This window comes from Furipterus horrens, unplaced genomic scaffold (assembly GCF_987537825.1).
Source record: "Furipterus horrens unplaced genomic scaffold, mFurHor1.1.pri manual_scaffold_4, whole genome shotgun sequence".
NCBI lineage: Eukaryota > Metazoa > Chordata > Mammalia > Chiroptera > Furipteridae > Furipterus > Furipterus horrens.
In genome coordinates this window covers 114,691,073-114,835,251 of record NW_028327174.1, presented here as the reverse complement: position 1 = coordinate 114,835,251, position 144,179 = coordinate 114,691,073, and positions in this window count along the sequence as shown.

The window sequence follows — 144,179 nt, the reverse complement described above, 5'->3', positions numbered from 1 at the left end:
GCAACTGTGACCACCGCTCTGTGACTGCCACTGACCTTGCCCTCTGAGACCTGCTTCAGTGGACCCGCCCCGTTTCACTTCCCCTCAGGTAACCTGGCCTCGGACTTGTCCTCTGGGACCTACCTCCAGTCCTGCCCTCTGTGACTTGTCCCCCTGTGTCTTCCCTAGGTGACCTGGCTTCAGTGACCTACCTTCTCTGACCTGCTGTCTGAGACCAGCCCTCATTTCTGCCCTCTGCCACGTGCCCTCTGTGACCAGCGGACGCTAAGCTGCCCCATGACCCCTGCACTCAGTGACATACCCATGTGACCTGCCCTCGGAGACCTTCTTTCTGCAAGCTTTCCTCAGGGACTACCCACGGTGAGCCACCCTGTGTGATCTGCCTCAGTGACATGCCCTCTGATAACTTCCCTCTGTGACTATCCTTAGGAACATGCTGTCTGAGTCCTCCCTCAGAGACTTGCCCCTGTGACTTGCCCTCGGTGACGTCACTCAGTGACTGGCCCTAGTGACCTTCCCTCAGTCCTGCCCACTGTTATAGGTCCTTTGTGACCTGCTCTGTGTGACCTAAGTGCCTGGCCCTCTGTGACTTCACTACTGTGTCCTGTCTCAGTGAGCTGCATTAGTGACCTTCCCTCAGTCCTGCCATCGGTGAGCAGCTCTGTGTGACCTGCCTCAGTCCCCTGCGTTCCGTGTCCTGCCGTCTCTTACCTGCCCCCTGGGACATGCCCAGTGAGACGTGCCCTCCGTGACCTGGCTCCAGTGACCTTCCCTAGTGACCTGCTGTCTGTGACCTGCCCTCTGAAAGCTTCATTCTGTGACTAGCCTCCCGTGACCTGCCCTCCTTGACCTGCATTTTATGACCTCCCTCAGTAAAAGGCTACGACCGCTGTCTGTGACCTGCTCTCTGTGAACTGCCCTCTGGGACCGTCCGTCTGTGCCCTGTACTCAGTGACTGTCCACTGTGACCAGGCATCTGTGACCTGCTCTAAGTTCTGGCTTCCTTCATGTGGTATTTGTGATCTGCTCCCCATTACCTCCCTCAGTGACATGACTTGTGTGACTGGCCCTGGTGACCTACCCTCCGTGACTTGGCCCTATGTCCTCACTCACTGCCCTGCCCTCTTTGTCCTCCCCCATCACCTCCCTCAGTGACCTACCCTAGTGACCTTCCCTCAGTCCCGCCATCAGTGACCAGCCCTCTGCGAACAGCCATCAGTAACCAGCCCTCAATCATCACCTGCCTTCAGTGACCTGCCCTGTGATGCCAGCCCTCTGTGATTGCCTCAGTCACATGCTCTCGTTGACCTCCCTCAGTGTCTTGCCCTGTATGCTCCCCCTCACATCTGTGACCTCCTTCACGACCAGCCCTCTGTCCTCTGTCTTTTGTGACCTGCCGTCTGTGACTTGCCCTCTGTGACCTCGCTCAGTGACTTGCTCTAGTGACCTTCACTCAGTACTTCCACCAGGACCAGCCCTCTGTGACCTACCCTCAGTGATGTGATCTGTGTGTCCTGTCCTCAGTTCTGCCATCTGTGACCCGACCTCTGTGATCTGCCCTAAGGCCTTGCTTCCTTCGCCTGGGATTTGTGATCTGCCCCATATTACCTCCTTCGGTGACATGCCTTGTATGACCTGCCTGTGTGGCCGGCCTTCAGTGACCTGCCTTCTGTGATCCACCCTATGGGACCTCACTTAGTGCCTGACCCTCTGTGACTTCTGGAACCTCCTTCAGAGACCGGCGCTAGTGAACTTCCCTCATCCTGCCATCAGTGCCGGCCCTCTGGGACCGGGCCTTGGCGACATGTGCCCTGCGACCACCCCTCAGGGACTTGTACTCTGCGACTGCCCTCTGTGAGCTGCTTCTGTGACGTAGCAACTGTGACCACCGCTCTGTGACTGCCACTGACCTTGCCCTCTGAGACCTGCTTCAGTGGACCCGCCCCGTTTCACTTCCCCTCAGGTAACCTGGCCTCGGACTTGTCCTCTGGGACCTACCTCCAGTCCTGCCCTCTGTGACTTGTCCCCCTGTGTCTTCCCTAGGTGACCTGGCTTCAGTGACCTACCTTCTCTGACCTGCTGTCTGAGACCAGCCCTCATTTCTGCCCTCTGCCACGTGCCCTCTGTGACCAGCGGACGCTAAGCTGCCCCATGACCCCTGCTCTCAGTGACATACCCATGTGACCTGCCCTCGGAGACCTTCTTTCTGCAAGCTTTCCTCAGGGACTACCCACGGTGAGCCACCCTGTGTGATCTGCCTCAGTGACATGCCCTCTGATAACTTCCCTCTGTGACTATCCTTAGGAACATGCTGTCTGAGTCCTCCCTCAGAGACTTGCCCCTGTGACTTGCCCTCAGTGACGTCACTCAGTGACTGGCCCTAGTGACCTTCCCTCAGTCCTGCCCACTGTTATAGGTCCTTTGTGACTTGCGCTGTGTGACCTAAGTGCCTGGCCCTCTGTGACTTCACTACTGTGTCCTGTCTCAGTGAGCTGCATTAGTGACCTTCCCTCAGTCCTGCCATCGGTGAGCAGCTCTGTGTGACCTGCCTCAGTCCCCTGCGTTCCGTGTCCTGCCGTCTCTTACCTGCCCCCTGGGACATGCCCAGTGAGACGTGCCCTCCGTGACCTGGCTCCAGTGACCTTCCCTAGTGACCTGCTGTCTGTGACCTGCCCTCTGAAAGCTTCATTCTGTGACTAGCCTCCCGTGACCTGCCCTCCTTGACCTGCATTCTATGACCTCCCTCAGTAACAGGCTACGACCGCTGTCTGTGACCTGCTCTCTGTGAACTGCCCTCTGGGACCATCCGTCTGTGCCCTGTACTCAGTGACTGTCCACTGTGACCAGGCATCTGTGACCTGCTCTAAGTTCTGGCTTCCTTCATGTGGTATTTGTGATCTGCTCCCCATTACCTCCCTCAGTGACATGACTTGTGTGACTGGCCCTGGTGACCTACCCTCCGTGACTTGGCCCTATGTCCTCACTCACTGCCCTGCCCTCTTTGTCCTCCCCCATCACCTCCCTCAGTGACCTACCCTAGTGACCTTCCCTCAGTCCCGCCATCACTGACCAGCCCTCTGTGACCAGCCATCAGTAACCAGCCCTCAATCATCACCTGCCTTCAGTGACCTGCCCTGTGATGCCGGCCCTCTGTGACTGCCTCAGTCACATGCTCTCGTTGACCTCCTTCAGTGTCTTGCCCTGTATGCTCCCCCTCACATCTGTGACCTCCTTCACGACCTGCCCTCTGTCCTCTGTCTTTTGTGACCTGCCGTCTGTGACTTGCCCTCTGTGACCTCGCTCAGTGACTTGCTCTAGTGACCTTCACTCAGTACTTCCACCAGGACCAGCCCTCTGTGACCTACCCTCAGTGATGTGATCTGTGTGTCCTGTCCTCAGTTCTGCCATCTGTGACCCGACCTCTGTGATCTGCCCTAAGGCCTTGCTTCCTTCGCCTGGGATTTGTGATCTGCCCCATATTACCTCCTTCGGTGACATGCCTTGTATGACCTGCCTGTGTGGCCGGCCTTCAGTGACCTGCCTTCTGTGATCCACCCTATGGGACCTCACTTAGTGCCTGACCCTCTGTGACTTCTGGAACCTCCTTCAGAGACCGGCGCTAGTGAACTTCCCTCATCCTGCCATCAGTGCCGGCCCATGGGACCGGGCCTTGGCGACATGTGCCCTGCGACCACCCCTCAGGGACTTGTACTCTGCGACTGCCCTCTGTGAGCTGCTTCTGTGACGTAGCAACTGTGACCACCGCTCTGTGACTGCCACTGACCTTGCCCTCTGAGACCTGCTTCAGTGGACCCGCCCCGTTTCACTTCCCCTCAGGTAACCTGGCCTCGGACTTGTCCTCTGGGACCTACCTCCAGTCCTGCCCTCTGTGACTTGTCCCCCTGTGTCTTCCCTAGGTGACCTGGCTTCAGTGACCTACCTTCTCTGACCTGCTGTCTGAGACCAGCCCTCATTTCTGCCCTCTGCCACGTGCCCTCTGTGACCAGCGGACGCTAAGCTGCCCCATGACCCCTGCACTCAGTGACATACCCATGTGACCTGCCCTCGGAGACCTTCTTTCTGCAAGCTTTCCTCAGGGACTACCCACGGTGAGCCACCCTGTGTGATCTGCCTCAGTGACATGCCCTCTGATAACTTCCCTCTGTGACTATCCTTAGGAACATGCTGTCTGAGTCCTCCCTCAGAGACTTGCCCCTGTGACTTGCCCTCGGTGACGTCACTCAGTGACTGGCCCTAGTGACCTTCCCTCAGTCCTGCCCACTGTTATAGGTCCTTTGTGACCTGCTCTGTGTGACCTAAGTGCCTGGCCCTCTGTGACTTCACTACTGTGTCCTGTCTCAGTGAGCTGCATTAGTGACCTTCCCTCAGTCCTGCCATCGGTGAGCAGCTCTGTGTGACCTGCCTCAGTCCCCTGCGTTCCGTGTCCTGCCGTCTCTTACCTGCCCCCTGGGACATGCCCAGTGAGACGTGCCCTCCGTGACCTGGCTCCAGTGACCTTCCCTAGTGACCTGCTGTCTGTGACCTGCCCTCTGAAAGCTTCATTCTGTGACTAGCCTCCCGTGACCTGCCCTCCTTGACCTGCATTTTATGACCTCCCTCAGTAAAAGGCTACGACCGCTGTCTGTGACCTGCTCTCTGTGAACTGCCCTCTGGGACCGTCCGTCTGTGCCCTGTACTCAGTGACTGTCCACTGTGACCAGGCATCTGTGACCTGCTCTAAGTTCTGGCTTCCTTCATGTGGTATTTGTGATCTGCTCCCCATTACCTCCCTCAGTGACATGACTTGTGTGACTGGCCCTGGTGACCTACCCTCCGTGACTTGGCCCTATGTCCTCACTCACTGCCCTGCCCTCTTTGTCCTCCCCCATCACCTCCCTCAGTGACCTACCCTAGTGACCTTCCCTCAGTCCCGCCATCAGTGACCAGCCCTCTGCGAACAGCCATCAGTAACCAGCCCTCAATCATCACCTGCCTTCAGTGACCTGCCCTGTGATGCCAGCCCTCTGTGATTGCCTCAGTCACATGCTCTCGTTGACCTCCCTCAGTGTCTTGCCCTGTATGCTCCCCCTCACATCTGTGACCTCCTTCACGACCTGCCCTCTGTCCTCTGTCTTTTGTGACCTGCCGTCTGTGACTTGCCCTCTGTGACCTCGCTCAGTGACTTGCTCTAGTGACCTTCACTCAGTACTTCCACCAGGACCAGCCCTCTGTGACCTACCCTCAGTGATGTGATCTGTGTGTCCTGTCCTCAGTTCTGCCATCTGTGACCCGACCTCTGTGATCTGCCCTAAGGCCTTGCTTCCTTCGCCTGGGATTTGTGATCTGCCCCATATTACCTCCTTCGGTGACATGCCTTGTATGACCTGCCTGTGTGGCCGGCCTTCAGTGACCTGCCTTCTGTGATCCACCCTATGGGACCTCACTTAGTGCCTGACCCTCTGTGACTTCTGGAACCTCCTTCAGAGACCGGCGCTAGTGAACTTCCCTCATCCTGCCATCAGTGCCGGCCCTCTGGGACCGGGCCTTGGCGACATGTGCCCTGCGACCACCCCTCAGGGACTTGTACTCTGCGACTGCCCTCTGTGAGCTGCTTCTGTGACGTAGCAACTGTGACCACCGCTCTGTGACTGCCACTGACCTTGCCCTCTGAGACCTGCTTCAGTGGACCCGCCCCGTTTCACTTCCCCTCAGGTAACCTGGCCTCGGACTTGTCCTCTGGGACCTACCTCCAGTCCTGCCCTCTGTGACTTGTCCCCCTGTGTCTTCCCTAGGTGACCTGGCTTCAGTGACCTACCTTCTCTGACCTGCTGTCTGAGACCAGCCCTCATTTCTGCCCTCTGCCACGTGCCCTCTGTGACCAGCGGACGCTAAGCTGCCCCATGACCCCTGCTCTCAGTGACATACCCATGTGACCTGCCCTCGGAGACCTTCTTTCTGCAAGCTTTCCTCAGGGACTACCCACGGTGAGCCACCCTGTGTGATCTGCCTCAGTGACATGCCCTCTGATAACTTCCCTCTGTGACTATCCTTAGGAACATGCTGTCTGAGTCCTCCCTCAGAGACTTGCCCCTGTGACTTGCCCTCGGTGACGTCACTCAGTGACTGGCCCTAGTGACCTTCCCTCAGTCCTGCCCACTGTTATAGGTCCTTTGTGACTTGCGCTGTGTGACCTAAGTGCCTGGCCCTCTGTGACTTCACTACTGTGTCCTGTCTCAGTGAGCTGCATTAGTGACCTTCCCTCAGTCCTGCCATCGGTGAGCAGCTCTGTGTGACCTGCCTCAGTCCCCTGCGTTCCGTGTCCTGCCGTCTCTTACCTGCCCCCTGGGACATGCCCAGTGAGACGTGCCCTCCGTGACCTGGCTCCAGTGACCTTCCCTAGTGACCTGCTGTCTGTGACCTGCCCTCTGAAAGCTTCATTCTGTGACTAGCCTCCCGTGACCTGCCCTCCTTGACCTGCATTCTATGACCTCCCTCAGTAACAGGCTACGACCGCTGTCTGTGACCTGCTCTCTGTGAACTGCCCTCTGGGACCATCCGTCTGTGCCCTGTACTCAGTGACTGTCCACTGTGACCAGGCATCTGTGACCTGCTCTAAGTTCTGGCTTCCTTCATGTGGTATTTGTGATCTGCTCCCCATTACCTCGCTCAGTGACATGACTTGTGTGACTGGCCCTGGTGACCTACCCTCCGTGACTTGGCCCTATGTCCTCACTCACTGCCCTGCCCTCTTTGTCCTCCCCCATCACCTCCCTCAGTGACCTACCCTAGTGACCTTCCCTCAGTCCCGCCATCACTGACCAGCCCTCTGCGACCAGCCATCAGTAACCAGCCCTCAATCATCACCTGCCTTCAGTGACCTGCCCTGTGATGCCGGCCCTCTGTGACTGCCTCAGTCACATGCTCTCGTTGACCTCCCTCAGTGTCTTGCCCTGTATGCTCCCCCTCACATCTGTGACCTCCTTCACGACCTGCCCTCTGTCCTCTGTCTTTTGTGACCTGCCGTCTGTGACTTGCCCTCTGTGACCTCGCTCAGTGACTTGCTCTAGTGACCTTCACTCAGTACTTCCACCAGGACCAGCCCTCTGTGACCTACCCTCAGTGATGTGATCTGTGTGTCCTGTCCTCAGTTCTGCCATCTGTGACCCGACCTCTGTGATCTGCCCTAAGGCCTTGCTTCCTTCGCCTGGGATTTGTGATCTGCCCCATATTACCTCCTTCGGTGACATGCCTTGTATGACCTGCCTGTGTGGCCGGCCTTCAGTGACCTGCCTTCTGTGATCCACCCTATGGGACCTCACTTAGTGCCTGACCCTCTGTGACTTCTGGAACCTCCTTCAGAGACCGGCGCTAGTGAACTTCCCTCATCCTGCCATCAGTGCCGGCCCTCTGGGACCGGGCCTTGGCGACATGTGCCCTGCGACCACCCCTCAGGGACTTGTACTCTGCGACTGCCCTCTGTGAGCTGCTTCTGTGACGTAGCAACTGTGACCACCGCTCTGTGACTGCCACTGACCTTGCCCTCTGAGACCTGCTTCAGTGGACCCGCCCCGTTTCACTTCCCCTCAGGTAACCTGGCCTCGGACTTGTCCTCTGGGACCTACCTCCAGTCCTGCCCTCTGTGACTTGTCCCCCTGTGTCTTCCCTAGGTGACCTGGCTTCAGTGACCTACCTTCTCTGACCTGCTGTCTGAGACCAGCCCTCATTTCTGCCCTCTGCCACGTGCCCTCTGTGACCAGCGGACGCTAAGCTGCCCCATGACCCCTGCTCTCAGTGACATACCCATGTGACCTGCCCTCGGAGACCTTCTTTCTGCAAGCTTTCCTCAGGGACTACCCACGGTGAGCCACCCTGTGTGATCTGCCTCAGTGACATGCCCTCTGATAACTTCCCTCTGTGACTATCCTTAGGAACATGCTGTTTGAGTCCTCCCTCAGAGACTTGCCCCTGTGACTTGCCCTCGGTGACGTCACTCAGTGACTGGCCCTAGTGACCTTCCCTCAGTCCTGCCCACTGTTATAGGTCCTTTGTGACTTGCGCTGTGTGACCTAAGTGCCTGGCCCTCTGTGACTTCACTACTGTGTCCTGTCTCAGTGAGCTGCATTAGTGACCTTCCCTCAGTCCTGCCATCGGTGAGCAGCTCTGTGTGACCTGCCTCAGTCCGCTGCGTTCCGTGTCCTGCCGTCTCTTACCTGCCCCCTGGGACATGCCCAGTGAGACGTGCCCTCCGTGACCTGGCTCCAGTGACCTTCCCTAGTGACCTGCTGTCTGTGACCTGCCCTCTGAAAGCTTCATTCTGTGACTAGCCTCCCGTGACCTGCCCTCCTTGACCTTCATTTTATGACCTCCCTCTGTAAAAGGCTACGACCGCTGTCTGTGACCTGCTCTCTGTGAACTGCCCTCTGGGACCGTCCGTCTGTGCCCTGTACTCAGTGACTGTCCACTGTGACCAGGCATCTGTGACCTGCTCTAAGTTCTGGCTTCCTTCATGTGGTATTTGTGATCTGCTCCCCATTACCTCCCTCAGTGACATGACTTGTGTGACTGGCCCTGGTGACCTACCCTCCGTGACTTGGCCCTATGTCCTCACTCACTGCCCTGCCCTCTTTGTCCTCCCCCATCACCTCCCTCAGTGACCTACCCTAGTGACCTTCCCTCAGTCCCGCCATCAGTGACCAGCCCTCTGCGAACAGCCATCAGTAACCAGCCCTCAATCATCACCTGCCTTCAGTGACCTGCCCTGTGATGCCAGCCCTCTGTGATTGCCTCAGTCACATGCTCTCGTTGACCTCCCTCAGTGTCTTGCCCTGTATGCTCCCCCTCACATCTGTGACCTCCTTCAGGACCTGCCCTCTGTCCTCTGTCTTTTGTGACCTGCCGTCTGTGACTTGCCCTCTGTGACCTCGCTCAGTGACTTGCTCTAGTGACCTTCACTCAGTACTTCCACCAGGACCAGCCCTCTGTGACCTACCCTCAGTGATGTGATCTGTGTGTCCTGTCCTCAGTTCTGCCATCTGTGACCCGACCTCTGTGATCTGCGCTAAGGCCTTGCTTTCTTCGCCTGGGATTTGTGATCTGCCCCATATTACCTCCTTCGGTGACATGCCTTGTATGACCTGCCTGTGTGGCCGGCCTTCAGTGACCTGCCTTCTGTGATCCACCCTATGGGACCTCACTTAGTGCCTGACCCTCTGTGACTTCTGGAACCTCCTTCAGAGACCGGCGCTAGTGAACTTCCCTCATCCTGCCATCAGTGCCGGCCCTCTGGGACCGGGCCTTGGCGACATGTGCCCTGCGACCACCCCTCAGGGACTTGTACTCTGCGACTGCCCTCTGTGAGCTGCTTCTGTGACGTAGCAACTGTGACCACCGCTCTGTGACTGCCACTGACCTTGCCCTCCGAGACCTGCTTCAGTGGACCCGCCCCGTGTCACTTCCCCTCAGGTAACCTGGCCTCGGACTTGTCCTCTGGGACCTACCTCCAGTCCTGCCCTCTGTGACTTGTCCCCCTGTGTCTTCCCTAGGTGACCTGGCTTCAGTGACCTACCTTCTCTGACCTGCTGTCTGAGACCAGCCCTCATTTCTGCCCTCTGCCACGTGCCCTCTGTGACCAGCGGACGCTAAGCTGCCCCATGACCCCTGCTCTCAGTGACATACCCATGTGACCTGCCCTCGGAGACCTTCTTTCTGCAAGCTGTCCTCAGGGACTACCCACGGTGAGCCACCCTGTGTGATCTGCCTCAGTGACTTGCCCTCTGATAACTTCCCTCTGTGACTATCCTTAGGAACATGCTGTCTGAGTCCTCCCTCAGAGACTTGCCCCTGTGACTTGCCCTCTGTGACGTCACTCAGTGACTGGCCCTAGTGACCTTCCCTCAGTCCTGCCCACTGTTATAGGTCCTTTGTGACCTGCGCTGTGTGACCTAAGTGCCTGGCCCTCTGTGACTTCACTACTGTGTCCTGTCTCAGTGAGCTGCATTAGTGACCTTCCCTCAGTCCTGCCATCGGTGAGCAGCTCTGTGTGACCTGCCTCAGTCCCCTGCGTTCCGTGTCCTGCCGTCTCTTACCTGCCCCCTGGGACATGCCCAGTGAGACGTGCCCTCCGTGACCTGGCTCCAGTGACCTTCCCTAGTGACCTGCTGTCTGTGACCTGCCCTCTGAAAGCTTCATTCTTTGACTTGCCTCCTGTGACCTGCCCTCCTTGACCTTCATTCTATGACCTCCCTCAGTAACAGGCTACGACCGCTGTCTGTGACCTGCTCTCTGTGAACTGCCCTCTGGGACCATCCGTCTGTGCCATGTACTCAGTGACTGTCCACTGTGACCAGGCATCTGTGACCTGCTCTAAGTTCTGGCTTCCTTCATGTGGTATTTGTGATCTGCTCCCCATTACCTCCCTCAGTGACATGACTTGTGTGACTGGCCCTGGTGACCTACCCTCCGTGACTTGGCCCTATGTCCTCACTCACTGCCCTGCCCTCTTTGTCCTCCCCCATCACCTCCCTCAGTGACCTACCCTAGTGACCTTCCCTCAGTCCCGCCATCAGTGACCAGCCCTCTGTGACCAGCCATCAGTAACCAGCCCTCAGTCATCACCTGCCTTCAGTGACCTGCCCTGTGATGCCGGCCCTCTGTGACTGCCTCAGTCACATGCTCTCGTTGACCTCCCTCAGTGTCTTGCCCTGTATGCTCCCCCTCACATCTGTGACCTCCTTCACGACCTGCCCTCTGTCCTCTGTCTTTTGTGACCTGCCGTCTCTGACTTGCCCTCTGTGACCTCGCTCAGTGACTTGCTCTAGTGACCTTCACTCAGTACTTCCACCAGGACCAGCCCTCTGTGACCTACCCTCAGTGATGTGATCTGTGTGTCCTGTCCTCAGTTCTGCCATCTGTGACCCGACCTCTGTGATCTGCCCTAAGGCCTTGCTTCCTTCGCCTGGGATTTGTGATCTGCCCCATATTACCTCCTTCGGTGACATGCCTTGTATGACCTGCCTGTGTGGCCGGCCTTCAGTGACCTGCCTTCTGTGATCCACCCTATGGGACCTCACTTAGTGCCTGACCCTCTGTGACTTCTGGAACCTCCTTCAGAGACCGGCGCTAGTGAACTTCCCTCATCCTGCCATCAGTGCCGGCCCTCTGGGACCGGGCCTTGGCGACATGTGCCCAGCGACCACCCCTCAGGGACTTGTACTCTGCGACTGCCCTCTGTGAGCTGCTTCTGTGACGTAGCAACTGTGACCACCGCTCTGTGACTGCCACTGACCTTGCCCTCTGAGACCTGCTTCAGTGGACCCGCCCCGTGTCACTTCCCCTCAGGTAACCTGGCTTCGGACTTGTCCTCTGGGACCTACCTCCAGTCCTGCCCTCTGTGACTTGTCCCCCTGTGTCTTCCCTAGGTGACCTGGCTTCAGTGACCTACCTTCTCTGACCTGCTGTCTGAGACCAGCCCTCATTTCTGCCCTCTGCCACGTGCCCTCTGTGACCAGCGGACGCTAAGCTGCCCCATGACCCCTGCACTCAGTGACATACCCATGTGACCTGCCCTCGGAGACCTTCTTTCTGCAAGCTTTCCTCAGGGACTACCCACGGTGAGCCACCCTGTGTGATCTGCCTCAGTGACATGCCCTCTGATAACTTCCCTCTGTGACTATCCTTAGGAACATGCTGTCTGAGTCCTCCCTCAGAGACTTGCCCCTGTGACTTGCCCTCGGTGACGTCACTCAGTGACTGGCCCTAGTGACCTTCCCTCAGTCCTGCCCACTGTTATAGGTCCTTTGTGACCTGCGCTGTGTGACCTAAGTGCCTGGCCCTCTGTGACTTCACTACTGTGTCCTGTCTCAGTGAGCTGCATTAGTGACCTTCCCTCAGTCCTGCCATCGGTGAGCAGCTCTGTGTGACCTGCCTCAGTCCCCTGCGTTCCGTGTCCTGCCGTCGCTAACCTGCCCACTGGGACATGCCCAGTGAGACGTGCCCTCCGTGACCTGGCTCCAGTGACCTTCCCTAGTGACCTGCTGTCTGTGACCTGCCCTATGAAAGCTTCATTCTGTGACTAGCCTCCCGTGACCTGCCCTCCTTGACCTGCATTCTATTACCTCCCTCAGTAACAGGCTACGACCGGGTCTGTGACCTGCTCTCTGTGAACTGCCCTCTGGGACCGTCCATCTGTGCCCTGTACTCAGTGACTGTCCACTGTGACCAGGCATCTGTGACCTGCTCTAAGTTCTGGCTTCCTTCATGTGGTATTTGTGATCTGCTCCCCATTACCTCCCTCAGTGACATGACTTGTGTGACTGGCCCTGGTGACCTACCCTCCGTGACTTGGCCCTATGTCCTCACTCACTGCCCTGCCCTCTTTGTCCTCCCCCATCACCTCCCTCAGTGACCTACCCTAGTGACCTTCCCTCAGTCCCGCCATCAGTGACCAGCCCTCTGCGACCAGCCATCAGTAACCAGCCCTCAATCCTCACCTGCCTTCAGTGACCTGCCCTGTGATGCCGGCCCTCTGTGACTGCCTCAGTCACATGCTCTCGTTGACCTCCCTCAGTGTCTTGCCCTGTATGCTCCCCCTCACATCTGTGACCTCCTTCACGACCTGCCCTCTGTCCTCTGTCTTTTGTGACCTGCCGTCTGTGACTTGCCCTCTGTGACCTCGCTCAGTGACTTGCTCTAGTGACCTTCACTCAGTACTTCCACCAGGACCAGCCCTCTGTGACCTACCCTCAGTGATGTGATCTGTGTGTCCTGTCCTCAGTTCTGCCATCTGTGACCCGACCTCTGTGATCTGCGCTAAGGCCTTGCTTTCTTCGCCTGGGATTTGTGATCTGCCCCATATTACCTCCTTCGGTGACATGCCTTGTATGACCTGCCTGTGTGGCCGGCCTTCAGTGACCTGCCTTCTGTGATCCACCCTATGGGACCTCACTTAGTGCCTGACCCTCTGTGACTTCTGGAACCTCCTTCAGAGACCGGCGCTAGTGAACTTCCCTCATCCTGCCATCAGTGCCGGCCCTCTGGGACCGGGCCTTGGCGACATGTGCCCTGCGACCACCCCTCAGGGACTTGTACTCTGCGACTGCCCTCTGTGAGCTGCTTCTGTGACGTAGCAACTGTGACCACCGCTCTGTGACTGCCACTGACCTTGCCCTCCGAGACCTGCTTCAGTGGACCCGCCCCGTGTCACTTCCCCTCAGGTAACCTGGCCTCGGACTTGTCCTCTGGGACCTACCTCCAGTCCTGCCCTCTGTGACTTGTCCCCCTGTGTCTTCCCTAGGTGACCTGGCTTCAGTGACCTACCTTCTCTGACCTGCTGTCTGAGACCAGCCCTCATTTCTGCCCTCTGCCACGTGCCCTCTGTGACCAGCGGACGCTAAGCTGCCCCATGACCCCTGCTCTCAGTGACATACCCATGTGACCTGCCCTCGGAGACCTTCTTTCTGCAAGCTGTCCTCAGGGACTACCCACGGTGAGCCACCCTGTGTGATCTGCCTCAGTGACTTGCCCTCTGATAACTTCCCTCTGTGACTATCCTTAGGAACATGCTGTCTGAGTCCTCCCTCAGAGACTTGCCCCTGTGACTTGCCCTCTGTGACGTCACTCAGTGACTGGCCCTAGTGACCTTCCCTCAGTCCTGCCCACTGTTATAGGTCCTTTGTGACCTGCGCTGTGTGACCTAAGTGCCTGGCCCTCTGTGACTTCACTACTGTGTCCTGTCTCAGTGAGCTGCATTAGTGACCTTCCCTCAGTCCTGCCATCGGTGAGCAGCTCTGTGTGACCTGCCTCAGTCCCCTGCGTTCCGTGTCCTGCCGTCTCTTACCTGCCCCCTGGGACATGCCCAGTGAGACGTGCCCTCCGTGACCTGGCTCCAGTGACCTTCCCTAGTGACCTGCTGTCTGTGACCTGCCCTCTGAAAGCTTCATTCTTTGACTTGCCTCCTGTGACCTGCCCTCCTTGACCTTCATTCTATGACCTCCCTCAGTAACAGGCTACGACCGCTGTCTGTGACCTGCTCTCTGTGAACTGCCCTCTGGGACCATCCGTCTGTGCCATGTACTCAGTGACTGTCCACTGTGACCAGGCATCTGTGACCTGCTCTAAGTTCTGGCTTCCTTCATGTGGTATTTGTGATCTGCTCCCCATTACCTCCCTCAGTGACATGACTTGTGTGACTGGCCCTGGTGACCTACCCTCCGTGACTTGGCCCTATGTCCTCACTCACTGCCCTGCCCTCTTTGTCCTCCCCCATCACCTCCCTCAGTGACCTACCCTAGTGACCTTCCCTCAGTCCCGCCATCAGTGACCAGCCCTCTGTGACCAGCCATCAGTAACCAGCCCTCAGTCATCACCTGCCTTCAGTGACCTGCCCTGTGATGCCGGCCCTCTGTGACTGCCTCAGTCACATGCTCTCGTTGACCTCCCTCAGTGTCTTGCCCTGTATGCTCCCCCTCACATCTGTGACCTCCTTCACGACCTGCCCTCTGTCCTCTGTCTTTTGTGACCTGCCGTCTATGACTTGCCCTCTGTGACCTCGCTCAGTGACTTGCTCTAGTGACCTTCACTCAGTACTTCCACCAGGACCAGCCCTCTGTGACCTACCCTCAGTGATGTGATCTGTGTGTCCTGTCCTCAGTTCTGCCATCTGTGACCCGACCTCTGTGATCTGCCCTAAGGCCTTGCTTCCTTCGCCTGGGATTTGTGATCTGCCCCATATTACCTCCTTCGGTGACATGCCTTGTATGACCTGCCTGTGTGGCCGGCCTTCAGTGACCTGCCTTCTGTGATCCACCCTATGGGACCTCACTTAGTGCCTGACCCTCTGTGACTTCTGGAACCTCCTTCAGAGACCGGCGCTAGTGAACTTCCCTCATCCTGCCATCAGTGCCGGCCCTCTGGGACCGGGCCTTGGCGACATGTGCCCAGCGACCACCCCTCAGGGACTTGTACTCTGCGACTGCCCTCTGTGAGCTGCTTCTGTGACGTAGCAACTGTGACCACCGCTCTGTGACTGCCACTGACCTTGCCCTCTGAGACCTGCTTCAGTGGACCCGCCCCGTGTCACTTCCCCTCAGGTAACCTGGCTTCGGACTTGTCCTCTGGGACCTACCTCCAGTCCTGCCCTCTGTGACTTGTCCCCCTGTGTCTTCCCTAGGTGACCTGGCTTCAGTGACCTACCTTCTCTGACCTGCTGTCTGAGACCAGCCCTCATTTCTGCCCTCTGCCACGTGCCCTCTGTGACCAGCGGACGCTAAGCTGCCCCATGACCCCTGCACTCAGTGACATACCCATGTGACCTGCCCTCGGAGACCTTCTTTCTGCAAGCTTTCCTCAGGGACTACCCACGGTGAGCCACCCTGTGTGATCTGCCTCAGTGACATGCCCTCTGATAACTTCCCTCTGTGACTATCCTTAGGAACATGCTGTCTGAGTCCTCCCTCAGAGACTTGCCCCTGTGACTTGCCCTCGGTGACGTCACTCAGTGACTGGCCCTAGTGACCTTCCCTCAGTCCTGCCCACTGTTATAGGTCCTTTGTGACCTGCGCTGTGTGACCTAAGTGCCTGGCCCTCTGTGACTTCACTACTGTGTCCTGTCTCAGTGAGCTGCATTAGTGACCTTCCCTCAGTCCTGCCATCGGTGAGCAGCTCTGTGTGACCTGCCTCAGTCCCCTGCGTTCCGTGTCCTGCCGTCGCTAACCTGCCCACTGGGACATGCCCAGTGAGACGTGCCCTCCGTGACCTGGCTCCAGTGACCTTCCCTAGTGACCTGCTGTCTGTGACCTGCCCTATGAAAGCTTCATTCTGTGACTAGCCTCCCGTGACCTGCCCTCCTTGACCTGCATTCTATTACCTCCCTCAGTAACAGGCTACGACCGGGTCTGTGACCTGCTCTCTGTGAACTGCCCTCTGGGACCGTCCATCTGTGCCCTGTACTCAGTGACTGTCCACTGTGACCAGGCATCTGTGACCTGCTCTAAGTTCTGGCTTCCTTCATGTGGTATTTGTGATCTGCTCCCCATTACCTCCCTCAGTGACATGACTTGTGTGACTGGCCCTGGTGACCTACCCTCCGTGACTTGGCCCTATGTCCTCACTCACTGCCCTGCCCTCTTTGTCCTCCCCCATCACCTCCCTCAGTGACCTACCCTAGTGACCTTCCCTCAGTCCCGCCATCAGTGACCAGCCCTCTGCGACCAGCCATCAGTAACCAGCCCTCAATCCTCACCTGCCTTCAGTGACCTGCCCTGTGATGCCGGCCCTCTGTGACTGCCTCAGTCACATGCTCTCGTTGACCTCCCTCAGTGTCTTGCCCTGTATGCTCCCCCTCACATCTGTGACCTCCTTCACGACCTGCCCTCTGTCCTCTGTCTTTTGTGACCTGCCGTCTGTGACTTGCCCTCTGTGACCTCGCTCAGTGACTTGCTCTAGTGACCTTCACTCAGTACTTCCACCAGGACCAGCCCTCTGTGACCTACCCTCAGTGATGTGATCTGTGTGTCCTGTCCTCAGTTCTGCCATCTGTGACCCGACCTCTGTGATCTGCCCTAAGGCCTTGCTTCCTTCGCCTGGGATTTGTGATCTGCCCCATATTACCTCCTTCGGTGACATGCCTTGTATGACCTGCCTGTGTGGCCGGCCTTCAGTGACCTGCCTTCTGTGATCCACCCTATGGGACCTCACTTAGTGCCTGACCCTCTGTGACTTCTGGAACCTCCTTCAGAGACCGGCGCTAGTGAACTTCCCTCATCCTGCCATCAGTGCCGGCCCTCTGGGACCGGGCCTTGGCGACATGTGCCCTGCGACCACCCCTCAGGGACTTGTACTCTGCGACTGCCCTCTGTGAGCTGCTTCTGTGACGTAGCAACTGTGACCACCGCTCTGTGACTGCCACTGACCTTGCCCTCTGAGACCTGCTTCAGTGGACCCGCCCCGTGTCACTTCCCCTCATGTAACCTGGCCTCGGACTTGTCCTCTGGGACCTACCTCCAGTCCTGCCCTCTGTGACTTGTCCCCCTGTGTCTTCCCTAGCTGACCTGGCTTCAGTGACCTACCTTCTCTGACCTGCTGTCTGAGACCAGCCCTCATTTCTGCCCTCTGCCACGTGCCCTCTGTGACCAGCGGACGCTAAGCTGCCCCATGACCCCTGCTCTCAGTGACATACCCATGTGACCTGCCCTCGGAGACCTTCTTTCTGCAAGCTGTCCTCAGGGACTACCCACGGTGAGCCACCCTGCGTGATCTGCCTCAGTGACTTGCCCTCTGATAACGTCCCTCTGTGACTATCCTTAGGAACATGCTGTCTGAGTCCTCCCTCAGAGACTTGCCCCTGTGACTTGCCCTCTGTGATGTCACTCAGTGACTGGCCCTAGTGACCTCCCCTCAGTCCTGCCCACTGTTATAGGTCCTTTGTGACCTGCGCTGTGTGATCTAAGTGCCTGGCCCTCTGTGACTTCACTACTGTGTCCTGGCTCAGTGAGCTGCATTAGTGACCTTCCCTCAGTCCTGCCATCGGTGAGCAGCTCTGTGTAACCTGCCTCAGTCCCCTGCGTTCCGTGTCCTGCCGTCTCTTACCTGCCCCCTGGGACATGCCCAGTGAGACGTGCCCTCCGTGACCTGGCTCCAGTGACCTTCCCTAGTGACCTGCTGTCTGTGACCTGCCCTCTGAAATCTTCATTCTTTGACTAGCCTCCCGTGACCGGCCCTCCTTGACCTTCATTCTATGTCCTCCCTCAGTAACGGGCTACGACCGCTGTCTGTGACCTGCTCTCTGTGAACTGCCCTCTGGGACCATCCGTCTGTGCCATGTACTCAGTGACTGTCCACTGTGACCAGGCATCTGTGACCTGCTCTAAGTTCTGGCTTCCTTCATGTGGTATTTGTGATCTGCTCCCCATTACCTCCCTCAGTGACATGACTTGTGTGACTGGCCCTGGTGACCTACCCTCCGTGACTTGGCCCTATGTCCTCACTCACTGCCCTGCCCTCTTTGTCCTCCCCCATCACCTCCCTCAGTGACCTACCCTAGTGACCTTCCCTCAGTCCCGCCATCACTGACCAGCCCTCTGTGACCAGCCATCAGTAACCAGCCCTCAATCATCACCTGACTTCAGTGACCTGCCCTGTGATGCCGGCCCTCTGTGACTGCCTCAGTCACATGCTCTCGTTGACCTCCCTCAGTGTCTTGCCCTGTATGCTCCCCCTCACATCTGTGACCTCCTTCACGACCTGCCCTCTGTCCTCTGTCTTTTGTGACCTGCCGTCTATGACTTGCCCTCTGTGACCTCGCTCAGTGACTTGCTCTAGTGACCTTCACTCAGTACTTCCACCAGGACCAGCCCTCTGTGACCTACCCTCAGTGATGTGATCTGTGTGTCCTGTCCTCAGTTCTGCCATCTGTGACCCGACCTCTGTGATCTGCCCTAAGGCCTTGCTTCCTTCGCCTGGGATTTGTGATCTGCCCCATATTATCTCCTTCGGTGACATGCCTTGTATGACCTGCCTGTGTGGCCGGCCTTCAGTGACCTGCCTTCTGTGATCCACCCTATGGGACCTCACTTAGTGCCTGACCCTCTGTGACTTCTGGAACCTCCTTCAGAGACCGGCGCTAGTGAACTTCCCTCATCCTGCCATCAGTGCCGGCCCTCTGGGACCGGGCTTTGGCGACATGTGCCCTGCGACCACCCCTCAGGGACTTGTACTCTGCGACTGCCCTCTGTGAGCTGCTTCTGTGACGTAGCAACTGTGACCACCGCTCTGTGACTGCCACTGACCTTGCCCTCTGAGACCTGCTTCAGTGGACCCGCCCCGTTTCACTTCCCCTCAAGTAACCTGGCCTCGGACTTGTCCTCTGGGACCTACCTCCAATTCTGCCCTCTGTGACTTGTCCCCCTGTGTCTTCCCTAGGTGACCTGGCTTCAGTGACCTACCTTCTCTGACCTGCTGTCTGAGACCAGCCCTCATTTCTGCCCTCTGCCACGTGCCCTCTGTGACCAGCGGACGCTAAGCTGCCCCATGACCCCTGCTCTCAGTGACATACCCATGTGACCTGCCCTCGGAGACCTTCTTTCTGCAAGCTTTCCTCAGGGACTACCCACGGTGAGCCACCCTGTGTGATCTGCCTCAGTGACATGCCCTCTGATAACTTCCCTCTGTGACTATCCTTAGGAACATGCTGTCTGAGTCCTCCCTCAGAGACTTGCCCCTGTGACTTGCCCTCGGTGACGTCACTCAGTGACTGGCCCTAGTGACCTTCCCTCAGTCCTGCCCACTGTTATAGGTCCTTTGTGACCTGCGCTGTGTGACCTAAGTGCCTGGCCCTCTGTGACTTCACTACTGTGTCCTGTCTCAGTGAGCTGCATTAGTGACCTTCCCTCAGTCCTGCCATCGGTGAGCAGCTCTGTGTGACCTGCCTCAGTCCCCTGCGTTCCGTGTCCTGCCGTCTCTTACCTGCCCCCTGGGACATGCCCAGTGAGACGTGCCCTCCGTGACCTGGCTCCAGTGACCTTCCCTAGTGACCTGCTGTCTGTGACCTGCCCTCTGAAAGCTTCATTCTGTGACTAGCCTCCCGTGACCTGCCCTCCTTGACCTGCATTTTATGACCTCCCTCAGTAACAGGCTACGACCGCTGTCTGTGACCTGCTCTCTGTGAACTGCCCTCTGGGACCGTCCGTCTGTGCCCTGTACTCAGTGACTGTCCACTGTGACCAGGCATCTGTGACCTGCTCTAAGTTCTGGCTTCCTTCATGTGGTATTTGTGATCTGCTCCCCATTACCTCCCTCAGTGACATGACTTGTGTGACTGGCCCTGTTGACCTACCCTCCGTGACTTGGCCCTATGTCCTCACTCACTGCCCTGCCCTCTTTGTCCTCCCCCATCACCTCCCTCAGTGACCTACCCTAGTGACCTTCCCTCAGCCCCGCCATCAGTGACCAGCCCTCTGTGACCAGCCATCAGTAACCAGCCCTCAGTCATCACCTGCCTTCAGTGACCTGCCCTGTGATGCCGGCCCTCTGTGACTGCCTCAGTCACATGCTCTCGTTGACCTCCCTCAGTGTCTTGCCCTGTATGCTCCCCCTCACATCTGTGACCTCCTTCACGACCTGCCCTCTGTCCTCTGTCTTTTGTGACCTGCCGTCTGTGACTTGCCCTCTGTGACCTCGCTCAGTGACTTGCTCTAGTGACCTTCACTCAGTACTTCCACCAGGACCAGCCCTCTGTGACCTACCCTCAGTGATGTGATCTGTGTGTCCTGTCCTCAGTTCTGCCATCTGTGACCCGACCTCTGTGATCTGCCCTAAGGCCTTGCTTCCTTCGCCTGGGATTTGTGATCTGCCCCATATTACCTCCTTCGGTGACATGCCTTGTATGACCTGCCTGTGTGGCCGGCCTTCAGTGACCTGCCTTCTGTGATCCACCCTATGGGACCTCACTTAGTGCCTGACCCTCTGTGACTTCTGGAACCTCCTTCAGAGACCGGCGCTAGTGAACTTCCCTCATCCTTCCATCAGTGCCGGCCCTCTGGGACCGGGCCTTGGCGACATGTGCCCTGCGACCACCCCTCAGGGACTTGTACTCTGCGACTGCCCTCTGTGAGCTGCTTCTGTGACGTAGCAACTGTGACCACCGCTCTGTGACTGCCACTGACCTTGCCCTCTGAGACCTGCTTCAGTGGACCCGCCCCGTTTCACTTCCCCTCAGGTAACCTGGCCTCGGACTTGTCCTCTGGGACCTACCTCCAGTCCTGCCCTCTGTGACTTGTCCCCCTGTGTCTTCCCTAGGTGACCTGACTTCAGTGACCTACCTTCTCTGACCTGCTGTCTGAGACCAGCCCTCATTTCTGCCCTCTGCCACGTGCCCTCTGTGACCAGCGGACGCTAAGCTGCCCCATGACCCCTGCTCTCAGTGACATACCCATGTGACCTGCCCTCGGAGACCTTCTTTCTGCAAGCTGTCCTCAGGGACTACCCACGGTGAGCCACCCTGCGTGATCTGCCTCAGTGACTTGCCCTCTGATAACGTCCCTCTGTGACTATCCTTAGGAACATGCTGTCTGAGTCCTCCCTCAGAGACTTGCCCCTGTGACTTGCCCTCTGTGATGTCACTCAGTGACTGGCCCTAGTGACCTCCCCTCAGTCCTGCCCACTGTTATAGGTCCTTTGTGACCTGCGCTGTGTGATCTAAGTGCCTGGCCCTCTGTGACTTCACTACTGTGTCCTGGCTCAGTGAGCTGCATTAGTGACCTTCCCTCAGTCCTGCCATCGGTGAGCAGCTCTGTGTAACCTGCCTCAGTCCCCTGCGTTCCGTGTCCTGCCGTCTCTTACCTGCCCCCTGGGACATGCCCAGTGAGACGTGCCCTCCGTGACCTGGCTCCAGTGACCTTCCCTAGTGACCTGCTGTCTGTGACCTGCCCTCTGAAATCTTCATTCTTTGACTAGCCTCCCGTGACCGGCCCTCCTTGACCTTCATTCTATGTCCTCCCTCAGTAACGGGCTACGACCGCTGTCTGTGACCTGCTCTCTGTGAACTGCCCTCTGGGACCATCCGTCTGTGCCATGTACTCAGTGACTGTCCACTGTGACCAGGCATCTGTGACCTGCTCTAAGTTCTGGCTTCCTTCATGTGGTATTTGTGATCTGCTCCCCATTACCTCCCTCAGTGACATGACTTGTGTGACTGGCCCTGGTGACCTACCCTCCGTGACTTGGCCCTATGTCCTCACTCACTGCCCTGCCCTCTTTGTCCTCCCCCATCACCTCCCTCAGTGACCTACCCTAGTGACCTTCCCTCAGTCCCGCCATCACTGACCAGCCCTCTGTGACCAGCCATCAGTAACCAGCCCTCAATCATCACCTGACTTCAGTGACCTGCCCTGTGATGCCGGCCCTCTGTGACTGCCTCAGTCACATGCTCTCGTTGACCTCCCTCAGTGTCTTGCCCTGTATGCTCCCCCTCACATCTGTGACCTCCTTCACGACCTGCCCTCTGTCCTCTGTCTTTTGTGACCTGCCGTCTATGACTTGCCCTCTGTGACCTCGCTCAGTGACTTGCTCTAGTGACCTTCACTCAGTACTTCCACCAGGACCAGCCCTCTGTGACCTACCCTCAGTGATGTGATCTGTGTGTCCTGTCCTCAGTTCTGCCATCTGTGACCCGACCTCTGTGATCTGCCCTAAGGCCTTGCTTCCTTCGCCTGGGATTTGTGATCTGCCCCATATTATCTCCTTCGGTGACATGCCTTGTATGACCTGCCTGTGTGGCCGGCCTTCAGTGACCTGCCTTCTGTGATCCACCCTATGGGACCTCACTTAGTGCCTGACCCTCTGTGACTTCTGGAACCTCCTTCAGAGACCGGCGCTAGTGAACTTCCCTCATCCTGCCATCAGTGCCGGCCCTCTGGGACCGGGCTTTGGCGACATGTGCCCTGCGACCACCCCTCAGGGACTTGTACTCTGCGACTGCCCTCTGTGAGCTGCTTCTGTGACGTAGCAACTGTGACCACCGCTCTGTGACTGCCACTGACCTTGCCCTCTGAGACCTGCTTCAGTGGACCCGCCCCGTTTCACTTCCCCTCAAGTAACCTGGCCTCGGACTTGTCCTCTGGGACCTACCTCCAATTCTGCCCTCTGTGACTTGTCCCCCTGTGTCTTCCCTAGGTGACCTGGCTTCAGTGACCTACCTTCTCTGACCTGCTGTCTGAGACCAGCCCTCATTTCTGCCCTCTGCCACGTGCCCTCTGTGACCAGCGGACGCTAAGCTGCCCCATGACCCCTGCTCTCAGTGACATACCCATGTGACCTGCCCTCGGAGACCTTCTTTCTGCAAGCTTTCCTCAGGGACTACCCACGGTGAGCCACCCTGTGTGATCTGCCTCAGTGACATGCCCTCTGATAACTTCCCTCTGTGACTATCCTTAGGAACATGCTGTCTGAGTCCTCCCTCAGAGACTTGCCCCTGTGACTTGCCCTCGGTGACGTCACTCAGTGACTGGCCCTAGTGACCTTCCCTCAGTCCTGCCCACTGTTATAGGTCCTTTGTGACCTGCGCTGTGTGACCTAAGTGCCTGGCCCTCTGTGACTTCACTACTGTGTCCTGTCTCAGTGAGCTGCATTAGTGACCTTCCCTCAGTCCTGCCATCGGTGAGCAGCTCTGTGTGACCTGCCTCAGTCCCCTGCGTTCCGTGTCCTGCCGTCTCTTACCTGCCCCCTGGGACATGCCCAGTGAGACGTGCCCTCCGTGACCTGGCTCCAGTGACCTTCCCTAGTGACCTGCTGTCTGTGACCTGCCCTCTGAAAGCTTCATTCTGTGACTAGCCTCCCGTGACCTGCCCTCCTTGACCTGCATTTTATGACCTCCCTCAGTAACAGGCTACGACCGCTGTCTGTGACCTGCTCTCTGTGAACTGCCCTCTGGGACCGTCCGTCTGTGCCCTGTACTCAGTGACTGTCCACTGTGACCAGGCATCTGTGACCTGCTCTAAGTTCTGGCTTCCTTCATGTGGTATTTGTGATCTGCTCCCCATTACCTCCCTCAGTGACATGACTTGTGTGACTGGCCCTGTTGACCTACCCTCCGTGACTTGGCCCTATGTCCTCACTCACTGCCCTGCCCTCTTTGTCCTCCCCCATCACCTCCCTCAGTGACCTACCCTAGTGACCTTCCCTCAGCCCCGCCATCAGTGACCAGCCCTCTGTGACCAGCCATCAGTAACCAGCCCTCAGTCATCACCTGCCTTCAGTGACCTGCCCTGTGATGCCGGCCCTCTGTGACTGCCTCAGTCACATGCTCTCGTTGACCTCCCTCAGTGTCTTGCCCTGTATGCTCCCCCTCACATCTGTGACCTCCTTCACGACCTGCCCTCTGTCCTCTGTCTTTTGTGACCTGCCGTCTGTGACTTGCCCTCTGTGACCTCGCTCAGTGACTTGCTCTAGTGACCTTCACTCAGTACTTCCACCAGGACCAGCCCTCTGTGACCTACCCTCAGTGATGTGATCTGTGTGTCCTGTCCTCAGTTCTGCCATCTGTGACCCGACCTCTGTGATCTGCCCTAAGGCCTTGCTTCCTTCGCCTGGGATTTGTGATCTGCCCCATATTACCTCCTTCGGTGACATGCCTTGTATGACCTGCCTGTGTGGCCGGCCTTCAGTGACCTGCCTTCTGTGATCCACCCTATGGGACCTCACTTAGTGCCTGACCCTCTGTGACTTCTGGAACCTCCTTCAGAGACCGGCGCTAGTGAACTTCCCTCATCCTTCCATCAGTGCCGGCCCTCTGGGACCGGGCCTTGGCGACATGTGCCCTGCGACCACCCCTCAGGGACTTGTACTCTGCGACTGCCCTCTGTGAGCTGCTTCTGTGACGTAGCAACTGTGACCACCGCTCTGTGACTGCCACTGACCTTGCCCTCTGAGACCTGCTTCAGTGGACCCGCCCCGTTTCACTTCCCCTCAGGTAACCTGGCCTCGGACTTGTCCTCTGGGACCTACCTCCAGTCCTGCCCTCTGTGACTTGTCCCCCTGTGTCTTCCCTAGGTGACCTGACTTCAGTGACCTACCTTCTCTGACCTGCTGTCTGAGACCAGCCCTCATTTCTGCCCTCTGCCACGTGCCCTCTGTGACCAGCGGACGCTAAGCTGCCCCATGACCCCTGCACTCAGTGACATACCCATGTGACCTGCCCTCGGAGACCTTCTTTCTGCAAGCTTTCCTCAGGGACTACCCACGGTGAGCCACCCTGTGTGATCTGCCTCAGTGTCATGCCCTCTGATAACTTCCCTCTGTGACTATCCTTAGGAACATGCTGTCTGAGTCCTCCCTCAGAGACTTGCCCCTGTGACTTGCCCTCGGTGACGTCACTCAGTGACTGGCCCTAGTGACCTTCCCTCAGTCCTGCCCACTGTTATAGGTCCTTTGTGACCTGCGCTGTGTGACCTAAGTGCCTGGCCCTCTGTGACTTCACTACTGTGTCCTGTCTAAGTGAGCTGCATTAGTGACCTTCCCTCAGTCCTGCCATCGGTGAGCAGCTCTGTGTGACCTGCCTCAGTCCGCTGCGTTCCGTGTCCTGCCGTCTCTAACCTGCCCCCTGGGACATGCCCAGTGAGACGTGCCCTCCGTGACCTGGCTCCAGTGACCTTCCCTAGTGACCTGCTGTCTGTGACCTGCCCTATGAAAGCTTCATTCTGTGACTAGCCTCCCGTGACCTGCCCTCCTTGACCTGCATTCTATGACGTCCCTCAGTAACAGGCTACGACCGCTGTCTGTGACCTGCTCTCTGTGAACTGCTCTCTGGGACCGTCCATCTGTGCCCTGTACTCAGTGACTGTCCACTGTGACCAGGCATCTGTGACCTGCTCTAAGTTCTGGCTTCCTTCATGTGGTATTTGTGATCTGCTCCCCATTACCTCCCTCAGTGACATGACTTGTGTGACTGGCCCTGGTGACCTACCCTCCGTGACTTGGCCCTATGTCCTCACTCACTGCCCTGCCCTCTTTGTCCTCCCCCATCACCTCCCTCAGTGACCTACCCTAGTGACCTTCCCTCAGTCCCGCCATCAGTGACCAGCCCTCTGCGACCAGCCATCAGTAACCAGCCCTCAATCATCACCTGCCTTCAGTGACCTGCCCTGTGATGCCGGCCCTCTGTGACTGCCTCAGTCACATGCTCTCGTTGACCTCCCTCAGTGTCTTGCCCTGTATGCTCCCCCTCACATCTGTGACCTCCTTCACGACCTGCCCTCTGTCCTCTGTCTTTTGTGACCTGCCGTCTATGACTTGCCCTCTGTGACCTCGCTCAGTGACTTGCTCTAGTGACCTTCACTCAGTACTTCCACCAGGACCAGCCCTCTGTGACCTACCCTCAGTGATGTGATCTGTGTGTCCTGTCCTCAGTTCTGCCATCTGTGACCCGACCTCTGTGATCTGCCCTAAGGCCTTGCTTCCTTCGCCTGGGATTTGTGATCTGCCCCATATTATCTCCTTCGGTGACATGCCTTGTATGACCTGCCTGTGTGGCCGGCCTTCAGTGACCTGCCTTCTGTGATCCACCCTATGGGACCTCACTTAGTGCCTGACCCTCTGTGACTTCTGGAACCTCCTTCAGAGACCGGCGCTAGTGAACTTCCCTCATCCTGCCATCAGTGCCGGCCCTCTGGGACCGGGCTTTGGCGACATGTGCCCTGCGACCACCCCTCAGGGACTTGTACTCTGCGACTGCCCTCTGTGAGCTGCTTCTGTGACGTAGCAACTGTGACCACCGCTCTGTGACTGCCACTGACCTTGCCCTCTGAGACCTGCTTCAGTGGACCCGCCCCGTTTCACTTCCCCTCAAGTAACCTGGCCTCGGACTTGTCCTCTGGGACCTACCTCCAATTCTGCCCTCTGTGACTTGTCCCCCTGTGTCTTCCCTAGGTGACCTGGCTTCAGTGACCTACCTTCTCTGACCTGCTGTCTGAGACCAGCCCTCATTTCTGCCCTCTGCCACGTGCCCTCTGTGACCAGCGGACGCTAAGCTGCCCCATGACCCCTGCTCTCAGTGACATACCCATGTGACCTGCCCTCGGAGACCTTCTTTCTGCAAGCTTTCCTCAGGGACTACCCACGGTGAGCCACCCTGTGTGATCTGCCTCAGTGACATGCCCTCTGATAACTTCCCTCTGTGACTATCCTTAGGAACATGCTGTCTGAGTCCTCCCTCAGAGACTTGCCCCTGTGACTTGCCCTCGGTGACGTCACTCAGTGACTGGCCCTAGTGACCTTCCCTCAGTCCTGCCCACTGTTATAGGTCCTTTGTGACCTGCGCTGTGTGACCTAAGTGCCTGGCCCTCTGTGACTTCACTACTGTGTCCTGTCTAAGTGAGCTGCATTAGTGACCTTCCCTCAGTCCTGCCATCGGTGAGCAGCTCTGTGTGACCTGCCTCAGTCCGCTGCGTTCCGTGTCCTGCCGTCTCTAACCTGCCCCCTGGGACATGCCCAGTGAGACGTGCCCTCCGTGACCTGGCTCCAGTGACCTTCCCTAGTGACCTGCTGTCTGTGACCTGCCCTATGAAAGCTTCATTCTGTGACTAGCCTCCCGTGACCTGCCCTCCTTGACCTGCATTCTATGACGTCCCTCAGTAACAGGCTACGACCGCTGTCTGTGACCTGCTCTCTGTGAACTGCTCTCTGGGACCGTCCATCTGTGCCCTGTACTCAGTGACTGTCCACTGTGACCAGGCATCTGTGACCTGCTCTAAGTTCTGGCTTCCTTCATGTGGTATTTGTGATCTGCTCCCCATTACCTCCCTCAGTGACATGACTTGTGTGACTGGCCCTGGTGACCTACCCTCCGTGACTTGGCCCTATGTCCTCACTCACTGCCCTGCCCTCTTTGTCCTCCCCCATCACCTCCCTCAGTGACCTACCCTAGTGACCTTCCCTCAGTCCCGCCATCAGTGACCAGCCCTCTGCGACCAGCCATCAGTAACCAGCCCTCAATCATCACCTGCCTTCAGTGACCTGCCCTGTGATGCCGGCCCTCTGTGACTGCCTCAGTCACATGCTCTCGTTGACCTCCCTCAGTGTCTTGCCCTGTATGCTCCCCCTCACATCTGTGACCTCCTTCACGACCTGCCCTCTGTCCTCTGTCTTTTGTGACCTGCCGTCTATGACTTGCCCTCTGTGACCTCGCTCAGTGACTTGCTCTAGTGACCTTCACTCAGTACTTCCACCAGGACCAGCCCTCTGTGACCTACCCTCAGTGATGTGATCTGTGTGTCCTGTCCTCAGTTCTGCCATCTGTGACCCGACCTCTGTGATCTGCCCTAAGGCCTTGCTTCCTTCGCCTGGGATTTGTGATCTGCCCCATATTATCTCCTTCGGTGACATGCCTTGTATGACCTGCCTGTGTGGCCGGCCTTCAGTGACCTGCCTTCTGTGATCCACCCTATGGGACCTCACTTAGTGCCTGACCCTCTGTGACTTCTGGAACCTCCTTCAGAGACCGGCGCTAGTGAACTTCCCTCATCCTGCCATCAGTGCCGGCCCTCTGGGACCGGGCTTTGGCGACATGTGCCCTGCGACCACCCCTCAGGGACTTGTACTCTGCGACTGCCCTCTGTGAGCTGCTTCTGTGACGTAGCAACTGTGACCACCGCTCTGTGACTGCCACTGACCTTGCCCTCTGAGACCTGCTTCAGTGGACCCGCCCCGTTTCACTTCCCCTCAAGTAACCTGGCCTCGGACTTGTCCTCTGGGACCTACCTCCAATTCTGCCCTCTGTGACTTGTCCCCCTGTGTCTTCCCTAGGTGACCTGGCTTCAGTGACCTACCTTCTCTGACCTGCTGTCTGAGACCAGCCCTCATTTCTGCCCTCTGCCACGTGCCCTCTGTGACCAGCGGACGCTAAGCTGCCCCATGACCCCTGCTCTCAGTGACATACCCATGTGACCTGCCCTCGGAGACCTTCTTTCTGCAAGCTTTCCTCAGGGACTACCCACGGTGAGCCACCCTGTGTGATCTGCCTCAGTGACATGCCCTCTGATAACTTCCCTCTGTGACTATCCTTAGGAACATGCTGTCTGAGTCCTCCCTCAGAGACTTGCCCCTGTGACTTGCCCTCGGTGACGTCACTCAGTGACTGGCCCTAGTGACCTTCCCTCAGTCCTGCCCACTGTTATAGGTCCTTTGTGACCTGCGCTGTGTGACCTAAGTGCCTGGCCCTCTGTGACTTCACTACTGTGTCCTGTCTCAGTGAGCTGCATTAGTGACCTTCCCTCAGTCCTGCCATCGGTGAGCAGCTCTGTGTGACCTGCCTCAGTCCCCTGCGTTCCGTGTCCTGCCGTCTCTTACCTGCCCCCTGGGACATGCCCAGTGAGACGTGCCCTCCGTGACCTGGCTCCAGTGACCTTCCCTAGTGACCTGCTGTCTGTGACCTGCCCTCTGAAAGCTTCATTCTGTGACTAGCCTCCCGTGACCTGCCCTCCTTGACCTGCATTTTATGACCTCCCTCAGTAACAGGCTACGACCGCTGTCTGTGACCTGCTCTCTGTGAACTGCCCTCTGGGACCGTCCGTCTGTGCCCTGTACTCAGTGACTGTCCACTGTGACCAGGCATCTGTGACCTGCTCTAAGTTCTGGCTTCCTTCATGTGGTATTTGTGATCTGCTCCCCATTACCTCCCTCAGTGACATGACTTGTGTGACTGGCCCTGTTGACCTACCCTCCGTGACTTGGCCCTATGTCCTCACTCACTGCCCTGCCCTCTTTGTCCTCCCCCATCACCTCCCTCAGTGACCTACCCTAGTGACCTTCCCTCAGCCCCGCCATCAGTGACCAGCCCTCTGTGACCAGCCATCAGTAACCAGCCCTCAGTCATCACCTGCCTTCAGTGACCTGCCCTGTGATGCCGGCCCTCTGTGACTGCCTCAGTCACATGCTCTCGTTGACCTCCCTCAGTGTCTTGCCCTGTATGCTCCCCCTCACATCTGTGACCTCCTTCACGACCTGCCCTCTGTCCTCTGTCTTTTGTGACCTGCCGTCTGTGACTTGCCCTCTGTGACCTCGCTCAGTGACTTGCTCTAGTGACCTTCACTCAGTACTTCCACCAGGACCAGCCCTCTGTGACCTACCCTCAGTGATGTGATCTGTGTGTCCTGTCCTCAGTTCTGCCATCTGTGACCCGACCTCTGTGATCTGCCCTAAGGCCTTGCTTCCTTCGCCTGGGATTTGTGATCTGCCCCATATTACCTCCTTCGGTGACATGCCTTGTATGACCTGCCTGTGTGGCCGGCCTTCAGTGACCTGCCTTCTGTGATCCACCCTATGGGACCTCACTTAGTGCCTGACCCTCTGTGACTTCTGGAACCTCCTTCAGAGACCGGCGCTAGTGAACTTCCCTCATCCTTCCATCAGTGCCGGCCCTCTGGGACCGGGCCTTGGCGACATGTGCCCTGCGACCACCCCTCAGGGACTTGTACTCTGCGACTGCCCTCTGTGAGCTGCTTCTGTGACGTAGCAACTGTGACCACCGCTCTGTGACTGCCACTGACCTTGCCCTCTGAGACCTGCTTCAGTGGACCCGCCCCGTTTCACTTCCCCTCAAGTAACCTGGCCTCGGACTTGTCCTCTGGGACCTACCTCCAGTCCTGCCCTCTGTGACTTGTCCCCCTGTGTCTTCCCTAGGTGACCTGGCTTCAGTGACCTACCTTCTCTGACCTGCTGTCTGAGACCAGCCCTCATTTCTGCCCTCTGCCACGTGCCCTCTATGACCAGCGGACGCTAAGCTGCCCCATGACCCCTGCTCTCAGTGACATACCCATGTGACTGCCCTCGGAGACCTTCTTACTGCAAGCTTTCCTCAGGGACTACCCACGGTGAGCCACCCTGTGTGATCTACCTCAGTGTCATGCCCTCTGATAACTTCCCTCTGTGACTATCCTTAGGAACATGCTGTCTGAGTCCTCCCTCAGAGACTTGCCCCTGTGACATGCCCTCGGTGACGTCACTCAGTGACTGGCCCTAGTGACCTTCCCTCAGTCCTGCCCACTGTTATAGGTCCTTTGTGACCTGCGCTGTGTGACCTAAGTGCCTGGCCCTCTGTGACTTCACTACTGTGTCCTGTCTCAGTGAGCTGCATTAGTGACCTTCCCTCAGTCCTGCCATCGGTGAGCAGCTCTGTGTGACCTGCCTCAGTCCCCTGCGTTCCGTGTCCTGCCGTCTCTTACCTGCCCCCTGGGACATGCCCAGTGAGACGTGCCCTCCGTGACCTTGCTCCAGTGACCTTCCCTAGTGACCTACTGTCTGTGACGTGCCCTCTGAAACCTTCATTCTTTGACTAGCCTCTTCTGACCTGCCCTTTTTGACCTGCATTCTATGACCTCACTCAGTAACATGCTACGACCGCTGTCTGTGACCTGCTCTCTGTGAACTGCCCTCTGGGATCATCCGTCTGTTACCTGTACTCCGTGACAGTCCACTGTGACCAGGAAGAAAAGAGAGACCCAATAAAGTTAGACCGAAAACAGACCACACCAAGACACATCATAATTAAAATGTCAAAGGTGGAAGATAAAGAGAAAATCTTAAAGGCAACGATAGAAAATAACAGAGTTACCTACAAAGGAGTTCCCATAAAACTATTGTGGGCAAACACTCCTCATGGTTTCAGGAATTGTAGACCCGGCCCCAGCATGACGAGTCGCCAGCATCCTGGCCGCTCTTGTCTCTATGTCTCAACATAAGGCCGCACGCGGAATGTCACTGTCAACCACTCAGAGGGTGGCCATGGGAATTAGATCAAACAGTGCTCATCATGCTCATTATGCTTTAGAACTTGCTCTGCTTTTCTTATCAGCAATGCGGTGTAAGCTATCTTTAGCAGGGAGTCTATGGGACCCTGCAACTGGTCCAAACGTTTTATAGACCTTGACTCTGATCGGTAAGAGCGATTCCTGAATTAGTGTATGTTATCTGTTACTGTCAAACAACTGAATACAATAGACAATTTATGAATTTTAGCCTTGCATCTCTCGTATGTATCCTCCTCAAGAAAGGACATGAGCGATGAAGGTTTGGCTGCTGGTCTCCGCTAGAGAGGCAGTCACCTTCCTTAGCCCAGATATAATAAAGTGTCCTGGGTAAGTTTGTTCTGCTGTGGCCACGAGGCCTCTACTGGACAGAGCGACTTCCAACTGAGCTTCGAGGTGTGTGTGTGTGTGTGTGTGTGTGTGTGTGGCACCACCGCCATAACCTGCCAACACCAACCAAGGCTCAACTACAAGAGGAAGGTGTACTCAGCCCACACCGCTGGCACACTTCAAGTACCCAGCTTGGGTGATAGGGGAGGCTGTGGAATTGGACCCTATAGAACACGTACTACAGTAGGCCATGCTACCAAGACACGGAGTCAAGGCAGTTCTAGCTAGTACACAGAAACAAACACAGGGAGGCTGCTAAGTTGAAGAGGCAAAGAAATATGGCCCACATGAAAGAACAGAACAAAACCCAGATAAAGAAATATATGAAATGTAGATAGCCAACCCATCAGATGAAGAGTTCAAAACACTGGTAATCAGAATGCTCAAAGAAATTATTGAGTAAAACCACAAAATAAATAAAAAAAGTGAAGGTTATACAAAGTGAAATGAAGAAAAATATACAAGGAACCAACGGAGATAGGAAGAAGCCAGGATTCAATTCAGCAATGTGGAAAAAAAAAAGAAAGAAACATGTGCCTAAAACAGAAAGGAGAAACAAGAATCGAACATCTAGGACAACTTTAAACATACCAACATCTGAATCCTAGCGGTGCCAGAAGAAGAGAAAGAGCAAGAGACTGAAAACGTATTTGAAAAAATGAAAACTAACTTCCCAAATTTGGTCCAGGAAATAGACGTACAAGTCCAGGAAGCTAAGAGAGTCCCAAACTAGCTAGACCGAAAGAAGACCACACCAAGACACATCATAATTAAAATGCCAAAGGTGGAAGATAAGAGAGAATCTTAAAGGCAACGATACAAAATAACAGAGTTACCTACAAAGGAGTTCCCATAAAACTATTGTGGGCAAACACTCCTCATGGTTTCAGGAATTGTAGACCCGGCCCCAGCATGACGAGCCGCCAGCATCCTGGCCGCTCTTGTCTCTATGTCTCAACATAAGGCCGCACGCGGAATGTCACTGTCAACCACTCAGAGGGTGGCCATGGGAATTAGATCAAAGAGCGCTCCTCATGCTCATTATGCTTTAGAACTTGCTCTGCTTTTCTTATCAGCAATGCGGTGTAAGCTATCTTTAGCAGGGAGTCTATGGGACCCTGCAACTGGTCCAAACGTTTTATAGACCTTGACTCTGATCGGTAAGAGTGATTCCTGAATTAGTGTATATTATCTGTTACTGTCAAACAACTGAATACAATAGACAATTTATGAATTTTAGCCTTGCATCTCTCGTATGTATCCTCCTCAAGAAAAGACATGAGGGATGAAGGTTTGGCTGCTGGTCTCCGCTAGAGAGGCAGTCACCTTCCTTCCCCCAGATATAATAAAGTGTCCTGGGTAAGTTTGTTCTGCTGTGGCCACGATGCCTCTACTGAACAGAGTGACTTCCAACTGAGCCTCGGGGGGGGGGGGTGTGTGTGTGTGGCACCACCGCCATAACCTGCCAACACCAACCAAGGCTCAACTACAAGAGGAAGGTGTACTCAGCCCACAGCGCTGGCACACCTCAAGTACCCAGCTAGGGTGATAGGGGAGGCTGTGGGATGGGACCCTATAGGACACGTACTACAGTAGGCCATGCTACCAAGACACGGAGTCAAGGCAGTTCTACCTAGTACACAGAAACAAACACAGGGAGGCTGCTAAGTTGAAGAGGCAAAGAAATATGGCCCACATGAAAGAACAGAACAAAACCCAGATAAAGAAATATATGAAATGTAGATAGCCAACCCATCAGATGCAGAGTTCAAAACACTGGTAATCAGAATGCTCAAAGAAATTATTGAGTAAAACCACAAAAGAAAAAAAAAAAGTGAAGGTTATACAAAGTGAAATGAAGAAAAATATACAAGGAACCAACGGAGATAGGAAGAAGCCAGGATTCAATTCAGCAATGTGGAACAAAAGAAAGAAAGAAACATGTGCCCAAAACAGAAAGGAGAAACAAGAATCGAACATCTAGGACAACTTTAAACATACCAACATCTGAATCCTAGCGGTGCCAGAAGGAGAAGAGAAAGAGCAAGAGACTGAAAACGTATTTGAAAAAATGAAAACTAACTTCCCAAATTTGGTCCAGGAAATAGATGTTCAAGTCCAGGAAGCAAAGAGAGTCCCAAACAAGCTAGACCCAAAGAAGACCACACCAAGACACATCATAATTAAAATGCCAAAGGTGGAAGATAAAGAGAGAATCTTAAAGGCAACGATAGAAAATAACAGAGTTACCTACAAAGGAGTTCCCATAAAACTATTGTGGGCAAACACTCCTCATGGTTTCAGGAATTGTAGACCCGGCCCCAGCATGACGAGCCGCCAGCATCCTGGCCGCTCTTGTCTCTATGTCTCAACATAAGGCTGCACGCGGAATGTCACTGTCAACCACTCAGAGGGTGGCCATGGGAATTAGATCAAAAAGCGCTCATCATGCTCATTATGCTTTAGAACTTGCTCTGCTTTTCTTATCAGCAATGCGGTGTAAGCCGTCTTTAGCAGGGTGTCTGTGGGACCCTGCAACTGGTCCAAACGTTTTATAGACCTTGACTCTGATCGGTAAGAGCGATTCCTGAATTAGTGTATGTTATGTGTTACTGTCAAAAAACTGAATACAATAGACAATTTATGAATTTTAGCCTTGCATCTCTCGTATGTATCCTCCTCAAGAAAAGACATGAGGGATGAAGGTTTGGCTGCTGGTCTCCGCTAGAGAGGCAGTCACCTTCCTTCCCCCAGATATAATAAAGTGTCCTGGGTAAGTTTGTTCTGCTGTGGCCACGAGGCCTCTACTGGACAGAGCGACTTCCAACTGAGCCTCGGGCGGTGGGGGGTGTGTGTGTGTGTGTGGCACCACCGCCATAACCTGCCAACACCAACCAAGGCTCAACTACAAGAGGAAGGTGTACTCAGCCCACACCGCTGGCACACCTCAAGTACCCAGCTTGGGTGATAGGGGAGGCTGTGGGATGGGACCCTATAGGACACGTACTACAGTAGGCCATGCTACCAAGACACGGAGTCAAGGCAGTTCTACCTAGTACACAGAAACAAACACAGGGAGGCTGCTAAGTTGAAGAGGCAAAGAAATATGGCCCACATGAAAGAACAGAACAAAACCCAGATAAAGAAATATATGGAATGTAGATAGCCAACCCATCAGATGCAGAGTTCAAAACACTGGTAATCAGAATGCTCAAAGAAATTATTGAGTAAAACCACAAAATGAATAAAAAAAAGTTAAGGATATACAAAGTGAAATGAAGAAAAATATACAAGGTACCAACAGAGATAGGAAGAAGCCAGGATTCAGTTCAGCAATGTGGAACAAAAGAAAGAAAGAAACATGTGCCCAAAACAAAAAGGAGAACCAAAAATCGAACATCTAGGACAACTTTAAACATACCAACATCTGAATCCTAGCGGGGCCAGAAGGAGAAGAGAAAGAGCAAGAGACTGAAAACGTATTTGAAAAAATGAAAACTAACTTCCCAAATTTGGTCCAGGAAATAGATGTACAAGTCCAGGAAGCAAAGAGAGTCCCAAACAAGCTAGACCCAAAGAAGACCACACCAAGACACATCATAATTAAAATGCCAAAGGTGGAAGATAAAGAGAGAATCTTAAAGGCAACGATAGAAAATAACAGAGTTACCTACAAAGGAGTTCCCATAAAACTATTGTGGGCAAACACTCCTCATGGTTTCAGGAATTGTAGACCCGGCCCCAGCATGACGAGCCGCCAGCATCCTGGCCGCTCTTGTCTCTATGTCTCAACATAAGGCCGCACGCGGAATGTCACTGTCAACCACTCAGAGGGTGGCCATGGGAATTAGATCAAAGAGCGCTCATCATGCTCATTATGCTTTAGAACTTGCTCTGCTTTTCTTATCAGCAATGCGGTGTAAGCTGTCTTTGGCAGGGAGTCTATGGGACCCTGCAACTGGTCCAAACGTTTTATAGACCTTGACTCTGATCGGTAAGAGCGATTCCTGAATTAGTGTATGTTATCTGTTACTGTCAAACAACTGAATACAATAGACAATTTATGAATTTTAGCCTTGCATCTCTCGTATGTATCCTCCTCAAGAAAAGACATGAGGGATGAAGGTTTGGCTGCTGGTCTCCGCTAGAGAGGCAGTCACCTTCCTTCCCCCAGATATAATAAAGTGTCCTGGGTAAGTTTGTTCTGCTGTGGCCACGAGGCCTCTACTGGACAGAGCGACTTCCAACTGAGCTTCGAGGTGTGTGTGTGTGTGTGTGTGTGTGTGTGTGTGGCACCACCGCCATAACCTGCCAACACCAACCAAGGCTCAACTACAAGAGGAAGGTGTACTCAGCCCACACCGCTGGCACACCTCAAGTACCCAGCTTGGGTGATAGGGGAGGCTGTGGGATGGGACCCTATAGGACACGTACTACAGTAGGCCATGGTACCAAGACACGGAGTCAAGGCAGTTCTACCTAGTACACAGAAACAAACACAGGGAGGCTGCTAAGTTGAAGAGGCAAAGAAATATGGCCCACATGAAAGAACAGAACAAAACCCAGATAAAGAAATATATGAAATGTAGATAGCCAACCCATCAGATGCAGAGTTCAAAACACTGGTAATCAGAATGCTCAAAGAAATTATTGAGTAAAACCACAAAATAAATAAAAAAAAAGTGAAGGTTATACAAAGTGAAATGAAGAAAAATATACAAGGAACCAACGGAGATAGGAAGAAGCCAGGATTCAATTCAGCAATGTGGAACAAAAGAAAGAAAGAAACATGTGCCCTAAACAGAAAGGAGAAACGAGAATCGAACATCTAGGACAACTTTGAACATACCAACATCTGAATCCTAGCGGTGCCAGAAGGAGAAGAGAAAGAGCAAGAGACCGAAAACGTATTTGAAAAAATGAAAACTAACTTCCTAAATTTGGTCCAGGAAATAGACGTACAAGTCCAGGAAGCAAAGAGAGTCCCAAACAAGCTAGACCCAAAGAAGACCACACCAAGACACATCATAATTAAAATGCCAAAGGTGGAAGATAAAGAGAGAATCTTAAAGGCAACGATAGAAAATAACAGAGTTACCTACAAAGGAGTTCCCATAAAACTATTGTGGGCAAACACTCCTCATGGTTTCAGGAATTTAGACTCGGCCCCAGCATGACGAGCCGCCAGCATCCTGGCCACTCTTGTCTCTATGTCTCAACATAAGGCTGCACGCGGAATGTCACTGTCAACCACTCAGAGGGTGGCCATGGGAATTAGATCAAAAAGCGCTCATCATGCTCATTATGCTTTAAAACTTGCTCTGCTTTTCTTATCAGCAATGCGGTGTAAGCCGTCTTTAGCAGGGTGTCTGTGGGACCCTGCAACTGGTCCAAACGTTTTATAGACCTTGACTCTGATCGGTAAGAGCGATTCCTGAATTAGTGTATGTTATGTGTTACTGTCAAAAAACTGAATACAATAGACAATTTATGAATTTTAGCCTTGCATCTCTCGTATGTATCCTCCTCAAGAAAAGACATGAGGGATGAAGGTTTGGCTGCTGGTCTCCGCTAGAGAGGCAGTCACCTTCCTTCCCCCAGATATAATAAAGTGTCCTGGGTAAGTTTGTTCTGCTGTGGCCACGAGGCCTCTACTGGACAGAGCGACTTCCAACTGAGCCTCGGGCGGGGGGGGGGTGTGTGTGTGTGTGTGGCACCACCGCCATAACCTGCCAACACCAACCAAGGCTCAACTACAAGAGGAAGGTGTACTCAGCCCACACCGCTGGCACACCTCAAGTACCCATCTTGGGTGATAGGGGAGGCTGTGGAATGGGACCCTATAGGACACGTACTACAGTAGGCCATGCTACCAAGACACGGAGTCAAGGCAGTTCTACCTAGTACACAGAAACAAACACAGGGAGGCTGCTAAGTTGAAGAGGCAAAGAAATATGGCCCACATGAAAGAACAGAACAAAACCCAGATAAAGAAATATATGGAATGTAGATAGCCAACCCATCAGATGCAGAGTTCAAAACACTGGTAATCAGAATGCTCAAAGAAATTATTGAGTAAAACCACAAAAGAAAAAAAAAAAAGTGAAGGTTATACAAAGTGAAATGAAGAAAAATATACAAGGAACCAACGGAGATAGGAAGAAGCCAGGATTCAATTCAGCAATGTGGAACAAAAGAAAGAAAGAAACATGTGCCCAAAACAGAAAGGAGAAACAAGAATCGAACATCTAGGACAACTTTAAACATACCAACATCTGAATCCTAGCGGTGCCAGAAGGAGAAGAGAAAGAGCAAGAGACCGAAAACGTATTTGAAAAAATGAAAACTAACTTCCTAAATTTGGTCCAGGAAATAGACGTACAAGTCCAGGAAGCAAAGAGAGTCCCAAACAAGCTAGACCCAAAGAAGACCACACCAAGACACATCATAATTAAAATGCCAAAGGTGGAAGATAAAGAGAGAATCTTAAAGGCAACGATAGAAAATAACAGAGTTACCTACAAAGGAGTTCCCATAAAACTATTGTGGGCAAACACTCCTCATGGTTTCAGGAATTTAGACTCGGCCCCAGCATGACGAGCCGCCAGCATCCTGGCCGCTCTTGTCTCTATGTCTCAACATAAGGCTGCACGCGGAATGTCACTGTCAACCACTCAGAGGGTGGCCATGGGAATTAGATCAAAAAGCGCTCATCATGCTCATTATGCTTTAAAACTTGCTCTGCTTTTCTTATCAGCAATGCGGTGTAAGCCGTCTTTAGCAGGGTGTCTGTGGGACCCTGCAACTGGTCCAAACGTTTTATAGACCTTGACTCTGATCGGTAAGAGCGATTCCTGAATTAGTGTATGTTATGTGTTACTGTCAAAAAACTGAATACAATAGACAATTTATGAATTTTAGCCTTGCATCTCTCGTATGTATCCTCCTCAAGAAAAGACATGAGGGATGAAGGTTTGGCTGCTGGTCTCCGCTAGAGAGGCAGTCACCTTCCTTCCCCCAGATATAATAAAGTGTCCTGGGTAAGTTTGTTCTGCTGTGGCCACGAGGCCTCTACTGGACAGAGCGACTTCCAACTGAGCCTCGGGCGGGGGGGTGTGTGTGTGTGTGTGTGGCACCACCGCCATAACCTGCCAACACCAACCAAGGCTCAACTACAAGAGGAAGGTGTACTCAGCCCACAGCGCTGGCACACCTCAAGTACCCAGCTTGGGTGATAGGGGAGGCTGTGGAATGGGACCCTATAGGACACGTACTACAGTAGGCCATGGTACCAAGACACGGAGTCAAGGCAGTTCTACCTAGTACACAGAAACAAACACAGGGAGGCTGCTAAGTTGAAGAGGCAAAGAAATATGGCCCACATGAAAGAACAGAACAAAACCCAGATAAAGAAATATATGAAATGTAGATAGCCAACCCATCAGATGCAGAGTTCAAAACACTGGTAATCAGAATGCTCAAAGAAATTATTGAGTAAAACCACAAAATAAATAAAAAAAAAGTGAAGGTTATACAAAGTGAAATGAAGAAAAATATACAAGGAACCAACGGAGATAGGAAGAAGCCAGGATTCAATTCAGCAATGTGGAACAAAAGAAAGAAAGAAACATGTGCCCAAAACAGAAAGGAGAAACGAGAATCGAACATCTAGGACAACTTTAAACATACCAACATCTGAATCCTAGCGGTGCCAGAAGGAGAAGAGAAAGAGCAAGAGACCGAAAACGTATTTGAAAAAATGAAAACTAACTTCCCAAATTTGATCCAGGAAATAGACGTACAAGTCCAGGAAGCAAAGAGAGTCCCAAACAAGCTAGACCCAAAGAAGACCACACCAAGACACATCATAATTAAAATGCCAAAGGTGGAAGATAAAGAGAGAATCTTAAAGGCAACGATAGAAAATAACAGAGTTACCTACAAAGGAGTTCCCATAAAACTATTGTGGGCAACCACTCCTCATGGTTTCAGGAATTGTAGACCCGGCCCCAGCATGACGAGCCGCCAGCATCCTGGCCGCTCTTGTCTCTATGTCTCAACATAAGGCCGCACGCGGAATGTCTCTGTCAACCACTCAGAGGGTGGCCATGGGAATTAGATCAAAGAGCGCTCCTCATGCTCATTATGCTTTAGAACTTGCTCTGCTTTTCTTATCAGCAATGCGGTGTAAGCCGTCTTTAGCAGGGAGTCTATGGGACCCTGCAACTGGTCCAAAAGTTTTATAGACCTTGACTCTGATCGGTAAGAGCGATTCCTGAATTAGTGTATGTTATCTGTTACTGTCAAACAACTGAATACAATAGACAATTTATGAATTTTAGCCTTGCATCTCTCGTATGTATCCTCCTCAAGAAAAGACATGAGGGATGAAGGTTTGGCTGCTGGTCTCCGCTAGAGAGGCAGTCACCTTCCTTCCCCCAGATATAATAAAGTGTCCTGGGTAAGTTTGTTCTGCTGTGGCCACGAGGCCTCTACTGGACAGAGCGACTTCCAACTGAGCTTCGAGGTGTGTGTGTGTGTGTGTGTGTGTGTGTGTGTGGCACCACCGCCATAACCTGCCAACACCAACCAAGGCTCAACTACAAGAGGAAGGTGTACTCAGCCCACAGCGCTGGCACACCTCAAGTACCCAGCTTGGGTGATAGGGGAGGCTGTGGAATGGGACCCTATAGGACACGTACTACAGTAGGCCATGCTACCAAGACACGGAGTCAAGGCAGTTCTACCTAGTACACAGAAACAAACACAGGGAGGCTGCTAAGTTGAAGAGGCAAAGAAATATGGCCCACATGAAAGAACAGAACAAAACCCAGATAAAGAAATATATGGAATGTAGATAGCCAACCCATCAGATGCAGAGTTCAAAACACTGGTAATCAGAATGCTCAAAGAAATTATTGAGTAAAACCACAAAAGAAAAAAAAAAAGTGAAGGTTATACAAAGTGAAATGAAGAAAAATATACAAGGAACCAACGGAGATAGGAAGAAGCCAGGATTCAATTCAGCAATGTGGAACAAAAGAAAGAAAGAAACATGTGCCCAAAACAGAAAGGAGAAACAAGAATCGAACATCTAGGACAACTTTAAACATACCAACATCTGAATCCTAGCGGTGCCAGAAGGAGAAGAGAAAGAGCAAGAGACCGAAAACGTATTTGAAAAAATGAAAACTAACTTCCTAAATTTGGTCCAGGAAATAGACGTACAAGTCCAGGAAGCAAAGAGAGTCCCAAACAAGCTAGACCCAAAGAAGACCACACCAAGACACATCATAATTAAAATGCCAAAGGTGGAAGATAAAGAGAGAATCTTAAAGGCAACGATAGAAAATAACAGAGTTACCTACAAAGGAGTTCCCATAAAACTATTGTGGGCAAACACTCCTCATGGTTTCAGGAATTTAGACTCGGCCCCATCATGACGAGCCGCCAGCATCCTGGCCGCTCTTGTCTCTATGTCTCAACATAAGGCTGCACGCGGAATGTCACTGTCAACCACTCAGAGGGTGGCCATGGGAATTAGATCAAAAAGCGCTCATCATGCTCATTATGCTTTAAAACTTGCTCTGCTTTTCTTATCAGCAATGCGGTGTAAGCCGTCTTTAGCAGGGTGTCTGTGGGACCCTGCAACTGGTCCAAACGTTTTATAGACCTTGACTCTGATCGGTAAGAGCGATTCCTGAATTAGTGTATGTTATGTGTTACTGTCAAAAAACTGAATACAATAGACAATTTATGAATTTTAGCCTTGCATCTCTCGTATGTATCCTCCTCAAGAAAAGAAATGAGGGATGAAGGTTTGGCTGCTGGTCTCCGCTAGAGAGGCAGTCACCTTCCTTCCCCCAGATATAATAAAGTGTCCTGGGTAAGTTTGTTCTGCTGTGGCCACGAGGCCTCTACTGGACAGAGCGACTTCCAACTGAGCCTCGGGCGGGGGGGGGTGTGTGTGTTTGTGTGGCACCACCGCCATAACCTGCCAACACCAACCAAGGCTCAACTACAAGGGGAAGGTGTACTCAGCCCACAGCGCTGGCACACCTCAAGTACCCAGCTTGGGTGATAGGGGAGTCTGTGGGATGGGACCCTGTAGGACACGTACTACAGTAGGCCATGCTACCAAGAAACGGAGTCAAGGCAGTTCTACCTAGGACACAGAAACAAACACTGGGAGGCTGCTAAGTTGAAGAGGCAAAGAAATATGGCCCACATGAAAGAACAGAACAAAACCCAGATAAAGAAATATATGAAATGTAGATAGCCAACCCATCAGATGCAGAGTTCAAAACACTGGTAATCAGAATGCTCAAAGAAATTATTGAGTAAAACCACAAAATAAATAAAAAAAAAGTGAAGGTTATACAATGTGAAATGAAGAAAAATATACAAGGAACCAACGGAGATAGGAAGAAGCCAGGATTCAATTCAGCAATGTGGAACAAAAGAAAGAAAGAAACATGTGCCCAAAACAGAAAGGAGAAACGAGAATCGAACATCTAGGACAACTTTAAACATACCAACATCTGAATCCTAGCGGTGCCAGAAGGAGAAGAGAAAGAGCAAGAGACCGAAAACGTATTTGAAAAAATGAAAACTAACTTCCCAAATTTGGTCCAGGAAATAGACGTACAAGTCCAGGAAGCAAAGAGAGTCCCAAACAAGCTAGACCCAAAGAAGACCACACCAAGACACATCATAATTAAAATGCCAAAGGTGGAAGATAAAGAGAGAATCTTAAAGGCAACGATAGAAAATAACAGAGTTACCTACAAAGGAGTTCCCATAAAACTATTGTGGGCAAACACTCCTCATGGTTTCAGGAATTGTAGACCCGGCCCCAGCATGACGAGCCGCCAGCATCCTGGCCGCTCTTGTCTCTATGTCTCAACATAAGGCCGCACGCGGAATGTCTCTCTCAACCACTCAGAGGGTGGCCATGGGAATTAGATCAAAGAACGCTCCTCATGCTCATTATGCTTTAGAACTTGCTCTGCTTTTCTTATCAGCAATGCGGTGTAAGCCGTCTTTAGCAGGGAGTCTATGGGACCCTGCAACTGGTCCAAACGTTTTATAGACCTTGACTCTGATCGGTAAGAGCGATTCCTGAATTAGTGTATGTTATCTGTTACTGTCAAACAACTGAATACAATAGACAATTTATGAATTTTAGCCTTGCATCTCTCGTATGTATCCTCCTCAAGAAAAGACATGAGGGATGAAGGTTTGGCTGCTGGTCTCCGCTAGAGAGGCAGTCACCTTCCTTCCCCCAGATATAATAAAGTGTCCTGGGTAAGTTTGTTCTGCTGTGGCCACGAGGCCTCTACTGGACAGAGCGACTTCCAACTGAGCTTCGAGGTGTGTGTGTGTGTGTGTGTGTGTGTGTGTGTGGCACCACCGCCATAACCTGCCAACACCAACCAAGGCTCAACTACAAGAGGAAGGTGTACTCAGCCCACAGCGCTGGCACACCTCAAGTACCCAGCTTGGGTGATAGGGGAGGCTGTGGAATGGGACCCTATAGGACACGTACTACAGTAGGCCATGCTACCAAGACACGGAGTCAAGGCAGTTCTACCTAGTACACAGAAACAAACACAGGGAGGCTGCTAAGTTGAAGAGGCAAAGAAATATGGCCCACATGAAAGAACAGAACAAAACCCAGATAAAGAAATATATGGAATGTAGATAGCCAACCCATCAGATGCAGAGTTCAAAACACTGGTAATCAGAATGCTCAAAGAAATTATTGAGTAAAACCACAAAAGAAAAAAAAAAGTGAAGGTTATACAAAGTGAAATGAAGAAAAATATACAAGGAACCAACGGAGATAGGAAGAAGCCAGGATTCAATTCAGCAATGTGGAACAAAAGAAAGAAAGAAACATGTGCCCAAAACAGAAAGGAGAAACAAGAATCGAACATCTAGGACAACTTTAAACATACCAACATCTGAATCCTAGCGGTGCCAGAAGGAGAAGAGAAAGAGCAAGAGACCGAAAACGTATTTGAAAAAATGAAAACTAACTTCCTAAATTTGGTCCAGGAAATAGACGTACAAGTCCAGGAAGCAAAGAGAGTCCCAAACAAGCTAGACCCAAAGAAGACCACACCAAGACACATCATAATTAAAATGCCAAAGGTGGAAGATAAAGAGAGAATCTTAAAGGCAACGATAGAAAATAACAGAGTTACCTACAAAGGAGTTCCCATAAAACTATTGTGGGCAAACACTCCTCATGGTTTCAGGAATTTAGACTCGGCCCCATCATGACGAGCCGCCAGCATCCTGGCCGCTCTTGTCTCTATGTCTCAACATAAGGCTGCACGCGGAATGTCACTGTCAACCACTCAGAGGGTGGCCATGGGAATTAGATCAAAAAGCGCTCATCATGCTCATTATGCTTTAAAACTTGCTCTGCTTTTCTTATCAGCAATGCGGTGTAAGCCGTCTTTAGCAGGGTGTCTGTGGGACCCTGCAACTGGTCCAAACGTTTTATAGACCTTGACTCTGATCGGTAAGAGCGATTCCTGAATTAGTGTATGTTATGTGTTACTGTCAAAAAACTGAATACAATAGACAATTTATGAATTTTAGCCTTGCATCTCTCGTATGTATCCTCCTCAAGAAAAGAAATGAGGGATGAAGGTTTGGCTGCTGGTCTCCGCTAGAGAGGCAGTCACCTTCCTTCCCCCAGATATAATAAAGTGTCCTGGGTAAGTTTGTTCTGCTGTGGCCACGAGGCCTCTACTGGACAGAGCGACTTCCAACTGAGCCTCGGGCGGGGGGGGGTGTGTGTGTTTGTGTGGCACCACCGCCATAACCTGCCAACACCAACCAAGGCTCAACTACAAGGGGAAGGTGTACTCAGCCCACAGCGCTGGCACACCTCAAGTACCCAGCTTGGGTGATAGGGGAGTCTGTGGGATGGGACCCTGTAGGACACGTACTACAGTAGGCCATGCTACCAAGAAACGGAGTCAAGGCAGTTCTACCTAGGACACAGAAACAAACACTGGGAGGCTGCTAAGTTGAAGAGGCAAAGAAATATGGCCCACATGAAAGAACAGAACAAAACCCAGATAAAGAAATATATGAAATGTAGATAGCCAACCCATCAGATGCAGAGTTCAAAACACTGGTAATCAGAATGCTCAAAGAAATTATTGAGTAAAACCACAAAATAAATAAAAAAAAAGTGAAGGTTATACAATGTGAAATGAAGAAAAATATACAAGGAACCAACGGAGATAGGAAGAAGCCAGGATTCAATTCAGCAATGTGGAACAAAAGAAAGAAAGAAACATGTGCCCAAAACAGAAAGGAGAAACGAGAATCGAACATCTAGGACAACTTTAAACATACCAACATCTGAATCCTAGCGGTGCCAGAAGGAGAAGAGAAAGAGCAAGAGACCGAAAACGTATTTGAAAAAATGAAAACTAACTTCCCAAATTTGGTCCAGGAAATAGACGTACAAGTCCAGGAAGCAAAGAGAGTCCCAAACAAGCTAGACCCAAAGAAGACCACACCAAGACACATCATAATTAAAATGCCAAAGGTGGAAGATAAAGAGAGAATCTTAAAGGCAACGATAGAAAATAACAGAGTTACCTACAAAGGAGTTCCCATAAAACTATTGTGGGCAAACACTCCTCATGGTTTCAGGAATTGTAGACCCGGCCCCAGCATGACGAGCCGCCAGCATCCTGGCCGCTCTTGTCTCTATGTCTCAACATAAGGCCGCACGCGGAATGTCTCTCTCAACCACTCAGAGGGTGGCCATGGGAATTAGATCAAAGAGCGCTCCTCATGCTCATTATGCTTTAGAACTTGCTCTGCTTTTCTTATCAGCAATGCGGTGTAAGCCGTCTTTAGCAGGGAGTCTATGGGACCCTGCAACTGGTCCAAACGTTTTATAGACCTTGACTCTGATCGGTAAGAGCGATTCCTGAATTAGTGTATGTTATCTGTTACTGTCAAACAACTGAATACAATAGACAATTTATGAATTTTAGCCTTGCATCTCTCGTATGTATCCTCCTCAAGAAAAGACATGAGGGATGAAGGTTTGGCTGCTGGTCTCCGCTAGAGAGGCAGTCACCTTCCTTCCCCCAGATATAATAAAGTGTCCTGGGTAAGTTTGTTCTGCTGTGGCCACGAGGCCTCTACTGGACAGAGCGACTTCCAACTGAGCCTCGGGCGGGGGGGGTGTGAGTGTGTGGCACCACCGCCATAACCTGCCAACACCAACCAAGGCTCAACTACAAGAGGAAGGTGTACTCAGCCCACAGCGCTGGCACACCTCAAGTACCCATCTTGGGTGATAGGGGAGGCTGTGGAATGGGACCCTATAGGACACGTACTACAGTAGGCCATGCTACCAAGACACGGAGTCAAGGCAGTTCTACCTAGTACACAGAAACAAACACAGGGAGGCTGCTAAGTTGAAGAGGCAAAGAAATATGGCCCACATGAAAGAACAGAACAAAACCCAGATAAAGAAATATATGGAATGTAGATAGCCAACCCATCAGATGCAGAGTTCAAAACACTGGTAATCAGAATGCTCAAAGAAATTATTGAGTAAAACCACAAAAGAAAAAAAAAAAAGTGAAGGTTATACAAAGTGAAATGAAGAAAAATATACAAGGAACCAACGGAGATAGGAAGAAGCCAGGATTCAATTCAGCAATGTGGAACAAAAGAAAGAAAGAAACATGTGCCCAAAACAGAAAGGAGAAACAAGAATCGAACATCTAGGACAACTTTAAACATACCAACATCTGAATCCTAGCGGTGCCAGAAGGAGAAGAGAAAGAGCAAGAGACCGAAAACGTATTTGAAAAAATGAAAACTAACTTCCTAAATTTGGTCCAGGAAATAGACGTACAAGTCCAGGAAGCAAAGAGAGTCCCAAACAAGCTAGACCCAAAGAAGACCACACCAAGACACATCATAATTAAAATGCCAAAGGTGGAAGATAAAGAGAGAATCTTAAAGGCAACGATAGAAAATAACAGAGTTACCTACAAAGGAGTTCCCATAAAACTATTGTGGGCAAACACTCCTCATGGTTTCAGGAATTTAGACTCGGCCCCATCATGACGAGCCGCCAGCATCCTGGCCGCTCTTGTCTCTATGTCTCAACATAAGGCTGCACGCGGAATGTCACTGTCAACCACTCAGAGGGTGGCCATGGGAATTAGATCAAAAAGCGCTCATCATGCTCATTATGCTTTAAAACTTGCTCTGCTTTTCTTATCAGCAATGCGGTGTAAGCCGTCTTTAGCAGGGTGTCTGTGGGACCCTGCAACTGGTCCAAACGTTTTATAGACCTTGACTCTGATCGGTAAGAGCGATTCCTGAATTAGTGTATGTTATCTGTTACTGTCAAAAAACTGAATACAATAGACAATTTATGAATTTTAGCCTTGCATCTCTCGTATGTATCCTCCTCAAGAAAAGACATGAGGGATGAAGGTTTGGCTGCTGGTCTCCGCTAGAGAGGCAGTCACCTTCCTTCCCCCAGATATAATAAAGTGTCCTGGGTAAGTTTGTTCTGCTGTGGCCACGAGGCCTCTACTGGACAGAGCGACTTCCAACTGAGCCTCGGGCGGGGGGTGTGTGTGTGTGTGTGTGTGGCACCACCGCCATAACCTGCCAACACCAACCAAGGCTCAACTACAAGAGGAAGGTGTACTCAGCCCACAGCGCTGGCACACCTCAAGTACCCAGCTTGGGTGATAGGGGAGTCTGTGGGATGGGACCCTGTAGGACACGTACTACAGTAGGCCATGCTACCAAGAAACGGAGTCAAGGCAGTTCTACCTAGGACACAGAAACAAACACTGGGAGGCTGCTAAGTTGAAGAGGCAAAGAAATATGGCCCACATGAAAGAACAGAACAAAACCCAGATAAAGAAATATATGAAATGTAGATAGCCAACCCATCAGATGCAGAGTTCAAAACACTGGTAATCAGAATGCTCAAAGAAATTATTGAGTAAAACCACAAAATAAATAAAAAAAAAGTGAAGGTTATACAATGTGAAATGAAGAAAAATATACAAGGAACCAACGGAGATAGGAAGAAGCCAGGATTCAATTCAGCAATGTGGAACAAAAGAAAGAAAGAAACATGTGCCCAAAACAGAAAGGAGAAACGAGAATCGAACATCTAGGACAACTTTAAACATACCAACACCTGAATCCTAGCGGTGCCAGAAGGAGAAGAGAAAGAGCAAGAGACCGAAAACGTATTTGAAAAAATGAAAACTAACTTCCCAAATTTGGTCCAGGAAATAGACGTACAAGTCCAGGAAGCAAAGAGAGTCCCAAACAAGCTAGACCCAAAGAAGACCACACCAAGACACATCATAATTAAAATGCCAAAGGTGGAAGATAAAGAGAGAATCTTAAAGGCAACGATAGAAAATAACAGAGTTACCTACAAAGGAGTTCCCATAAAACTATTGTGGGCAAACACTCCTCATGGTTTCAGGAATTGTAGACCCGGCCCCAGCATGACGAGCCGCCAGCATCCTGGCCGCTCTTGTCTCTATGTCTCAACATAAGGCCGCACGCGGAATGTCTCTCTCAACCACTCAGAGGGTGGCCATGGGAATTAGATCAAAGAGCGCTCCTCATGCTCATTATGCTTTAGAACTTGCTCTGCTTTTCTTATCAGCAATGCGGTGTAAGCCGTCTTTAGCAGGGAGTCTATGGGACCCTGCAACTGGTCCAAACGTTTTATAGACCTTGACTCTGATCGGTAAGAGCGATTCCTGAATTAGTGTATGTTATCTGTTACTGTCAAACAACTGAATACAATAGACAATTTATGAATTTTAGCCTTGCATCTCTCGTATGTATCCTCCTCAAGAAAAGACATGAGGGATGAAGGTTTGGCTGCTGGTCTCCGCTAGAGAGGCAGTCACCTTCCTTCCCCCAGATATAATAAAGTGTCCTGGGTAAGTTTGTTCTGCTGTGGCCACGAGGCCTCTACTGGACAGAGCGACTTCCAACTGAGCCTCGGGCGGGGGGGGTGTGAGTGTGTGGCACCACCGCCATAACCTGCCAACACCAACCAAGGCTCAACTACAAGAGGAAGGTGTACTCAGCCCACAGCGCTGGCACACCTCAAGTACCCATCTTGGGTGATAGGGGAGGCTGTGGAATGGGACCCTATAGGACACGTACTACAGTAGGCCATGCTACCAAGACACGGAGTCAAGGCAGTTCTACCTAGTACACAGAAACAAACACAGGGAGGCTGCTAAGTTGAAGAGGCAAAGAAATATGGCCCACATGAAAGAACAGAACAAAACCCAGATAAAGAAATATATGGAATGTAGATAGCCAACCCATCAGATGCAGAGTTCAAAACACTGGTAATCAGAATGCTCAAAGAAATTATTGAGTAAAACCACAAAAGAAAAAAAAAAAAGTGAAGGTTATACAAAGTGAAATGAAGAAAAATATACAAGGAACCAACGGAGATAGGAAGAAGCCAGGATTCAATTCAGCAATGTGGAACAAAAGAAAGAAAGAAACATGTGCCCAAAACAGAAAGGAGAAACAAGAATCGAACATCTAGGACAACTTTAAACATACCAACATCTGAATCCTAGCGGTGCCAGAAGGAGAAGAGAAAGAGCAAGAGACCGAAAACGTATTTGAAAAAATGAAAACTAACTTCCTAAATTTGGTCCAGGAAATAGACGTACAAGTCCAGGAAGCAAAGAGAGTCCCAAACAAGCTAGACCCAAAGAAGACCACACCAAGACACATCATAATTAAAATGCCAAAGGTGGAAGATAAAGAGAGAATCTTAAAGGCAACGATAGAAAATAACAGAGTTACCTACAAAGGAGTTCCCATAAAACTATTGTGGGCAAACACTCCTCATGGTTTCAGGAATTTAGACTCGGCCCCATCATGACGAGCCGCCAGCATCCTGGCCGCTCTTGTCTCTATGTCTCAACATAAGGCTGCACGCGGAATGTCACTGTCAACCACTCAGAGGGTGGCCATGGGAATTAGATCAAAAAGCGCTCATCATGCTCATTATGCTTTAAAACTTGCTCTGCTTTTCTTATCAGCAATGCGGTGTAAGCCGTCTTTAGCAGGGTGTCTGTGGGACCCTGCAACTGGTCCAAACGTTTTATAGACCTTGACTCTGATCGGTAAGAGCGATTCCTGAATTAGTGTATGTTATGTGTTACTGTCAAACAACTGAATACAATAGACAATTTATGAATTTTAGCCTTGCATCTCTCGTATGTATCCTCCTCAAGAAAAGACATGAGGGATGAAGGTTTGGCTGCTGGTCTCCGCTAGAGAGGCAGTCACCTTCCTTCCCCCAGATATAATAAAGTGTCCTGGGTAAGTTTGTTCTGCTGTGGCCACGAGGCCTCTACTGGACAGAGCGACTTCCAACTGAGCCTCGGGCGGGGGGGGGGTGTGTGTGTGTGTGTGGCACCACCGCCATAACCTGCCAACACCAACCAAGGCTCAACTACAAGAGGAAGGTGTACTCAGCCCACAGCGCTGGCACACCTCAAGTACCCAGCTTGGGTGATAGGGGAGTCTGTGGGATGGGACCCTGTAGGACACGTACTACAGTAGGCCATGCTACCAAGAAACGGAGTCAAGGCTGTTCTACCTAGGACACAGAAACAAACACTGGGAGGCTGCTAAGTTGAAGAGGCAAAGAAATATGGCCCACATGAAAGAACAGAACAAAACCCAGATAAAGAAATATATGAAATGTAGATAGCCAACCCATCAGATGCAGAGTTCAAAACACTGGTAATCAGAATGCTCAAAGAAATTATTGAGTAAAACCACAAAATAAATAAAAAAAAAGTGAAGGTTATACAATGTGAAATGAAGAAAAATATACAAGGAACCAACGGAGATAGGAAGAAGCCAGGATTCAATTCAGCAATGTGGAACAAAAGAAAGAAAGAAACATGTGCCCAAAACAGAAAGGAGAAACGAGAATCGAACATCTAGTACAATTTTAAACATACCAACATCTGAATCCTAGCGGTGCCAGAAGGAGAAGAGAAAGAGCAAGAGACCGAAAACGTATTTGAAAAAATGAAAACTAACTTCCCAAATTTGGTCCAGGAAATAGACGTACAAGTCCAGGAAGCAAAGAGAGTCCCGAACAAGCTAGACCCAAAGAAGACCACACCAAGACACATCATAATTAAAATGCCAAAGGTGGAAGATAAAGAGAGAATCTTAAAGGCAACGATAGAAAATAACAGAGTTACCTACAAAGGAGTTCCCATAAAACTATTGTGGGCAAACACTCCTCATGGTTTCAGGAATTGTAGACCCGGCCCCAGCATGACGAGCCGCCAGCATCCTGGCCGCTCTTGTCTCTATGTCTCAACATAAGGCCGCACGCGGAATGTCTCTGTCAACCACTCAGAGGGTGGCCATGGGAATTAGATCAAAGAGCGCTCCTCATGCTCATTATGCTTTAGAACTTGCTCTGCTTTTCTTATCAGCAATGCGGTGTAAGCCGTCTTTAGCAGGGAGTCTATGGGACCCTGCAACTGGTCCAAACGTTTTATAGACCTTGACTCTGATCGGTAAGAGCGATTCCTGAATTAGTGTATGTTATCTGTTACTGTCAAACAACTGAATACAATAGACAATTTATGAATTTTAGCCTTGCATCTCTCGTATGTATCCTCCTCAAGAAAAGACATGAGGGATGAAGGTTTGGCTGCTGGTCTCCGCTAGAGAGGCAGTCACCTTCCTTCCCCCAGATATAATAAAGTGTCCTGGGTAAGTTTGTTCTGCTGTGGCCACGAGGCCTCTACTGGACAGAGCGACTTCCAACTGAGCCTCGGGCGGGGGCGGTGTGTGTGTGTGTGTGGCACCACCGCCATAACCTGCCAACACCAACCAAGGCTCAACTACAAGAGGAAGGTGTACTCAGCCCACACCGCTGGCACACCTCAAGTACCCAGCTTGGGTGATAGGGGAGGCTGTGGGATGGGACCCTATAGGACACGTACTACAGTAGGCCATGCTACCAAGATACGGAGTCAAGGCAGTTCTACCTAGTACACAGAAACAAACACAGGGAGGCTGCTAAGTTGAAGAGGCAAAGAAATATGGCCCACATGAAAGAACAGAACAAAACCCAGATAAAGAAATATATGAAATGTAGATAGCCAACCCATCAGATGCAGAGTTCAAAACACTGGTAATCAGAATGCTCAAAGAAATTATTGAGTAAAACCACAAAATGAATAAAAAAAAGTGAAGGATATACAAAGTGAAATGAAGAAAAATATACAAGGAACCAACGGAGATAGGAAGAAGCCAGGATTCAATTCATCAATGTGGAACAAAAGAAAGAAAGAAACATGTGCCCAAAACAGAAAGGAGAACCAAGAATCGAACATCTTTGACAACTTTAAACATACCAACATCTGAATCCTAGCGGTGCCAGAAGGAGAAGAGAAAGAGCAAGAGACTGAAAACGTATTTGAAAAAATGAAAACTAACTTCCTAAATTTGGTCCAGGAAATAGATGTTCAAGTCCAGGAAGCAAAGAGAGTCCCAAACAAGCTAGACCCAAAGAAGACCACACCAAGACACATCATAATTAAAATGCCAAAGGTGGAAGATAAAGAGAGAATCTTAAAGGCAACGATAGAAAATAACAGAGTTACCTACAAAGGAGTTCCCATAAAACTATTGTGGGCAAACACTCCTCATGGTTTCAGGAATTGTAGACCCGGCCCCAGCATGACGAGCCGCCAGCATCCTGGCCGCTCTTGTCTCTATGTCTCAACATAAGGCCGCACGCGGAATGTCTCTGTCAACCACTCAGAGGGTGGCCATGGGAATTAGATCAAAGAGCGCTCCTCATGCTCATTATGCTTTAGAACTTGCTCTGCTTTTCTTATCAGCAATGCGGTGTAAGCCGTCTTTAGCAGGGAGTCTATGGGACCCTGCAACTGGTCCAAACGTTTTATAGACCTTGACTCTGATCGGTAAGAGCGATTCCTGAATTAGTGTATGTTATCTGTTACTGTCAAACAACTGAATACAATAGACAATTTATGAATTTTAGCCTTGCATCTCTCGTATGTATCCTCCTCAAGAAAAGACATGAGGGATGAAGGTTTGGCTGCTGGTCTCCGCTAGAGAGGCAGTCACCTTCCTTCCCCCAGATATAATAAAGTGTCCTGGGTAAGTTTGTTCTGCTGTGGCCACGAGGCCTCTACTGGACAGAGCGACTTCCAACTGAGCCTCGGGCGGGGGCGGTGTGTGTGTGTGTGTGGCACCACCGCCATAACCTGCCAACACCAACCAAGGCTCAACTACAAGAGGAAGGTGTACTCAGCCCACACCGCTGGCACACCTCAAGTACCCAGCTTGGGTGATAGGGGAGGCTGTGGGATGGGACCCTATAGGACACGTACTACAGTAGGCCATGCTACCAAGATACGGAGTCAAGGCAGTTCTACCTAGTACACAGAAACAAACACAGGGAGGCTGCTAAGTTGAAGAGGCAAAGAAATATGGCCCACATGAAAGAACAGAACAAAACCCAGATAAAGAAATATATGAAATGTAGATAGCCAACCCATCAGATGCAGAGTTCAAAACACTGGTAATCAGAATGCTCAAAGAAATTATTGAGTAAAACCACAAAATGAATAAAAAAAAGTGAAGGATATACAAAGTGAAATGAAGAAAAATATACAAGGAACCAACGGAGATAGGAAGAAGCCAGGATTCAATTCATCAATGTGGAACAAAAGAAAGAAAGAAACATGTGCCCAAAACAGAAAGGAGAACCAAGAATCGAACATCTTTGACAACTTTAAACATACCAACATCTGAATCCTAGCGGTGCCAGAAGGAGAAGAGAAAGAGCAAGAGACTGAAAACGTATTTGAAAAAATGAAAACTAACTTCCTAAATTTGGTCCAGGAAATAGATGTTCAAGTCCAGGAAGCAAAGAGAGTCCCAAACAAGCTAGACCCAAAGAAGACCACACCAAGACACATCATAATTAAAATGCCAAAGGTGGAAGATAAAGAGAGAATCTTAAAGGCAACGATAGAAAATAACAGAGTTACCTACAAAGGAGTTCCCATAAAACTATTGTGGGCAAACACTCCTCATGGTTTCAGGAATTGTAGACCCGGCCCCAGCATGACGAGCCGCCAGCATCCTGGCCGCTCTTGTCTCTATGTCTCAACATAAGGCCGCACGCGGAATGTCTCTGTCAACCACTCAGAGGGTGGCCATGGGAATTAGATCAAAGAGCGCTCCTCATGCTCATTATGCTTTAGAACTTGCTCTGCTTTTCTTATCAGCAATGCGGTGTAAGCCGTCTTTAGCAGGGAGTCTATGGGACCCTGCAACTGGTCCAAACGTTTTATAGACCTTGACACTGATCGGTAAGAGCGATTCCTGAATTAGTGTATGTTATCTGTTACTGTCAAACAACTGAATACAACAGACAATTTATGAATTTTAGCCTTGCATCTCTCGTATGTATCCTCCTCAAGAAAAGACATGAGGGATGAAGGTTTGGCTGCTGGTCTCCGCTAGAGAGGCAGTCACCTTCCTTCCCCCAGATATAATAAAGTGTCCTGGGTAAGTTTGTTCTGCTGTGGCCACGAGGCCTCTACTGGACAGAGCGACTTCCAACTGAGCCTCGGGCGGGGGTGTGTGTGTGTGTGTGTGTGGCACCACCGCCATAACCTGCCAACACCAACCAAGGCTCAACTACAAGAGGAAGGTGTACTCAGCCCACACCGCTGGCACACCTCAAGTACCCAGCTTGGGTGATAGGGGAGGCTGTGGGATGGGACCCTATAGGACACGTACTACAGTAGGCCATGCTACCAAGATACGGAGTCAAGGCAGTTCTACCTAGTACACAGAAACAAACACAGGGAGGCTGCTAAGTTGAAGAGGCAAAGAAATATGGCCCACATGAAAGAACAGAACAAAACCCAGATAAAGAAATATATGAAATGTAGATAGCCAACCCATCAGATGCAGAGTTCAAAACACTGGTAATCAGAATGTTCAAAGAAATTATTGAGTAAAACCAAAAAATGAATAAAAAAAAGTGAAGGATATACAAAGTGAAATGAAGAAAAATATACAAGGAACCAACGGAGATAGGAAGAAGCCAGGATTCAATTCATCAATGTGGAACAAAAGAAAGAAAGAAACATGTGCCCAAAACAGAAAGGAGAACCAAGAATCGAACATCTTTGACAACTTTAAACATACCAACATCTGAATCCTAGCGGTGCCAGAAGGAGAAGAGAAAGAGCAAGAGACTGAAAACGTATTTGAAAAAATGAAAACTAACTTCCTAAATTTGGTCCAGGAAATAGATGTTCAAGTCCAGGAAGCAAAGAGAGTCCCAAACAAGCTAGACCCAAAGAAGACCACACCAAGACACATCATAATTAAAATGCCAAAGGTGGAAGATAAAGAGAGAATCTTAAAGGCAACGATAGAAAATAACAGAGTTACCTACAAAGGAGTTCCCATAAAACTATTGTGGGCAAACACTCCTCATGGTTTCAGGAATTGTAGACCCGGCCCCAGCATGACGAGCCGCCAGCATCCTGGCCGCTCTTGTCTCTATGTCTCAACATAAGGCCGCACGCGGAATGTCTCTGTCAACCACTCAGAGGGTGGCCATGGGAATTAGATCAAAGAGCGCTCCTCATGCTCATTATGCTTTAGAACTTGCTCTGCTTTTCTTATCAGCAATGCGGTGTAAGCCGTCTTTAGCAGGGAGTCTATGGGACCCTGCAACTGGTCCAAACGTTTTATAGACCTTGACTCTGATCGGTAAGAGCGATTCCTGAATTAGTGTATGTTATCTGTTACTGTCAAACAACTGAATACAATAGACAATTTATGAATTTTAGCCTTGCATCTCTCGTATGTATCCTCCTCAAGAAAAGACATGAGGGATGAAGGTTTGGCTGCTGGTCTCCGCTAGAGAGGCAGTCACCTTCCTTCCCCCAGATATAATAAAGTGTCCTGGGTAAGTTTGTTCTGCTGTGGCCACGAGGCCTCTACTGGACAGAGCGACTTCCAACTGAGCCTCGGGCGGGGGTGTGTGTGTGTGTGTGTGTGGCACCACCGCCATAACCTGCCAACACCAACCAAGGCTCAACTACAAGAGGAAGGTGTACTCAGCCCACACCGCTGGCACACCTCAAGTACCCAGCTTGGGTGATAGGGGAGGCTGTGGAATGGGACCCTATAGGACACGTACTACAGTAGGCCATGCTACCAAGATACGGAGTCAAGGCAGTTCTACCTAGTACACAGAAACAAACACAGGGAGGCTGCTAAGTTGAAGAGGCAAAGAAATATGGCCCACATGAAAGAACAGAACAAAACCCAGATAAAGAAATATATGAAATGTAGATAGCCAACCCATCAGATGCAGAGTTCAAAACACTGGTAATCAGAATGCTCAAAGAAATTATTGAGTAAAACCACAAAATGAATAAAAAAAAGTGAAGGATATACAAAGTGAAATGAAGAAAAATATACAAGGAACCAACGGAGATAGGAAGAAGCCAGGATTCAATTCATCAATGTGGAACAAAAGAAAGAAAGAAACATGTGCCCAAAACAGAAAGGAGAACCGAGAATCGAACATCTTTGACAACTTTAAACATACCAACATCTGAATCCTAGCGGTGCCAGAAGGAGAAGAGAAAGAGCAAGAGACTGAAAACGTATTTGAAAAAATGAAAACTAACTTCCTAAATTTGGTCCATGAAATAGATGTTCAAGTCCAGGAAGCAAAGAGAGTCCCAAACAAGCTAGACCCAAAGAAGACCACACCAAGACACATCATAATTAAAATGCCAAAGGTGGAAGATAAAGAGAGAATCTTAAAGGCAACGATAGAAAATAACAGAGTTACCTACAAAGGAGTTCCCATAAAACTATTGTGGGCAAACACTCCTCATGGTTTCAGGAATTGTAGACCCGGCCCCAGCATGACGAGCCGCCAGCATCCTGGCCGCTCTTGTCTCTATGTCTCAACATAAGGCCGCACGCGGAATGTCTCTGTCAACCACTCAGAGGGTGGCCATGGGAATTAGATCAAAGAGCGCTCCTCATGCTCATTATGCTTTAGAACTTGCTCTGCTTTTCTTATCAGCAATGCGGTGTAAGCCGTCTTTAGCAGGGAGTCTATGGGACCCTGCAACTGGTCCAAACGTTTTATAGACCTTGACTCTGATCGGTAAGAGCGATTCCTGAATTAGTGTATGTTATCTGTTACTGTCAAACAACTGAATACAATAGACAATTTATGAATTTTAGCCTTGCATCTCTCGTATGTATCCTCCTCAAGAAAAGACATGAGGGATGAAGGTTTGGCTGCTGGTCTCCGCTAGAGAGGCAGTCACCTTCCTTCCCCCAGATATAATAAAGTGTCCTGGGTAAGTTTGTTCTGCTGTGGCCACGAGGCCTCTACTGGACAGAGCGACTTCCAACTGAGCCTCGGGCGGGGGTGTGTGTGTGTGTGTGTGTGGCACCACCGCCATAACCTGCCAACACCAACCAAGGCTCAACTACAAGAGGAAGGTGTACTCAGCCCACACCGCTGGCACACCTCAAGTACCCAGCTTGGGTGATAGGGGAGGCTGTGGGATGGGACCCTATAGGACACGTACTACAGTAGGCCATGCTACCAAGATACGGAGTCAAGGCAGTTCTACCTAGTACACAGAAACAAACACAGGGAGGCTGCTAAGTTGAAGAGGCAAAGAAATATGGCCCACATGAAAGAACAGAACAAAACCCAGATAAAGAAATATATGAAATGTAGATAGCCAACCCATCAGATGCAGAGTTCAAAACACTGGTAATCAGAATGCTCAAAGAAATTATTGAGTAAAACCACAAAATGAATAAAAAAAAGTGAAGGATATACAAAGTGAAATGAAGAAAAATATACAAGGAACCAACGGAGATAGGAAGAAGCCAGGATTCAATTCATCAATGTGGAACAAAAGAAAGAAAGAAACATGTGCCCAAAACAGAAAGGAGAACCAAGAATCGAACATCTTTGACAACTTTAAACATACCAACATCTGAATCCTAGCGGTGCCAGAAGGAGAAGAGAAAGAGCAAGAGACTGAAAACGTATTTGAAAAAATGAAAACTAACTTCCTAAATTTGGTCCAGGAAATAGATGTTCAAGTCCAGGAAGCAAAGAGAGTCCCAAACAAGCTAGACCCAAAGAAGACCACACCAAGACACATCATAATTAAAATGCCAAAGGTGGAAGATAAAGAGAGAATCTTAAAGGCAACGATAGAAAATAACAGAGTTACCTACAAAGGAGTTCCCATAAAACTATTGTGGGCAAACACTCCTCATGGTTTCAGGAATTGTAGACCCGGCCCCAGCATGACGAGCCGCCAGCATCCTGGCCGCTCTTGTCTCTATGTCTCAACATAAGGCCGCACGCGGAATGTCTCTGTCAACCACTCAGAGGGTGGCCATGGGAATTAGATCAAAGAGCGCTCCTCATGCTCATTATGCTTTAGAACTTGCTCTGCTTTTCTTATCAGCAATGCGGTGTAAGCCGTCTTTAGCAGGGTGTCTGTGGGACCCTGCAACTGGTCCAAACGTTTTATAGACCTTGACTCTGATCGGTAAGAGCGATTCCTGAATTAGTGTATGTTATGTGTTACTGTCAAAAAACTGAATACAATAGACAATTTATGAATTTTAGCCTTGCATCTCTCGTATGTATCCTCCTCAAGAAAAGACATGAGGGATGAAGGTTTGGCTGCTGGTCTCCGCTAGAGAGGCAGTCACCTTCCTTCCCCCAGATATAATAAAGTGTCCTGGGTAAGTTTGTTCTGCTGTGGCCACGAGGCCTCTACTGGACAGAGCGACTTCCAACTGAGCCTCGGGCGGGGGGGGGGTGTGTGTGTGTGTGTGGCACCACCGCCATAACCTGCCAACACCAACCAAGGCTCAACTACAAGAGGAAGGTGTACTCAGCCCACAGCGCTGGCACACCTCAAGTACCCAGCTTGGGTGATAGGGGAGTCCGTGGGATGGGACCCTGTAGGACACGTACTACAGTAGGCCATGCTACCAAGAAACGGAGTCAAGGCAGTTCTACCTAGGACACAGAAACAAACACTGGGAGGCTGCTAAGTTGAAGAGGCAAAGAAATATGGCCCACATGAAAGAACAGAACAAAACCCAGATAAAGAAATATATGAAATGTAGATAGCCAACCCATCAGATGCAGAGTTCAAAACACTGGTAATCAGAATGCTCAAAGAAATTATTGAGTAAAACCACAAAATAAATAAAAAAAAAGTGAAGGTTATACAATGTGAAATGAAGAAAAATATACAAGGAACCAACGGAGATAGGAAGAAGCCAGGATTCAATTCAGCAATGTGGAACAAAAGAAAGAAAGAAACATGTGCACAAAACAGAAAGGAGAAACGAGAATCGAACATCTAGGACAATTTAAAACATACCAACATCTGAATCCTAGCGGTGCCAGAAGGAGAAGAGAAAGAGCAAGAGACCGAAAACGTATTTGAAAAAATGAAAACTAACTTCCCAAATTTGGTCCAGGAAATAGACGTACAAGTCCAGGAAGCAAAGAGAGTCCCAAACAAGCTAGACCCAAAGAAGACCACACCAAGACACATCATAATTAAAATGCCAAAGGTGGAAGATAAAGAGAGAATCTTAAAGGCAACGATAGAAAATAACAGAGTTACCTACAAAGGAGTTCCCATAAAACTATTGTGGGCAAACACTCCTCATGGTTTCAGGAATTGTAGACCCGGCCCCAGCATGACGAGCCGCCAGCATCCTGGCCGCTCTTGTCTCTATGTCTCAACATAAGGCCGCACGCGGAATGTCTCTGTCAACCACTCAGAGGGTGGCCATGGGAATTAGATCAAAGAGCGCTCCTCATGCTCATTATGCTTTAGAACTTGCTCTGCTTTTCTTATCAGCAATGCGGTGTAAGCCGTCTTTAGCAGGGAGTCTATGGGACCCTGCAACTGGTCCAAACGTTTTATAGACCTTGACTCTGATCGGTAAGAGAGATTCCTGAATTAGTGTATGTTATCTGTTACTGTCAAACAACTGAATACAATAGACAATTTATGAATTTTAGCCTTGCATCTCTCGTATGTATCCTCCTCAAGAAAAGACATGAGGGATGAAGGTTTGGCTGCTGGTCTCCGCTAGAGAGGCAGTCACCTTCCTTCCCCCAGATATAATAAAGTGTCCTGGGTAAGTTTGTTCTGCTGTGGCCACGAGGCCTCTACTGGACAGAGCGACTTCCAACTGAGCCTCGGGCGGGGGTGTGTGTGTGTGTGTGTGTGGCACCACCGCCATAACCTGCCAACACCAACCAAGGCTCAACTACAAGAGGAAGGTGTACTCAGCCCACAGCGCTGGCACACCTCAAGTACCCAGCTTGGGTGATAGGGGAGGCTGTGGGATGGGACCCTATAGGACACGTACTACAGTAGGCCATGCTACCAAGATACGGAGTCAAGGCAGTTCTACCTAGTACACAGAAACAAACACAGGGAGGCTGCTAAGTTGAAGAGGCAAAGAAATATGGCCCACATGAAAGAACAGAACAAAACCCAGATAAAGAAATATATGAAATGTAGATAGCCAACCCATCAGATGCAGAGTTCAAAACACTGGTAATCAGAATGCTCAAAGAAATTATTGAGTAAAACCACAAAATGAATAAAAAAAAGTGAAGGATATACAAAGTGAAATGAAGAAAAATATACAAGGAACCAACGGAGATAGGAAGAAGCCAGGATTCAATTCATCAATGTGGAACAAAAGAAAGAAAGAAACATGTGCCCAAAACAGAAAGGAGAACCAAGAATCGAACATCTTTGACAACTTTAAACATACCAACATCTGAATCCTAGCGGTGCCAGAAGGAGAAGAGAAAGAGCAAGAGACTGAAAACGTATTTGAAAAAATGAAAACTAACTTCCTAAATTTGGTCCAGGAAATAGATGTTCAAGTCCAGGAAGCAAAGAGAGTCCCAAACAAGCTAGACCCAAAGAAGACCACACCAAGACACATCATAATTAAAATGCCAAAGGTGGAAGATAAAGAGAGAATCTTAAAGGCAACGATAGAAAATAACAGAGTTACCTACAAAGGAGTTCCCATAAAACTATTGTGGGCAAACACTCCTCATGGTTTCAGGAATTGTAGACCCGGCCCCAGCATGACGAGCCGCCAGCATCCTGGCCGCTCTTGTCTCTATGTCTCAACATAAGGCCGCACGCGGAATGTCTCTGTCAACCACTCAGAGGGTGGCCATGGGAATTAGATCAAAGAGCGCTCCTCATGCTCATTATGCTTTAGAACTTGCTCTGCTTTTCTTATCAGCAATGCGGTGTAAGCCGTCTTTAGCAGGGTGTCTGTGGGACCCTGCAACTGGTCCAAACGTTTTATAGACCTTGACTCTGATCGGTAAGAGCGATTCCTGAATTAGTGTATGTTATGTGTTACTGTCAAAAAACTGAATACAATAGACAATTTATGAATTTTAGCCTTGCATCTCTCGTATGTATCCTCCTCAAGAAAAGACATGAGGGATGAAGGTTTGGCTGCTGGTCTCCGCTAGAGAGGCAGTCACCTTCCTTCCCCCAGATATAATAAAGTGTCCTGGGTAAGTTTGTTCTGCTGTGGCCACGAGGCCTCTACTGGACAGAGCGACTTCCAACTGAGCCTCGGGCGGGGGGGGGGTGTGTGTGTGTGTGTGGCACCACCGCCATAACCTGCCAACACCAACCAAGGCTCAACTACAAGAGGAAGGTGTACTCAGCCCACAGCGCTGGCACACCTCAAGTACCCAGCTTGGGTGATAGGGGAGTCCGTGGGATGGGACCCTGTAGGACACGTACTACAGTAGGCCATGCTACCAAGAAACGGAGTCAAGGCAGTTCTACCTAGGACACAGAAACAAACACTGGGAGGCTGCTAAGTTGAAGAGGCAAAGAAATATGGCCCACATGAAAGAACAGAACAAAACCCAGATAAAGAAATATATGAAATGTAGATAGCCAACCCATCAGATGCAGAGTTCAAAACACTGGTAATCAGAATGCTCAAAGAAATTATTGAGTAAAACCACAAAATAAATAAAAAAAAAGTGAAGGTTATACAATGTGAAATGAAGAAAAATATACAAGGAACCAACGGAGATAGGAAGAAGCCAGGATTCAATTCAGCAATGTGGAACAAAAGAAAGAAAGAAACATGTGCACAAAACAGAAAGGAGAAACGAGAATCGAACATCTAGGACAATTTAAAACATACCAACATCTGAATCCTAGCGATGCCAGAAGGAGAAGAGAAAGAGCAAGAGACCGAAAACGTATTTGAAAAAATGAAAACTAACTTCCCAAATTTGGTCCAGGAAATAGACGTACAAGTCCAGGAAGCAAAGAGAGTCCCAAACAAGCTAGACCCAAAGAAGACCACACCAAGACACATCATAATTAAAATGCCAAAGGTGGAAGATAAAGAGAGAATCTTAAAGGCAACGATAGAAAATAACAGAGTTACCTACAAAGGAGTTCCCATAAAACTATTGTGGGCAAACACTCCTCATGGTTTCAGGAATTGTAGACCCGGCCCCAGCATGACGAGCCGCCAGCATCCTGGCCGCTCTTGTCTCTATGTCTCAACATAAGGCCGCACGCGGAATGTCTCTGTCAACCACTCAGAGGGTGGCCATGGGAATTAGATCAAAGAGCGCTCCTCATGCTCATTATGCTTTAGAACTTGCTCTGCTTTTCTTATCAGCAATGCGGTGTAAGCCGTCTTTAGCAGGGAGTCTATGGGACCCTGCAACTGGTCCAAACGTTTTATAGACCTTGACTCTGATCGGTAAGAGCGATTCCTGAATTAGTGTATGTTATCTGTTACTGTCAAACAACTGAATACAATAGACAATTTATGAATTTTAGCCTTGCATCTCTCGTATGTATCCTCCTCAAGAAAAGACATGAGGGATGAAGGTTTGGCTGCTGGTCTCCGCTAGAGAGGCAGTCACCTTCCTTCCCCCAGATATAATAAAGTGTCCTGGGTAAGTTTGTTCTGCTGTGGCCACGAGGCCTCTACTGGACAGAGCGACTTCCAACTGAGCCTCGGGCGGGGGTGTGTGTGTGTGTGTGTGTGGCACCACCGCCATAACCTGCCAACACCAACCAAGGCTCAACTACAAGAGGAAGGTGTACTCAGCCCACACCGCTGGCACACCTCAAGTACCCAGCTTGGGTGATAGGGGAGGCTGTGGGATGGGACCCTATAGGACACGTACTACAGTAGGCCATGCTACCAAGATACGGAGTCAAGGCAGTTCTACCTAGTACACAGAAACAAACACAGGGAGGCTGCTAAGTTGAAGAGGCAAAGAAATATGGCCCACATGAAAGAACAGAACAAAACCCAGATAAAGAAATATATGAAATGTAGATAGCCAACCCATCAGATGCAGAGTTCAAAACACTGGTAATCAGAATGCTCAAAGAAATTATTGAGTAAAACCACAAAATGAATAAAAAAAAGTGAAGGATATACAAAGTGAAATGAAGAAAAATATACAAGGAACCAACGGAGATAGGAAGAAGCCAGGATTCAATTCATCAATGTGGAACAAAAGAAAGAAAGAAACATGTGCCCAAAACAGAAAGGAGAACCGAGAATCGAACATCTTTGACAACTTTAAACATACCAACATCTGAATCCTAGCGGTGCCAGAAGGAGAAGAGAAAGAGCAAGAGACTGAAAACGTATTTGAAAAAATGAAAACTAACTTCCTAAATTTGGTCCATGAAATAGATGTTCAAGTCCAGGAAGCAAAGAGAGTCCCAAACAAGCTAGACCCAAAGAAGACCACACCAAGACACATCATAATTAAAATGCCAAAGGTGGAAGATAAAGAGAGAATCTTAAAGGCAACGATAGAAAATAACAGAGTTACCTACAAAGGAGTTCCCATAAAACTATTGTGGGCAAACACTCCTCATGGTTTCAGGAATTGTAGACCCGGCCCCAGCATGACGAGCCGCCAGCATCCTGGCCGCTCTTGTCTCTATGTCTCAACATAAGGCCGCACGCGGAATGTCTCTGTCAACCACTCAGAGGGTGGCCATGGGAATTAGATCAAAGAGCGCTCCTCATGCTCATTATGCTTTAGAACTTGCTCTGCTTTTCTTATCAGCAATGCGGTGTAAGCCGTCTTTAGCAGGGAGTCTATGGGACCCTGCAACTGGTCCAAACGTTTTATAGACCTTGACTCTGATCGGTAAGAGCGATTCCTGAATTAGTGTATGTTATCTGTTACTGTCAAACAACTGAATACAATAGACAATTTATGAATTTTAGCCTTGCATCTCTCGTATGTATCCTCCTCAAGAAAAGACATGAGGGATGAAGGTTTGGCTGCTGGTCTCCGCTAGAGAGGCAGTCACCTTCCTTCCCCCAGATATAATAAAGTGTCCTGGGTAAGTTTGTTCTGCTGTGGCCACGAGGCCTCTACTGGACAGAGCGACTTCCAACTGAGCCTCGGGCGGGGGTGTGTGTGTGTGTGTGTGTGGCACCACCGCCATAACCTGCCAACACCAACCAAGGCTCAACTACAAGAGGAAGGTGTACTCAGCCCACACCGCTGGCACACCTCAAGTACCCAGCTTGGGTGATAGGGGAGGCTGTGGGATGGGACCCTATAGGACACGTACTACAGTAGGCCATGCTACCAAGATACGGAGTCAAGGCAGTTCTACCTAGTACACAGAAACAAACACAGGGAGGCTGCTAAGTTGAAGAGGCAAAGAAATATGGCCCACATGAAAGAACAGAACAAAACCCAGATAAAGAAATATATGAAATGTAGATAGCCAACCCATCAGATGCAGAGTTCAAAACACTGGTAATCAGAATGCTCAAAGAAATTATTGAGTAAAACCACAAAATGAATAAAAAAAAGTGAAGGATATACAAAGTGAAATGAAGAAAAATATACAAGGAACCAACGGAGATAGGAAGAAGCCAGGATTCAATTCATCAATGTGGAACAAAAGAAAGAAAGAAACATGTGCCCAAAACAGAAAGGAGAACCAAGAATCGAACATCTTTGACAACTTTAAACATACCAACATCTGAATCCTAGCGGTGCCAGAAGGAGAAGAGAAAGAGCAAGAGACTGAAAACGTATTTGAAAAAATGAAAACTAACTTCCTAAATTTGGTCCAGGAAATAGATGTTCAAGTCCAGGAAGCAAAGAGAGTCCCAAACAAGCTAGACCCAAAGAAGACCACACCAAGACACATCATAATTAAAATGCCAAAGGTGGAAGATAAAGAGAGAATCTTAAAGGCAACGATAGAAAATAACAGAGTTACCTACAAAGGAGTTCCCATAAAACTATTGTGGGCAAACACTCCTCATGGTTTCAGGAATTGTAGACCCGGCCCCAGCATGACGAGCCGCCAGCATCCTGGCCGCTCTTGTCTCTATGTCTCAACATAAGGCCGCACGCGGAATGTCTCTGTCAACCACTCAGAGGGTGGCCATGGGAATTAGATCAAAGAGCGCTCCTCATGCTCATTATGCTTTAGAACTTGCTCTGCTTTTCTTATCAGCAATGCGGTGTAAGCCGTCTTTAGCAGGGTGTCTGTGGGACCCTGCAACTGGTCCAAACGTTTTATAGACCTTGACTCTGATCGGTAAGAGCGATTCCTGAATTAGTGTATGTTATGTGTTACTGTCAAAAAACTGAATACAATAGACAATTTATGAATTTTAGCCTTGCATCTCTCGTATGTATCCTCCTCAAGAAAAGACATGAGGGATGAAGGTTTGGCTGCTGGTCTCCGCTAGAGAGGCAGTCACCTTCCTTCCCCCAGATATAATAAAGTGTCCTGGGTAAGTTTGTTCTGCTGTGGCCACGAGGCCTCTACTGGACAGAGCGACTTCCAACTGAGCCTCGGGCGGGGGGGGGGTGTGTGTGTGTGTGTGGCACCACCGCCATAACCTGCCAACACCAACCAAGGCTCAACTACAAGAGGAAGGTGTACTCAGCCCACAGCGCTGGCACACCTCAAGTACCCAGCTTGGGTGATAGGGGAGTCCGTGGGATGGGACCCTGTAGGACACGTACTACAGTAGGCCATGCTACCAAGAAACGGAGTCAAGGCAGTTCTACCTAGGACACAGAAACAAACACTGGGAGGCTGCTAAGTTGAAGAGGCAAAGAAATATGGCCCACATGAAAGAACAGAACAAAACCCAGATAAAGAAATATATGAAATGTAGATAGCCAACCCATCAGATGCAGAGTTCAAAACACTGGTAATCAGAATGCTCAAAGAAATTATTGAGTAAAACCACAAAATAAATAAAAAAAAAGTGAAGGTTATACAATGTGAAATGAAGAAAAATATACAAGGAACCAACGGAGATAGGAAGAAGCCAGGATTCAATTCAGCAATGTGGAACAAAAGAAAGAAAGAAACATGTGCACAAAACAGAAAGGAGAAACGAGAATCGAACATCTAGGACAATTTAAAACATACCAACATCTGAATCCTAGCGGTGCCAGAAGGAGAAGAGAAAGAGCAAGAGACCGAAAACGTATTTGAAAAAATGAAAACTAACTTCCCAAATTTGGTCCAGGAAATAGACGTACAAGTCCAGGAAGCAAAGAGAGTCCCAAACAAGCTAGACCCAAAGAAGACCACACCAAGACACATCATAATTAAAATGCCAAAGGTGGAAGATAAAGAGAGAATCTTAAAGGCAACGATAGAAAATAACAGAGTTACCTACAAAGGAGTTCCCATAAAACTATTGTGGGCAAACACTCCTCATGGTTTCAGGAATTGTAGACCCGGCCCCAGCATGACGAGCCGCCAGCATCCTGGCCGCTCTTGTCTCTATGTCTCAACATAAGGCCGCACGCGGAATGTCTCTGTCAACCACTCAGAGGGTGGCCATGGGAATTAGATCAAAGAGCGCTCCTCATGCTCATTATGCTTTAGAACTTGCTCTGCTTTTCTTATCAGCAATGCGGTGTAAGCCGTCTTTAGCAGGGAGTCTATGGGACCCTGCAACTGGTCCAAACGTTTTATAGACCTTGACTCTGATCGGTAAGAGAGATTCCTGAATTAGTGTATGTTATCTGTTACTGTCAAACAACTGAATACAATAGACAATTTATGAATTTTAGCCTTGCATCTCTCGTATGTATCCTCCTCAAGAAAAGACATGAGGGATGAAGGTTTGGCTGCTGGTCTCCGCTAGAGAGGCAGTCACCTTCCTTCCCCCAGATATAATAAAGTGTCCTGGGTAAGTTTGTTCTGCTGTGGCCACGAGGCCTCTACTGGACAGAGCGACTTCCAACTGAGCCTCGGGCGGGGGTGTGTGTGTGTGTGTGTGTGGCACCACCGCCATAACCTGCCAACACCAACCAAGGCTCAACTACAAGAGGAAGGTGTACTCAGCCCACAGCGCTGGCACACCTCAAGTACCCAGCTTGGGTGATAGGGGAGGCTGTGGGATGGGACCCTATAGGACACGTACTACAGTAGGCCATGCTACCAAGATACGGAGTCAAGGCAGTTCTACCTAGTACACAGAAACAAACACAGGGAGGCTGCTAAGTTGAAGAGGCAAAGAAATATGGCCCACATGAAAGAACAGAACAAAACCCAGATAAAGAAATATATGAAATGTAGATAGCCAACCCATCAGATGCAGAGTTCAAAACACTGGTAATCAGAATGCTCAAAGAAATTATTGAGTAAAACCACAAAATGAATAAAAAAAAGTGAAGGATATACAAAGTGAAATGAAGAAAAATATACAAGGAACCAACGGAGATAGGAAGAAGCCAGGATTCAATTCATCAATGTGGAACAAAAGAAAGAAAGAAACATGTGCCCAAAACAGAAAGGAGAACCAAGAATCGAACATCTTTGACAACTTTAAACATACCAACATCTGAATCCTAGCGGTGCCAGAAGGAGAAGAGAAAGAGCAAGAGACTGAAAACGTATTTGAAAAAATGAAAACTAACTTCCTAAATTTGGTCCAGGAAATAGATGTTCAAGTCCAGGAAGCAAAGAGAGTCCCAAACAAGCTAGACCCAAAGAAGACCACACCAAGACACATCATAATTAAAATGCCAAAGGTGGAAGATAAAGAGAGAATCTTAAAGGCAACGATAGAAAATAACAGAGTTACCTACAAAGGAGTTCCCATAAAACTATTGTGGGCAAACACTCCTCATGGTTTCAGGAATTGTAGACCCGGCCCCAGCATGACGAGCCGCCAGCATCCTGGCCGCTCTTGTCTCTATGTCTCAACATAAGGCCGCACGCGGAATGTCTCTGTCAACCACTCAGAGGGTGGCCATGGGAATTAGATCAAAGAGCGCTCCTCATGCTCATTATGCTTTAGAACTTGCTCTGCTTTTCTTATCAGCAATGCGGTGTAAGCCGTCTTTAGCAGGGTGTCTGTGGGACCCTGCAACTGGTCCAAACGTTTTATAGACCTTGACTCTGATCGGTAAGAGCGATTCCTGAATTAGTGTATGTTATGTGTTACTGTCAAAAAACTGAATACAATAGACAATTTATGAATTTTAGCCTTGCATCTCTCGTATGTATCCTCCTCAAGAAAAGACATGAGGGATGAAGGTTTGGCTGCTGGTCTCCGCTAGAGAGGCAGTCACCTTCCTTCCCCCAGATATAATAAAGTGTCCTGGGTAAGTTTGTTCTGCTGTGGCCACGAGGCCTCTACTGGACAGAGCGACTTCCAACTGAGCCTCGGGCGGGGGGGGGGGTGTGTGTGTGTGTGTGGCACCACCGCCATAACCTGCCAACACCAACCAAGGCTCAACTACAAGAGGAAGGTGTACTCAGCCCACAGCGCTGGCACACCTCAAGTACCCAGCTTGGGTGATAGGGGAGTCCGTGGGATGGGACCCTGTAGGACACGTACTACAGTAGGCCATGCTACCAAGAAACGGAGTCAAGGCAGTTCTACCTAGGACACAGAAACAAACACTGGGAGGCTGCTAAGTTGAAGAGGCAAAGAAATATGGCCCACATGAAAGAACAGAACAAAACCCAGATAAAGAAATATATGAAATGTAGATAGCCAACCCATCAGATGCAGAGTTCAAAACACTGGTAATCAGAATGCTCAAAGAAATTATTGAGTAAAACCACAAAATAAATAAAAAAAAAGTGAAGGTTATACAATGTGAAATGAAGAAAAATATACAAGGAACCAACGGAGATAGGAAGAAGCCAGGATTCAATTCAGCAATGTGGAACAAAAGAAAGAAAGAAACATGTGCACAAAACAGAAAGGAGAAACGAGAATCGAACATCTAGGACAATTTAAAACATACCAACATCTGAATCCTAGCGATGCCAGAAGGAGAAGAGAAAGAGCAAGAGACCGAAAACGTATTTGAAAAAATGAAAACTAACTTCCCAAATTTGGTCCAGGAAATAGACGTACAAGTCCAGGAAGCAAAGAGAGTCCCAAACAAGCTAGACCCAAAGAAGACCACACCAAGACACATCATAATTAAAATGCCAAAGGTGGAAGATAAAGAGAGAATCTTAAAGGCAACGATAGAAAATAACAGAGTTACCTACAAAGGAGTTCCCATAAAACTATTGTGGGCAAACACTCCTCATGGTTTCAGGAATTGTAGACCCGGCCCCAGCATGACGAGCCGCCAGCATCCTGGCCGCTCTTGTCTCTATGTCTCAACATAAGGCCGCACGCGGAATGTCTCTGTCAACCACTCAGAGGGTGGCCATGGGAATTAGATCAAAGAGCGCTCCTCATGCTCATTATGCTTTAGAACTTGCTCTGCTTTTCTTATCAGCAATGCGGTGTAAGCCGTCTTTAGCAGGGAGTCTATGGGACCCTGCAACTGGTCCAAACGTTTTATAGACCTTGACTCTGATCGGTAAGAGCGATTCCTGAATTAGTGTATGTTATCTGTTACTGTCAAACAACTGAATACAATAGACAATTTATGAATTTTAGCCTTGCATCTCTCGTATGTATCCTCCTCAAGAAAAGACATGAGGGATGAAGGTTTGGCTGCTGGTCTCCGCTAGAGAGGCAGTCACCTTCCTTCCCCCAGATATAATAAAGTGTCCTGGGTAAGTTTGTTCTGCTGTGGCCACGAGGCCTCTACTGGACAGAGCGACTTCCAACTGAGCCTCGGGCGGGGGTGTGTGTGTGTGTGTGTGTGGCACCACCGCCATAACCTGCCAACACCAACCAAGGCTCAACTACAAGAGGAAGGTGTACTCAGCCCACAGCGCTGGCACACCTCAAGTACCCAGCTTGGGTGATAGGGGAGGCTGTGGGATGGGACCCTATAGGACACGTACTACAGTAGGCCATGCTACCAAGATACGGAGTCAAGGCAGTTCTACCTAGTACACAGAAACAAACACAGGGAGGCTGCTAAGTTGAAGAGGCAAAGAAATATGGCCCACATGAAAGAACAGAACAAAACCCAGATAAAGAAATATATGAAATGTAGATAGCCAACCCATCAGATGCAGAGTTCAAAACACTGGTAATCAGAATGCTCAAAGAAATTATTGAGTAAAACCACAAAATGAATAAAAAAAAGTGAAGGATATACAAAGTGAAATGAAGAAAAATATACAAGGAACCAACGGAGATAGGAAGAAGCCAGGATTCAATTCATCAATGTGGAACAAAAGAAAGAAAGAAACATGTGCCCAAAACAGAAAGGAGAACCAAGAATCGAACATCTTTGACAACTTTAAACATACCAACATCTGAATCCTAGCGGTGCCAGAAGGAGAAGAGAAAGAGCAAGAGACTGAAAACGTATTTGAAAAAATGAAAACTAACTTCCTAAATTTGGTCCAGGAAATAGATGTTCAAGTCCAGGAAGCAAAGAGAGTCCCAAACAAGCTAGACCCAAAGAAGACCACACCAAGACACATCATAATTAAAATGCCAAAGGTGGAAGATAAAGAGAGAATCTTAAAGGCAACGATAGAAAATAACAGAGTTACCTACAAAGGAGTTCCCATAAAACTATTGTGGGCAAACACTCCTCATGGTTTCAGGAATTGTAGACCCGGCCCCAGCATGACGAGCCGCCAGCATCCTGGCCGCTCTTGTCTCTATGTCTCAACATAAGGCCGCACGCGGAATGTCTCTGTCAACCACTCAGAGGGTGGCCATGGGAATTAGATCAAAGAGCGCTCCTCATGCTCATTATGCTTTAGAACTTGCTCTGCTTTTCTTATCAGCAATGCGGTGTAAGCCGTCTTTAGCAGGGTGTCTGTGGGACCCTGCAACTGGTCCAAACGTTTTATAGACCTTGACTCTGATCGGTAAGAGCGATTCCTGAATTAGTGTATGTTATGTGTTACTGTCAAAAAACTGAATACAATAGACAATTTATGAATTTTAGCCTTGCATCTCTCGTATGTATCCTCCTCAAGAAAAGACATGAGGGATGAAGGTTTGGCTGCTGGTCTCCGCTAGAGAGGCAGTCACCTTCCTTCCCCCAGATATAATAAAGTGTCCTGGGTAAGTTTGTTCTGCTGTGGCCACGAGGCCTCTACTGGACAGAGCGACTTCCAACTGAGCCTCGGGCGGGGGGGGGGTGTGTGTGTGTGTGTGGCACCACCGCCATAACCTGCCAACACCAACCAAGGCTCAACTACAAGAGGAAGGTGTACTCAGCCCACAGCGCTGGCACACCTCAAGTACCCAGCTTGGGTGATAGGGGAGTCCGTGGGATGGGACCCTGTAGGACACGTACTACAGTAGGCCATGCTACCAAGAAACGGAGTCAAGGCAGTTCTACCTAGGACACAGAAACAAACACTGGGAGGCTGCTAAGTTGAAGAGGCAAAGAAATATGGCCCACATGAAAGAACAGAACAAAACCCAGATAAAGAAATATATGAAATGTAGATAGCCAACCCATCAGATGCAGAGTTCAAAACACTGGTAATCAGAATGCTCAAAGAAATTATTGAGTAAAACCACAAAATAAATAAAAAAAAAGTGAAGGTTATACAATGTGAAATGAAGAAAAATATACAAGGAACCAACGGAGATAGGAAGAAGCCAGGATTCAATTCAGCAATGTGGAACAAAAGAAAGAAAGAAACATGTGCACAAAACAGAAAGGAGAAACGAGAATCGAACATCTAGGACAATTTAAAACATACCAACATCTGAATCCTAGCGGTGCCAGAAGGAGAAGAGAAAGAGCAAGAGACCGAAAACGTATTTGAAAAAATGAAAACTAACTTCCCAAATTTGGTCCAGGAAATAGACGTACAAGTCCAGGAAGCAAAGAGAGTCCCAAACAAGCTAGACCCAAAGAAGACCACACCAAGACACATCATAATTAAAATGCCAAAGGTGGAAGATAAAGAGAGAATCTTAAAGGCAACGATAGAAAATAACAGAGTTACCTACAAAGGAGTTCCCATAAAACTATTGTGGGCAAACACTCCTCATGGTTTCAGGAATTGTAGACCCGGCCCCAGCATGACGAGCCGCCAGCATCCTGGCCGCTCTTGTCTCTATGTCTCAACATAAGGCCGCACGCGGAATGTCTCTGTCAACCACTCAGAGGGTGGCCATGGGAATTAGATCAAAGAGCGCTCCTCATGCTCATTATGCTTTAGAACTTGCTCTGCTTTTCTTATCAGCAATGCGGTGTAAGCCGTCTTTAGCAGGGAGTCTATGGGACCCTGCAACTGGTCCAAACGTTTTATAGACCTTGACTCTGATCGGTAAGAGCGATTCCTGAATTAGTGTATGTTATCTGTTACTGTCAAACAACTGAATACAATAGACAATTTATGAATTTTAGCCTTGCATCTCTCGTATGTATCCTCCTCAAGAAAAGACATGAGGGATGAAGGTTTGGCTGCTGGTCTCCGCTAGAGAGGCAGTCACCTTCCTTCCCCCAGATATAATAAAGTGTCCTGGGTAAGTTTGTTCTGCTGTGGCCACGAGGCCTCTACTGGACAGAGCGACTTCCAACTGAGCCTCGGGCGGGGGTGTGTGTGTGTGTGTGTGTGGCACCACCGCCATAACCTGCCAACACCAACCAAGGCTCAACTACAAGAGGAAGGTGTACTCAGCCCACAGCGCTGGCACACCTCAAGTACCCAGCTTGGGTGATAGGGGAGGCTGTGGGATGGGACCCTATAGGACACGTACTACAGTAGGCCATGCTACCAAGATACGGAGTCAAGGCAGTTCTACCTAGTACACAGAAACAAACACAGGGAGGCTGCTAAGTTGAAGAGGCAAAGAAATATGGCCCACATGAAAGAACAGAACAAAACCCAGATAAAGAAATATATGAAATGTAGATAGCCAACCCATCAGATGCAGAGTTCAAAACACTGGTAATCAGAATGCTCAAAGAAATTATTGAGTAAAACCACAAAATGAATAAAAAAAAGTGAAGGATATACAAAGTGAAATGAAGAAAAATATACAAGGAACCAACGGAGATAGGAAGAAGCCAGGATTCAATTCATCAATGTGGAACAAAAGAAAGAAAGAAACATGTGCCCAAAACAGAAAGGAGAACCAAGAATCGAACATCTTTGACAACTTTAAACATACCAACATCTGAATCCTAGCGGTGCCAGAAGGAGAAGAGAAAGAGCAAGAGACTGAAAACGTATTTGAAAAAATGAAAACTAACTTCCTAAATTTGGTCCAGGAAATAGATGTTCAAGTCCAGGAAGCAAAGAGAGTCCCAAACAAGCTAGACCCAAAGAAGACCACACCAAGACACATCATAATTAAAATGCCAAAGGTGGAAGATAAAGAGAGAATCTTAAAGGCAACGATAGAAAATAACAGAGTTACCTACAAAGGAGTTCCCATAAAACTATTGTGGGCAAACACTCCTCATGGTTTCAGGAATTGTAGACCCGGCCCCAGCATGACGAGCCGCCAGCATCCTGGCCGCTCTTGTCTCTATGTCTCAACATAAGGCCGCACGCGGAATGTCTCTGTCAACCACTCAGAGGGTGGCCATGGGAATTAGATCAAAGAGCGCTCCTCATGCTCATTATGCTTTAGAACTTGCTCTGCTTTTCTTATCAGCAATGCGGTGTAAGCCGTCTTTAGCAGGGTGTCTGTGGGACCCTGCAACTGGTCCAAACGTTTTATAGACCTTGACTCTGATCGGTAAGAGCGATTCCTGAATTAGTGTATGTTATGTGTTACTGTCAAAAAACTGAATACAATAGACAATTTATGAATTTTAGCCTTGCATCTCTCGTATGTATCCTCCTCAAGAAAAGACATGAGGGATGAAGGTTTGGCTGCTGGTCTCCGCTAGAGAGGCAGTCACCTTCCTTCCCCCAGATATAATAAAGTGTCCTGGGTAAGTTTGTTCTGCTGTGGCCACGAGGCCTCTACTGGACAGAGCGACTTCCAACTGAGCCTCGGGCGGGGGGGGGGTGTGTGTGTGTGTGTGGCACCACCGCCATAACCTGCCAACACCAACCAAGGCTCAACTACAAGAGGAAGGTGTACTCAGCCCACAGCGCTGGCACACCTCAAGTACCCAGCTTGGGTGATAGGGGAGTCCGTGGGATGGGACCCTGTAGGACACGTACTACAGTAGGCCATGCTACCAAGAAACGGAGTCAAGGCAGTTCTACCTAGGACACAGAAACAAACACTGGGAGGCTGCTAAGTTGAAGAGGCAAAGAAATATGGCCCACATGAAAGAACAGAACAAAACCCAGATAAAGAAATATATGAAATGTAGATAGCCAACCCATCAGATGCAGAGTTCAAAACACTGATAATCAGAATGCTCAAAGAAATTATTGAGTAAAACCACAAAATAAATAAAAAAAAAGTGAAGGTTATACAATGTGAAATGAAGAAAAATATACAAGGAACCAACGGAGATAGGAAGAAGCCAGGATTCAATTCAGCAATGTGGAACAAAAGAAAGAAAGAAACATGTGCACAAAACAGAAAGGAGAAACGAGAATCGAACATCTAGGACAATTTAAAACATACCAACATCTGAATCCTAGCGGTGCCAGAAGGAGAAGAGAAAGAGCAAGAGACCGAAAACGTATTTGAAAAAATGAAAACTAACTTCCCAAATTTGGTCCAGGAAATAGACGTACAAGTCCAGGAAGCAAAGAGAGTCCCAAACAAGCTAGACCCAAAGAAGACCACACCAAGACACATCATAATTAAAATGCCAAAGGTGGAAGATAAAGAGAGAATCTTAAAGGCAACGATAGAAAATAACAGAGTTACCTACAAAGGAGTTCCCATAAAACTATTGTGGGCAAACACTCCTCATGGTTTCAGGAATTGTAGACCCGGCCCCAGCATGACGAGCCGCCAGCATCCTGGCCGCTCTTGTCTCTATGTCTCAACATAAGGCCGCACGCGGAATGTCTCTGTCAACCACTCAGAGGGTGGCCATGGGAATTAGATCAAAGAGCGCTCCTCATGCTCATTATGCTTTAGAACTTGCTCTGCTTTTCTTATCAGCAATGCGGTGTAAGCCGTCTTTAGCAGGGAGTCTATGGGACCCTGCAACTGGTCCAAACGTTTTATAGACCTTGACTCTGATCGGTAAGAGCGATTCCTGAATTAGTGTATGTTATCTGTTACTGTCAAACAACTGAATACAATAGACAATTTATGAATTTTAGCCTTGCATCTCTCGTATGTATCCTCCTCAAGAAAAGACATGAGGGATGAAGGTTTGGCTGCTGGTCTCCGCTAGAGAGGCAGTCACCTTCCTTCCCCCAGATATAATAAAGTGTCCTGGGTAAGTTTGTTCTGCTGTGGCCACGAGGCCTCTACTGGACAGAGCGACTTCCAACTGAGCCTCGGGCGGGGGTGTGTGTGTGTGTGTGTGTGGCACCACCGCCATAACCTGCCAACACCAACCAAGGCTCAACTACAAGAGGAAGGTGTACTCAGCCCACACCGCTGGCACACCTCAAGTACCCAGCTTGGGTGATAGGGGAGGCTGTGGGATGGGACCCTATAGGACACGTACTACAGTAGGCCATGCTACCAAGATACGGAGTCAAGGCAGTTCTACCTAGTACACAGAAACAAACACAGGGAGGCTGCTAAGTTGAAGAGGCAAAGAAATATGGCCCACATGAAAGAACAGAACAAAACCCAGATAAAGAAATATATGAAATGTAGATAGCCAACCCATCAGATGCAGAGTTCAAAACACTGGTAATCAGAATGCTCAAAGAAATTATTGAGTAAAACCACAAAATGAATAAAAAAAAGTGAAGGATATACAAAGTGAAATGAAGAAAAATATACAAGGAACCAACGGAGATAGGAAGAAGCCAGGATTCAATTCATCAATGTGGAACAAAAGAAAGAAAGAAACATGTGCCCAAAACAGAAAGGAGAACCAAGAATCGAACATCTTTGACAACTTTAAACATACCAACATCTGAATCCTAGCGGTGCCAGAAGGAGAAGAGAAAGAGCAAGAGACTGAAAACGTATTTGAAAAAATGAAAACTAACTTCCTAAATTTGGTCCAGGAAATAGATGTTCAAGTCCAGGAAGCAAAGAGAGTCCCAAACAAGCTAGACCCAAAGAAGACCACACCAAGACACATCATAATTAAAATGCCAAAGGTGGAAGATAAAGAGAGAATCTTAAAGGCAACGATAGAAAATAACAGAGTTACCTACAAAGGAGTTCCCATAAAACTATTGTGGGCAAACACTCCTCATGGTTTCAGGAATTGTAGACCCGGCCCCAGCATGACGAGCCGCCAGCATCCTGGCCGCTCTTGTCTCTATGTCTCAACATAAGGCCGCACGCGGAATGTCTCTGTCAACCACTCAGAGGGTGGCCATGGGAATTAGATCAAAGAGCGCTCCTCATGCTCATTATGCTTTAGAACTTGCTCTGCTTTTCTTATCAGCAATGCGGTGTAAGCCGTCTTTAGCAGGGTGTCTGTGGGACCCTGCAACTGGTCCAAACGTTTTATAGACCTTGACTCTGATCGGTAAGAGCGATTCCTGAATTAGTGTATGTTATGTGTTACTGTCAAAAAACTGAATACAATAGACAATTTATGAATTTTAGCCTTGCATCTCTCGTATGTATCCTCCTCAAGAAAAGACATGAGGGATGAAGGTTTGGCTGCTGGTCTCCGCTAGAGAGGCAGTCACCTTCCTTCCCCCAGATATAATAAAGTGTCCTGGGTAAGTTTGTTCTGCTGTGGCCACGAGGCCTCTACTGGACAGAGCGACTTCCAACTGAGCCTCGGGCGGGGGGGGGGTGTGTGTGTGTGTGTGGCACCACCGCCATAACCTGCCAACACCAACCAAGGCTCAACTACAAGAGGAAGGTGTACTCAGCCCACAGCGCTGGCACACCTCAAGTACCCAGCTTGGGTGATAGGGGAGTCCGTGGGATGGGACCCTGTAGGACACGTACTACAGTAGGCCATGCTACCAAGAAACGGAGTCAAGGCAGTTCTACCTAGGACACAGAAACAAACACTGGGAGGCTGCTAAGTTGAAGAGGCAAAGAAATATGGCCCACATGAAAGAACAGAACAAAACCCAGATAAAGAAATATATGAAATGTAGATAGCCAACCCATCAGATGCAGAGTTCAAAACACTGATAATCAGAATGCTCAAAGAAATTATTGAGTAAAACCACAAAATAAATAAAAAAAAAGTGAAGGTTATACAATGTGAAATGAAGAAAAATATACAAGGAACCAACGGAGATAGGAAGAAGCCAGGATTCAATTCAGCAATGTGGAACAAAAGAAAGAAAGAAACATGTGCACAAAACAGAAAGGAGAAACGAGAATCGAACATCTAGGACAATTTAAAACATACCAACATCTGAATCCTAGCGGTGCCAGAAGGAGAAGAGAAAGAGCAAGAGACCGAAAACGTATTTGAAAAAATGAAAACTAACTTCCCAAATTTGGTCCAGGAAATAGACGTACAAGTCCAGGAAGCAAAGAGAGTCCCAAACAAGCTAGACCCAAAGAAGACCACACCAAGACACATCATAATTAAAATGCCAAAGGTGGAAGATAAAGAGAGAATCTTAAAGGCAACGATAGAAAATAACAGAGTTACCTACAAAGGAGTTCCCATAAAACTATTGTGGGCAAACACTCCTCATGGTTTCAGGAATTGTAGACCCGGCCCCAGCATGACGAGCCGCCAGCATCCTGGCCGCTCTTGTCTCTATGTCTCAACATAAGGCCGCACGCGGAATGTCTCTGTCAACCACTCAGAGGGTGGCCATGGGAATTAGATCAAAGAGCGCTCCTCATGCTCATTATGCTTTAGAACTTGCTCTGCTTTTCTTATCAGCAATGCGGTGTAAGCCGTCTTTAGCAGGGAGTCTATGGGACCCTGCAACTGGTCCAAACGTTTTATAGACCTTGACTCTGATCGGTAAGAGCGATTCCTGAATTAGTGTATGTTATCTGTTACTGTCAAACAACTGAATACAATAGACAATTTATGAATTTTAGCCTTGCATCTCTCGTATGTATCCTCCTCAAGAAAAGACATGAGGGATGAAGGTTTGGCTGCTGGTCTCCGCTAGAGAGGCAGTCACCTTCCTTCCCCCAGATATAATAAAGTGTCCTGGGTAAGTTTGTTCTGCTGTGGCCACGAGGCCTCTACTGGACAGAGCGACTTCCAACTGAGCCTCGGGCGGGGGTGTGTGTGTGTGTGTGTGTGGCACCACCGCCATAACCTGCCAACACCAACCAAGGCTCAACTACAAGAGGAAGGTGTACTCAGCCCACAGCGCTGGCACACCTCAAGTACCCAGCTTGGGTGATAGGGGAGGCTGTGGGATGGGACCCTATAGGACACGTACTACAGTAGGCCATGCTACCAAGATACGGAGTCAAGGCAGTTCTACCTAGTACACAGAAACAAACACAGGGAGGCTGCTAAGTTGAAGAGGCAAAGAAATATGGCCCACATGAAAGAACAGAACAAAACCCAGATAAAGAAATATATGAAATGTAGATAGCCAACCCATCAGATGCAGAGTTCAAAACACTGGTAATCAGAATGCTCAAAGAAATTATTGAGTAAAACCACAAAATGAATAAAAAAAAGTGAAGGATATACAAAGTGAAATGAAGAAAAATATACAAGGAACCAACGGAGATAGGAAGAAGCCAGGATTCAATTCATCAATGTGGAACAAAAGAAAGAAAGAAACATGTGCCCAAAACAGAAAGGAGAACCAAGAATCGAACATCTTTGACAACTTTAAACATACCAACATCTGAATCCTAGCGGTGCCAGAAGGAGAAGAGAAAGAGCAAGAGACTGAAAACGTATTTGAAAAAATGAAAACTAACTTCCTAAATTTGGTCCAGGAAATAGATGTTCAAGTCCAGGAAGCAAAGAGAGTCCCAAACAAGCTAGACCCAAAGAAGACCACACCAAGACACATCATAATTAAAATGCCAAAGGTGGAAGATAAAGAGAGAATCTTAAAGGCAACGATAGAAAATAACAGAGTTACCTACAAAGGAGTTCCCATAAAACTATTGTGGGCAAACACTCCTCATGGTTTCAGGAATTGTAGACCCGGCCCCAGCATGACGAGCCGCCAGCATCCTGGCCGCTCTTGTCTCTATGTCTCAACATAAGGCCGCACGCGGAATGTCTCTGTCAACCACTCAGAGGGTGGCCATGGGAATTAGATCAAAGAGCGCTCCTCATGCTCATTATGCTTTAGAACTTGCTCTGCTTTTCTTATCAGCAATGCGGTGTAAGCCGTCTTTAGCAGGGAGTCTATGGGACCCTGCAACTGGTCCAAACGTTTTATAGACCTTGACTCTGATCGGTAAGAGCGATTCCTGAATTAGTGTATGTTATCTGTTACTGTCAAACAACTGAATACAATAGACAATTTATGAATTTTAGCCTTGCATCTCTCGTATGTATCCTCCTCAAGAAAAGACATGAGGGATGAAGGTTTGGCTGCTGGTCTCCGCTAGAGAGGCAGTCACCTTCCTTCCCCCAGATATAATAAAGTGTCCTGGGTAAGTTTGTTCTGCTGTGGCCACGAGGCCTCTACTGGACAGAGCGACTTCCAACTGAGCCTCGGGCGGGGGTGTGTGTGTGTGTGTGTGTGGCACCACCGCCATAACCTGCCAACACCAACCAAGGCTCAACTACAAGAGGAAGGTGTACTCAGCCCACACCGCTGGCACACCTCAAGTACCCAGCTTGGGTGATAGGGGAGGCTGTGGGATGGGACCCTATAGGACACGTACTACAGTAGGCCATGCTACCAAGATACGGAGTCAAGGCAGTTCTACCTAGTACACAGAAACAAACACAGGGAGGCTGCTAAGTTGAAGAGGCAAAGAAATATGGCCCACATGAAAGAACAGAACAAAACCCAGATAAAGAAATATATGAAATGTAGATAGCCAACCCATCAGATGCAGAGTTCAAAACACTGGTAATCAGAATGCTCAAAGAAATTATTGAGTAAAACCACAAAATGAATAAAAAAAAGTGAAGGATATACAAAGTGAAATGAAGAAAAATATACAAGGAACCAACGGAGATAGGAAGAAGCCAGGATTCAATTCATCAATGTGGAACAAAAGAAAGAAAGAAACATGTGCCCAAAACAGAAAGGAGAACCAAGAATCGAACATCTTTGACAACTTTAAACATACCAACATCTGAATCCTAGCGGTGCCAGAAGGAGAAGAGAAAGAGCAAGAGACTGAAAACGTATTTGAAAAAATGAAAACTAACTTCCTAAATTTGGTCCAGGAAATAGATGTTCAAGTCCAGGAAGCAAAGAGAGTCCCAAACAAGCTAGACCCAAAGAAGACCACACCAAGACACATCATAATTAAAATGCCAAAGGTGGAAGATAAAGAGAGAATCTTAAAGGCAACGATAGAAAATAACAGAGTTACCTACAAAGGAGTTCCCATAAAACTATTGTGGGCAAACACTCCTCATGGTTTCAGGAATTGTAGACCCGGCCCCAGCATGACGAGCCGCCAGCATCCTGGCCGCTCTTGTCTCTATGTCTCAACATAAGGCCGCACGCGGAATGTCTCTGTCAACCACTCAGAGGGTGGCCATGGGAATTAGATCAAAGAGCGCTCCTCATGCTCATTATGCTTTAGAACTTGCTCTGCTTTTCTTATCAGCAATGCGGTGTAAGCCGTCTTTAGCAGGGAGTCTATGGGACCCTGCAACTGGTCCAAACGTTTTATAGACCTTGACTCTGATCGGTAAGAGCGATTCCTGAATTAGTGTATGTTATCTGTTACTGTCAAACAACTGAATACAATAGACAATTTATGAATTTTAGCCTTGCATCTCTCGTATGTATCCTCCTCAAGAAAAGACATGAGGGATGAAGGTTTGGCTGCTGGTCTCCGCTAGAGAGGCAGTCACCTTCCTTCCCCCAGATATAATAAAGTGTCCTGGGTAAGTTTGTTCTGCTGTGGCCACGAGGCCTCTACTGGACAGAGCGACTTCCAACTGAGCCTCGGGCGGGGGTGTGTGTGTGTGTGTGTGTGGCACCACCGCCATAACCTGCCAACACCAACCAAGGCTCAACTACAAGAGGAAGGTGTACTCAGCCCACACCGCTGGCACACCTCAAGTACCCATCTTGGGTGATAGGGGAGGCTGTGGGATGGGACCCTATAGGACACGTACTACAGTAGGCCATGCTACCAAGATACGGAGTCAAGGCAGTTCTACCTAGTACACAGAAACAAACACAGGGAGGCTGCTAAGTTGAAGAGGCAAAGAAATATGGCCCACATGAAAGAACAGAACAAAACCCAGATAAAGAAATATATGAAATGTAGATAGCCAACCCATCAGATGCAGAGTTCAAAACACTGGTAATCAGAATGCTCAAAGAAATTATTGAGTAAAACCACAAAATGAATAAAAAAAAGTGAAGGATATACAAAGTGAAATGAAGAAAAATATACAAGGAACCAACGGAGATAGGAAGAAGCCAGGATTCAATTCATCAATGTGGAACAAAAGAAAGAAAGAAACATGTGCCCAAAACAGAAAGGAGAACCAAGAATCGAACATCTTTGACAACTTTAAACATACCAACATCTGAATCCTAGCGGTGCCAGAAGGAGAAGAGAAAGAGCAAGAGACTGAAAACGTATTTGAAAAAATGAAAACTAACTTCCTAAATTTGGTCCAGGAAATAGATGTTCAAGTCCAGGAAGCAAAGAGAGTCCCAAACAAGCTAGACCCAAAGAAGACCACACCAAGACACATCATAATTAAAATGCCAAAGGTGGAAGATAAAGAGAGAATCTTAAAGGCAACGATAGAAAATAACAGAGTTACCTACAAAGGAGTTCCCATAAAACTATTGTGGGCAAACACTCCTCATGGTTTCAGGAATTGTAGACCCGGCCCCAGCATGACGAGCCGCCAGCATCCTGGCCGCTCTTGTCTCTATGTCTCAACATAAGGCCGCACGCGGAATGTCTCTCTCAACCACTCAGAGGGTGGCCATGGGAATTAGATCAAAGAGCGCTCCTCATGCTCATTATGCTTTAGAACTTGCTCTGCTTTTCTTATCAGCAATGCGGTGTAAGCCGTCTTTAGCAGGGAGTCTATGGGACCCTGCAACTGGTCCAAACGTTTTATAGACCTTGACTCTGATCGGTAAGAGCGATTCCTGAATTAGTGTATGTTATCTGTTACTGTCAAACAACTGAATACAATAGACAATTTATGAATTTTAGCCTTGCATCTCTCGTATGTATCCTCCTCAAGAAAAGACATGAGGGATGAAGGTTTGGCTGCTGGTCTCCGCTAGAGAGGCAGTCACCTTCCTTCCCCCAGATATAATAAAGTGTCCTGGGTAAGTTTGTTCTGCTGTGGCCACGAGGCCTCTACTGGACAGAGCGAGTTCCAACTGAGCCTCGGGCGGGGGTGTGTGTGTGTGTGTGTGTGGCACCACCGCCATAACCTGCCAACACCAACCAAGGCTCAACTACAAGAGGAAGGTGTACTCAGCCCACAGCGCTGGCACACCTCAAGTACCCATCTTGGGTGATAGGGGAGTCTGTGGGATGGGACCCTGTAGGACACGTACTACAGTAGGCCATGCTACCAAGAAACGGAGTCAAGGCAGTTCTACCTAGGACACAGAAACAAACACTGGGAGGCTGCTAAGTTGAAGAGGCAAAGAAATATGGCCCACATGAAAGAACAGAACAAAACCCAGATAAAGAAATATATGAAATGTAGATAGCCAACCCATCAGATGCAGAGTTCAAAACACTGGTAATCAGAATGCTCAAAGAAATTATTGAGTAAAACCACAAAATAAATAAAAAAAAAGTGAAGGTTATACAATGTGAAATGAAGAAAAATATACAAGGAACCAACGGAGATAGGAAGAAGCCAGGATTCAATTCAGCAATGTGGAACAAAAGAAAGAAAGAAACATGTGCCCAAAACAGAAAGGAGAACCAAGAATCGAACATCTTTGACAACTTTAAACATACCAACATCTGAATCCTAGCGGTGCCAGAAGGAGAAGAGAAAGAGCAAGAGACTGAAAACGTATTTGAAAAAATGAAAACTAACTTCCTAAATTTGGTCCAGGAAATAGATGTTCAAGTCCAGGAAGCAAAGAGAGTCCCAAACAAGCTAGACCCAAAGAAGACCACACCAAGACACATCATAATTAAAATGCCAAAGGTGGAAGATAAAGAGAGAATCTTAAAGGCAACGATAGAAAATAACAGAGTTACCTACAAAGGAGTTCCCATAAAACTATTGTGGGCAAACACTCCTCATGGTTTCAGGAATTGTAGACCCGGCCCCAGCATGACGAGCCGCCAGCATCCTGGCCGCTCTTGTCTCTATGTCTCAACATAAGGCCGCACGCGGAATGTCTCTGTCAACCACTCAGAGGGTGGCCATGGGAATTAGATCAAAGAGCGCTCCTCATGCTCATTATGCTTTAGAACTTGCTCTGCTTTTCTTATCAGCAATGCGGTGTAAGCCGTCTTTAGCAGGGAGTCTATGGGACCCTGCAACTGGTCCAAACGTTTTATAGACCTTGACTCTGATCGGTAAGAGCGATTCCTGAATTAGTGTATGTTATGTGTTACTGTCAAACAACTGAATACAATAGACAATTTATGAATTTTAGCCTTGCATCTCTCGTATGTATCCTCCTCAAGAAAAGACATGAGGGATGAAGGTTTGGCTGCTGGTCTCCGCTAGAGAGGCAGTCACCTTCCTTCCCCCAGATATAATAAAGTGTCCTGGGTAAGTTTGTTCTGCTGTGGCCACGAGGCCTCTACTGGACAGAGCGACTTCCAACTGAGCCTCGGGCGGGGGTGTGTGTGTGTGTGTGTGTGGCACCACCGCCATAACCTGCCAACACCAACCAAGGCTCAACTACAAGAGGAAGGTGTACTCAGCCCACACCGCTGGCACACCTCAAGTACCCAGCTTGGGTGATAGGGGAGGCTGTGGGATGGGACCCTATAGGACACGTACTACAGTAGGCCATGCTACCAAGATACGGAGTCAAGGCAGTTCTACCTAGTACACAGAAACAAACACAGGGAGGCTGCTAAGTTGAAGAGGCAAAGAAATATGGCCCACATGAAAGAACAGAACAAAACCCAGATAAAGAAATATATGAAATGTAGATAGCCAACCCATCAGATGCAGAGTTCAAAACACTGGTAATCAGAATGCTCAAAGAAATTATTGAGTAAAACCACAAAATGAATAAAAAAAAGTGAAGGATATACAAAGTGAAATGAAGAAAAATATACAAGGAACCAACGGAGATAGGAAGAAGCCAGGATTCAATTCATCAATGTGGAACAAAAGAAAGAAAGAAACATGTGCCCAAAACAGAAAGGAGAACCAAGAATCGAACATCTTTGACAACTTTAAACATACCAACATCTGAATCCTAGCGGTGCCAGAAGGAGAAGAGAAAGAGCAAGAGACTGAAAACGTATTTGAAAAAATGAAAACTAACTTCCTAAATTTGGTCCAGGAAATAGATGTTCAAGTCCAGGAAGCAAAGAGAGTCCCAAACAAGCTAGACCCAAAGAAGACCACACCAAGACACATCATAATTAAAATGCCAAAGGTGGAAGATAAAGAGAGAATCTTAAAGGCAACGATAGAAAATAACAGAGTTACCTACAAAGGAGTTCCCATAAAACTATTGTGGGCAAACACTCCTCATGGTTTCAGGAATTGTAGACTCGGCCCCAGCATGACGAGCCGCCAGCATCCTGGCCGCTCTTGTCTCTATGTCTCAACATAAGGCTGCACGCGGAATGTCACTGTCAATCACTCAGAGGGTGGCCATGGGAATTAGATCAAAAAGCGCTCATCATGCTCATTATGCTTTAGAACTTGCTCTGCTTTTCTTATCAGCAATGCGGTGTAAGCCGTCTTTAGCAGGGTGTCTGTGGGACCCTGCAACTGGTCCAAACGTTTTATAGACCTTGACTCTGATCGGTAAGAGCGATTCCTGAATTAGTGTATGTTATGTGTTACTGTCAAAAAACTGAATACAATAGACAATTTATGAATTTTAGCCTTGCATCTCTCGTATGTATCCTCCTCAAGAAAAGACATGAGGGATGAAGGTTTGGCTGCTGGTCTCCGCTAGAGAGGCAGTCACCTTCCTTCCCCCAGATATAATAAAGTGTCCTGGGTAAGTTTGTTCTGCTGTGGCCACGAGGCCTCTACTGGACAGAGCGACTTCCAACTGAGCCTCGGGCGGGGGGGGGGGGTGTGTGTGTGTGTGGCACCACCGCCATAACCTGCCAACACCAACCAAGGCTCAACTACAAGAGGAAGGTGTACTCAGCCCACAGCGCTGGCACACCTCAAGTACCCAGCTTGGGTGATAGGGGAGTCTGTGGGATGGGACCCTGTAGGACACGTACTACAGTAGGCCATGCTACCAAGAAACGGAGTCAAGGCAGTTCTACCTAGGACACAGAAACAAACACTGGGAGGCTGCTAAGTTGAAGAGGCAAAGAAATATGGCCCACATGAAAGAACAGAACAAAACCCAGATAAAGAAATATATGAAATGTAGATAGCCAACCCATCAGATGCAGAGTTCAAAACACTGGTAATCAGAATGCTCAAAGAAATTATTGAGTAAAACCACAAAATAAATTAAAAAAAAGTGAAGGTTATACAAAGTGAAATGAAGAAAAATATACAAGGAACCAACGGAGATAGGAAGAAGCCAGGATTCAATTCAGCAATGTGGAACAAAAGAAAGAAAGAAACATGTGCCCAAAACAGAAAGGAGAAACGAGAATCGAACATCTAGGACAACTTTAAACATACCAACATCTGAATCCTAGCGGTGCCAGAAGGAGAAGAGAAAGAGCAAGAGACCGAAAACGTATTTGAAAAAATGAAAACTAACTTACCAAATTTGATCCAGGAAATAGACGTACAAGTCCAGGAAGCAAAGAGAGTCCCAAACAAGCTAGACCCAAAGAAGACCACACCAAGACACATCATAATTAAAATGCCAAAGGTGGAAGATAAAGAGAGAATCTTAAAGGCAACGATAGAAAATAACAGAGTTACCTACAAAGGAGTTCCCATAAAACTATTGTGGGCAAACACTCCTCATGGTTTCAGGAATTGTAGACCCGGCCCCAGCATGACGAGCCGCCAGCATCCTGGCCGCTCTTGTCTCTATGTCTCAACATAAGGCCGCACGCGGAATGTCTCTGTCAACCACTCAGAGGGTGGCCATGGGAATTAGATCAAAGAGCGCTCCTCATGCTCATTATGCTTTAGAACTTGCTCTGCTTTTCTTATCAGCAATGCGGTGTAAGCCGTCTTTAGCAGGGAGTCTATGGGACCCTGCATCTGGTCCAAACGTTTTATAGACCTTGACTCTGATCGGTAAGAGCGATTCCTGAATTAGTGTATGTTATCTGTTACTGTCAAACAACTGAATACAATAGACAATTTATGAATTTTAGCCTTGCATCTCTCGTATGTATCCTCCTCAAGAAAAGACATGAGGGATGAAGGTTTGGCTGCTGGTCTCCGCTAGAGAGGCAGTCACCTTCCTTCCCCCAGATATAATAAAGTGTCCTGGGTAAGTTTGTTCTGCTGTGGCCACGAGGCCTCTACTGGACAGAGCGACTTCCAACTGAGCCTCGGGCGGTGGGGGGTGTGTGTGTGTGTGTGGCACCACCGCCATAACCTGCCAACACCAACCAAGGCTCAACTACAAGAGGAAGGTGTACTCAGCCCACACCGCTGGCACACCTCAAGTACCCAGCTTGGGTGATAGGGGAGGCTGTGGGATGGGACCCTATAGGACACGTACTACAGTAGGCCATGCTACCAAGACACGGAGTCAAGGCAGTTCTACCTAGTACACAGAAACAAACACAGGGAGGCTGCTAAGTTGAAGAGGCAAAGAAATATGGCCCACATGAAAGAACAGAACAAAACCCAGATAAAGAAATATATGGAATGTAGATAGCCAACCCATCAGATGCAGAGTTCAAAACACTGGTAATCAGAATGCTCAAAGAAATTATTGAGTAAAACCCCAAAATGAATAAAAAAAAGTGAAGGATATACAAAGTGAAATGAAGAAAAATATACAAGGTACCAACAGAGATAGGAAGAAGCCAGGATTCAATTCAGCAATGTGGAACAAAAGAAAGAAAGAAACATGTGCCCAAAACAGAAAGGAGAACCAAGAATCGAACATCTAGGACAACTTTAAACATACCAACATCTGAATCCTAGCGGGGCCAGAAGGAGAAGAGAAAGAGCAAGAGACTGAAAACGTATTTGAAAAAATGAAAACTAACTTCCCAAATTTGGTCCAGGAAATAGATGTACAAGTCCAGGAAGCAAAGAGAGTCCCAAACAAGCTAGACCCAAAGAAGACCACACCAAGACACATCATAATTAAAATGCCAAAGGTGGAAGATAAAGAGAGAATCTTAAAGGCAACGATAGAAAATAACAGAGTTACCTACAAAGGAGTTCCCATAAAACTATTGTGGGCAAACACTCCTCATGGTTTCAGGAATTTAGACTCGGCCCCATCATGACGAACCGCCAGCATCCTGGCCGCTCTTGTCTCTATGTCTCAACATAAGGCTGCACGCGGAATGTCACTGTCAACCACTCAGAGGGTGGCCATGGGAATTAGATCAAAAAGCGCTCATCATGCTCATTATGCTTTAAAACTTGCTCTGCTTTTCTTATCAGCAATGCGGTGTAAGCCGTCTTTAGCAGGGTGTCTGTGGGACCCTGCAACTGGTCCAAACGTTTTATAGACCTTGACTCTGATCGGTAAGAGCGATTCCTGAATTAGTGTATGTTATGTGTTACTGTCAAAAAACTGAATACAATAGACAATTTATGAATTTTAGCCTTGCATCTCTCGTATGTATCCTCCTCAAGAAAAGACATGAGGGATGAAGGTTTGGCTGCTGGTCTCCGCTAGAGAGGCAGTCACCTTCCTTCCCCCAGATATAATAAAGTGTCCTGGGTAAGTTTGTTCTGCTGTGGCCACGAGGCCTCTACTGGACAGAGCGACTTCCAACTGAGCCTCGGGCGGGGGGGGGGTGTGTGTGTGTGTGTGTGGCACCACCGCCATAACCTGCCAACACCAACCAAGGCTCAACTACAAGAGGAAGGTGTACTCAGCCCACAGCGCTGGCACACCTCAAGTACCCAGCTTGGGTGATAGGGGAGTCTGTGGGATGGGACCCTGTAGGACACGTACTACAGTAGGCCATGCTACCAAGAAACGGAGTCAAGGCAGTTCTACCTAGGACACAGAAACAAACACTGGGAGGCTGCTAAGTTGAAGAGGCAAAGAAATATGGCCCACATGAAAGAACAGAACAAAACCCAGATAAAGAAATATATGAAATGTAGATAGCCAACCCATCAGATGCAGAGTTCAAAACACTGGTAATCAGAATGCTCAAAGAAATTATTGAGTAAAACCACAAAATAAATAAAAAAAAAGTGAAGGTTATACAATGTGAAATGAAGAAAAATATACAAGGAACCAACGGAGATAGGAAGAAGCCAGGATTCAATTCAGCAATGTGGAACAAAAGAAAGAAAGAAACATGTGCCCAAAACAGAAAGGAGAAACGAGAATCGAACATCTAGGACAACTTTAAACATACCAACATCTGAATCCTAGCGGTGCCAGAAGGAGAAGAGAAAGAGCAAGAGACCGAAAACGTATTTGAAAAAATGAAAACTAACTTCCCAAATTTGGTCCAGGAAATAGACGTACAAGTCCAGGAAGCAAAGAGAGTCCCAAACAAGCTAGACCCAAAGAAGACCACACCAAGACACATCATAATTAAAATGCCAAAGGTGGAAGATAAAGAGAGAATCTTAAAGGCAACGATAGAAAATAACAGAGTTACCTACAAAGGAGTTCCCATAAAACTATTGTGGGCAAACACTCCTCATGGTTTCAGGAATTGTAGACCCGGCCCCAGCATGACGAGCCGCCAGCATCCTGGCCGCTCTTGTCTCTATGTCTCAACATAAGGCCGCACGCGGAATGTCTCTGTCAACCACTCAGAGGGTGGCCATGGGAATTAGATCAAAGAGCGCTCCTCATGCTCATTATGCTTTAGAACTTGCTCTGCTTTTCTTATCAGCAATGCGGTGTAAGCCGTCTTTAGCAGGGAGTCTATGGGACCCTGCAACTGGTCCAAACGTTTTATAGACCTTGACTCTGATCGGTAAGAGCGATTCCTGAATTAGTGTATGTTATCTGTTACTGTCAAACAACTGAATACAATAGACAATTTATGAATTTTAGCCTTGCATCTCTCGTATGTATCCTCCTCAAGAAAAGACATGAGGGATGAAGGTTTGGCTGCTGGTCTCCGCTAGAGAGGCAGTCACCTTCCTTCCCCCAGATATAATAAAGTGTCCTGGGTAAGTTTGTTCTGCTGTGGCCACGAGGCCTCTACTGGACAGAGCGACTTCCAACTGAGCCTCGGGCGGGGGGGGTGTGAGTGTGTGGCACCACCGCCATAACCTGCCAACACCAACCAAGGCTCAACTACAAGAGGAAGGTGTACTCAGCCCACAGCGCTGGCACACCTCAAGTACCCATCTTGGGTGATAGGGGAGGCTGTGGAATGGGACCCTATAGGACACGTACTACAGTAGGCCATGCTACCAAGACACGGAGTCAAGGCAGTTCTACCTAGTACACAGAAACAAACACAGGGAGGCTGCTAAGTTGAAGAGGCAAAGAAATATGGCCCACATGAAAGAACAGAACAAAACCCAGATAAAGAAATATATGGAATGTAGATAGCCAACCCATCAGATGCAGAGTTCAAAACACTGGTAATCAGAATGCTCAAAGAAATTATTGAGTAAAACCACAAAAGAAAAAAAAAAAGTGAAGGTTATACAATGTGAAATGAAGAAAAATATACAAGGAACCAACGGAGATAGGAAGAAGCCAGGATTCAATTCAGCAATGTGGAACAAAGGAAAGAAAGAAACATGTGCCCAAAACAGAAAGGAGAAACAAGAATCGAACATCTAGGACAACTTTAAACATACCAACATCTGAATCCTAGCGGTGCCAGAAGGAGAAGAGAAAGAGCAAGAGACCGAAAACGTATTTGAAAAAATGAAAACTAACTTCCTAAATTTGGTCCAGGAAATAGACGTACAAGTCCAGGAAGCAAAGAGAGTCCCAAACAAGCTAGACCCAAAGAAGACCACACCAAGACACATCATAATTAAAATGCCAAAGGTGGAAGATAAAGAGAGAATCTTAAAGGCAACGATAGAAAATAACAGAGTTACCTACAAAGGAGTTCCCATAAAACTATTGTGGGCAAACACTCCTCATGGTTTCAGGAATTTAGACTCGGCCCCAGCATGACGAGCCGCCAGCATCCTGGCCGCTCTTGTCTCTATGTCTCAACATAAGGCTGCACGCGGAATGTCACTGTCAACCACTCAGAGGGTGGCCATGGGAATTAGATCAAAAAGCGCTCATCATGCTCATTATGCTTTAAAACTTGCTCTGCTTTTCTTATCAGCAATGCGGTGTAAGCCGTCTTTAGCAGGGTGTCTGTGGGACCCTGCAACTGGTCCAAACGTTTTATAGACCTTGACTCTGATCGGTAAGAGCGATTCCTGAATTAGTGTATGTTATGTGTTACTGTCAAAAAACTGAATACAATAGACAATTTATGAATTTTAGCCTTGCATCTCTCGTATGTATCCTCCTCAAGAAAAGACATGAGGGATGAAGGTTTGGCTGCTGGTCTCCGCTAGAGAGGCAGTCACCTTCCTTCCCCCAGATATAATAAAGTGTCCTGGGTAAGTTTGTTCTGCTGTGGCCACGAGGCCTCTACTGGACAGAGCGACTTCCAACTGAGCCTCGGGCGGGGGGGGTGTGTGTGTGTGTGTGTGGCACCACCGCCATAACCTGCCAACACCAACCAAGGCTCAACTACAAGAGGAAGGTGTACTCAGCCCACAGCGCTGGCACACCTCAAGTACCCAGCTTGGGTGATAGGGGAGTCTGTGGGATGGGACCCTGTAGGACACGTACTACAGTAGGCCATGCTACCAAGAAACGGAGTCAAGGCAGTTCTACCTAGGACACAGAAACAAACACTGGGAGGCTGCTAAGTTGAAGAGGCAAAGAAATATGGCCCACATGAAAGAACAGAACAAAACCCAGATAAAGAAATATATGAAATGTAGATAGCCAACCCATCAGATGCAGAGTTCAAAACACTGGTAATCAGAATGCTCAAAGAAATTATTGAGTAAAACCACAAAATAAATAAAAAAAAAGTGAAGGTTATACAATGTGAAATGAAGAAAAATATACAAGGAACCAACGGAGATAGGAAGAAGCCAGGATTCAATTCAGCAATGTGGAACAAAAGAAAGAAAGAAACATGTGCCCAAAACAGAAAGGAGAAACGAGAATCGAACATCTAGGACAACTTTAAACATACCAACATCTGAATCCTAGCGGTGCCAGAAGGAGAAGAGAAAGAGCAAGAGACCGAAAACGTATTTGAAAAAATGAAAACTAACTTCCCAAATTTGGTCCAGGAAATAGACGTACAAGTCCAGGAAGCAAAGAGAGTCCCAAACAAGCTAGACCCAAAGAAGACCACACCAAGACACATCATAATTAAAATGCCAAAGGTGGAAGATAAAGAGAGAATCTTAAAGGCAACGATAGAAAATAACAGAGTTACCTACAAAGGAGTTCCCATAAAACTATTGTGGGCAAACACTCCTCATGGTTTCAGGAATTGTAGACCCGGCCCCAGCATGACGAGCCGCCAGCATCCTGGCCGCTCTTGTCTCTATGTCTCAACATAAGGCCGCACGCGGAATGTCTCTGTCAACCACTCAGAGGGTGGCCATGGGAATTAGATCAAAGAGCGCTCCTCATGCTCATTATGCTTTAGAACTTGCTCTGCTTTTCTTATCAGCAATGCGGTGTAAGCCGTCTTTAGCAGGGAGTCTATGGGACCCTGCAACTGGTCCAAACGTTTTATAGACCTTGACTCTGATCGGTAAGAGCGATTCCTGAATTAGTGTATGTTATCTGTTACTGTCAAACAACTGAATACAATAGACAATTTATGAATTTTAGCCTTGCATCTCTCGTATGTATCCTCCTCAAGAAAAGACATGAGGGATGAAGGTTTGGCTGCTGGTCTCCGCTAGAGAGGCAGTCACCTTCCTTCCCCCAGATATAATAAAGTGTCCTGGGTAAGTTTGTTCTGCTGTGGCCACGAGGCCTCTACTGGACAGAGCGACTTCCAACTGAGCCTCGGGCGGGGGGGGGGTGTGTGTGTGTGTGTGGCACCACCGCCATAACCTGCCAACACCAACCAAGGCTCAACTACAAGAGGAAGGTGTACTCAGCCCACAGCGCTGGCACACCTCAAGTACCCAGCTTGGGTGATAGGGGAGTCTGTGGGATGGGACCCTGTAGGACACGTACTACAGTAGGCCATGCTACCAAGAAACGGAGTCAAGGCAGTTCTACCTAGGACACAGAAACAAACACTGGGAGGCTGCTAAGTTGAAGAGGCAAAGAAATATGGCCCACATGAAAGAACAGAACAAAACCCAGATAAAGAAATATATGAAATGTAGATAGCCAACCCATCAGATGCAGAGTTCAAAACACTGGTAATCAGAATGCTCAAAGAAATTATTGAGTAAAACCACAAAATAAATTAAAAAAAAGTGAAGGTTATACAAAGTGAAATGAAGAAAAATATACAAGGAACCAACGGAGATAGGAAGAAGCCAGGATTCAATTCAGCAATGTGGAACAAAAGAAAGAAAGAAACATGTGCCCAAAACAGAAAGGAGAAACGAGAATCGAACATCTAGGACAACTTTAAACATACCAACATCTGAATCCTAGCGGTGCCAGAAGGAGAAGAGAAAGAGCAAGAGACCGAAAACGTATTTGAAAAAATGAAAACTAACTTACCAAATTTGATCCAGGAAATAGACGTACAAGTCCAGGAAGCAAAGAGAGTCCCAAACAAGCTAGACCCAAAGAAGACCACACCAAGACACATCATAATTAAAATGCCAAAGGTGGAAGATAAAGAGAGAATCTTAAAGGCAACGATAGAAAATAACAGAGTTACCTACAAAGGAGTTCCCATAAAACTATTGTGGGCAAACACTCCTCATGGTTTCAGGAATTGTAGACCCGGCCCCAGCATGACGAGCCGCCAGCATCCTGGCCGCTCTTGTCTCTATGTCTCAACATAAGGCCGCACGCGGAATGTCTCTGTCAACCACTCAGAGGGTGGCCATGGGAATTAGATCAAAGAGCGCTCCTCATGCTCATTATGCTTTAGAACTTGCTCTGCTTTTCTTATCAGCAATGCGGTGTAAGCCGTCTTTAGCAGGGAGTCTATGGGACCCTGCAACTGGTCCAAACGTTTTATAGACCTTGACTCTGATCGGTAAGAGCGATTCCTGAATTAGTGTATGTTATCTGTTACTGTCAAACAACTGAATACAATAGACAATTTATGAATTTTAGCCTTGCATCTCTCGTATGTATCCTCCTCAAGAAAAGACATGAGGGATGAAGGTTTGGCTGCTGGTCTCCGCTAGAGAGGCAGTCACCTTCCTTCCCCCAGATATAATAAAGTGTCCTGGGTAAGTTTGTTCTGCTGTGGCCACGAGGCCTCTACTGGACAGAGCGACTTCCAACTGAGCCTCGGGCGGTGGGGGGTGTGTGTGTGTGTGTGGCACCACCGCCATAACCTGCCAACACCAACCAAGGCTCAACTACAAGAGGAAGGTGTACTCAGCCCACACCGCTGGCACACCTCAAGTACCCAGCTTGGGTGATAGGGGAGGCTGTGGGATGGGACCCTATAGGACACGTACTACAGTAGGCCATGCTACCAAGACACGGAGTCAAGGCAGTTCTACCTAGTACACAGAAACAAACACAGGGAGGCTGCTAAGTTGAAGAGGCAAAGAAATATGGCCCACATGAAAGAACAGAACAAAACCCAGATAAAGAAATATATGGAATGTAGATAGCCAACCCATCAGATGCAGAGTTCAAAACACTGGTAATCAGAATGCTCAAAGAAATTATTGAGTAAAACCCCAAAATGAATAAAAAAAAGTGAAGGATATACAAAGTGAAATGAAGAAAAATATACAAGGTACCAACAGAGATAGGAAGAAGCCAGGATTCAATTCAGCAATGTGGAACAAAAGAAAGAAAGAAACATGTGCCCAAAACAGAAAGGAGAACCAAGAATCGAACATCTAGGACAACTTTAAACATACCAACATCTGAATCCTAGCGGTGCCAGAAGGAGAAGAGAAAGAGCAAGAGACTGAAAACGTATTTGAAAAAATGAAAACTAACTTCCCAAATTTGGTCCAGGAAATAGATGTACAAGTCCAGGAAGCAAAGAGAGTCCCAAACAAGCTAGACCCAAAGAAGACCACACCAAGACACATCATAATTAAAATGCCAAAGGTGGAAGATAAAGAGAGAATCTTAAAGGCAACGATAGAAAATAACAGAGTTACCTACAAAGGAGTTCCCATAAAACTATTGTGGGCAAACACTCCTCATGGTTTCAGGAATTTAGACTCGGCCCCATCATGACGAACCGCCAGCATCCTGGCCGCTCTTGTCTCTATGTCTCAACATAAGGCTGCACGCGGAATGTCACTGTCAACCACTCAGAGGGTGGCCATGGGAATTAGATCAAAAAGCGCTCATCATGCTCATTATGCTTTAAAACTTGCTCTGCTTTTCTTATCAGCAATGCGGTGTAAGCCGTCTTTAGCAGGGTGTCTGTGGGACCCTGCAACTGGTCCAAACGTTTTATAGACCTTGACTCTGATCGGTAAGAGCGATTCCTGAATTAGTGTATGTTATGTGTTACTGTCAAAAAACTGAATACAATAGACAATTTATGAATTTTAGCCTTGCATCTCTCGTATGTATCCTCCTCAAGAAAAGACATGAGGGATGAAGGTTTGGCTGCTGGTCTCCGCTAGAGAGGCAGTCACCTTCCTTCCCCCAGATATAATAAAGTGTCCTGGGTAAGTTTGTTCTGCTGTGGCCACGAGGCCTCTACTGGACAGAGCGACTTCCAACTGAGCCTCGGGCGGGGGGGGGGGGTGTGTGTGTGTGTGTGGCACCACCGCCATAACCTGCCAACACCAACCAAGGCTCAACTACAAGAGGAAGGTGTACTCAGCCCACAGCGCTGGCACACCTCAAGTACCCAGCTTGGGTGATAGGGGAGTCTGTGGGATGGGACCCTGTAGGACACGTACTACAGTAGGCCATGCTACCAAGAAACGGAGTCAAGGCAGTTCTACCTAGGACACAGAAACAAACACTGGGAGGCTGCTAAGTTGAAGAGGCAAAGAAATATGGCCCACATGAAAGAACAGAACAAAACCCAGATAAAGAAATATATGAAATGTAGATAGCCAACCCATCAGATGCAGAGTTCAAAACACTGGTAATCAGAATGCTCAAAGAAATTATTGAGTAAAACCACAAAATAAATAAAAAAAAAGTGAAGGTTATACAATGTGAAATGAAGAAAAATATACAAGGAACCAACGGAGATAGGAAGAAGCCAGGATTCAATTCAGCAATGTGGAACAAAAGAAAGAAAGAAACATGTGCCCAAAACAGAAAGGAGAAACGAGAATCGAACATCTAGGACAACTTTAAACATACCAACATCTGAATCCTAGCGGTGCCAGAAGGAGAAGAGAAAGAGCAAGAGACCGAAAACGTATTTGAAAAAATGAAAACTAACTTCCCAAATTTGGTCCAGGAAATAGACGTACAAGTCCAGGAAGCAAAGAGAGTCCCAAACAAGCTAGACCCAAAGAAGACCACACCAAGACACATCATAATTAAAATGCCAAAGGTGGAAGATAAAGAGAGAATCTTAAAGGCAACGATAGAAAATAACAGAGTTACCTACAAAGGAGTTCCCATAAAACTATTGTGGGCAAACACTCCTCATGGTTTCAGGAATTGTAGACCCGGCCCCAGCATGACGAGCCGCCAGCATCCTGGCCGCTCTTGTCTCTATGTCTCAACATAAGGCCGCACGCGGAATGTCTCTGTCAACCACTCAGAGGGTGGCCATGGGAATTAGATCAAAGAGCGCTCCTCATGCTCATTATGCTTTAGAACTTGCTCTGCTTTTCTTATCAGCAATGCGGTGTAAGCCGTCTTTAGCAGGGAGTCTATGGGACCCTGCAACTGGTCCAAACGTTTTATAGACCTTGACTCTGATCGGTAAGAGCGATTCCTGAATTAGTGTATGTTATCTGTTACTGTCAAACAACTGAATACAATAGACAATTTATGAATTTTAGCCTTGCATCTCTCGTATGTATCCTCCTCAAGAAAAGACATGAGGGATGAAGGTTTGGCTGCTGGTCTCCGCTAGAGAGGCAGTCACCTTCCTTCCCCCAGATATAATAAAGTGTCCTGGGTAAGTTTGTTCTGCTGTGGCCACGAGGCCTCTACTGGACAGAGCGACTTCCAACTGAGCCTCGGGCGGGGGGGGTGTGAGTGTGTGGCACCACCGCCATAACCTGCCAACACCAACCAAGGCTCAACTACAAGAGGAAGGTGTACTCAGCCCACAGCGCTGGCACACCTCAAGTACCCATCTTGGGTGATAGGGGAGGCTGTGGAATGGGACCCTATAGGACACGTACTACAGTAGGCCATGCTACCAAGACACGGAGTCAAGGCAGTTCTACCTAGTACACAGAAACAAACACTGGGAGGCTGCTAAGTTGAAGAGGCAAAGAAATATGGCCCACATGAAAGAACAGAACAAAACCCAGATAAAGAAATATATGGAATGTAGATAGCCAACCCATCAGATGCAGAGTTCAAAACACTGGTAATCAGAATGCTCAAAGAAATTATTGAGTAAAACCACAAAATAAATAAAAAAAGTGAAGGTTATACAAAGTGAAATGAAGAAAAATATACAAGGAACCAACGGAGATAGGAAGAAGCCAGGATTCAATTCAGCAATGTGGAACAAAAGAAAGAAAGAAACATGTGCCCAAAACAGAAAGGAGAAACAAGAATCGAACATCTAGGACAACTTTAAACATACCAACATCTGAATCCTAGCGGTGCCAGAAGGAGAAGAGAAAGAGCAAGAGACCGAAAACGTATTTGAAAAAATGAAAACTAACTTCCTAAATTTGGTCCAGGAAATAGACGTACAAGTCCAGGAAGCAAAGAGAGTCCCAAACAAGCTAGACCCAAAGAAGACCACACCAAGACACATCATAATTAAAATGCCAAAGGTGGAAGATAAAGAGAGAATCTTAAAGGCAACGATAGAAAATAACAGAGTTACCTACAAAGGAGTTCCCATAAAACTATTGTGGGCAAACACTCCTCATGGTTTCAGGAATTTAGACTCGGCCCCATCATGACGAGCCGCCAGCATCCTGGCCGCTCTTGTCTCTATGTCTCAACATAAGGCTGCACGCGGAATGTCACTGTCAACCACTCAGAGGGTGGCCATGGGAATTAGATCAAAAAGCGCTCATCATGCTCATTATGCTTTAAAACTTGCTCTGCTTTTCTTATCAGCAATGCGGTGTAAGCCGTCTTTAGCAGGGTGTCTGTGGGACCCTGCAACTGGTCCAAACGTTTTATAGACCTTGACTCTGATCGGTAAGAGCGATTCCTGAATTAGTGTATGTTATGTGTTACTGTCAAAAAACTGAATACAATAGACAATTTATGAATTTTAGCCTTGCATCTCTCGTATGTATCCTCCTCAAGAAAAGACATGAGGGATGAAGGTTTGGCTGCTGGTCTCCGCTAGAGAGGCAGTCACCTTCCTTCCCCCAGATATAATAAAGTGTCCTGGGTAAGTTTGTTCTGCTGTGGCCACGAGGCCTCTACTGGACAGAGCGACTTCCAACTGAGCCTCGGGCGGGGGGGGTGTGTGTGTGTGTGTGTGGCACCACCGCCATAACCTGCCAACACCAACCAAGGCTCAACTACAAGAGGAAGGTGTACTCAGCCCACAGCGCTGGCACACCTCAAGTACCCAGCTTGGGTGATAGGGGAGTCTGTGGGATGGGACCCTGTAGGACACGTACTACAGTAGGCCATGCTACCAAGAAACGGAGTCAAGGCAGTTCTACCTAGGACACAGAAACAAACACTGGGAGGCTGCTAAGTTGAAGAGGCAAAGAAATATGGCCCACATGAAAGAACAGAACAAAACCCAGATAAAGAAATATATGAAATGTAGATAGCCAACCCATCAGATGCAGAGTTCAAAACACTGGTAATCAGAATGCTCAAAGAAATTATTGAGTAAAACCACAAAATAAATAAAAAAAAAGTGAAGGTTATACAATGTGAAATGAAGAAAAATATACAAGGAACCAACGGAGATAGGAAGAAGCCAGGATTCAATTCAGCAATGTGGAACAAAAGAAAGAAAGAAACATGTGCCCAAAACAGAAAGGAGAAACGAGAATCGAACATCTAGGACAACTTTAAACATACCAACATCTGAATCCTAGCGGTGCCAGAAGGAGAAGAGAAAGAGCAAGAGACCGAAAACGTATTTGAAAAAATGAAAACTAACTTCCCAAATTTGGTCCAGGAAATAGACGTACAAGTCCAGGAAGCAAAGAGAGTCCCAAACAAGCTAGACCCAAAGAAGACCACACCAAGACACATCATAATTAAAATGCCAAAGGTGGAAGATAAAGAGAGAATCTTAAAGGCAACGATAGAAAATAACAGAGTTACCTACAAAGGAGTTCCCATAAAACTATTGTGGGCAAACACTCCTCATGGTTTCAGGAATTGTAGACCCGGCCCCAGCATGACGAGCCGCCAGCATCCTGGCCGCTCTTGTCTCTATGTCTCAACATAAGGCCGCACGCGGAATGTCTCTGTCAACCACTCAGAGGGTGGCCATGGGAATTAGATCAAAGAGCGCTCCTCATGCTCATTATGCTTTAGAACTTGCTCTGCTTTTCTTATCAGCAATGCGGTGTAAGCCGTCTTTAGCAGGGAGTCTATGGGACCCTGCAACTGGTCCAAACGTTTTATAGACCTTGACTCTGATCGGTAAGAGCGATTCCTGAATTAGTGTATGTTATCTGTTACTGTCAAACAACTGAATACAATAGACAATTTATGAATTTTAGCCTTGCATCTCTCGTATGTATCCTCCTCAAGAAAAGACATGAGGGATGAAGGTTTGGCTGCTGGTCTCCGCTAGAGAGGCAGTCACCTTCCTTCCCCCAGATATAATAAAGTGTCCTGGGTAAGTTTGTTCTGCTGTGGCCACGAGGCCTCTACTGGACAGAGCGACTTCCAACTGAGCCTCGGGCGGGGGTGTGTGTGTGTGTGTGTGTGGCACCACCGCCATAACCTGCCAACACCAACCAAGGCTCAACTACAAGAGGAAGGTGTACTCAGCCCACACCGCTGGCACACCTCAAGTACCCAGCTTGGGTGATAGGGGAGGCTGTGGGATGGGACCCTGTAGGACACGTACTACAGTAGGCCATGCTACCAAGAAACGGAGTCAAGTCAGTTCTACCTAGGACACAGAAACAAACACTGGGAGGCTGCTAAGTTGAAGAGGCAAAGAAATATGGCCCACATGAAAGAACAGAACAAAACCCAGATAAAGAAATATATGAAATGTAGATAGCCAACCCATCAGATGCAGAGTTCAAAACACTGGTAATCAGAATGCTCAAAGAAATTATTGAGTAAAACCACAAAATAAATAAAAAAAAAGTGAAGGTTATACAATTTGAAATGAAGAAAAATATACAAGGAACCAACGGAGATAGGAAGAAGCCAGGATTCAATTCAGCAATGTGGAACAAAAGAAAGAAAGAAACATGTGCCCAAAACAGAAAGGAGAAACGAGAATCGAACATCTAGGACAACTTTAAACATACCAACATCTGAATCCTAGCGGTGCCAGAAGGAGAAGAGAAAGAGCAAGAGACCGAAAACGTATTTGAAAAAATGAAAACTAACTTCCCAAATTTGGTCCAGGAAATAGACGTACAAGTCCAGGAAGCAAAGAGAGTCCCAAACAAGCTAGACCCAAAGAAGACCACACCAAGACACATCATAATTAAAATGCCAAAGGTGGAAGATAAAGAGAGAATCTTAAAGGCAACGATAGAAAATAACAGAGTTACCTACAAAGGAGTTCCCATAAAACTATTGTGGGCAAACACTCCTCATGGTTTCAGGAATTTAGACTCGGCCCCATCATGACGAGCCGCCAGCATCCTGGCCGCTCTTGTCTCTATGTCTCAACATAAGGCTGCACGCGGAATGTCACTGTCAACCACTCAGAGGGTGGCCATGGGAATTAGATCAAAAAGCGCTCATCATGCTCATTATGCTTTAAAACTTGCTCTGCTTTTCTTATCAGCAATGCGGTGTAAGCCGTCTTTAGCAGGGTGTCTGTGGGACCCTGCAACTGGTCCAAACGTTTTATAGACCTTGACTCTGATCGGTAAGAGCGATTCCTGAATTAGTGTATGTTATGTGTTACTGTCAAAAAACTGAATACAATAGACAATTTATGAATTTTAGCCTTGCATCTCTCGTATGTATCCTCCTCAAGAAAAGACATGAGGGATGAAGGTTTGGCTGCTGGTCTCCGCTAGAGAGGCAGTCACCTTCCTTCCCCCAGATATAATAAAGTGTCCTGGGTAAGTTTGTTCTGCTGTGGCCACGAGGCCTCTACTGGACAGAGCGACTTCCAACTGAGCCTCGGGCGGGGGGGGGTGTGTGTGTTTGTGTGGCACCACCGCCATAACCTGCCAACACCAACCAAGGCTCAACTACAAGGGGAAGGTGTACTCAGCCCACAGCGCTGGCACACCTCAAGTACCCAGCTTGGGTGATAGGGGAGTCTGTGGGATGGGACCCTGTAGGACACGTACTACAGTAGGCCATGCTACCAAGAAACGGAGTCAAGGCAGTTCTACCTAGGACACAGAAACAAACACTGGGAGGCTGCTAAGTTGAAGAGGCAAAGAAATATGGCCCACATGAAAGAACAGAACAAAACCCAGATAAAGAAATATATGAAATGTAGATAGCCAACCCATCAGATGCAGAGTTCAAAACACTGGTAATCAGAATGCTCAAAGAAATTATTGAGTAAAACCACAAAATAAATAAAAAAAAAGTGAAGGTTATACAATGTGAAATGAAGAAAAATATACAAGGAACCAACGGAGATAGGAAGAAGCCAGGATTCAATTCAGCAATGTGGAACAAAAGAAAGAAAGAAACATGTGCCCAAAACAGAAAGGAGAAACGAGAATCGAACATCTAGGACAACTTTAAACATACCAACATCTGAATCCTAGCGGTGCCAGAAGGAGAAGAGAAAGAGCAAGAGACCGAAAACGTATTTGAAAAAATGAAAACTAACTTCCCAAATTTGGTCCAGGAAATAGACGTACAAGTCCAGGAAGCAAAGAGAGTCCCAAACAAGCTAGACCCAAAGAAGACCACACCAAGACACATCATAATTAAAATGCCAAAGGTGGAAGATAAAGAGAGAATCTTAAAGGCAACGATAGAAAATAACAGAGTTACCTACAAAGGAGTTCCCATAAAACTATTGTGGGCAAACACTCCTCATGGTTTCAGGAATTGTAGACCCGGCCCCAGCATGACGAGCCGCCAGCATCCTGGCCGCTCTTGTCTCTATGTCTCAACATAAGGCCGCACGCGGAATGTCTCTGTCAACCACTCAGAGGGTGGCCATGGGAATTAGATCAAAGAGCGCTCCTCATGCTCATTATGCTTTAGAACTTGCTCTGCTTTTCTTATCAGCAATGCGGTGTAAGCCGTCTTTAGCAGGGAGTCTATGGGACCCTGCAACTGGTCCAAACGTTTTATAGACCTTGACTCTGATCGGTAAGAGCGATTCCTGAATTAGTGTATGTTATCTGTTACTGTCAAACAACTGAATACAATAGACAATTTATGAATTTTAGCCTTGCATCTCTCGTATGTATCCTCCTCAAGAAAAGACATGAGGGATGAAGGTTTGGCTGCTGGTCTCCGCTAGAGAGGCAGTCACCTTCCTTCCCCCAGATATAATAAAGTGTCCTGGGTAAGTTTGTTCTGCTGTGGCCACGAGGCCTCTACTGGACAGAGCGACTTCCAACTGAGCCTCGGGCGGGGGTGTGTGTGTGTGTGTGTGTGGCACCACCGCCATAACCTGCCAACACCAACCAAGGCTCAACTACAAGAGGAAGGTGTACTCAGCCCACACCGCTGGCACACCTCAAGTACCCAGCTTGGGTGATAGGGGAGGCTGTGGGATGGGACCCTGTAGGACACGTACTACAGTAGGCCATGCTACCAAGAAACGGAGTCAAGTCAGTTCTACCTAGGACACAGAAACAAACACTGGGAGGCTGCTAAGTTGAAGAGGCAAAGAAATATGGCCCACATGAAAGAACAGAACAAAACCCAGATAAAGAAATATATGAAATGTAGATAGCCAACCCATCAGATGCAGAGTTCAAAACACTGGTAATCAGAATGCTCAAAGAAATTATTGAGTAAAACCACAAAATAAATAAAAAAAAAGTGAAGGTTATACAATTTGAAATGAAGAAAAATATACAAGGAACCAACGGAGATAGGAAGAAGCCAGGATTCAATTCAGCAATGTGGAACAAAAGAAAGAAAGAAACATGTGCCCAAAACAGAAAGGAGAAACGAGAATCGAACATCTAGGACAACTTTAAACATACCAACATCTGAATCCTAGCGGTGCCAGAAGGAGAAGAGAAAGAGCAAGAGACCGAAAACGTATTTGAAAAAATGAAAACTAACTTCCCAAATTTGGTCCAGGAAATAGACGTACAAGTCCAGGAAGCAAAGAGAGTCCCAAACAAGCTAGACCCAAAGAAGACCACACCAAGACACATCATAATTAAAATGCCAAAGGTGGAAGATAAAGAGAGAATCTTAAAGGCAACGATAGAAAATAACAGAGTTACCTACAAAGGAGTTCCCATAAAACTATTGTGGGCAAACACTCCTCATGGTTTCAGGAATTGTAGACCCGGCCCCAGCATGACGAGCCGCCAGCATCCTGGCCGCTCTTGTCTCTATGTCTCAACATAAGGCCGCACGCGGAATGTCTCTGTCAACCACTCAGAGGGTGGCCATGGGAATTAGATCAAAGAGCGCTCCTCATGCTCATTATGCTTTAGAACTTGCTCTGCTTTTCTTATCAGCAATGCGGTGTAAGCCGTCTTTAGCAGGGAGTCTATGGGACCCTGCAACTGGTCCAAACGTTTTATAGACCTTGACTCTGATCGGTAAGAGCGATTCCTGAATTAGTGTATGTTATGTGTTACTGTCAAACAACTGAATACAATAGACAATTTATGAATTTTAGCCTTGCATCTCTCGTATGTATCCTCCTCAAGAAAAGACATGAGGGATGAAGGTTTGGCTGCTGGTCTCCGCTAGAGAGGCAGTCACCTTCCTTCCCCCAGATATAATAAAGTGTCCTGGGTAAGTTTGTTCTGCTGTGGCCACGAGGCCTCTACTGGACAGAGCGACTTCCAACTGAGCCTCGGGCGGGGGGGGTGTGAGTGTGTGGCACCACCGCCATAACCTGCCAACACCAACCAAGGCTCAACTACAAGAGGAAGGTGTACTCAGCCCACAGCGCTGGCACACCTCAAGTACCCATCTTGGGTGATAGGGGAGGCTGTGGAATGGGACCCTATAGGACACGTACTACAGTAGGCCATGCTACCAAGACACGGAGTCAAGGCAGTTCTACCTAGTACACAGAAACAAACACAGGGAGGCTGCTAAGTTGAAGAGGCAAAGAAATATGGCCCACATGAAAGAACAGAACAAAACCCAGATAAAGAAATATATGAAATGTAGATAGCCAACCCATCAGATGCAGAGTTCAAAACACTGGTAATCAGAATGCTCAAAGAAATTATTGAGTAAAACCACAAAAGAAAAAAAAAAAAGTGAAGGTTATACAAAGTGAAATGAAGAAAAATATACAAGGAACCAACGGAGATAGGAAGAAGCCAGGATTCAATTCAGCAATGTGGAACAAAAGAAAGAAAGAAACATGTGCCGAAAACAGAAAGGAGAAACAAGAATCGAACATCTAGGACAACTTTAAACATACCAACATCTGAATCCTAGCGGTGCCAGAAGGAGAAGAGAAAGAGCAAGAGACCGAAAACGTATTTGAAAAAATGAAAACTAACTTCCTAAATTTGGTCCAGGAAATAGACGTACAAGTCCAGGAAGCAAAGAGAGTCCCAAACAAGCTAGACCCAAAGAAGACCACACCAAGACACATCATAATTAAAATGCCAAAGGTGGAAGATAAAGAGAGAATCTTAAAGGCAACGATAGAAAATAACAGAGTTACCTACAAAGGAGTTCCCATAAAACTATTGTGGGCAAACACTCCTCATGGTTTCAGGAATTTAGACTCGGCCCCATCATGACGAGCCGCCAGCATCCTGGCCGCTCTTGTCTCTATGTCTCAACATAAGGCTGCACGCGGAATGTCACTGTCAACCACTCAGAGGGTGGCCATGGGAATTAGATCAAAAAGCGCTCATCATGCTCATTATGCTTTAAAACTTGCTCTGCTTTTCTTATCAGCAATGCGGTGTAAGCCGTCTTTAGCAGGGTGTCTGTGGGACCCTGCAACTGGTCCAAACGTTTTATAGACCTTGACTCTGATCGGTAAGAGCGATTCCTGAATTAGTGTATGTTATGTGTTACTGTCAAACAACTGAATACAATAGACAATTTATGAATTTTAGCCTTGCATCTCTCGTATGTATCCTCCTCAAGAAAAGACATGAGGGATGAAGGTTTGGCTGCTGGTCTCCGCTAGAGAGGCAGTCACCTTCCTTCCCCCAGATATAATAAAGTGTCCTGGGTAAGTTTGTTCTGCTGTGGCCACGAGGCCTCTACTGGACAGAGCGACTTCCAACTGAGCCTCGGGCGGGGGGTGTGTGTGTGTGTGTGTGTGGCACCACCGCCATAACCTGCCAACACCAACCAAGGCTCAACTACAAGAGGAAGGTGTACTCAGCCCACACCGCTGGCACACCTCAAGTACCCAGCTTGGGTGATAGGGGAGGCTGTGGGATGGGACCCTATAGGACACGTACTACAGTAGGCCATGCTACCAAGATACGGAGTCAAGGCAGTTCTACCTAGTACACAGAAACAAACACAGGGAGGCTGCTAAGTTGAAGAGGCAAAGAAATATGGCCCACATGAAAGAACAGAACAAAACCCAGATAAAGAAATATATGAAATGTAGATAGCCAACCCATCAGATGCAGAGTTCAAAACACTGGTAATCAGAATGCTCAAAGAAATTATTGAGTAAAACCACAAAATGAATAAAAAAAAGTGAAGGATATACAAAGTGAAATGAAGAAAAATATACAAGGAACCAACGGAGATAGGAAGAAGCCAGGATTCAATTCATCAATGTGGAACAAAAGAAAGAAAGAAACATGTGCCCAAAACAGAAAGGAGAACCAAGAATCGAACATCTTTGACAACTTTAAACATACCAACATCTGAATCCTAGCGGTGCCAGAAGGAGAAGAGAAAGAGCAAGAGACTGAAAACGTATTTGAAAAAATGAAAACTAACTTCCTAAATTTGGTCCAGGAAATAGATGTTCAAGTCCAGGAAGCAAAGAGAGTCCCAAACAAGCTAGACCCAAAGAAGACCACACCAAGACACATCATAATTAAAATGCCAAAGGTGGAAGATAAAGAGAGAATCTTAAAGGCAACGATAGAAAATAACAGAGTTACCTACAAAGGAGTTCCCATAAAACTATTGTGGGCAAACACTCCTCATGGTTTCAGGAATTGTAGACTCGGCCCCAGCATGACGAGCCGCCAGCATCCTGGCCGCTCTTGTCTCTATGTCTCAACATAAGGCTGCACGCGGAATGTCACTGTCAATCACTCAGAGGGTGGCCATGGGAATTAGATCAAAAAGCGCTCATCATGCTCATTATGCTTTAGAACTTGCTCTGCTTTTCTTATCAGCAATGCGGTGTAAGCCGTCTTTAGCAGGGTGTCTGTGGGACCCTGCAACTGGTCCAAACGTTTTATAGACCTTGACTCTGATCGGTAAGAGCGATTCCTGAATTAGTGTATGTTATCTGTTACTGTCAAACAACTGAATACAATAGACAATTTATGAATTTTAGCCTTGCATCTCTCGTATGTATCCTCCTCAAGAAAAGACATGAGGGATGAAGGTTTGGCTGCTGGTCTCCGCTAGAGAGGCAGTCACCTTCCTTCCCCCAGATATAATAAAGTGTCCTGGGTAAGTTTGTTCTGCTGTGGCCACGAGGCCTCTACTGGACAGAGCGACTTCCAACTGAGCCTCGGGCGGGGGGGGTGTGAGTGTGTGGCACCACCGCCATAACCTGCCAACACCAACCAAGGCTCAACTACAAGAGGAAGGTGTACTCAGCCCACAGCGCTGGCACACCTCAAGTACCCAGGTTGGGTGATAGGGGAGGCTGTGGAATGGGACCCTATAGGACACGTACTACAGTAGGCCATGCTACCAAGACACGGAGTCAAGGCAGTTCTACCTAGTACACAGAAACAAACACAGGGAGGCTGCTAAGTTGAAGAGGCAAAGAAATATGGCCCACATGAAAGAACAGAACAAAACCCAGATAAAGAAATATATGGAATGTAGATAGCCAACCCATCAGATGCAGAGTTCAAAACACTGGTAATCAGAATGCTCAAAGAAATTATTGAGTAAAACCACAAAAGAAAAAAAAAAAAGTGAAGGTTATACAAAGTGAAATGAAGAAAAATATACAAGGAACCAACGGAGATAGGAAGAAGCCAGGATTCAATTCAGCAATGTGGAACAAAAGAAAGAAAGAAACATGTGCCCAAAACAGAAAGGAGAAACGAGAATCGAACATCTAGGACAACTTTAAACATACCAACATCTGAATCCTAGCGGTGCCAGAAGGAGAAGAGAAAGAGCAAGAGACCGAAAACGTATTTGAAAAAATGAAAACTAACTTCCTAAATTTGGTCCAGGAAATAGACGTACAAGTCCAGGAAGCAAAGAGAGTCCCAAACAAGCTAGACCCAAAGAAGACCACACCAAGACACATCATAATTAAAATGCCAAAGGTGGAAGATAAAGAGAGAATCTTAAAGGCAACGATAGAAAATAACAGAGTTACCTACAAAGGAGTTCCCATAAAACTATTGTGGGCAAACACTCCTCATGGTTTCAGGAATTGTAGACCCGGCCCCAGCATGACGAGCCGCCAGCATCCTGGCCGCTCTTGTCTCTATGTCTCAACATAAGGCCGCACGCGGAATGTCTCTGTCAACCACTCAGAGGGTGGCCATGGGAATTAGATCAAAGAGCGCTCCTCATGCTCATTATGCTTTAGAACTTTCTCTGCTTTTCTTATCAGCAATGCGGTGTAAGCCGTCTTTAGCAGGGAGTCTATGGGACCCTGCAACTGGTCCAAACGTTTTATAGACCTTGACTCTGATCGGTAAGAGCGATTCCTGAATTAGTGTATGTTATCTGTTACTGTCAAACAACTGAATACAATAGACAATTTATGAATTTTAGCCTTGCATCTCTCGTATGTATCCTCCTCAAGAAAAGACATGAGGGATGAAGGTTTGGCTGCTGGTCTCCGCTAGAGAGGCAGTCACCTTCCTTCCCCCAGATATAATAAAGTGTCCTGGGTAAGTTTGTTCTGCTGTGGCCACGAGGCCTCTACTGGACAGAGCGACTTCCAACTGAGCCTCGGGCGGTGGGGGGTGTGTGTGTGTGTGTGGCACCACCGCCATAACCTGCCAACACCAACCAAGGCTCAACTACAAGAGGAAGGTGTACTCAGCCCACACCGCTGGCACACCTCAAGTACCCAGCTTGGGTGATAGGGGAGGCTGTGGGATGGGACCCTATAGGACACGTACTACAGTAGGCCATGCTACCAAGACACGGAGTCAAGGCAGTTCTACCTAGTACACAGAAACAAACACAGGGAGGCTGCTAAGTTGAAGAGGCAAAGAAATATGGCCCACATGAAAGAACAGAACAAAACCCAGATAAAGAAATATATGGAATGTAGATAGCCAACCCATCAGATGCAGAGTTCAAAACACTGGTAATCAGAATGCTCAAAGAAATTATTGAGTAAAACCCCAAAATGAATAAAAAAAAGTGAAGGATATACAAAGTGAAATGAAGAAAAATATACAAGGTACCAACAGAGATAGGAAGAAGCCAGGATTCAATTCAGCAATGTGGAACAAAAGAAAGAAAGAAACATGTGCCCAAAACAGAAAGGAGAACCAAGAATCGAACATCTAGGACAACTTTAAACATACCAACATCTGAATCCTAGCGGGGCCAGAAGGAGAAGAGAAAGAGCAAGAGACTGAAAACGTATTTGAAAAAATGAAAACTAACTTCCCAAATTTGGTCCAGGAAATAGATGTACAAGTCCAGGAAGCAAAGAGAGTCCCAAACAAGCTAGACCCAAAGAAGACCACACCAAGACACATCATAATTAAAATGCCAAAGGTGGAAGATAAAGAGAGAATCTTAAAGGCAACGATAGAAAATAACAGAGTTACCTACAAAGGAGTTCCCATAAAACTATTGTGGGCAAACACTCCTCATGGTTTCAGGAATTTAGACTCGGCCCCATCATGACGAGCCGCCAGCATCCTGGCCGCTCTTGTCTCTATGTCTCAACATAAGGCTGCACGCGGAATGTCACTGTCAACCACTCAGAGGGTGGCCATGGGAATTAGATCAAAAAGCGCTCATCATGCTCATTATGCTTTAAAACTTGCTCTGCTTTTCTTATCAGCAATGCGGTGTAAGCCGTCTTTAGCAGGGTGTCTGTGGGACCCTGCAACTGGTCCAAACGTTTTATAGACCTTGACTCTGATCGGTAAGAGCGATTCCTGAATTAGTGTATGTTATGTGTTACTGTCAAAAAACTGAATACAATAGACAATTTATGAATTTTAGCCTTGCATCTCTCGTATGTATCCTCCTCAAGAAAAGACATGAGGGATGAAGGTTTGGCTGCTGGTCTCCGCTAGAGAGGCAGTCACCTTCCTTCCCCCAGATATAATAAAGTGTCCTGGGTAAGTTTGTTCTGCTGTGGCCACGAGGCCTCTACTGGACAGAGCGACTTCCAACTGAGCCTCGGGCGGGGGGTGTGTGTGTGTGTGTGTGTGGCACCACCGCCATAACCTGCCAACACCAACCAAGGCTCAACTACAAGAGGAAGGTGTACTCAGCCCACAGCGCTGGCACACCTCAAGTACCCAGCTTGGGTGATAGGGGAGTCTGTGGGATGGGACCCTGTAGGACACGTACTACAGTAGGCCATGCTACCAAGAAACGGAGTCAAGGCAGTTCTACCTAGGACACAGAAACAAACACTGGGAGGCTGCTAAGTTGAAGAGGCAAAGAAATATGGCCCACATGAAAGAACAGAACAAAACCCAGATAAAGAAATATATGAAATGTAGATAGCCAACCCATCAGATGCAGAGTTCAAAACACTGGTAATCAGAATGCTCAAAGAAATTATTGAGTAAAACCACAAAATAAATAAAAAAAAAGTGAAGGTTATACAATGTGAAATTAAGAAAAATATACAAGGAACCAACGGAGATAGGAAGAAGCCAGGATTCAATTCAGCAATGTGGAACAAAAGAAAGAAAGAAACATGTGCCCAAAACAGAAAGGAGAAACGAGAATCGAACATCTAGGACAACTTTAAACATACCAACATCTGAATCCTAGCGGTGCCAGAAGGAGAAGAGAAAGAGCAAGAGACCGAAAACGTATTTGAAAAAATGAAAACTAACTTCCCAAATTTGGTCCAGGAAATAGACGTACAAGTCCAGGAAGCAAAGAGAGTCCCAAACAAGCTAGACCCAAAGAAGACCACACCAAGACACATCATAATTAAAATGCCAAAGGTGGAAGATAAAGAGAGAATCTTAAAGGCAACGATAGAAAATAACAGAGTTACCTACAAAGGAGTTCCCATAAAACTATTGTGGGCAAACACTCCTCATGGTTTCAGGAATTGTAGACCCGGCCCCAGCATGACGAGCCGCCAGCATCCTGGCCGCTCTTGTCTCTGTGTCTCAACATAAGGCCGCACGCGGAATGTCTCTGTCAACCACTCAGAGGGTGGCCATGGGAATTAGATCAAAGAGCGCTCCTCATGCTCATTATGCTTTAGAACTTGCTCTGCTTTTCTTATCAGCAATGTGGTGTAAGCTATCTTTAGCAGGGAGTCTATGGGACCCTGCAACTGGTCCAAACGTTTTATAGACCTTGACTCTGATCGGTAAGAGCGATTCCTGAATTAGTGTATGTTATCTGTTACTGTCAAACAACTGAATACAATAGACAATTTATGAATTTTAGCCTTGCATCTCTCGTATGTATCCTCCTCAAGAAAAGACATGAGGGATGAAGGTTTGGCTGCTGGTCTCCGCTAGAGAGGCAGTCACCTTCCTTCCCCCAGATATAATAAAGTGTCCTGGGTAAGTTTGTTCTGCTGTGGCCACGAGGCCTCTACTGGACAGAGCGACTTCCAACTGAGCCTCGGGCGGGGGGGGTGTGAGTGTGTGGCACCACCGCCATAACCTGCCAACACCAACCAAGGCTCAACTACAAGAGGAAGGTGTACTCAGCCCACAGCGCTGGCACACCTCAAGTACCCATCTTGGGTGATAGGGGAGGCTGTGGAATGGGACCCTATAGGACACGTACTACAGTAGGCCATGCTACCAAGACACGGAGTCAAGGCAGTTCTACCTAGTACACAGAAACAAACACAGGGAGGCTGCTAAGTTGAAGAGGCAAAGAAATATGGCCCACATGAAAGAACAGAACAAAACCCAGATAAAGAAATATATGGAATGTAGATAGCCAACCCATCAGATGCAGAGTTCAAAACACTGGTAATCAGAATGCTCAAAGAAATTATTGAGTAAAACCACAAAAGAAAAAAAAAAAGTGAAGGTTATACAAAGTGAAATGAAGAAAAATATACAAGGAACCAACGGAGATAGGAAGAAGCCAGGATTCAATTCAGCAATGTGGAACAAAAGAAAGAAAGAAACATGTGCCCAAAACAGAAAGGAGAAACAAGAATCGAACATCTAGGACAACTTTAAACATACCAACATCTGAATCCTAGCGGTGCCAGAAGGAGAAGAGAAAGAGCAAGAGACCGAAAACGTATTTGAAAAAATGAAAACTAACTTCCTAAATTTGGTCCAGGAAATAGACGTACAAGTCCAGGAAGCAAAGAGAGTCCCAAACAAGCTAGACCCAAAGAAGACCACACCAAGACACATCATAATTAAAATGCCAAAGGTGGAAGATAAAGAGAGAATCTTAAAGGCAACGATAGAAAATAACAGAGTTACCTACAAAGGAGTTCCCATAAAACTATTGTGGGCAAACACTCCTCATGGTTTCAGGAATTTAGACTCGGCCCCATCATGACGAGCCGCCAGCATCCTGGCCGCTCTTGTCTCTATGTCTCAACATAAGGCTGCACGCGGAATGTCACTGTCAACCACTCAGAGGGTGGCCATGGGAATTAGATCAAAAAGCGCTCATCATGCTCATTATGCTTTAAAACTTGCTCTGCTTTTCTTATCAGCAATGCGGTGTAAGCCGTCTTTAGCAGGGAGTCTATGGGACCCTGCAACTGGTCCAAACGTTTTATAGACCTTGACTCTGATCGGTAAGAGCGATTCCTGAATTAGTGTATGTTATCTGTTACTGTCAAACAACTGAATACAATAGACAATTTATGAATTTTAGCCTTGCATCTCTCGTATGTATCCTCCTCAAGAAAAGACATGAGGGATGAAGGTTTGGCTGCTGGTCTCCGCTAGAGAGGCAGTCACCTTCCTTCCCCCAGATATAATAAAGTGTCCTGGGTAAGTTTGTTCTGCTGTGGCCACGAGGCCTCTACTGGACAGAGCGACTTCCAACTGAGCCTCGGGCGGGGGTGTGTGTGTGTGTGTGTGTGGCACCACCGCCATAACCTGCCAACACCAACCAAGGCTCAACTACAAGAGGAAGGTGTACTCAGCCCACACCGCTGGCACACCTCAAGTACCCAGCTTGGGTGATAGGGGAGGCTGTGGGATGGGACCCTGTAGGACACGTACTACAGTAGGCCATGCTACCAAGAAACGGAGTCAAGTCAGTTCTACCTAGGACACAGAAACAAACACTGGGAGGCTGCTAAGTTGAAGAGGCAAAGAAATATGGCCCACATGAAAGAACAGAACAAAACCCAGATAAAGAAATATATGAAATGTAGATAGCCAACCCATCAGATGCAGAGTTCAAAACACTGGTAATCAGAATGCTCAAAGAAATTATTGAGTAAAACCACAAAATAAATAAAAAAAAAGTGAAGGTTATACAATGTGAAATGAAGAAAAATATACAAGGAACCAACGGAGATAGGAAGAAGCCAGGATTCAATTCAGCAATGTGGAACAAAAGAAAGAAAGAAACATGTGCCCAAAACAGAAAGGAGAAACGAGAATCGAACATCTAGGACAACTTTAAACATACCAACATCTGAATCCTAGCGGTGCCAGAAGGAGAAGAGAAAGAGCAAGAGACCGAAAACGTATTTGAAAAAATGAAAACTAACTTCCCAAATTTGGTCCAGGAAATAGACGTACAAGTCCAGGAAGCAAAGAGAGTCCCAAACAAGCTAGACCCAAAGAAGACCACACCAAGACACATCATAATTAAAATGCCAAAGGTGGAAGATAAAGAGAGAATCTTAAAGGCAACGATAGAAAATAACAGAGTTACCTACAAAGGAGTTCCCATAAAACTATTGTGGGCAAACACTCCTCATGGTTTCAGGAATTGTAGACCCGGCCCCAGCATGACGAGCCGCCAGCATCCTGGCCGCTCTTGTCTCTATGTCTCAACATAAGGCCGCACGCGGAATGTCTCTGTCAACCACTCAGAGGGTGGCCATGGGAATTAGATCAAAGAGCGCTCCTCATGCTCATTATGCTTTAGAACTTGCTCTGCTTTTCTTATCAGCAATGCGGTGTAAGCCGTCTTTAGCAGGGAGTCTATGGGACCCTGCAACTGGTCCAAACGTTTTATAGACCTTGACTCTGATCGGTAAGAGCGATTCCTGAATTAGTGTATGTTATCTGTTACTGTCAAACAACTGAATACAATAGACAATTTATGAATTTTAGCCTTGCATCTCTCGTATGTATCCTCCTCAAGAAAAGACATGAGGGATGAAGGTTTGGCTGCTGGTCTCCGCTAGAGAGGCAGTCACCTTCCTTCCCCCAGATATAATAAAGTGTCCTGGGTAAGTTTGTTCTGCTGTGGCCACGAGGCCTCTACTGGACAGAGCGACTTCCAACTGAGCCTCGGGCGGGGGGGGTGTGAGTGTGTGGCACCACCGCCATAACCTGCCAACACCAACCAAGGCTCAACTACAAGAGGAAGGTGTACTCAGCCCACAGCGCTGGCACACCTCAAGTACCCATCTTGGGTGATAGGGGAGGCTGTGGAATGGGACCCTATAGGACACGTACTACAGTAGGCCATGCTACCAAGACACGGAGTCAAGGCAGTTCTACCTAGTACACAGAAACAAACACAGGGAGGCTGCTAAGTTGAAGAGGCAAAGAAATATGGCCCACATGAAAGAACAGAACAAAACCCAGATAAAGAAATATATGGAATGTAGATAGCCAACCCATCAGATGCAGAGTTCAAAACACTGGTAATCAGAATGCTCAAAGAAATTATTGAGTAAAACCACAAAAGAAAAAAAAAAAAGTGAAGGTTATACAAAGTGAAATGAAGAAAAATATACAAGGAACCAACGGAGATAGGAAGAAGCCAGGATTCAATTCAGCAATGTGGAACAAAAGAAAGAAAGAAACATGTGCCCAAAACAGAAAGGAGAAACAAGAATCGAACATCTAGGACAACTTTAAACATACCAACATCTGAATCCTAGCGGTGCCAGAAGGAGAAGAGAAAGAGCAAGAGACCGAAAACGTATTTGAAAAAATGAAAACTAACTTCCTAAATTTGGTCCAGGAAATAGACGTACAAGTCCAGGAAGCAAAGAGAGTCCCAAACAAGCTAGACCCAAAGAAGACCACACCAAGACACATCATAATTAAAATGCCAAAGGTGGAAGATAAAGAGAGAATCTTAAAGGCAACGATAGAAAATAACAGAGTTACCTACAAAGGAGTTCCCATAAAACTATTGTGGGCAAACACTCCTCATGGTTTCAGGAATTTAGACTCGGCCCCATCATGACGAGCCGCCAGCATCCTGGCCGCTCTTGTCTCTATGTCTCAACATAAGGCTGCACGCGGAATGTCACTGTCAACCACTCAGAGGGTGGCCATGGGAATTAGATCAAAAAGCGCTCATCATGCTCATTATGCTTTAAAACTTGCTCTGCTTTTCTTATCAGCAATGCGGTGTAAGCCGTCTTTAGCAGGGTGTCTGTGGGACCCTGCAACTGGTCCAAACGTTTTATAGACCTTGACTCTGATCGGTAAGAGCGATTCCTGAATTAGTGTATGTTATGTGTTACTGTCAAACAACTGAATACAATAGACAATTTATGAATTTTAGCCTTGCATCTCTCGTATGTATCCTCCTCAAGAAAAGACATGAGGGATGAAGGTTTGGCTGCTGGTCTCCGCTAGAGAGGCAGTCACCTTCCTTCCCCCAGATATAATAAAGTGTCCTGGGTAAGTTTGTTCTGCTGTGGCCACGAGGCCTCTACTGGACAGAGCGACTTCCAACTGAGCCTCGGGCGGGGGGGGTGTGGGTGTGTGTGTGTGGCACCACCGCCATAACCTGCCAACACCAACCAAGGCTCAACTACAAGAGGAAGGTGTACTCAGCCCACAGCGCTGGCACACCTCAAGTACCCAGCTTGGGTGATAGGGGAGTCTGTGGGATGGGACCCTGTAGGACACGTACTACAGTAGGCCATGCTACCAAGAAACGGAGTCAAGGCAGTTCTACCTAGGACACAGAAACAAACACTGGGAGGCTGCTAAGTTGAAGAGGCAAAGAAATATGGCCCACATGAAAGAACAGAACAAAACCCAGATAAAGAAATATATGAAATGTAGATAGCCAACCCATCAGATGCAGAGTTCAAAACACTGGTAATCAGAATGCTCAAAGAAATTATTGAGTAAAACCACAAAATAAATAAAAAAAAAGTGAAGGTTATACAATGTGAAATGAAGAAAAATATACAAGGAACCAACGGAGATAGGAAGAAGCCAGGATTCAATTCAGCAATGTGGAACAAAAGAAAGAAAGAAACATGTGCCCAAAACAGAAAGGAGAACCAAGAATCGAACATCTTTGACAACTTTAAACATACCAACATCTGAATCCTAGCGGTGCCAGAAGGAGAAGAGAAAGAGCAAGAGACTGAAAACGTATTTGAAAAAATGAAAACTAACTTCCTAAATTTGGTCCAGGAAATAGATGTTCAAGTCCAGGAAGCAAAGAGAGTCCCAAACAAGCTAGACCCAAAGAAGACCACACCAAGACACATCATAATTAAAATGCCAAAGGTGGAAGATAAAGAGAGAATCTTAAAGGCAACGATAGAAAATAACAGAGTTACCTACAAAGGAGTTCCCATAAAACTATTGTGGGCAAACACTCCTCATGGTTTCAGGAATTGTAGACCCGGCCCCAGCATGACGAGCCGCCAGCATCCTGGCCGCTCTTGTCTCTATGTCTCAACATAAGGCCGCACGCGGAATGTCTCTGTCAACCACTCAGAGGGTGGCCATGGGAATTAGATCAAAGAGCGCTCCTCATGCTCATTATGCTTTAGAACTTGCTCTGCTTTTCTTATCAGCAATGCGGTGTAAGCCGTCTTTAGCAGGGAGTCTATGGGACCCTGCAACTGGTCCAAACGTTTTATAGACCTTGACTCTGATCGGTAAGAGCGATTCCTGAATTAGTGTATGTTATCTGTTACTGTCAAACAACTGAATACAATAGACAATTTATGAATTTTAGCCTTGCATCTCTCGTATGTATCCTCCTCAAGAAAAGACATGAGGGATGAAGGTTTGGCTGCTGGTCTCCGCTAGAGAGGCAGTCACCTTCCTTCCCCCAGATATAATAAAGTGTCCTGGGTAAGTTTGTTCTGCTGTGGCCACGAGGCCTCTACTGGACAGAGCGACTTCCAACTGAGCCTCGGGCGGGGGTGTGTGTGTGTGTGTGTGTGGCACCACCGCCATAACCTGCCAACACCAACCAAGGCTCAACTACAAGAGGAAGGTGTACTCAGCCCACACCGCTGGCACACCTCAAGTACCCAGCTTGGGTGATAGGGGAGGCTGTGGGATGGGACCCTATAGGACACGTACTACAGTAGGCCATGCTACCAAGATACGGAGTCAAGGCAGTTCTACCTAGTACACAGAAACAAACACAGGGAGGCTGCTAAGTTGAAGAGGCAAAGAAATATGGCCCACATGAAAGAACAGAACAAAACCCAGATAAAGAAATATATGAAATGTAGATAGCCAACCCATCAGATGCAGAGTTCAAAACACTGGTAATCAGAATGCTCAAAGAAATTATTGAGTAAAACCACAAAATGAATAAAAAAAAGTGAAGGATATACAAAGTGAAATGAAGAAAAATATACAAGGAACCAACGGAGATAGGAAGAAGCCAGGATTCAATTCATCAATGTGGAACAAAAGAAAGAAAGAAACATGTGCCCAAAACAGAAAGGAGAACCAAGAATCGAACATCTTTGACAACTTTAAACATACCAACATCTGAATCCTAGCGGTGCCAGAAGGAGAAGAGAAAGAGCAAGAGACTGAAAACGTATTTGAAAAAATGAAAACTAACTTCCTAAATTTGGTCCAGGAAATAGATGTTCAAGTCCAGGAAGCAAAGAGAGTCCCAAACAAGCTAGACCCAAAGAAGACCACACCAAGACACATCATAATTAAAATGCCAAAGGTGGAAGATAAAGAGAGAATCTTAAAGGCAACGATAGAAAATAACAGAGTTACCTACAAAGGAGTTCCCATAAAACTATTGTGGGCAAACACTCCTCATGGTTTCAGGAATTGTAGACCCGGCCCCAGCATGACGAGCCGCCAGCATCCTGGCCGCTCTTGTCTCTATGTCTCAACATAAGGCCGCACGCGGAATGTCTCTGTCAACCACTCAGAGGGTGGCCATGGGAATTAGATCAAAGAGCGCTCCTCATGCTCATTATGCTTTAGAACTTGCTCTGCTTTTCTTATCAGCAATGCGGTGTAAGCCGTCTTTAGCAGGGTGTCTATGGGACCCTGCAACTGGTCCAAACGTTTTATAGACCTTGACTCTGATCGGTAAGAGCGATTCCTGAATTAGTGTATGTTATCTGTTACTGTCAAACAACTGAATACAATAGACAATTTATGAATTTTAGCCTTGCATCTCTCGTATGTATCCTCCTCAAGAAAAGACATGAGGGATGAAGGTTTGGCTGCTGGTCTCCGCTAGAGAGGCAGTCACCTTCCTTCCCCCAGATATAATAAAGTGTCCTGGGTAAGTTTGTTCTGCTGTGGCCACGAGGCCTCTACTGGACAGAGCGACTTCCAACTGAGCCTCGGGCGGGGGTGTGTGTGTGTGTGTGTGTGGCACCACCGCCATAACCTGCCAACACCAACCAAGGCTCAACTACAAGAGGAAGGTGTACTCAGCCCACACCGCTGGCACACCTCAAGTACCCAGCTTGGGTGATAGGGGAGGCTGTGGGATGGGACCCTATAGGACACGTACTACAGTAGGCCATGCTACCAAGATACGGAGTCAAGGCAGTTCTACCTAGTACACAGAAACAAACACAGGGAGGCTGCTAAGTTGAAGAGGCAAAGAAATATGGCCCACATGAAAGAACAGAACAAAACCCAGATAAAGAAATATATGAAATGTAGATAGCCAACCCATCAGATGCAGAGTTCAAAACACTGGTAATCAGAATGCTCAAAGAAATTATTGAGTAAAACCACAAAATGAATAAAAAAAAGTGAAGGATATACAAAGTGAAATGAAGAAAAATATACAAGGAACCAACGGAGATAGGAAGAAGCCAGGATTCAATTCATCAATGTGGAACAAAAGAAAGAAAGAAACATGTGCCCAAAACAGAAAGGAGAACCAAGAATCGAACATCTTTGACAACTTTAAACATACCAACATCTGAATCCTAGCAGTGCCAGAAGGAGAAGAGAAAGAGCAAGAGACTGAAAACGTATTTGAAAAAATGAAAACTAACTTCCTAAATTTGGTCCAGGAAATAGATGTTCAAGTCCAGGAAGCAAAGAGAGTCCCAAACAAGCTAGACCCAAAGAAGACCACACCAAGACACATCATAATTAAAATGCCAAAGGTGGAAGATAAAGAGAGAATCTTAAAGGCAACGATAGAAAATAACAGAGTTACCTACAAAGGAGTTCCCATAAAACTATTGTGGGCAAACACTCCTCATGGTTTCAGGAATTGTAGACCCGGCCCCAGCATGACGAGCCGCCAGCATCCTGGCCGCTCTTGTCTCTATGTCTCAACATAAGGCCGCACGCGGAATGTCTCTGTCAACCACTCAGAGGGTGGCCATGGGAATTAGATCAAAGAGCGCTCCTCATGCTCATTATGCTTTAGAACTTGCTCTGCTTTTCTTATCAGCAATGCGGTGTAAGCCGTCTTTAGCAGGGAGTCTATGGGACCCTGCAACTGGTCCAAACGTTTTATAGACCTTGACTCTGATCGGTAAGAGCGATTCCTGAATTAGTGTATGTTATCTGTTACTGTCAAACAACTGAATACAATAGACAATTTATGAATTTTAGCCTTGCATCTCTCGTATGTATCCTCCTCAAGAAAAGACATGAGGGATGAAGGTTTGGCTGCTGGTCTCCGCTAGAGAGGCAGTCACCTTCCTTCCCCCAGATATAATAAAGTGTCCTGGGTAAGTATGTTCTGCTGTGGCCACGAGGCCTCTACTGGACAGAGCGACTTCCAACTGAGCCTCGGGCGGGGGTGTGTGTGTGTGTGTGTGTGGCACCACCGCCATAACCTGCCAACACCAACCAAGGCTCAACTACAAGAGGAAGGTGTACTCAGCCCACAGCGCTGGCACACCTCAAGTACCCAGCTTGGGTGATAGGGGAGGCTGTGGGATGGGACCCTATAGGACACGTACTACAGTAGGCCATGCTACCAAGATACGGAGTCAAGGCAGTTCTACCTAGTACACAGAAACAAACACAGGGAGGCTGCTAAGTTGAAGAGGCAAAGAAATATGGCCCACATGAAAGAACAGAACAAAACCCAGATAAAGAAATATATGAAATGTAGATAGCCAACCCATCAGATGCAGAGTTCAAAACACTGGTAATCAGAATGCTCAAAGAAATTATTGAGTAAAACCACAAAATGAATAAAAAAAAGTGAAGGATATACAAAGTGAAATGAAGAAAAATATACAAGGAACCAACGGAGATAGGAAGAAGCCAGGATTCAATTCATCAATGTGGAACAAAAGAAAGAAAGAAACATGTGCCCAAAACAGAAAGGAGAACCAAGAATCGAACATCTTTGACAACTTTAAACATACCAACATCTGAATCCTAGCGGTGCCAGAAGGAGAAGAGAAAGAGCAAGAGACTGAAAACGTATTTGAAAAAATGAAAACTAACTTCCTAAATTTGGTCCAGGAAATAGATGTTCAAGTCCAGGAAGCAAAGAGAGTCCCAAACAAGCTAGACCCAAAGAAGACCACACCAAGACACATCATAATTAAAATGCCAAAGGTGGAAGATAAAGAGAGAATCTTAAAGGCAACGATAGAAAATAACAGAGTTACCTACAAAGGAGTTCCCATAAAACTATTGTGGGCAAACACTCCTCATGGTTTCAGGAATTGTAGACCCGGCCCCAGCATGACGAGCCGCCAGCATCCTGGCCGCTCTTGTCTCTATGTCTCAACATAAGGCCGCACGCGGAATGTCTCTGTCAACCACTCAGAGGGTGGCCATGGGAATTAGATCAAAGAGCGCTCCTCATGCTCATTATGCTTTAGAACTTGCTCTGCTTTTCTTATCAGCAATGCGGTGTAAGCCGTCTTTAGCAGGGTGTCTGTGGGACCCTGCAACTGGTCCAAACGTTTTATAGACCTTGACTCTGATCGGTAAGAGCGATTCCTGAATTAGTGTATGTTATGTGTTACTGTCAAAAAACTGAATACAATAGACAATTTATGAATTTTAGCCTTGCATCTCTCGTATGTATCCTCCTCAAGAAAAGACATGAGGGATGAAGGTTTGGCTGCTGGTCTCCGCTAGAGAGGCAGTCACCTTCCTTCCCCCAGATATAATAAAGTGTCCTGGGTAAGTTTGTTCTGCTGTGGCCACGAGGCCTCTACTGGACAGAGCGACTTCCAACTGAGCCTCGGGCGGGGGGGGGGGGGTGTGTGTGTGTGTGTGGCACCACCGCCATAACCTGCCAACACCAACCAAGGCTCAACTACAAGAGGAAGGTGTACTCAGCCCACAGCGCTGGCACACCTCAAGTACCCAGCTTGGGTGATAGGGGAGTCTGTGGGATGGGACCCTGTAGGACACGTACTACAGTAGGCCATGCTACCAAGAAACGGAGTCAAGGCAGTTCTACCTAGGACACAGAAACAAACACTGGGAGGCTGCTAAGTTGAAGAGGCAAAGAAATATGGCCCACATGAAAGAACAGAACAAAACCCAGATAAAGAAATATATGAAATGTAGATAGCCAACCCATCAGATGCAGAGTTCAAAACACTGGTAATCAGAATGCTCAAAGAAATTATTGAGTAAAACCACAAAATGAATAAAAAAAAGTGAAGGATATACAAAGTGAAATGAAGAAAAATATACAAGGAACCAACGGAGATAGGAAGAAGCCAGGATTCAATTCATCAATGTGGAACAAAAGAAAGAAAGAAACATGTGCCCAAAACAGAAAGGAGAACCAAGAATCGAACATCTTTGACAACTTTAAACATACCAACATCTGAATCCTAGCGGTGCCAGAAGGAGAAGAGAAAGAGCAAGAGACTGAAAACGTATTTGAAAAAATGAAAACTAACTTCCTAAATTTGGTCCAGGAAATAGATGTTCAAGTCCAGGAAGCAAAGAGAGTCCCAAACAAGCTAGACCCAAAGAAGACCACACCAAGACACATCATAATTAAAATGCCAAAGGTGGAAGATAAAGAGAGAATCTTAAAGGCAACGATAGAAAATAACAGAGTTACCTACAAAGGAGTTCCCATAAAACTATTGTGGGCAAACACTCCTCATGGTTTCAGGAATTGTAGACCCGGCCCCAGCATGACGAGCCGCCAGCATCCTGGCCGCTCTTGTCTCTATGTCTCAACATAAGGCCGCACGCGGAATGTCTCTGTCAACCACTCAGAGGGTGGCCATGGGAATTAGATCAAAGAGCGCTCCTCATGCTCATTATGCTTTAGAACTTGCTCTGCTTTTCTTATCAGCAATGCGGTGTAAGCCGTCTTTAGCAGGGAGTCTATGGGACCCTGCAACTGGTCCAAACGTTTTATAGACCTTGACTCTGATCGGTAAGAGCGATTCCTGAATTAGTGTATGTTATCTGTTACTGTCAAACAACTGAATACAATAGACAATTTATGAATTTTAGCCTTGCATCTCTCGTATGTATCCTCCTCAAGAAAAGACATGAGGGATGAAGGTTTGGCTGCTGGTCTCCGCTAGAGAGGCAGTCACCTTCCTTCCCCCAGATATAATAAAGTGTCCTGGGTAAGTTTGTTCTGCTGTGGCCACGAGGCCTCTACTGGACAGAGCGACTTCCAACTGAGCCTCGGGCGGGGGTGTGTGTGTGTGTGTGTGTGGCACCACCGCCATAACCTGCCAACACCAACCAAGGCTCAACTACAAGAGGAAGGTGTACTCAGCCCACACCGCTGGCACACCTCAAGTACCCAGCTTGGGTGATAGGGGAGGCTGTGGGATGGGACCCTATAGGACACGTACTACAGTAGGCCATGCTACCAAGATACGGAGTCAAGGCAGTTCTACCTAGTACACAGAAACAAACACAGGGAGGCTGCTAAGTTGAAGAGGCAAAGAAATATGGCCCACATGAAAGAACAGAACAAAACCCAGATAAAGAAATATATGAAATGTAGATAGCCAACCCATCAGATGCAGAGTTCAAAACACTGGTAATCAGAATGCTCAAAGAAATTATTGAGTAAAACCACAAAATGAATAAAAAAAAGTGAAGGATATACAAAGTGAAATGAAGAAAAATATACAAGGAACCAACGGAGATAGGAAGAAGCCAGGATTCAATTCATCAATGTGGAACAAAAGAAAGAAAGAAACATGTGCCCAAAACAGAAAGGAGAACCAAGAATCGAACATCTTTGACAACTTTAAACATACCAACATCTGAATCCTAGCGGTGCCAGAAGGAGAAGAGAAAGAGCAAGAGACTGAAAACGTATTTGAAAAAATGAAAACTAACTTCCTAAATTTGGTCCAGGAAATAGATGTTCAAGTCCAGGAAGCAAAGAGAGTCCCAAACAAGCTAGACCCAAAGAAGACCACACCAAGACACATCATAATTAAAATGCCAAAGGTGGAAGATAAAGAGAGAATCTTAAAGGCAACGATAGAAAATAACAGAGTTACCTACAAAGGAGTTCCCATAAAACTATTGTGGGCAAACACTCCTCATGGTTTCAGGAATTGTAGACCCGGCCCCAGCATGACGAGCCGCCAGCATCCTGGCCGCTCTTGTCTCTATGTCTCAACATAAGGCCGCACGCGGAATGTCTCTGTCAACCACTCAGAGGGTGGCCATGGGAATTAGATCAAAGAGCGCTCCTCATGCTCATTATGCTTTAGAACTTGCTCTGCTTTTCTTATCAGCAATGCGGTGTAAGCCGTCTTTAGCAGGGAGTCTATGGGACCCTGCAACTGGTCCAAACGTTTTATAGACCTTGACTCTGATCGGTAAGAGCGATTCCTGAATTAGTGTATGTTATCTGTTACTGTCAAACAACTGAATACAATAGACAATTTATGAATTTTAGCCTTGCATCTCTCGTATGTATCCTCCTCAAGAAAAGACATGAGGGATGAAGGTTTGGCTGCTGGTCTCCGCTAGAGAGGCAGTCACCTTCCTTCCCCCAGATATAATAAAGTGTCCTGGGTAAGTTTGTTCTGCTGTGGCCACGAGGCCTCTACTGGACAGAGCGACTTCCAACTGAGCCTCGGGCGGGGGTGTGTGTGTGTGTGTGTGTGGCACCACCGCCATAACCTGCCAACACCAACCAAGGCTCAACTACAAGAGGAAGGTGTACTCAGCCCACACCGCTGGCACACCTCAAGTACCCAGCTTGGGTGATAGGGGAGGCTGTGGAATGGGACCCTATAGGACACGTACTACAGTAGGCCATGCTACCAAGATACGGAGTCAAGGCAGTTCTACCTAGTACACAGAAACAAACACAGGGAGGCTGCTAAGTTGAAGAGGCAAAGAAATATGGCCCACATGAAAGAACAGAACAAAACCCAGATAAAGAAATATATGAAATGTAGATAGCCAACCCATCAGATGCAGAGTTCAAAACACTGGTAATCAGAATGCTCAAAGAAATTATTGAGTAAAACCACAAAATGAATAAAAAAAAGTGAAGGATATACAAAGTGAAATGAAGAAAAATATACAAGGAACCAACGGAGATAGGAAGAAGCCAGGGTTCAATTCATCAATGTGGAACAAAAGAAAGAAAGAAACATGTGCCCAAAACAGAAAGGAGAACCAAGAATCGAACATCTTTGACAACTTTAAACATACCAACATCTGAATCCTAGCGGTGCCAGAAGGAGAAGAGAAAGAGCAAGAGACTGAAAACGTATTTGAAAAAATGAAAACTAACTTCCTAAATTTGGTCCAGGAAATAGATGTTCAAGTCCAGGAAGCAAAGAGAGTCCCAAACAAGCTAGACCCAAAGAAGACCACACCAAGACACATCATAATTAAAATGCCAAAGGTGGAAGATAAAGAGAGAATCTTAAAGGCAACGATAGAAAATAACAGAGTTACCTACAAAGGAGTTCCCATAAAACTATTGTGGGCAAACACTCCTCATGGTTTCAGGAATTGTAGACCCGGCCCCAGCATGACGAGCCGCCAGCATCCTGGCCGCTCTTGTCTCTATGTCTCAACATAAGGCCGCACGCGGAATGTCTCTGTCAACCACTCAGAGGGTGGCCATGGGAATTAGATCAAAGAGCGCTCCTCATGCTCATTATGCTTTAGAACTTGCTCTGCTTTTCTTATCAGCAATGCGGTGTAAGCCGTCTTTAGCAGGGAGTCTATGGGACCCTGCAACTGGTCCAAACGTTTTATAGACCTTGACTCTGATCGGTAAGAGCGATTCCTGAATTAGTGTATGTTATCTGTTACTGTCAAACAACTGAATACAATAGACAATTTATGAATTTTAGCCTTGCATCTCTCGTATGTATCCTCCTCAAGAAAAGACATGAGGGATGAAGGTTTGGCTGCTGGTCTCCGCTAGAGAGGCAGTCACCTTCCTTCCCCCAGATATAATAAAGTGTCCTGGGTAAGTTTGTTCTGCTGTGGCCACGAGGCCTCTACTGGACAGAGCGACTTCCAACTGAGCCTCGGGCGGGGGTGTGTGTGTGTGTGTGTGTGGCACCACCGCCATAACCTGCCAACACCAACCAAGGCTCAACTACAAGAGGAAGGTGTACTCAGCCCACACCGCTGGCACACCTCAAGTACCCAGCTTGGGTGATAGGGGAGGCTGTGGGATGGGACCCTATAGGACACGTACTACAGTAGGCCATGCTACCAAGACACGGAGTCAAGGCAGTTCTACCTAGTACACAGAAACAAACACAGGGAGGCTGCTAAGTTGAAGAGGCAAAGAAATATGGCCCACATGAAAGAACAGAACAAAACCCAGATAAAGAAATATATGAAATGTACATAGCCAACCCATCAGATGCAGAGTTCAAAACACTGGTAATCAGAATGCTCAAAGAAATTATTGAGTAAAACCACAAAATGAATAAAAAAAAGTGAAGGATATACAAAGTGAAATGAAGAAAAATATACAAGGAACCAACGGAGATAGGAAGAAGCCAGGATTCAATTCATCAATGTGGAACAAAAGAAAGAAAGAAACATGTGCCCAAAACAGAAAGGAGAACCAAGAATCGAACATCTTTGACAACTTTAAACATACCAACATCTGAATCCTAGCGGTGCCAGAAGGAGAAGAGAAAGAGCAAGAGACTGAAAACGTATTTGAAAAAATGAAAACTAACTTCCTAAATTTGGTCCAGGAAATAGATGTTCAAGTCCAGGAAGCAAAGAGAGTCCCAAACAAGCTAGACCCAAAGAAGACCACACCAAGACACATCATAATTAAAATGCCAAAGGTGGAAGATAAAGAGAGAATCTTAAAGGCAACGATAGAAAATAACAGAGTTACCTACAAAGGAGTTCCCATAAAACTATTGTGGGCAAACACTCCTCATGGTTTCAGGAATTGTAGACCCGGCCCCAGCATGACGAGCCGCCAGCATCCTGGCCGCTCTTGTCTCTATGTCTCAACATAAGGCCGCACGCGGAATGTCTCTGTCAACCACTCAGAGGGTGGCCATGGGAATTAGATCAAAGAGCGCTCCTCATGCTCATTATGCTTTAGAACTTGCTCTGCTTTTCTTATCAGCAATGCGGTGTAAGCCGTCTTTAGCAGGGAGTCTATGGGACCCTGCAACTGGTCCAAACGTTTTATAGACCTTGACTCTGATCGGTAAGAGCGATTCCTGAATTAGTGTATGTTATCTGTTACTGTCAAACAACTGAATACAATAGACAATTTATGAATTTTAGCCTTGCATCTCTCGTATGTATCCTCCTCAAGAAAAGACATGAGGGATGAAGGTTTGGCTGCTGGTCTCCGCTAGAGAGGCAGTCACCTTCCTTCCCCCAGATATAATAAAGTGTCCTGGGTAAGTTTGTTCTGCTGTGGCCACGAGGCCTCTACTGGACAGAGCGACTTCCAACTGAGCCTCGGGCGGGGGTGTGTGTGTGTGTGTGTGTGGCACCACCGCCATAACCTGCCAACACCAACCAAGGCTCAACTACAAGAGGAAGGTGTACTCAGCCCACACCGCTGGCACACCTCAAGTACCCAGCTTGGGTGATAGGGGAGGCTGTGGGATGGGACCCTATAGGACACGTACTACAGTAGGCCATGCTACCAAGATACGGAGTCAAGGCAGTTCTACCTAGTACACAGAAACAAACACAGGGAGGCTGCTAAGTTGAAGAGGCAAAGAAATATGGCCCACATGAAAGAACAGAACAAAACCCAGATAAAGAAATATATGAAATGTAGATAGCCAACCCATCAGATGCAGAGTTCAAAACACTGGTAATCAGAATGCTCAAAGAAATTATTGAGTAAAACCACAAAATGAATAAAAAAAAGTGAAGGATATACAAAGTGAAATGAAGAAAAATATACAAGGAACCAACGGAGATAGGAAGAAGCCAGGATTCAATTCATCAATGTGGAACAAAAGAAAGAAAGAAACATGTGCCCAAAACAGAAAGGAGAACCAAGAATCGAACATCTTTGACAACTTTAAACATACCAACATCTGAATCCTAGCGGTGCCAGAAGGAGAAGAGAAAGAGCAAGAGACCGAAAACGTATTTGAAAAAATGAAAACTAACTTCCTAAATTTGGTCCAGGAAATAGATGTTCAAGTCCAGGAAGCAAAGAGAGTCCCAAACAAGCTAGACCCAAAGAAGACCACACCAAGACACATCATAATTAAAATGCCAAAGGTGGAAGATAAAGAGAGAATCTTAAAGGCAACGATAGAAAATAACAGAGTTACCTACAAAGGAGTTCCCATAAAACTATTGTGGGCAAACACTCCTCATGGTTTCAGGAATTGTAGACCCGGCCCCAGCATGACGAGCCGCCAGCATCCTGGCCGCTCTTGTCTCTATGTCTCAACATAAGGCTGCACGCGGAATGTCACTGTCAATCACTCAGAGGGTGGCCATGGGAATTAGATCAAAAAGCGCTCATCATGCTCATTATGCTTTAGAACTTGCTCTGCTTTTCTTATCAGCAATGCGGTGTAAGCCGTCTTTAGCAGGGTGTCTGTGGGACCCTGCAACTGGTCCAAACGTTTTATAGACCTTGACTCTGATCGGTAAGAGCGATTCCTGAATTAGTGTATGTTATCTGTTACTGTCAAACAACTGAATACAATAGACAATTTATGAATTTTAGCCTTGCATCTCTCGTATGTATCCTCCTCAAGAAAAGACATGAGGGATGAAGGTTTGGCTGCTGGTCTCCGCTAGAGAGGCAGTCACCTTCCTTCCCCCAGATATAATAAAGTGTCCTGGGTAAGTTTGTTCTGCTGTGGCCACGAGGCCTCTACTGGACAGAGCGACTTCCAACTGAGCCTCGGGCGGGGGTGTGTGTGTGTGTGTGTGTGGCACCACCGCCATAACCTGCCAACACCAACCAAGGCTCAACTACAAGAGGAAGGTGTACTCAGCCCACACCGCTGGCACACCTCAAGTACCCAGCTTGGGTGATAGGGGAGGCTGTGGAATGGGACCCTATAGGACACGTACTACAGTAGGCCATGCTACCAAGATACGGAGTCAAGGCAGTTCTACCTAGTACACAGAAACAAACACAGGGAGGCTGCTAAGTTGAAGAGGCAAAGAAATATGGCCCACATGAAAGAACAGAACAAAACCCAGATAAAGAAATATATGAAATGTAGATAGCCAACCCATCAGATGCAGAGTTCAAAACACTGGTAATCAGAATGCTCAAAGAAATTATTGAGTAAAACCACAAAATGAATAAAAAAAAGTGAAGGATATACAAAGTGAAATGAAGAAAAATATACAAGGAACCAACGGAGATAGGAAGAAGCCAGGGTTCAATTCATCAATGTGGAACAAAAGAAAGAAAGAAACATGTGCCCAAAACAGAAAGGAGAACCAAGAATCGAACATCTTTGACAACTTTAAACATACCAACATCTGAATCCTAGCGGTGCCAGAAGGAGAAGAGAAAGAGCAAGAGACTGAAAACGTATTTGAAAAAATGAAAACTAACTTCCTAAATTTGGTCCAGGAAATAGATGTTCAAGTCCAGGAAGCAAAGAGAGTCCCAAACAAGCTAGACCCAAAGAAGACCACACCAAGACACATCATAATTAAAATGCCAAAGGTGGAAGATAAAGAGAGAATCTTAAAGGCAACGATAGAAAATAACAGAGTTACCTACAAAGGAGTTCCCATAAAACTATTGTGGGCAAACACTCCTCATGGTTTCAGGAATTGTAGACCCGGCCCCAGCATGACGAGCCGCCAGCATCCTGGCCGCTCTTGTCTCTATGTCTCAACATAAGGCCGCACGCGGAATGTCTCTGTCAACCACTCAGAGGGTGGCCATGGGAATTAGATCAAAGAGCGCTCCTCATGCTCATTATGCTTTAGAACTTGCTCTGCTTTTCTTATCAGCAATGCGGTGTAAGCCGTCTTTAGCAGGGAGTCTATGGGACCCTGCAACTGGTCCAAACGTTTTATAGACCTTGACTCTGATCGGTAAGAGCGATTCCTGAATTAGTGTATGTTATCTGTTACTGTCAAACAACTGAATACAATAGACAATTTATGAATTTTAGCCTTGCATCTCTCGTATGTATCCTCCTCAAGAAAAGACATGAGGGATGAAGGTTTGGCTGCTGGTCTCCGCTAGAGAGGCAGTCACCTTCCTTCCCCCAGATATAATAAAGTGTCCTGGGTAAGTTTGTTCTGCTGTGGCCACGAGGCCTCTACTGGACAGAGCGACTTCCAACTGAGCCTCGGGCGGGGGTGTGTGTGTGTGTGTGTGTGGCACCACCGCCATAACCTGCCAACACCAACCAAGGCTCAACTACAAGAGGAAGGTGTACTCAGCCCACACCGCTGGCACACCTCAAGTACCCAGCTTGGGTGATAGGGGAGGCTGTGGGATGGGACCCTATAGGACACGTACTACAGTAGGCCATGCTACCAAGACACGGAGTCAAGGCAGTTCTACCTAGTACACAGAAACAAACACAGGGAGGCTGCTAAGTTGAAGAGGCAAAGAAATATGGCCCACATGAAAGAACAGAACAAAACCCAGATAAAGAAATATATGAAATGTACATAGCCAACCCATCAGATGCAGAGTTCAAAACACTGGTAATCAGAATGCTCAAAGAAATTATTGAGTAAAACCACAAAATGAATAAAAAAAAGTGAAGGATATACAAAGTGAAATGAAGAAAAATATACAAGGAACCAACGGAGATAGGAAGAAGCCAGGATTCAATTCATCAATGTGGAACAAAAGAAAGAAAGAAACATGTGCCCAAAACAGAAAGGAGAACCAAGAATCGAACATCTTTGACAACTTTAAACATACCAACATCTGAATCCTAGCGGTGCCAGAAGGAGAAGAGAAAGAGCAAGAGACTGAAAACGTATTTGAAAAAATGAAAACTAACTTCCTAAATTTGGTCCAGGAAATAGATGTTCAAGTCCAGGAAGCAAAGAGAGTCCCAAACAAGCTAGACCCAAAGAAGACCACACCAAGACACATCATAATTAAAATGCCAAAGGTGGAAGATAAAGAGAGAATCTTAAAGGCAACGATAGAAAATAACAGAGTTACCTACAAAGGAGTTCCCATAAAACTATTGTGGGCAAACACTCCTCATGGTTTCAGGAATTGTAGACCCGGCCCCAGCATGACGAGCCGCCAGCATCCTGGCCGCTCTTGTCTCTATGTCTCAACATAAGGCCGCACGCGGAATGTCTCTGTCAACCACTCAGAGGGTGGCCATGGGAATTAGATCAAAGAGCGCTCCTCATGCTCATTATGCTTTAGAACTTGCTCTGCTTTTCTTATCAGCAATGCGGTGTAAGCCGTCTTTAGCAGGGAGTCTATGGGACCCTGCAACTGGTCCAAACGTTTTATAGACCTTGACTCTGATCGGTAAGAGCGATTCCTGAATTAGTGTATGTTATCTGTTACTGTCAAACAACTGAATACAATAGACAATTTATGAATTTTAGCCTTGCATCTCTCGTATGTATCCTCCTCAAGAAAAGACATGAGGGATGAAGGTTTGGCTGCTGGTCTCCGCTAGAGAGGCAGTCACCTTCCTTCCCCCAGATATAATAAAGTGTCCTGGGTAAGTTTGTTCTGCTGTGGCCACGAGGCCTCTACTGGACAGAGCGACTTCCAACTGAGCCTCGGGCGGGGGTGTGTGTGTGTGTGTGTGTGGCACCACCGCCATAACCTGCCAACACCAACCAAGGCTCAACTACAAGAGGAAGGTGTACTCAGCCCACACCGCTGGCACACCTCAAGTACCCAGCTTGGGTGATAGGGGAGGCTGTGGGATGGGACCCTATAGGACACGTACTACAGTAGGCCATGCTACCAAGATACGGAGTCAAGGCAGTTCTACCTAGTACACAGAAACAAACACAGGGAGGCTGCTAAGTTGAAGAGGCAAAGAAATATGGCCCACATGAAAGAACAGAACAAAACCCAGATAAAGAAATATATGAAATGTAGATAGCCAACCCATCAGATGCAGAGTTCAAAACACTGGTAATCAGAATGCTCAAAGAAATTATTGAGTAAAACCACAAAATGAATAAAAAAAAGTGAAGGATATACAAAGTGAAATGAAGAAAAATATACAAGGAACCAACGGAGATAGGAAGAAGCCAGGATTCAATTCATCAATGTGGAACAAAAGAAAGAAAGAAACATGTGCCCAAAACAGAAAGGAGAACCAAGAATCGAACATCTTTGACAACTTTAAACATACCAACATCTGAATCCTAGCGGTGCCAGAAGGAGAAGAGAAAGAGCAAGAGACCGAAAACGTATTTGAAAAAATGAAAACTAACTTCCTAAATTTGGTCCAGGAAATAGATGTTCAAGTCCAGGAAGCAAAGAGAGTCCCAAACAAGCTAGACCCAAAGAAGACCACACCAAGACACATCATAATTAAAATGCCAAAGGTGGAAGATAAAGAGAGAATCTTAAAGGCAACGATAGAAAATAACAGAGTTACCTACAAAGGAGTTCCCATAAAACTATTGTGGGCAAACACTCCTCATGGTTTCAGGAATTGTAGACCCGGCCCCAGCATGACGAGCCGCCAGCATCCTGGCCGCTCTTGTCTCTATGTCTCAACATAAGGCTGCACGCGGAATGTCACTGTCAATCACTCAGAGGGTGGCCATGGGAATTAGATCAAAAAGCGCTCCTCATGCTCATTATGCTTTAGAACTTGCTCTGCTTTTCTTATCAGCAATGCGGTGTAAGCCGTCTTTAGCAGGGTGTCTGTGGGACCCTGCAACTGGTCCAAACGTTTTATAGACCTTGACTCTGATCGGTAAGAGCGATTCCTGAATTAGTGTATGTTATGTGTTACTGTCAAAAAACTGAATACAATAGACAATTTATGAATTTTAGCCTTGCATCTCTCGTATGTATCCTCCTCAAGAAAAGACATGAGGGATGAAGGTTTGGCTGCTGGTCTCCGCTAGAGAGGCAGTCACCTTCCTTCCCCCAGATATAATAAAGTGTCCTGGGTAAGTTTGTTCTGCTGTGGCCACGAGGCCTCTACTGGACAGAGCGACTTCCAACTGAGCCTCGGGCGGGGGGGGTGTGAGTGTGTGGCACCACCGCCATAACCTGCCAACACCAACCAAGGCTCAACTACAAGAGGAAGGTGTACTCAGCCCACAGCGCTGGCACACCTCAAGTACCCAGCTTGGGTGATAGGGGAGGCTGTGGAATGGGACCCTATAGGACACGTACTACAGTAGGCCATGCTACCAAGACACGGAGTCAAGGCAGTTCTACCTAGTACACAGAAACAAACACAGGGAGGCTGCTAAGTTGAAGAGGCAAAGAAATATGGCCCACATGAAAGAACAGAACAAAACCCAGATAAAGAAATATATGAAATGTAGATAGCCAACCCATCAGATGCAGAGTTCAAAACACTGGTAATCAGAATGCTCAAAGAAATTATTGAGTAAAACCACAAAAGAAAAAAAAAAAGTGAAGGTTATACAAAGTGAAATGAAGAAAAATATACAAGGAACCAACGGAGATAGGAAGAAGCCAGGATTCAATTCAGCAATGTGGAACAAAAGAAAGAAAGAAACATGTGCCCAAAACAGAAAGGAGAAACAAGAATCGAACATCTAGGACAACTTTAAACATACCAACATCTGAATCCTAGCGGTGCCAGAAGGAGAAGAGAAAGAGCAAGAGACCGAAAACGTATTTGAAAAAATGAAAACTAACTTCCTAAATTTGGTCCAGGAAATAGACGTACAAGTCCAGGAAGCAAAGAGAGTCCCAAACAAGCTAGACCCAAAGAAGACCACACCAAGACACATCATAATTAAAATGCCAAAGGTGGAAGATAAAGAGAGAATCTTAAAGGCAACGATAGAAAATAACAGAGTTACCTACAAAGGAGTTCCCATAAAACTATTGTGGGCAAACACTCCTCATGGTTTCAGGAATTGTAGACCCGGCCCCAGCATGACGAGCCGCCAGCATCCTGGCCGCTCTTGTCTCTATGTCTCAACATAAGGCTGCACGCGGAATGTCACTGTCAATCACTCAGAGGGTGGCCATGGGAATTAGATCAAAAAGCGCTCATCATGCTCATTATGCTTTAGAACTTGCTCTGCTTTTCTTATCAGCAATGCGGTGTAAGCCGTCTTTAGCAGGGTGTCTGTGGGACCCTGCAACTGGTCCAAACGTTTTATAGACCTTGACTCTGATCGGTAAGAGCGATTCCTGAATTAGTGTATGTTATCTGTTACTGTCAAACAACTGAATACAATAGACAATTTATGAATTTTAGCCTTGCATCTCTCGTATGTATCCTCCTCAAGAAAAGACATGAGGGATGAAGGTTTGGCTGCTGGTCTCCGCTAGAGAGGCAGTCACCTTCCTTCCCCCAGATATAATAAAGTGTCCTGGGTAAGTTTGTTCTGCTGTGGCCACGAGGCCTCTACTGGACAGAGCGACTTCCAACTGAGCCTCGGGCGGGGGTGTGTGTGTGTGTGTGTGTGGCACCACCGCCATAACCTGCCAACACCAACCAAGGCTCAACTACAAGAGGAAGGTGTACTCAGCCCACACCGCTGGCACACCTCAAGTACCCAGCTTGGGTGATAGGGGAGGCTGTGGAATGGGACCCTATAGGACACGTACTACAGTAGGCCATGCTACCAAGATACGGAGTCAAGGCAGTTCTACCTAGTACACAGAAACAAACACAGGGAGGCTGCTAAGTTGAAGAGGCAAAGAAATATGGCCCACATGAAAGAACAGAACAAAACCCAGATAAAGAAATATATGAAATGTAGATAGCCAACCCATCAGATGCAGAGTTCAAAACACTGGTAATCAGAATGCTCAAAGAAATTATTGAGTAAAACCACAAAATGAATAAAAAAAAGTGAAGGATATACAAAGTGAAATGAAGAAAAATATACAAGGAACCAACGGAGATAGGAAGAAGCCAGGGTTCAATTCATCAATGTGGAACAAAAGAAAGAAAGAAACATGTGCCCAAAACAGAAAGGAGAACCAAGAATCGAACATCTTTGACAACTTTAAACATACCAACATCTGAATCCTAGCGGTGCCAGAAGGAGAAGAGAAAGAGCAAGAGACTGAAAACGTATTTGAAAAAATGAAAACTAACTTCCTAAATTTGGTCCAGGAAATAGATGTTCAAGTCCAGGAAGCAAAGAGAGTCCCAAACAAGCTAGACCCAAAGAAGACCACACCAAGACACATCATAATTAAAATGCCAAAGGTGGAAGATAAAGAGAGAATCTTAAAGGCAACGATAGAAAATAACAGAGTTACCTACAAAGGAGTTCCCATAAAACTATTGTGGGCAAACACTCCTCATGGTTTCAGGAATTGTAGACCCGGCCCCAGCATGACGAGCCGCCAGCATCCTGGCCGCTCTTGTCTCTATGTCTCAACATAAGGCCGCACGCGGAATGTCTCTGTCAACCACTCAGAGGGTGGCCATGGGAATTAGATCAAAGAGCGCTCCTCATGCTCATTATGCTTTAGAACTTGCTCTGCTTTTCTTATCAGCAATGCGGTGTAAGCCGTCTTTAGCAGGGAGTCTATGGGACCCTGCAACTGGTCCAAACGTTTTATAGACCTTGACTCTGATCGGTAAGAGCGATTCCTGAATTAGTGTATGTTATCTGTTACTGTCAAACAACTGAATACAATAGACAATTTATGAATTTTAGCCTTGCATCTCTCGTATGTATCCTCCTCAAGAAAAGACATGAGGGATGAAGGTTTGGCTGCTGGTCTCCGCTAGAGAGGCAGTCACCTTCCTTCCCCCAGATATAATAAAGTGTCCTGGGTAAGTTTGTTCTGCTGTGGCCACGAGGCCTCTACTGGACAGAGCGACTTCCAACTGAGCCTCGGGCGGGGGTGTGTGTGTGTGTGTGTGTGGCACCACCGCCATAACCTGCCAACACCAACCAAGGCTCAACTACAAGAGGAAGGTGTACTCAGCCCACACCGCTGGCACACCTCAAGTACCCAGCTTGGGTGATAGGGGAGGCTGTGGGATGGGACCCTATAGGACACGTACTACAGTAGGCCATGCTACCAAGACACGGAGTCAAGGCAGTTCTACCTAGTACACAGAAACAAACACAGGGAGGCTGCTAAGTTGAAGAGGCAAAGAAATATGGCCCACATGAAAGAACAGAACAAAACCCAGATAAAGAAATATATGAAATGTACATAGCCAACCCATCAGATGCAGAGTTCAAAACACTGGTAATCAGAATGCTCAAAGAAATTATTGAGTAAAACCACAAAATGAATAAAAAAAAGTGAAGGATATACAAAGTGAAATGAAGAAAAATATACAAGGAACCAACGGAGATAGGAAGAAGCCAGGATTCAATTCATCAATGTGGAACAAAAGAAAGAAAGAAACATGTGCCCAAAACAGAAAGGAGAACCAAGAATCGAACATCTTTGACAACTTTAAACATACCAACATCTGAATCCTAGCGGTGCCAGAAGGAGAAGAGAAAGAGCAAGAGACCGAAAACGTATTTGAAAAAATGAAAACTAACTTCCTAAATTTGGTCCAGGAAATAGATGTTCAAGTCCAGGAAGCAAAGAGAGTCCCAAACAAGCTAGACCCAAAGAAGACCACACCAAGACACATCATAATTAAAATGCCAAAGGTGGAAGATAAAGAGAGAATCTTAAAGGCAACGATAGAAAATAACAGAGTTACCTACAAAGGAGTTCCCATAAAACTATTGTGGGCAAACACTCCTCATGGTTTCAGGAATTGTAGACCCGGCCCCAGCATGACGAGCCGCCAGCATCCTGGCCGCTCTTGTCTCTATGTCTCAACATAAGGCTGCACGCGGAATGTCACTGTCAATCACTCAGAGGGTGGCCATGGGAATTAGATCAAAAAGCGCTCATCATGCTCATTATGCTTTAGAACTTGCTCTGCTTTTCTTATCAGCAATGCGGTGTAAGCCGTCTTTAGCAGGGTGTCTGTGGGACCCTGCAACTGGTCCAAACGTTTTATAGACCTTGACTCTGATCGGTAAGAGCGATTCCTGAATTAGTGTATGTTATGTGTTACTGTCAAAAAACTGAATACAATAGACAATTTATGAATTTTAGCCTTGCATCTCTCGTATGTATCCTCCTCAAGAAAAGACATGAGGGATGAAGGTTTGGCTGCTGGTCTCCGCTAGAGAGGCAGTCACCTTCCTTCCCCCAGATATAATAAAGTGTCCTGGGTAAGTTTGTTCTGCTGTGGCCACGAGGCCTCTACTGGACAGAGCGACTTCCAACTGAGCCTCGGGCGGGGGGGGTGTGAGTGTGTGGCACCACCGCCATAACCTGCCAACACCAACCAAGGCTCAACTACAAGAGGAAGGTGTACTCAGCCCACAGCGCTGGCACACCTCAAGTACCCAGCTTGGGTGATAGGGGAGGCTGTGGAATGGGACCCTATAGGACACGTACTACAGTAGGCCATGCTACCAAGACACGGAGTCAAGGCAGTTCTACCTAGTACACAGAAACAAACACAGGGAGGCTGCTAAGTTGAAGAGGCAAAGAAATATGGCCCACATGAAAGAACAGAACAAAACCCAGATAAAGAAATATATGAAATGTAGATAGCCAACCCATCAGATGCAGAGTTCAAAACACTGGTAATCAGAATGCTCAAAGAAATTATTGAGTAAAACCACAAAAGAAAAAAAAAAAGTGAAGGTTATACAAAGTGAAATGAAGAAAAATATACAAGGAACCAACGGAGATAGGAAGAAGCCAGGATTCAATTCAGCAATGTGGAACAAAAGAAAGAAAGAAACATGTGCCCAAAACAGAAAGGAGAAACAAGAATCGAACATCTAGGACAACTTTAAACATACCAACATCTGAATCCTAGCGGTGCCAGAAGGAGAAGAGAAAGAGCAAGAGACCGAAAACGTATTTGAAAAAATGAAAACTAACTTCCTAAATTTGGTCCAGGAAATAGACGTACAAGTCCAGGAAGCAAAGAGAGTCCCAAACAAGCTAGACCCAAAGAAGACCACACCAAGACACATCATAATTAAAATGCCAAAGGTGGAAGATAAAGAGAGAATCTTAAAGGCAACGATAGAAAATAACAGAGTTACCTACAAAGGAGTTCCCATAAAACTATTGTGGGCAAACACTCCTCATGGTTTCAGGAATTTAGACTCGGCCCCAGCATGACAAGCCGCCAGCATCCTGGCCGCTCTTGTCTCTATGTCTCAACATAAGGCTGCACGCGGAATGTCACTGTCAACCACTCAGAGGGTGGCCATGGGAATTAGATCAAAAACCGCTCTTCATGCTCATTATGCTTTAGAACTTGCTCTGCTTTTCTTATCAGCAATGCGGTGTAAGCCGTCTTTAGCAGGGTGTCTGTGGGACCCTGCAACTGGTCCAAACGTTTTATAGACCTTGACTCTGATCGGTAAGAGCGATTCCTGAATTAGTGTATGTTATGTGTTACTGTCAAAAAACTGAATACAATAGACAATTTATGAATTTTAGCCTTGCATCTCTCGTATGTATCCTCCTCAAGAAAAGACATGAGGGATGAAGGTTTGGCTGCTGGTCTCCGCTAGAGAGGCAGTCACCTTCCTTCCCCCAGATATAATAAAGTGTCCTGGGTAAGTTTGTTCTGCTGTGGCCACGAGGCCTCTACTGGACAGAGCGACTTCCAACTGAGCCTCGGGCGGGGGTGTGTGTGTGTGTGTGTGTGGCACCACCGCCATAACCTGCCAACACCAACCAAGGCTCAACTACAAGAGGAAGGTGTACTCAGCCCACACCGCTGGCACACCTCAAGTACCCAGCTTGGGTGATAGGGGAGGCTGTGGAATGGGACCCTATAGGACACGTACTACAGTAGGCCATGCTACCAAGACACGGAGTCAAGGCAGTTCTACCTAGTACACAGAAACAAACACAGGGAGGCTGCTAAGTTGAAGAGGCAAAGAAATATGGCCCACATGAAAGAACAGAACAAAACCCAGATAAAGAAATATATGAAATGTAGATAGCCAACCCATCAGATGCAGAGTTCAAAACACTGGTAATCAGAATGCTCAAAGAAATTATTGAGTAAAACCACAAAAGAAAAAAAAAAAGTGAAGGTTATACAAAGTGAAATGAAGAAAAATATACAAGGAACCAACGGAGATAGGAAGAAGCCAGGATTCAATTCAGCAATGTGGAACAAAAGAAAGAAAGAAACATGTGCCCAAAACAGAAAGGAGAAACAAGAATCGAACATCTAGGACAACTTTAAACATACCAACATCTGAATCCTAGCGGTGTCAGAAGGAGAAGAGAAAGAGCAAGAGACCGAAAACGTATTTGAAAAAATGAAAACTAACTTCCTAAATTTGGTCCAGGAAATAGACGTACAAGTCCAGGAAGCAAAGAGAGTCCCAAACAAGCTAGACCCAAAGAAGACCACACCAAGACACATCATAATTAAAATGCCAAAGGTGGAAGATAAAGAGAGAATCTTAAAGGCAACGATAGAAAATAACAGAGTTACCTACAAAGGAGTTCCCATAAAACTATTGTGGGCAAACACTCCTCATGGTTTCAGGAATTTAGACTCGGCCCCAGCATGACAAGCCGCCAGCATCCTGGCCGCTCTTGTCTCTATGTCTCAACATAAGGCTGCACGCGGAATGTCACTGTCAACCACTCAGAGGGTGGCCATGGGAATTAGATCAAAAAGCGCTCTTCATGCTCATTATGCTTTAGAACTTGCTCTGCTTTTCTTATCAGCAATGCGGTGTAAGCCGTCTTTAGCAGGGTGTCTGTGGGACCCTGCAACTGGTCCAAACGTTTTATAGACCTTGACTCTGATCGGTAAGAGCGATTCCTGAATTAGTGTATGTTATGTGTTACTGTCAAAAAACTGAATACAATAGACAATTTATGAATTTTAGCCTTGCATCTCTCGTATGTATCCTCCTCAAGAAAAGACATGAGGGATGAAGGTTTGGCTGCTGGTCTCCGCTAGAGAGGCAGTCACCTTCCTTCCCCCAGATATAATAAAGTGTCCTGGGTAAGTTTGTTCTGCTGTGGCCACGAGGCCTCTACTGGACAGAGCGACTTCCAACTGAGCCTCGGGCGGGGGGGGTGTGAGTGTGTGGCACCACCGCCATAACCTGCCAACACCAACCAAGGCTCAACTACAAGAGGAAGGTGTACTCAGCCCACAGCGCTGGCACACCTCAAGTACCCAGCTTGGGTGATAGGGGAGGCTGTGGGATGGGACCCTATAGGAAACGTACTACAGTAGGCCATGCTACCAAGATACGGAGTCAAGGCAGTTCTACCTAGTACACAGAAACAAACACAGGGAGGCTGCTAAGTTGAAGAGGCAAAGAAATATGGCCCACATGAAAGAACAGAACAAAACCCAGATAAAGAAATATATGAAATGTAGATAGCCAACCCATCAGATGCAGAGTTCAAAACACTGGTAATCAGAATGCTCAAAGAAATTATTGAGTAAAACCACAAAAGAAAAAAAAAAAAGTGAAGGTTATACAAAGTGAAATGAAGAAAAATATACAAGGAACCAACGGAGATAGGAAGAAGCCAGGATTCAATTCAGCAATGTGGAACAAAAGAAAGAAAGAAACATGTGCCCAAAACAGAAAGGAGAAACAAGAATCGAACATCTAGGACAACTTTAAACATACCAACATCTGAATCCTAGCGGTGCCAGAAGGAGAAGAGAAAGAGCAAGAGACCGAAAACGTATTTGAAAAAATGAAAACTAACTTCCTAAATTTGGTCCAGGAAATAGACGTACAAGTCCAGGAAGCAAAGAGAGTCCCAAACAAGCTAGACCCAAAGAAGACCACACCAAGACACATCATAATTAAAATGCCAAAGGTGGAAGATAAAGAGAGAATCTTAAAGGCAACGATAGAAAATAACAGAGTTACCTACAAAGGAGTTCCCATAAAACTATTGTGGGCAAACACTCCTCATGGTTTCAGGAATTTAGACTCGGCCCCAGCATGACAAGCCGCCAGCATCCTGGCCGCTCTTGTCTCTATGTTTCAACATAAGGCTGCACGCGGAATGTCACTGTCAACCACTCAGAGGGTGGCCATGGGAATTAGATCAAAAAGCGCTCATCATGCTCATTATGCTTTAGAACTTGCTCTGCTTTTCTTATCAGCAATGCGGTGTAAGCCGTCTTTAGCAGGGTGTCTGTGGGACCCTGCAACTGGTCCAAACGTTTTATAGACCTTGACTCGGATCGGTAAGAGCGATTCCTGAATTAGTGTATGTTATGTGTTACTGTCAAAAAACTGAATACAATAGACAATTTATGAATTTTAGCCTTGCATCTCTCGTATGTATCCTCCTCAAGAAAAGACATGAGGGATGAAGGTTTGGCTGCTGGTCTCCGCTAGAGAGGCAGTCACCTTCCTTCCCCCAGATATAATAAAGTGTCCTGGGTAAGTTTGTTCTGCTGTGGCCACGAGGCCTCTACTGGACAGAGCGACTTCCAACTGAGCCTCGGGCGGGGGTGTGTGTGTGTGTGTGTGTGGCACCACCGCCATAACCTGCCAACACCAACCAAGGCTCAACTACAAGAGGAAGGTGTACTCAGCCCACAGCGCTGGCACACCTCAAGTACCCAGCTTGGGTGATAGGGGAGGCTGTGGAATGGGACCCTATAGGACACGTACTACAGTAGGCCATGCTACCAAGACACGGAGTCAAGGCAGTTCTACCTAGTACACAGAAACAAACACAGGGAGGCTGCTAAGTTGAAGAGGCAAAGAAATATGGCCCACATGAAAGAACAGAACAAAACCCAGATAAAGAAATATATGAAATGTAGATAGCCAACCCATCAGATGCAGAGTTCAAAACACTGGTAATCAGAATGCTCAAAGAAATTATTGAGTAAAACCACAAAAGAAAAAAAAAAAGTGAAGGTTATACAAAGTGAAATGAAGAAAAATATACAAGGAACCAACGGAGATAGGAAGAAGCCAGGATTCAATTCAGCAATGTGGAACAAAAGAAAGAAAGAAACATGTGCCCAAAACAGAAAGGAGAAACAAGAATCGAACATCTAGGACAACTTTAAACATACCAACATCTGAATCCTAGCGGTGCCAGAAGGAGAAGAGAAAGAGCAAGAGACCGAAAACGTATTTGAAAAAATGAAAACTAACTTCCTAAATTTGGTCCAGGAAATAGACGTACAAGTCCAGGAAGCAAAGAGAGTCCCAAACAAGCTAGACCCAAAGAAGACCACACCAAGACACATCATAATTAAAATGCCAAAGGTGGAAGATAAAGAGAGAATCTTAAAGGCAACGATAGAAAATAACAGAGTTACCTACAAAGGAGTTCCCATAAAACTATTGTGGGCAAACACTCCTCATGGTTTCAGGAATTTAGACTCGGCCCCAGCATGACAAGCCGCCAGCATCCTGGCCGCTCTTGTCTCTATGTCTCAACATAAGGCTGCACGCGGAATGTCACTGTCAACCACTCAGAGGGTGGCCATGGGAATTAGATCAAAAAGCGCTCTTCATGCTCATTATGCTTTAGAACTTGCTCTGCTTTTCTTATCAGCAATGCGGTGTAAGCCGTCTTTAGCAGGGTGTCTGTGGGACCCTGCAACTGGTCCAAACGTTTTATAGACCTTGACTCTGATCGGTAAGAGCGATTCCTGAATTAGTGTATGTTATGTGTTACTGTCAAAAAACTGAATACAATAGACAATTTATGAATTTTAGCCTTGCATCTCTCGTATGTATCCTCCTCAAGAAAAGACATGAGGGATGAAGGTTTGGCTGCTGGTCTCCGCTAGAGAGGCAGTCACCTTCCTTCCCCCAGATATAATAAAGTGTCCTGGGTAAGTTTGTTCTGCTGTGGCCACGAGGCCTCTACTGGACAGAGCGACTTCCAACTGAGCCTCGGGCGGGGGTGTGTGTGTGTGTGTGTGTGGCACCACCGCCATAACCTGCCAACACCAACCAAGGCTCAACTACAAGAGGAAGGTGTACTCAGCCCACAGCGCTGGCACACCTCAAGTACCCAGCTTGGGTGATAGGGGAGGCTGTGGGATGGGACCCTATAGGACACGTACTACAGTAGGCCATGCTACCAAGAAACGGAGTCAAGGCAGTTCTACCTAGGACACAGAAACAAACACTGGGAGGCTGCTAAGTTGAAGAGGCAAAGAAATATGGCCCACATGAAAGAACAGAACAAAACCCAGATAAAGAAATATATGAAATGTAGATAGCCAACCCATCAGATGCAGAGTTCAAAACACTGGTAATCAGAATGCTCAAAGAAATTATTGAGTAAAACCACAAAATAAATTAAAAAAAAGTGAAGGTTATACAAAGTGAAATGAAGAAAAATATACAAGGAACCAACGGAGATAGGAAGAAGCCAGGATTCAATTCAGCAATGTGGAACAAAAGAAAGAAAGAAACATGTGCCCAAAACAGAAAGGAGAAACGAGAATCGAACATCTAGGACAACTTTAAACATACCAACATCTGAATCCTAGCGGTGCCAGAAGGAGAAGAGAAAGAGCAAGAGACCGAAAACGTATTTGAAAAAATGAAAACTAACTTCCCAAATTTGGTCCAGGAAATAGACGTACAAGTCCAGGAAGCAAAGAGAGTCCCAAACAAGCTAGACCCAAAGAAGACCACACCAAGACACATCATAATTAAAATGCCAAAGGTGGAAGATAAAGAGAGAATCTTAAAGGCAACGATAGAAAATAACAGAGTTACCTACAAAGGAGTTCCCATAAAACTATTGTGGGCAAACACTCCTCATGGTTTCAGGAATTGTAGACCCGGCCCCAGCATGACGAGCCGCCAGCATCCTGGCCGCTCTTGTCTCTATGTCTCAACATAAGGCCGCACGCGGAATGTCTCTCTCAACCACTCAGAGGGTGGCCATGGGAATTAGATCAAAGAGCGCTCCTCATGCTCATTATGCTTTAGAACTTGCTCTGCTTTTCTTATCAGCAATGCGGTGTAAGCCGTCTTTAGCAGGGAGTCTATGGGACCCTGCAACTGGTCCAAACGTTTTATAGACCTTGACTCTGATCGGTAAGAGCGATTCCTGAATTAGTGTATGTTATCTGTTACTGTCAAACAACTGAATACAATAGACAATTTATGAATTTTAGCCTTGCATCTCTCGTATGTATCCTCCTCAAGAAAAGACATGAGGGATGAAGGTTTGGCTGCTGGTCTCCGCTAGAGAGGCAGTCACCTTCCTTCCCCCAGATATAATAAAGTGTCCTGGGTAAGTTTGTTCTGCTGTGGCCACGAGGCCTCTACTGGACAGAGCGACTTCCAACTGAGCCTCGGGCGGGGGTGTTTGTGTGTGTGTGTGTGGCACCACCGCCATAACCTGCCAACACCAACCAAGGCTCAACTACAAGAGGAAGGTGTACTCAGCCCACAGCGCTGGCACACCTCAAGTACCCAGCTTGGGTGATAGGGGAGGCTGTGGGATGGGACCCTATAGGACACGTACTACAGTAGGCCATGGTACCAAGACACGGAGTCAAGGCAGTTCTACCTAGTACACAGAAACAAACACAGGGAGGCTGCTAAGTTGAAGAGGCAAAGAAATATGGCCCACATGAAAGAACAGAACAAAACCCAGATAAAGAAATATATGAAATGTAGATAGCCAA